Genomic DNA, 144179 nt, shown 5'->3' with positions numbered 1-144179 from the left:
ATGTGGCTGACCCGGGTTTGATTCCTCGGTAGACCCGGGTTTTCTTCCTCGGGCTCTCGGAGAGCCTGGCAAGCTACCGAGAGTATCCCACCCGCATGTCATAGCCTGCAAGCTCCCGGTGGTATATTAGATATGACAAAAACAGTAACAACAAATCTCACAATGGAGATGTTATTGGTGCCTGTTGAAGCAAATTGATAAACAACAGGAGGACAGTGCTGCAGACAGTGCTACAGTTCTCTTTTACAGCTCTGTTTCTTTAATTTGTTAATATTTTCAGGAAAATCAAAGTAAGGATCAATCTCATTTAAACTTTCAAAACTATCTGTAGGTTACTGATTAACACATAATATCAATATTATCATCTTCACATTGAATTTAATCTTTTTTAATCTTATTTTTTCCTTTTTGGGTCACTCCTGGCAATGCTCAGAGGTTACTCCCGGCTTTGTACTCAGGAATCACTCCTGGCGGTGCTCGGGGGACCATATGGGATGTTGGGAATCGAACCCGGTTTGGCCTGTGCAAGGCAAATGCCCTACCCGCTATGCTATTGCTCCAGCCCCTGAATTTAATCTTATACATCATGGTCTTGAGAAATCATACAGCTGGTAAGGTGCTAGCATAGTATGCAGTCAACCCAGGTTCTATCACTACCGCACCACTAGTAATGATACCTGAGCACAGAATCATGTGTAAGCCCTGGGCACTTCTGGGTATTATGCAACACTCTCACAACAAAACAAATATTTTGTACATTGATCAGTTACCAAGCACATTTATTCACTTAATTGACACATTTTGACAGTACATTATGTGACAGTTTAATAGAGCAAAACTGTATAAAACAATATTTTCCCCAGATACATGAAGGGATACACAGTGTGTAAGATCTTCAAGTCTCTTGTATTTAGTTAACAAATGGTTTTCATGAAGTTGAATGATGGTGTTTGTTTTTATTAATATGTGCATATATGTTCAATATAATGGATAATGAATAATAGTCAGTAGTATCTCAGAGTTGTTGGGTCATCCTTACTCATCTTTTAAGATCCCCAAATTGACTTCTACTTTTTGTTTTAAATGTAAGGTGTTTAAAAGGTACCACTCTTGTCCTCAAAAGAGGTCAAAGATGAATATATGGAAACTAATTATTTTCTTTGGAGTCATCAAAAGATATAAATTATAAAACTAACTACTATACCACAAATAAACCTAGAACTACTAGAAAATTCAGAGAACCACAATGTCTAGTTAACATGAAGCAGAAAATGTTAGAGTCACAATCTGAGAACCTCCTTTAATGGGGATTTTGTATAGCATTTAAAAGCTATCTGTGAATTATGTAGAAATAAAATACTCCTGAGTTTGGTCTGGAGACATAGTCCAATGAACTAGAGTCCATTCATTGCACGCAGGAAATTTACGATTGAGCCCCAGTAATTTATGATCCTTTAAACTCTGAAAGAAGCAACTAGCAATAGTATTAGGAGTATTTTCCTATCAGTGCTTGGCATGTTCCTAAAATGAAAATTGAATTTAAAAATGTCCTGGATGTTAAAATATGGATTTTTACCTCCAGAAACTCTTAAGTTTCTCATGGTCAAGATTTAAATATGCTGTTCTGCACAGGGGCTGAAGAAAGTAAACTTTGTGGGTTAGACCCAAATAATTCTACATAAAAATACCTACTCTGCAGGAAAACTATACCTTACTAGAATGTTAATCCTTAAACATTCCTCAGCTATGTAATGTGAGGTGGGAAATGTTCTCCTCATCCGTTTTCCAGTTTCATTTAAAGAATAAGAAAGAAATCTGAAAAACATTCATGAAAGTCACAGCAGTCAATAAACACCTGAGATTTTATCATAACACGGTAGAGTAATTTCTCTCTACCATTCCATAGTACAACACAGAGAATGAATATAGAAGGAATTGCAAGAGGGCTAGAGAGACCTAACGGCAGGTAGGTTACTTGTCTTGCAAATGACTAACCTTGGTCAATCCCTTGAGTTCCGTTAGAAGTTATCGCTGAGAACATCCCTTGGAGTAAGCCCTGAGCACAGACAGGCATACCCCTTCCCCTGCTCTCCCCCCGAAAAGGACTGTGCAAGATTCAGACTATCTGGAGGTATCTGAAGGAGAGCAGCCATGTATCAACCAGGAATGTATAAAACATAGAGTACAGCAAATGTACAGCTCCACTTGTTGCAAGTTTAGATGGTTGCCATCTAAATGCTTTACACACACATCACTTGTATCACTTGTCACCCCATTGATATCGATTTGCTTGAGCGGACGCCAGTAATGCCAGTAACATACACACACAAATACTTAAAAGGCCTGCTGATTATCATATATATTTGGATATAGGTATACAGATAGGTTATATTTAAATATCAAAGAAAACGTTGTAATAATAAACATATATTGTCACCATGATGTTGGTATATTCAAAGTACAAAGTAGCCAGTTAAGTGAAAGTGTCAGTGACAAAGTATGTAATAGTTTGAGTAATAAAATAAGTGCGTTAATATTAGAATGTAACTAAATGTATGGGACCCACTCATCACACTGATATAAATAAATAGATGAATAAATAAATGGTAGGCTTTAGGCAAATCTTCATGAGGAAAAATTCTACATAATTTATGTAGATCCTTGTCTTTCAAACAGAATATGATTAATTCCAGTTCTCATCTGTGATATGAGAAGTATAGCATAGGGAGATAGAGGGAAAAAATAACTTTACCATGAAGAAACCTACAAGCATTGTTTTGTCGGGTCATTGATTTTGACAATCAAAAGTGATATCATGTTAACTTAATATGCTTTTGATATGATGCAATCAGACTATCATTTTATTGCTGTGATCTTCCTTCCAAACACCTATATTTCCAGTCAAGTGATGAGAAAAATAATTCAAACAAATTCAAACTGAGAAAATTCAACAAAATTTTTCACCATTAACTCATCAAAATTGTGAAGGTCATCAAAATAAATTTTTCACCATTAATTCATCAAAATTGTGAAGGTCATCAAAATAAATTTAATGAAATACTTGCCCCAAAGACAAGCCTATTCAAAGTATAAAGTAGTCAACTTAAGCTGTCAGTGACAAAGTATGTAATAGTTTGAGCAACAAAATTAGTGACTTAATATTAGATTATAACTGAATGTACACAATCTACTCATTCACATTGATATGAATAAATAGATGAATAAATAAATAAATGACAAAAATATAAATTCAACAGGAATTGATATTGCAGATGAGGCCTTGGAATAGAAAAAAAGACATTAGGTAAAAATTTAAGAACATTGGGCTGGAGAGATAGTACAGAGGGTAGGGCATTTGTCTTGCACATGACTGACCCATCCTTGCACATGCAGAACTTTACCATCCTCAAGTCTTACTACAAGAGCTCCAGGAGGTGTAAGACGGATCCACCATGTCTGAGTTGGTAAGTTAGCTATGGAGCTAATAATAAGCGCAGGTAACCCATGGTCAGCATTGTGTGGGTAGGGATATTGGCCCTAGTTTTTTTTTTTTTAATAGCAAAATGATCTGGGTCATTTTTCTTAACAGGTTTTTCAGAGATATTCTCAGAGAACAGATTTAAGATTTGGGTTTTGTCTCCAAGGGCTATCTTATATTCACCCCCAAACTAATTGATTTTTTTTCCTGAGTTGCATCATTTTTATGTGTATAGATATACATCAATACCTTTACAAAGTAGAATGTTTAAAATTAAAAGCATGTAACTTTAAGGGAGTTCTGATACCTGTGTTCTGTGACTTTGATTTATAGTTTCAGATAGTGCTTTCTGATTTTCTGGTATCATTGCTTTTTAACAAAAGCTTATTCAGTTTATACAGCATATTTAGGATATAGTTCTCACTCTGGGCTGGAGCGATAGCACAGCGGTAGGATGTTTGCCTTGTACACAGACGGCCCGGCAAGGCTGGGTTCGATTCCTCCCCCCCTCTCAGAGAGCCCGGCAAGCTGCAGAGAGTATCTCGCCTGAACAGCAAAGCCTGGCAAGCTACCTGTGACATTAAATATGCCAAACACAGTAACAAGTATCACAATGGAGACATTACCAGTCCCGCTAGAGCAAATCGATGAATAACGGGAGGACCATGACCCTGACCGTGATGGCTGACCCAGGTTCAATTACCAGGATTCCATATGGTCCCCCAAGCACCGCCAGGAGTAATTCCTGAGTGCAGAGCCAGGAGTAACCCCTGAGCATTTCTGGGTGTAACCCAAAAAGCAAAAAAAAAATTGAAAACATAAAGAGATTATGAGTCTTAGTTGATAATAGAGCAATACTGCTGCATTGTTTACATCAACTATGACAAGAAGTTTATGATCATGATCATGATCATCCTGTTGTTCGTCAATTGCCTCGAGCAGGCACCAGTAATGTCTCCTTCATCCTAGCCCTGAGGTATTAAAAAGTGCCATATGCAAGGCTCTTTCAAGGTTAGGAGAATGAGACTCATCATTGTTACTGGTATTTGGCATATTGGGTATGCCACGGGGATTTTGCCAGACTTTGCCATGTGGGAAGGTTACATTCGGAAGCCTGCCAGGTTGTCCAAAGCAAGAATGAGATAATAAGATGCTGTGTGGCTGCTAATGTGGCCGAGTGCTTCCTGGAGCTGGGCTTTATAGTCTCTGGGTCTTGGTCGTTGATGGGATTACATGGCGCTGTGGAAGGGGGGGGGGCAGTTGGTGGATGTGACCCCTGCATACTGGAGGATGGAGGATCTGGGTGAAGGATGCTCAGTTCTGATCTGACCAGGCTTGAAAATCTCAGCTCCGGGACCTGCATGCCTGTGTTCCTCTGCTGGTACCTTCATGCGTGTGGAGAGTGGTCTCAGCATGGTTGTGGCTGGTTCTGGAGATCTTCGGCTGCCGGGGCTCTGCTTGGGGCGGGGAGGGAAACTCAATCCACCCCCTCCAAGGGGCCCTGGCAAGGACAGCCAGGCTCGGGGGCAGAAGACTCTGTGCTGTTGTCCTCTGGTATTCTCTTCTCTTTCGACAAGAAGTTAATTATGAAGAAAAGTTTAGGTAAATGAATTCAAACTTTATATTTTTCATATTTTCTAGTCATAAATTCTTTATAATGATGTTTATTATCTGATTTTTAGGAATAATTTTGGGGGCAAGCATAGAGGGAGTCATTGGGAAAAGATTTAAATAGTAGTGAAGTTAATGGGAATCTGAGCAAAGTTCCATAATCAGAGCTACTTCATGGGGGCTTCTAAAACTTAGATATCATTAGAAGGGCTGGAGTGATAATATAGCAGATAGGGTGCTTGCCTTGCACGGGGCCTACCTGGTTCTTTCCCTGGGATCCCATATGCACCCCTAATCCATGTCAGGAGTGATCCCTGAGCACAGAGCCAGACCTGATCACTGCTGGGAGTACCACTCCCCAACAAAAAGTTATATATTATTTAAGATATAAAAATGGCATCTACATCTAGACACTGCATCTGTACTCATGTCCTTTACTTCTGTGGGGAAAAATGTAGCCATATGGTCAGAGATCAAAGATTCATGATTTTTTTTTCCAGTCTTTAGACTTCAGTTAAGAGATGGGGACGAACTTCATATGACCTTGAAATAACTCTGCGTTGCTCATTTAGAGAGACTGTGTCAAAGCTGACATTTTCCTTTGAAAGTCCATTGTCTTGCTTCAGGCAATAGTCTATCACAAGAAAAAGAAAGAATGGGAGAAGGGAGAAGGGAGCATAAAAATATAGCAAGTTAAGATTTATGACCTTATTGTGATCATGAAATTACAGGGAAAAAAAGAGAACCAGCCTTGTCCATGCTGGCCACAGACAGGTGTAGCTATAACTAAAATTTACAGGATGCATAAAAAAGAATCACTTTAGTATAGTGCTGTAAATCCTTACTACCTAGTCACCTCAGCAAATTTCTAATGGATCATCATGCCCAGGAGTTTAGATGGCTGTTTTGAAGAAGTAACAGTAAGTGACAGGTTAGGTACATAAACAAACAGTGATTTAATTTCATGTCCTGAATTTAGAATGAATGAATTGGGAGAAACAATTCAGAGGGGAATGAAGAAGGTATCAGCAGAATATTTTCCTTCAAGTTCTAGTGGATCTTACACTTGTACAGGTCTGTAGGGATACAGAGAGAGAAAAACACACTCTCTGCTTCAAGGAGTCCACCTTAATTTGTGAAGAGAAACTGATAAACTCTTGCAACACAGTGAAAAGATCCTGCGGGGATATAAGAGAATAGTGTTGACTGTACCAAGTAGGTATCATATTGTCTTCTAAGACATTGGAAACTTTGTTGATAAAATGGAAGATTAACATAGAACTATGAAGTATGGGATCATTTTTAATTCTAGAAATATGATTGCAGTGAAGTTTCATATTCCAAAAATGTGGCCACAATGAGTTATGAGACTGCCATAATTATGCAATACATGAAAATTTCTACCAGGGAAATACGCAGATGAAACTGATGGATCAATACAACACTGACATTCTAGCATGTGACCTCAAACAGGGAGTGAGTGAAGTGATAAATGATTACAACTTTTTAGTTTAGACAGCAGGATGAATATTGCTACATTAAGTAAGACACGGTATAATGGAGAGGCAGCTGGGTCTGAGGTTGAATTCCTTGAACAAGCTTTATATTGGAGTGCTCTATGCAGAAGTTGTACTAGAAAGTGTTTCATAAAACTCAGCTCTGAGGAAGTGAGAATTATAGTAGAGGATAGAGAGAGAACAATCTGCAGTGTGGTTGGAACTGAGGCCCACCGTGACCCTATGTGGGTTCTGAAGTGAGAATGTATCCTTTAGGATGGTTTCAAATAGAGATACATTTTGCCGGCGCCCCCGGCGGCCCACGGGCGGGCACGGTGCACCGGAAGTGCCCTGCCCTGGCCCGCAGAAAGCCCCAGCATCTGTTTCCCTGGGCTGGAGAGATAGCACAGTGGTAGGGCGTTTGCCTTACAAGCAGCCAACTGGAGTTCGATTCCTCTGCCCCTCTCGGAGAGCCCGGCAAGCTACCTAGAATATCTCACCCGCAGGGCAGAGCCTGGCAAGCTACCCATGACGTATTCGATATGCCAAACACAGTAACAATAAGTCTCATGATGGAGACATTCCTGGGCCCGCTTGAGCAAATCGATGAACAACGGGAGAACCATGACCGTGATTTATTAGTGAAACACCATGAGGTACAGTTGTAGACTTACAAATGCTTGTGCTTGGGTTTCCGTTGTACAATGATCGAGTGCCCATCCCTCCACCAGTGCCCATTCTTCACATCCACTAATCCCAGTATCCCTCCCACCCCCCTCATACCCTACATCACACCCTGTCTCTGTGGCAGGGCATTCCCTTTTGTTCTCTCTTTCCTTTTGGGTGCTGTGGCTTGCGAAAGAGGCATCGAGTGGCAATCATGTTCGGTCTAGAGTCTACTTTCAGCATGCTTCTCCCATCCTGGGGGGCCCTCCCGTTGATTGTCGATTTGCTCGAGCGGGCCCAGTAACGTCTCCATTGGAGACTTTGTTGCTACTGTGTTTGGCATATCGAATACTCTCGGTAGCTTGCCGGGCTCTCCGAGAGGGGTGGAGGAATTGAACTCGGGTCGGCCGTGTTGGCCGCTTGTAAGGCAAATGCCCTACCCGCTGTGCTATTGCTCCAGCCCTGGAGCAATCCTGGGGGGATTCTCCCAATACCCCCCATTTGGTGCTCCCTGCTACATCTGGGCTGCCTTTACCCCTAGGGTGTGAAGCTGGCCTCCAAGCTATGAAGTAAACCTCCTGGTATTTATCTCAACTATTCTTCGGTGTTGGTCTCCTATTTTGTTACTTGATGTTCCCCAGATGAATGTGATCTTTCTTTGTCTATCCCTCTCTTTCTGACTTATTTCGCTTAGCATGTTACTTTCCATGTAGTACCACTTGTATATACATTTCATGACTTCATCTTTTCTGACAGCTACATAGTATTCCATTGTGTAGATGTACCAAAGTTTCTTTAAGCAGTCATCTGTTCTTGGGCACTCAGATTTTTTCCAGATTCTAGCTATTGTAAACAGTGCTGCAATGAAGAGACAACTGCAGATGTCGATTCGACTATACTTTTTTGCCTCTCCGGGGTTTATTCCCAGGAGTGGTATTGCTGGGTCAAATGGGAGCTCAATTTCTAGTTTTTTGAGAATCGTCCTTACTGTTTTCCAGAGGGCTGAACCACTCGGCATTCCCACCAGCAGTGAAGGAGTATCCCTTTCTCGCCACATCTGCGCCAGCACTGGTTGCTTTTGTTCTTTTGGATGTGGACCAGTCTCTGTGGAGTGAAATGATATCTCATTGTTGTTTTGGTCTGCATCTCCCTGATGATTAATGATGTAGAGCATTTTCTCATGTGCCTTTTAGCCATTCGGATTTCATCTTTGAGGAAGTTTCTGTTCATTTCGTTGCCCCATTTTTTGATGTGGTTGGATGTTTTCTTCTTGTGGAGTTCAACCAGTACTTTGTAAATCCTTGATATCAACCCCTTGTCGAATGTGTATTCGGTGAATATCCTTTCCCATTCTGTAGACTGTCTTTGTATTTTGGTGACTGTTTCTTTTGACCAAAATACAGTCTCCTGCCCCCGCGCCTGGTTGCCCTCGCCAGGGTCCCTTGGAGGGGAGTGGGTTGAGCTTTCCTCCCTGCCCCAACCCGGGCTCCAGCAGCCAAAGACCTCCAGGACCAGCCACCACCATGCTGAGACCACTCTCCGCACACATGAAGGTACTGGCAGAGGGACAAAGCCACGCGGGTTCCGGGGCCGAGATCTCCAAGCCTACTCGGATTGGGTCCGAGCATCCTCCAACCAGATCCTCCAAATTCCAGTAGGCAGGAGTCACACCCACCAACTGGCCCCCTGGCGCCGTGTAATCCCATCAATGGCCAAGACTCAGAGACTATAAAAATCAGCTCCCGGAACTGCGCGGCTGCGACATCTTATTATGACATCTTATTATCTCATTCCTACTTTGGACAAACTGGCAGGCTACCGAATGTAGCCTGCCCACATGCAGAATCTGGCAAACTCCCTGTGGCGTACCCAATATACCAAATACCAGTAACAATGATGGGTCTCATTCTCCTAAAGAGCCTTGAATATAATCTCAGGGCTAGGATGAAGGAGACGTTACTGGGGCCTGCTAGAGGCAATCGATGAATAACAGGATGGTCATGATTCGTGATTCGTTTCTTTTGAGGTGCAGAAGCTTCTTAGTTTAAGATAGTCCCATCAAATAGAGACACATCTACAAGGTGTTTATATCTCCATACTAGCTCATGATAAAAATGAGATTCCTGCAATTTAGGAGAATTTCCAGTAAGGAAAGCAGTTGGAGACATCTCGATCTACAGGTGAAAACCCTGATGAAGGGATCTAAAACCTGCTTTCAGTGCACTCCCAAAAAAACTGTTTTGTCTGGGACTGGAGCGATAGCACAGCAGGTAGGGTGTTTGCCTAGCCTTTGGTCAACCCGGGGTTCAATTCCCAGCAACATGATTCTCTAACCACCACCAGGAGTAATTCCTTAGGGCAGAGCCAGGGATAACCCCTGTGCATCGCCAGGTGTGACCCAAAAAGAAAAACAAGAATGTTTTGTCTGAAGTGGAGGGTTTGCTTTTGCTTTTTGATGGGACTAGGAATTGAACTCCTAATAAACAGCCATTTATTTTTTGAATAAATATTTCCTAGATATCATAGGGCTGGGGCAATAGTGCAGTGGATGAGGCACTTGCTGTGCATATAGCCAACTCATGTTCGATCCCCAGCACCCACATATGTACTACCAGGAGTACTCCCTGAGCACAGAGCCAAGGGTAGGCTCTGAGTACCAACAGATATGGCCCTTAAACAAAAGAAAACAATTTCCTAGAGTCCAAATTTGCAAGAGTACAAAACTGATTTTCACTATAGCAATAAGTAATCACCTAACTTAGTTTAAAATGACTCTCAACAGGTTTAATATTTAGACTAGCCCATCACTGATCGCCTCACTAGAAACTTCACTTTCAAGTCTTGTGTTGCAAGATATACTGATACAGATGTCCAGTGGGCAATTGAGCAGTTCCACAAAAAGTCTGAGTTTAAAATAGTGATCTGACATGAAATGAGTTGCTGAAATCATCAGCTCATGGTATTAAATTAGTGCCATAAGTGCAGAGATCTTTCCAGAAGAGTGTGGAAAGTGAGGCAGATAAACAAATATGGCATTTGAGAAAACATTCTTAAATTATTATACTTCTCAATCTATAGTGTTTAAATTACCTGAGATTCTTTCAAAAATGCAATCGTAGTAATTTAGTAATTTTACATTTACGGGAAACTTCTAGGTATTGCAGATGTCTCTGATCCATAGATGACACCATTAGTACCAAGAAGTTAATGAATAGGAAAGAGTGGAGACAAGGCCAAGATAGTGGAAAATAGGGTAAATTGTTAAAGCTCACTGGGTCTACAAACAACAAACAAAAACATCTTATAAATATTTTTGAATGATCTCCCACAAAAGCTTAAAAGAACTTCTGACCAGCTCATCAGAAAAAGAGAAAAAAAAATTAAAACTTGAGGCACCAAGACATACAGCCCACTAAAGGTAGGGTGGGGAGGGGTGGGGAGAGACATTCAGAGACAGGAGAGTGAAAACTGAGAACTGAACACATTCCACGGTGTCTGGCAGGACAAACATAGCTAATGTGCAGTACTGAGGCTCCCAGGGAACTGCTGGAGATTTAGAGTCCACCATGAAACAGGAGATTTCTGGTATCCTGGAGACTTTAAATCATGGAGTAAACTCCATGATTGTAGCATAAGTCCCTCCTGCCTGTATCTGAAGAAGAAACTAAGGGATTTTATTGAAACTTTGGAAAAGCACAAACCAGCCCCCATGACACAAGTTTGAGCTAGTGCACCACCCTGTTCCTTGCCTGTCTATGGCTCTTTGGTCAGCAGAAAGGAGAAAGGCTGCTGCCCACACAGACTGAGTCACCTCAAACTGCTGATTTCTCAGCAGAAAACAAGTGCAAGTAACTACCCAACACTAAGAAACTGTCTGGGGACCTGATCCGATGTAGACATGTGCCCAAGTAACTGGAGTACAGGTGGATAACAGGGCAACAAGTGTGCACAGGAAACTAGGATCTGATCCAGGGGCATACCCTCAGGGCAGTCAGTTGACTGGTGGTGCACAGGACACCCAGAGTTATAGATAAAAACAGGCAGATATGCACACAGGAATCTAGCAGTCACTAAGACAAGGGAGTGCTCCGTTTTAGGTATCAATCAACAAAGGAACTCAGGCATCTCGGGGCACTCCTGACCTGAAACTCAGCACCACCCTGTCATCCCCAATTACCATTGCAAGATTGAAGATTGGACAAACTTGTAACTTGGTGTACTGTTACCTTTGTCTTCAGTGCACTGATTTCATTGATTGTGACCACTTGTTGCTTTCACAACTAGTGAAAGAGATCTGTGACTTCTAACAATCAGTAAAGCAACAGGCATCAGCCTAAAACGAAACATTACATCATGCCTAAAGATATTCTGATCTGCACCCTTAGCGGCTATGCAGCACCAGGAAGAAAATAAATAAAGAATTCAGTCCTATCATTTGATTGGTGACAGAGCCTGGGATAGCCTTGACTAATTCAGATCTTTACAAGATGCCTGAATATTTTAGACCAATAATCTGCTTGATGTTAAATGGAATGAAAGAATCACTTACTCAGAGGCTGGAGGAGAAATAGCATATTAGGTAGGGCATTTAACTTTCACATGGCTGACCTGGATTTGATTCCCAGCATCCCATTTGGACCCATGGACATGAACAGGAGCAATTTCTGAATACAGAGCAAGGAGTAACCCCTGAGCACCACTGGATGTGGTCCCCAAAATAAAAAGAAAGGAATCACTTGAACAGAGAATCATTAAACTGAAAACTCTAATAAAAAATGAAACAATTTGTTAGAAAAAATTAGGAATAAATAATGAATACAGTAGCAAGTTTCAGCAGCAGAATGAATGGAACTAAAATCAAACCAGTGACCATGGAAAAAAAAGAAGAGGTAATATAATAGAAATTGAAGAAAAGTACAGAAAATCTAAGAAAACATGTTAATAAAATCACACTTAATCACTTAACTTCCCGTTAGTCGTCGATTTGCTCGAGCGGGCGCCAGTAACGTCTCCATTTGTCCCTGTCGCGTGCTAGTGTAGCCCAATGGCATCTGTTCGCTCCGGGAACATGAAGGGCCTCAAACCGATCGTTCATGATCTTCAGGAAGAAGTCTGACCATCTGGTAGGTGGGCGGCCGCGCGGTCTCTTGACATCCCGTGGAATCCAATCAGTAACAGCTCTAGTCCAACGGTCGTCTTTAAATCTCATTACGTGACCAGCCCATCTGATTTTCGACACCTTGGCAAATGAGACAGCGTCCCTGATTCTTGATCGTCGAGGGATGTCAGAACTCCGGATTCTTTCTCTCAATTGAGTGAAACGTGATATTCCAAGCATAGCTCTTTCTATTCTTCTTTGGGAGACCTGAATGGCGTTCTCATCTTGTTTGCGAAGGGCCCAGGTCTCTGAGGCATATGTTAATGCAGGAAGAACAGTGGAATCAAAGAGATGTGCCCGGAGCCGGAGGTTCTTCGTCCTCTTAGCTATTTCTTCGACGTTCTTGAAGGCGTTCCAAGCCGCTCTCTTCCTCCTGCGCAGCTTGGGTGCCAGGTCATTTGTCATGTTGACCTCTCGACCTAGGTAGACATAGCTGTTGCATTCGGAGATGGTCGTTCCATTGAGAGCGAATGGGGCGTCAGGAACAAGGCTGTTTCTCATAAACATTGTCTTCGTAAGATTCAGCTGTAGTCCTACCTTTCCACACTCACGGTCAAAGTTGGCCAGCATTTGTGCCGCTTGGCTGATGTTTGGTGTTATTAAAAATTCTACTTCACAGAGCGGGGAGAAAGGGCTGCAAAGTTCAAAAAGAGAACTCCCAGAATGACCACCAACTGGGAACTCTTTGGTACTATTGCGGCAACATGGGAAGATGCCATTGTTGACAACATTGACGAGGAATACGATCGACTGGTTCAGCACCTCCATGAATGTGCGAGGAACGCCAAGAGAGAGATAGCCACAAAAAGTCGCCTATCTTCGAAAACTCTTGAGCTAATTCGCCAGTGTGGTTTGGGGCATGCCTCAGGCAACCGCAAGCTAACGTCCGAGCTTGCAAAGCAGTGCAGAGATGCGATCAAGGAAGACCTCAAAGAGAGAAGAGCAGAAGTACTGGTAGATGCGGCAGAAGCTGGGAAAAGTATTCGTAAGGCCCGCCTGTCCTTCGCCAACTATAAGACCAAGATGACTGCCCTCCGACGTCCTGATGGATCCATCACATCCTCCAGAACGGCAATGGAGAAGATTATCCATGACTTCTACTCAAATCTCTTCGATAGCCATGTCCACTTGCCAACATACCAAATTCCACAGGATGGGTATGTTGTTCCCAACGTTCTTCCCTCCGAAATCCGACACGCCATTTCGTTGGTAAAGAAACAAACAGCACCCGGCCCAGACAAGGTCAGACCTGAACACCTGAAGAACCTGCCATCAGTACTCATCAATACACTGGCTCGGCTCTTCACTCGCTACCTGTCTGAATGCAAGGTTCCGTCCCAATGGAAAACCAGCAGGACCGTACTACTGTTCAAGAAGGGAGACATCCATGACATTGGCAACTATCGCCCGATCTGCCTATTGTCTGTCATCTACAAGTTGTTCACTCGAGTCATCCTGAATAGGATTGGCAGAACACTAGATGAAGGACAACCATGCGAGCAAGCAGGGTTCCGCAAAGGATTCAGCACCATCGACCATATCCACACGATAACCAAGCTCATTGAGGTTTCTCAGGAGTTCAAGATGCCGCTCTGCTTAACGTTCATTGATTTAAAGAAGGCCTTTGATTCTGTTGAGGCAGAAGCGGTCATTGAAGCCCTAGCCAATCAGGGCATTCAAGCCCAATACATCAGGATCCTCCGTGAGCTGTATTGCGGATTCACTACCAGGATCTCACCATTCTACAAAGAAGTGATCGTTGATGTCAAGAGAGGGGTGCGGCAGGGTGATACCATTTCACCGAAACTCTTCAGTGCCACCCTCGAGAACATCATGCGACGACTGGAATGGGAAGGAATGGGAGTGAAGATAGATGGTCGGCAATTATACCACCTCCGCTTTGCTGATGTTAATAAAATAACAATTAATAAATTCAGAATCATGAATTTTAAGAGCAGAGGAAAGAATGAAAAGGAAGAACAACATTTGATGAAACAGTTTCTCAGAACTTCTTCAATATGACTCAGAGAATTAGTTATAGAGGGTAGGACACTTACCTTTCATGTGGCCAATCTGGGGGTGACCTCTGACATGGCATAGAGTTTCCCAGAATGACTAAGGTGAGTGGTCTTTGAGTACAATGTCAAGAATAATCCTTGAGAGTTTTTGGGTTTGCAAAAAAAAAATAAAAAAAGAAGTTCCCCAACTTTAAGAGGGAGTCTGATGAATTGGTCCAGGAGGTGTGAGATTCCAATCAATACTTTCTGTAAATTTTCTCATCAAAAGGCACAATAGAGTGGTTGGATGCAATGAGAAACAAATTCCAACTTTCTGTTGTTTACAGCAGACGCTCTTGAGCTCTAATAATAAATGTAGAGTCAGAGTGAAAGGTGAAAAACAATTTTTGCATGCTAATTGTAAACTGAAAAAAATCAGAGACAGGGGTCAGAGAGATATATATTCAACTTGCTTTACATAAAATCAACATGGGCTTGATTTCCAGCACCACATATGGTCACATGAATAGCATTTGCGAATGATTCTTGAGCATAGAGCCAGAGGAGTATTCCCTGATTAATACTGGGTATGGCTCAGAAACCAAAAAAAAAAAAAAAAAAAAAAGAGCAGGGGAAGTCATACGCAATGTCATAACAAATCGAATTTAGCTAAGAAAAGTAATGAGATCTTGCTCAATGGACTGAATGCCTGCTTTGCGTACTGAAGTTCTTGGTTTATTCTCTGGAATCATATAGTCCCCTTGATACCACCCAGAATAAACACCAAGCACTGATCTGGGAATAGCCCTTAGGTAGCACTAGATGCATGAAAAAAAATACTGAAAAAAATAGACAATAATACTTTAAAGGTATACATATTGAAACATGAAGCAACTATGAGAAAAGATAAAATTATGCAGCTTGTCATAATTTATATAGAACTCAAGGATATTGTAGCATGCGAAATAAATCAGAGCCAAAAGATTGAATACTGAATGATCTTACTTAACTGTAATGTACAGATGCACAAACAAGGGGACAGAAAACATCAAATGAAGACAAACCTTTGTCCTTTGATGGTAAAACTAAGATTACCAAGTTGTAGTGACATGGTATGGGGATTAAGAGATGGACTAGAGGAGACATGGGGACAGCAGTGGAAGGACTTGGACACTTCAGTGATAGTCAAAGTGCAATAAATTTGTTTATCAAATCCAGGGAATTTAACAGCACTGTAAGCAGGTCACTTAAACGACAAAATGGGAATAAGAAAAAAATGATACAAAACGTGAACAAGAAAAACAGAAGGGGGTCAGAAAAACAGGTGATGGTGATGTTTCAAAAGCTAATTAAAATTCAAGAAGGCAAGAGAGTTTGGCATGTCTAAATCTGACCAAATCTTAGCATTATTTAATTAGTATTGTTTGCTGGTTACATCACATACTTATTATGTTATCTGAATAATATGAAGCATCTGAGCTCTCTTGACATGGTTCCATTTATTCTTAGTAAGGATTGCATTATTAGAACACTGGGAACAAGATTAAATGGGAGAGGAAATAATTCATGTCAATAATGGGTAAATGTAGGAAGAAGAAGGAGGAGGAGGAGAAGGAAGAAGAAGAAGAAGAAGAAGAAGAAGAAGAAGAAGAAGAAGAAGAAGAAGAAGAAGAAGAAGAAGAAGAAGAAGAAGAAGAAGAAGAAGAAGAAGAAATGTATAAATGACTATAAGAGGGGATTGTATGAGACCTTGAAAAAAATATTAGGGAGAAAAGAATAAGTTCCTTACAGGCATAAGGGTAAAAAAAGAAGAGATACATCGCACACCTAAAACTACTAACTGGATTTTTCTAACTCCCAAAAGCACAATAAAATTCTTTATCGAAGAGGATTGAAGAATAAGCAGGCATCTCAAATGCACATGTATTTTTCACATAATTTTGAAGAGTATCTTCACAGGTTTTCTTCAGTGGAGTAGCAAAGGCAGCTTTGGAAAGTGATCCTCCAAAGCAAGGAGAATAAAACAGAAAAGCAGTAAAAGCCAATACAAATGCAGGTGATTGAATTCACAGTTGTCGATACAGAGAGTTACTTCCCATGAGATTTAATAGAATGGTTCCCAAAGATATACAATGATTTTATTCATGACTACATTAATGTACTCACTAGCTCCCATTCGGGAGACCATCAATCTCTAGACCCTAGATTCACTTTCTACACTTCCTTGTTTTCTGTGATTCAGAGGACATCCTGAAAAAAAGGTAATATTCACTTAATGTTCTGAAAATGTACACCACTTCCATATTCCTCTTGGAAATTTTCACTACAACTGTGACTCAAATTAGAGGCCATACAGAGAATGGGATAAAAGTCCATCATAGTTTTAAACCAAAGCTACTAGCCATAGATGGAACCACTGATGGGTCTTTAAACACTTTTGAGACGATTTATTTTTACAATTCAAAATATACAATGTTAGTAATGCAAAATAATGGTTAACTGGGGTTCCCTCATAGAAACTGAAGTCTCCAGAAAGCTACAATTAGCTTGTTGTCTACATGTAAATAGCTCCTCTGCAAGTACTTCCCCGTAAATTCTATTCTTCCCAATTAATCAGCCAATCTAAACCTTTGTAAGCAGACACACAAGAGGTAAACTTTAGCTTGGTCCCTGCCAAAATCATCACAAATCCTGAATTAGTAGGATGTGAATTAATGAGCTTTTAGCCAAGCTTGGTTTTTGTCAGACATATTGATCCTGGAGTGAAACAGCCCATTAAAGGCTATAATTAAGATGCAGTATCTGTTTGAAGATGAAGTGCCTGGGCAGGGACAAACAGCAACATACTTGTTCCTGTGAGGCTGACAGGTGATCAGGAGGTGAAGGTGTAGTCAAAGTTTCTCTTGTTTTCCTACTGGCAGGAAGTGACAGCCAAATTTCAAATGAAATAAATAAAGTTTGCACAATTATTTAGACACTAGAAGTCAGAGGCACTCTAGATCACAAATTACTGGTAGAAATTGTTTTCCTCTCAAGAGAGGGGGGGGAAAGAGGGGGAAATGCTTTATTATTAATTGCACTTTCTCTGTTTGCCTATTTTCTGACAATAATAAGTATTATTTTATTTTTTAATTAGATCTCTCACTGGAGAATTGCATTTGTTGGAAGGGAACTCTTCAATAAGTGTTGTGTTAGCAGAACACACACATGAGAAAGGATGTAACAGTGTAATAGAGGCCAGGTGGAGACTCTATGGGGTGTCTGGAAGAAAGCTGCTGGTTAAAACTAGATTTTTTATGAACAACCATAACAGAACGGGTTCAGAGTACACTCTAGTTTCTGGGCAGGAAGAAAATGTGGTTACTGGTGCGTTTTTTTTTTTTAGAAAATACTGGACACATTTGATATATCTCTAGTATATTTTGCATGGGTGGAATGTTTGTTGCTTTGTTGAGGAAATTATGGAAAGGCAAAGAACTTAATGACTCAGATATGAGATGAACACAGACATTGCAAAAGAATTACTGTACAGTAGTCTAGCTTTAGACCTAAGTACAAATTAGAGCCTTTTAAAAATGAATAGAAAAAAGAGAATTCAATAGACACTTCAAAAGAAAAGTCACAAAAAAAAAAGAAAATCTACTTTTATATGTTGGCTATTATAAGAAAAGACAAAGAACAGGTTTTTAAGGGGTCAGATATTATACAGAGTGCATTGTCTCTTTTTCATTTTAAAGCCTCATTAAATTCCTGGAGTAGGGGTGTGGATTGGTTTTATTCTAATTTTAGATATAAAAAATGAAAATCTCAATAAAACTAAAAAGCATGCTAAATGTAATTAAAAATAAAAAGACCAAAAATTTGAATAAAACTTGGTATCTGTCCCCCATTGCAACACCTGCAATATTTTTATTAAAAATATGTGATCATGAACACAAGCTAAAAATTATACACATGTCAAAAAGTATAAATACAAGTCCTGAGCCTATTTATTTGGTTTTTCTTATGGATGCATTATTGTCAGACATGTATAAAATTAAAGTACCTGTTTTAACATGATTGTAAATCCACATGGAATTTAGATATGTGCCAAGCACACAGCCATTGTGACTTAGTATGAGTAAGATTGAGGAACATGGTCAATGAAACATAATAAACTGGTGCTCATCATTAAACAGGGAACAAGGAAGCTATTTCTAAATTTCAGCTCCAGTGAATCACTGTGGGGTTTCTTATGCTTAGCAGAGGTGAACTTTGATGCTGAAAATGCTGCATTGACACTAAAGACACCATGATGGTGGGTAGCTTAATAAAGTTTTTGTATATAAGGTTTTGAAATGTTTCACTTCCTTTAGGTGCTCTAGCTACTATAGGAAACATTCTTTCTGATCATGAACTTGTACCATCTTTCATAGGAGGTGGAGGTAGTATCTAGATGGCAAATCCAGCGACAAATGTGATGGATACTTATCACTATTCTATCAAGTCCTCTTTGTCAAGGCAACTTACCCATTTCCACTCCCAGATACACTTGCTCTTAAGAATTGGCTTGAACGGCAGTAGAAATGCCATGCCTAAAAAGTGACTGCTCATCGTCATCAGTGCTCAGTCTTGCTACAATGAGAGTTAGCTACAATATGTGGTGCAAAAAATACTGCCCCTCACTTCATGGAGAGAAAGTGCCTAAAAACTTTATGCAACAGAGTTATCTGTCGTGTCAGGCTTAAGTTTATCTCCAATTAAACCCTCACTTTTGCCTGGCATCTTTCCATGTTCTACCCTGCTTGCTTCAATCTCTTAAAGGTTTCTCCTGACACCTTGGTTTCAGTAACCTGGATGCACTAGAGAAGCTGTCTTTAATTCTTCCTCTTAGTAATCTGCCCTATGATAACTATCCTTCTTGATCTAGTCTCATATATTAATATAAGAAGGCTATGATTCTCGGATTTAACTTAATTTATGATCTGATTTCAGAATTAAGGGAATAAGATGATCCCCCTTGACTTTTAAAATATTTTTAACATCATGACTTGTTAGTAGTTGAAATTACTCAGAGAACTAAATATTTTTACTGTAACGATAGATTTAAGCAAAATAAAAAAATAAAAATAAATCCCAAAGGGAGTAAGCATTTAAGAAATAACATATTCCAGAGATATATTGTAAGGGTTAAAGCACTTGCCTTGCATGGCCCACCCAGTTTAATCCCCAGGAGCACACATGGTGCTTGAAGCACTGCTAAAGAGTTAAAGATCACAGAATCAGGAATAAGCCTTGAGTATCAGCAGGCATGACTCCAAAACAAGAAAGAAAGAAAGAAAGAAAGAGAGAGAGAGAGAGAGAGAGAGAGAGAGAGAGAGAAAGAAAGAAAGAAAGAAAGAAAGAAAGAAAGAAAGAGAGAGAGAGAGAAAGAGAGAAAGAGAGAAAGAAAACTACAAAATGGTGTTTGGGAAAAAAAGGGTGAAAAGTATGTGAAGGGATTGGATTTGACATGACAATTTTGATGTAGTCATTTTAGAACAACAACTATATTAGGATATAGATTATTTTGGGTTTATTATAAAAGAAACCCTCACCTTATAAGTAATTGCAATTTTATTGTTAGTATCTGTGCTTGGAATGAAGAATATTAGTTAAAATGGATGTTTAATATGTTACTGTAATGTGTAATATAACTTCATCAGTTCAGTTCTGTCACACTGAAACAACATTAATTTCTCTAATTTAATGCAATACAGAAGCCTGCATCTTTAAAGTTCTTGTTTAAAGAAAAGATTTAAGGATGTCAGAGAGATAGAAGAGCAGGTAAGATGCTTGCCTTGCATATGAATGACCTGGATTGAATCCCTTTACCCCATGTGGTTCCCCCAAACCTGCCAGGAGTGATCCATTTGTATATTCTAGGAGTAAGCTCTGAGCATGTCTGTGTATCCCCCACCCCCCAAAAATAACATATAACAATGAGTGTTAACTATGTTTACAATGGAAATCATTTTGCTATATATACATATGACAAATCACTATATGGTACAATTAAAACTAATACAAAATGTGTGCCAATTAGATGTGAATGATATATTCATCCAGAGTCTCTATAAATTTAGTGCAATACACAAATCACTACGGGAAAATTGCCCATTGAGCAGGAGTGGTCGTGTTCAGCTTTGAAAATTTAAAAGTGGTGGAGTGCAGGTGATTATACAGGTGATGTGGGACAGTGTCATAATTGTATATCCAAAGCACAGAATCAGATTCAACAAAACTGAAAATATTAAATCTAAACTACAACTGCTAAACTTTGAAAATTGCCTGTCAAGGTGATAGGTGATAGTGGGGTGGGGAGTTGTGAAATCTGGGAAATGGGAAAACCAGTCAAGAGAAATTGATGGTGGATTGGTGTCAAAATACTGTATGCCTAAAACCCAAATATCAATAACTTTGTAAGTCACGATTGTTCAATTGCATAAAAATTTAAAAAATAAAAATAAGGTAGACAAATTGTTACCAGGTAATCAAATAATTTCATTCTTAAATATATACCAAAGAAAAATAAAACTATTGTGCTCACATTAAAAACTTGAACATGTTCTGGTAGAAACATTAACATTTTGAAAAACAGTGTGGACAGTTCTCACAAAATGAGGATTTGAGCTTTCATATGATATAGTAATTCTACTAACTAACATCTACCCTAAGGGCTTAAGAACTCTATAAAAAAGTTTTAGACTTTTTATATATAAAAACTCTATAATATAAATTTTTATTTAATATATATTTTTATATAAATAATATAAATTTTTATATAAAAACTCTATAAAATTGTATTTCTATGTTTATTACAGAACTATTCATGTAGCCCACAACCTGGAAATAGCCCAATTGTCCAAGAACAGATGATTAGACAAAGAATCGGTGGCACATATATAACTTAGTTTTTAGAAAAAAAATGAAATTTTGCAATTTGTTGCTATATAGGTGGGTCTGGAGACTATTATACTGAGTTGTTAGTCAGAAGGAGAAGGATAGATACAGAATGATCTGTCTCATATCTAGGACATAAAGAAACATAATAAGAAAAAAAAACAAATGCTCAAAGACAACAAAAACTAAGAACTGGCCTTCAGTAGGACATTTGCCTGTAATGGGGTGTGGTGGATTAGAACTGGAGGGGCACTGGGGATTTTCGTGAAGGGAAGAAGACACTCTTGTGGAGGATGTTGTGTGGGAATGTTTTATGCATAAAACCTTCCAAAAACATTATTGAAAATAGACTGTAACACTGTAGCACTATAACACTGTCATCTCGTTGCTCATGAATTTGCTTGAGTAGGCACTAGTAAAATCTCCATTCATCCCTATTGCATGCTAGTGTAGCCCAATGGCTTCTGCTCACTCCAGGAACATGAAATGAGACTTGTTGTTACTGTTTTTGGCATATCAAATACGCCGCAGGTAGTTTACCGGGCTCTCAAAGAGCAATAGAAGAATCAAACCTGGGTTGGCCATGCAAGGCAAATGCCCTGCCCGCTGTGCTATCGTCCCAGCCCATTGCAAACAATGGTATCTAAAATAAAACAAAGTTTTAAAAATACTTGAATAGGAACATGAAATCAACAAAAACTATTCTTTTACTCTTCTAATATTTTTGAGTCATATATTTTTAAATTGACTATTAAACACTTACTAAACTCGCCCATTTTTTACATCATTGGTGTTTATTTATAAAAAACTCTCTCCTTACATACCCTTACATATTTTCTTTTGTGGATGTAAAATAAAAAATATGATGTGCAATTCTCCCTCTAATTGGTCAACCATTTTAACTCACTTATATAATGAAATTTCATGTGTTGCTGCTTATTCTCTGTGTAGAGTGTCCTGAGAGTCAGGTTAAGCAGTATCTATCACCTGTATTTTTTTTTCTCTCTCTCTCTCTCTTTTTTGCTTTTTGGGTCATACCCAGCGATGTTCAGGGGTTATTACTTGTTCTGCACTCAGGAATTACTCCTAGTGGTGCTCGAGGGACCATATGAGATGCAGAAAATCAAACCCCGGTAGGCCTTATGCAAGGCAAATGCCCTATCTACTGTATTATGGCTCCAGCTCCATCACCCGTATTTCTAACTGCCCACAGATTCCCATTGTTCCTGATATCTCTCAAAATGTAGAAATGTATGAATAGTATGAGAGGCCAGACAATGTTTATTGTGGGGGTAGAGACGTATGGAAGAGTAGGAGAGTAGACCCCTCACTGAGAACAAGAAACATAGCACAGGTCAGAGTCTCATGATTGATTCTGAAGGGTTTAAAGCTTCCCACATGAAATTAAAAAGCGTTTATCTAACCTGGTGACTTTACTCCCTGTTGCCAGAAAACTCTGGACTTGATTTCAGGAATTGTGCATGGGTTGCTGACTTGTGCATGACTCATTGGGATTGGCCTTGGCACGTGAAACTGCCAGTGCTACAGTTTGCAAATGCCAATGGAGATCAATGGCACCTGATCTAAGATGCTAGGACTGCCCATTGCTCCATGCCAGGAAGGTCCGAGGGAAGAAAGGTTGCTTAATACTGAACAAACACCAGAGGTAGGAATTCTCCTGGTTTGCTGGGAAGGTGGTGTAGGTGGAGGCTCAGTTATCTTGTTCTGAAAAATTGATTTGTAAGCTGGGTAGGCTTTGGCCTTGAGGTACCATGTGCTGAAGAAGACAGTCATCTGATTCTCAGGAAATAACAGTTTGTTATTTTTTAATTTTTGTTTTTCTTTTGGTTTTTTCAGACCACACCAGGCAGCACTTAGGAGCTATTCCTGACTTTGAGTTCAGGAGTGAACCCTGGTGCTACTAAGGTGAGCATGTGCAAGTGCTAAAGTTGGAAACAAGGTCAGGTGCACAAAAAGACCTAATCTTTGTACTTTCACTCCAGCCCCTACAGTGGATTTCTTCATAGGAGTAATGGGACAGATTTAATCTTATTGCCTCTTACTTTCCCCCCTTTCTCAGACTTCAGGTGACAACTATAAAAGTCCACATTATTGTTTGTGCTTTTCACCAGCTTAGAGGCTCCTAGGACACTTTGCTTGGATTTGATTAATCTGCTAGAATGATTTTCAAAACTAAAGAATATCCATGTACTCACTACTAGATCACTGATCTATTACAAAGGATACCATAGAGGAACATTGAGATAGAAGAGAGATATAGGGCAAGGGAAAAAGCTGTGGAGCTCCCACCATGTCCTCCCAAATCTCATTTTTTTTATCAATTGAAAACCTTCCTGGGAACCTATTCTCCTTGAATTTTATGGAGGTCAAATTATATATACATTATTAATAAAATGTTTTTCTATTGTCAAATGAGCATAATTCACAGCCTCCCTCCCTAAGCTCCCCAGAGTCTGGGGGTGGTATTGATAATCTGTCTCTATTCATATTTGTTTCCTTGGCAACCAGTCAGCACCTTCAAGTGTTTTCCAAAGGTTCCTTTCATTAACATAACAAGAGAGACACTTAGAAATTCCAAGTCTTTTGAGAGTTGTGCACAGAAAGTATGGATGGAGATCTAATGAGCTTGAGAATTATAGATTTTGGGCAGTCAGATCACCAAATATTTATTCTTGGAAATCACAATATCACAACTAGGAATTCAAAACATTGTATTCTAAAGTTACTGGAACATAATCAAATGAGTAGTTCCCATTCATCATTTCCTGAAAACGTGTTTGTCAAGATCACCAACATCCTCATATTGCTATCTGTAAGCCCACTTGGTCATCTATCAATTGACTATCAAATACCCTTCATTCCTTGGTATATTTTCTCGGTTTCATTTTCATGATATTGTCTTCATCTTGTTTTCTTTTTAACATTATTTTTTCCTCTTTCTCATTCTTCTTTCCTGCTTTAATTCTCTCACCCTTACCTCTTAGTGAGTTACTATCTCAGAATTCAGTGACTGCACTGGTTCCCTCTTCTAGTAATTCTTTGACTTACCTCATCAAAACTCCTGTTCCATGCAGGATCAATTACAGAAGAATCCTGACACTTATTCTCGTCCTGCTTTTCCTTGTTCCCAACCTCGTTTTAGATGTTAATATCTAAACAACTAATTAACACCTCTCCATGAATGTCAAACATGTTTAGAGTTCCTGTTATTCTCACCCCAAACCCTATTTTCTAATGTCTCCTCTCCATGGCAAAGCATTGCAAGGTTATACAACTGAAAGCCTCATGTGAAAAACCTGATTTATATCTGTGCTGTGACTCACAAGCAATTCATAACAGCCTTAAAGTTTACCATTGAAATGAATATCCATACTTTGATTACTTTTTACTACTCTTGTTACTTCAACCATTTTCTCAATTGGTCTATTAATCAATTCACAGCAATCCCTTCTTCCTTCCTTCCTTCCTTCCTTCCTTCCTTCCTTCCTTCCTCCCTTCCTCCCTCCCTCTCTCCCTTCCTTCCTTCTCCTTGTTTCTTTTCACTTTTAAGTCACACCCAGAAGTTCTTGCTATTTGATCACAGCTCTGTGCTTAAGTATCACTCCTGCAGAGCATAACACCACATGGGGTTCTGAGGATTGGACCCAATCAACCTTGAACAATGCATGAACCCTGATCACTTCACTGTCTTTCTGGCCCTGGAATCCTCGTTTTTATTCTGCTTGAATTAAGATCTGAATAAATAGAGAGCTGTAAAGATTGTTTGGTAAAGTGTTGGTAAAGTGTGTAGAGCACTTGCCTTGCATGCAGCCAATCTGGGTTTTGTCCCTGGTACCATATATGATTCCTCAAACACAGTCAGAATTGATCTCTAAGCACAGGCCTAGGACTAAGTCCTGAGAACTGCCAGGTATGCCCCCCCAAAACAAAAATATAAAAAAAACCCAAGATCTACTTGCATGTTTTTATTTCATTTAGACCATCCTGCAGATGATCAAAATTTTAAAATAAAATGTAGAATTAATAAATTGGTGAGAAAAGACAGATTTTGTTAGCAAAAAATTTCACATTTCTTATCTAAGTAGTCAACAGATTATTAGCTGTTTAAGATAGTTAATTTTTTAAATGATAGTACCCAAAATTTGATTTCTTAATAAATATTAATGTATTATGATCTTTAATTTTTAAATTGTGTTCTTGGGAGACCTGAGATAATGTTTTTATGCTCCTAGAGATGCTAGAAATATCTTTTAGATAACTTACTATTAGAAAGACAGTTGAGATCATAAATAAATGTTTTCATCTTAATCTAGTTTATGTAAAATGTTTTTACTATTGTTGTCATTGAAAAAGGTCATATATTGCTATTTCTCTTGTAAAGCAAATAGACTTTAACATAAGGTAAATCAATAAAACTCTTGTCTGTTTATATGTACTAATTATATTTAGTTATAGTGACACATTTTCAGTATATTTTTAACCAGAATTGACAAAAGCAGTCAACTTATTGGTTGTTTTGTGAATAAAACACCTAATAGTTAGAAATCCAAGAATAGCTTTTAAAAAATCTGCACAGGTATATTATTCTATGGTGTGTATATAGTGAGTCTAGCATTAACATTTGACAATTTAAGTTCTCTAGTCTAGCCTACACTCACAAAACAAAGAGAAATCATCTTCTCAATTTTGCATTTTTTCGCATAAAACAACACAGAAAACATCATCTATTTTTTCTTCTGTTGAAGATGTCTTCTATACATAAAACTGATTCATATACTATGCATTTCTAGTTTCATCCAGCTGTAAATTGGAAGAATGTTATCATGTTTACAATAGTTAGAGAGTAAATATAATGACAGAGACCATAATGGAAAAAGTAAAATATTCCAGACTTTTCATTTTAAATAATATTTGAAAATAAATGGATATAACAGAAAATTGGCTTTTCCTTTAATCAAACTCACAAGAACAGTAAAAGAATATCAGTTTAATTTCTACTGCTGTCTATAAAACAAACTTTTAAAAAAAAGCATATGGTCCACTGAACCCCACCAGAAGTGATCCCTGAGAATAGAGTCAAGAGTAAATCCTGATCACCAACAGGAGTGACCAAGAAACAAAACACATAAATAAAAAATTTAAAGAAGTATGTGATTTATAACAGTTTTGGTCACAAAGACATGCTACAAGTTTTACTCAGAACTAAACAAACTTGCATACTTGTTGTCTCTAAGAAAGGATTGAGCTCATTCCATTTATAAGGGTAGGTAACCTGCATCTGTAGTATATGCCTTCATGAGACTGGGAGGAAAATAGACAAACAAAATGTTCAAAGGTTAGACATTTAAAACTATTTAGGGGTGAAACACCATCCAACAGGTCTCCTTTTGTAGGTACATTGGAGTCAAATTGGAATCGTGTTAATCATAATAAACTACTGCTATGGAGGAATAACCAACAATATCAAGAGTTAGTGGATAAAGAAATTTGGGGTCTTGTTTGTTTTGAGCTGAGGCTACATATAATGTGATCAGGGCTTCTTTCTGGTGTGCAGGGATCATCCTAATGGTGCTCCAGAGACAATATGTGAATCAAAACAAGGATGGCTGCATGGAGGCAAGTGTATCCTCTATGTGCTCTCTTAAGTCTGGATATATATAGAGAGAGATAAGTGAATTTTTAGAATAATGACTTGTTCAGCTTCCTTTCGTGCAAAAGTTTTTGGTTGATTTTATAAGCCTTTCGGTAATAATAGGAATTTTAGGTGATGGAAAGAGTATGAGGGTTAATGTGCATGTCTTTATGTCTTTCATGTAGACAATGCAATTCTATCTTCAGTACTTAGACACAGAGCAGTACAAAGAATTAGACAAAACAAGTAAATAAAACTACACAGAGGCAATAGATTCTATTACTTGAGTACTGAAAATACTTTTGCTAAGGCAAACAGATCACTGAATATATAGATGCATTAGAGCAGTTTATATGTATTTATTATGGGTTAGAGGTCATACCTGACTGTACTCAGGGCTTTCTTCTGACCTTCTGCTCCTCACTCCTAGTGCACAGATGCCGTAGGTGGTGTCAGAATTAAACTGGGATTAGCTGCATGCAACCCAAGCACCTTACATTCTGCCCTATCTCTACAGCCCAAACTTTATCTTTAATCATATGCAAAATCTTTGAGAAAAATCTGTAATAAATCACTTCTGTTAAACTTAATCACTTAATCACTTAACTTCCCGTTAGTCATCCATTTGTTCGAGCGGGCGCCAGTAACGTCTCCACTTGTCCCTGTCGCGTGCTAGTGTAGCCCAATGGCATCTGTTCGCTCTGGGAACATGAAGAGCCTCAAACCGATCGTTCATGATCTTGACGAAGAAGTCTGACCATCTGGTAGGTGGGCGGCCACGTGGTCTTTTGACATCCCCTGGAATCCAGTCAGTAACAGCTCTAGTCCAGCGGTCATCTTTAAATCTCATTACGTGACCAGCCCATCTGATTTTCGACACCTTGGCAAATGAGACAGCGTCCCTAATTCTTGATCATCGACGGATGTCAGAACTCTGGATTCTTTCTCTCATTTGAGTGAAACGTGATATTCCAAGCATAGCTCTTTCTATTCTTCTTTGGGAGACCTGAATAGCGTTCTGATCTTGTTTGTGTAGGGCCCAGGTCTCTGAGGCATATGTTAATGTAGGAAGAACAGTGGAATCAAAGAGATGTGCCCGGAGCCAGAGGTTCTTCGTCCTCTTAGCTATTTCTTCGACTTTTTTGAAGGCGTTCCAAGCAGCTCTCTTCCTCCTGCGCAGCTTGAGTGCCAGGTCATTTGTCATGTTGACCTCTCGACCTAGATACACATAGCTGTTGCATTCGGAGATGGTCGTTCCGTTGAGAGCGAATGGGGCGTCAGGAACGAGGCTGTTTCTCATAAACATTGTCTTCATGAGATTCAGCTGTAGTCCTACCTTTCCACACTCACGGTCAAAGTCGGCCAGCATTTGTGCCGCTTGACTGATGTTTGATGTTATTAAAACAATGTCATCAGCAAAGCAGAGGTGGTGTAGTTGCCGACCATCTATCTTCACTCCCATTCCTTCCCATTCCAGTCGTGGCATGATGTTCTCGAGGGTGGCACTGAAGAGTTTCGGTGAAATGGTATCACCCTGCTGCACCCCTCTCTTGACATCAACCATCACTTCTTTGTAGAATGGTGAGATCCTGGTAGTGAATCCGCAATACAGCTCACGGAGGATCCTGATGTATTGGGCTTGAATGCCCTGATTGGCTAGGGCTTCAATGACTGCTTCTGTCTCAACAGAATCAAAGGCCTTCTTTAAATCAATGAACGTTAAACAGAGCGACATCTTGAACTCCTGAGAAACCTCAATGAGCTTGGTTATCGTGTGGATATGGTCCTTTGCGGAACTCGGCTTGCTCTCATGGTTGTCCTTCATCTAGTGTTCTGCCAATCCTATTTAGGATGACTCGAGTGAACAACTTGTAGATGACACACAATAGGCAGATCGGGCGATAGTTGCCAATGTCATGGATGTCTCCCTTCTTGAACAGTAGTACGGTCCTGCTGGTTTTCCATTGGGACGGAACCTTGCATTCAGACAGGTAGCGAGTGAAGAGCCGATCCAGTGTATTGATGAGAACTGATGGCAGGTTCTTCAGGTGTTCAGGTCTGACCTTGTCTGGGCCGGGTGCTGTTTGTTTCTTTACTGACGAAATGGCGTGTCGGATTTCAGAAGGGAGAACGTTGGGAACAACTTATCCATCCTGTGGAATTTGGTATGTCGGTAAATGGACATGGCTATCAAAGAGATTTGAGTAGAAGTCATGGATAATCTTCTCCACTGCCATTCTGGAGTATGTGATGGATCCATCAGGACATTCTGTTAAACATTATCTAAAATTTCAAACATTGACCTGTCTATGAAACAAATAATCCTATTTCTATAAACTTCCCTTATTTCCTAAGACAACTTATAGATCCACAAGTCTGTAACTTATAATAACCTGAGGCATGTTTAAAGACTCTCAATTTGCACAACGCCAACTTCAGTTTGGCGCTAGATTGAATTAAAACATTCATTCAATTCAGGTACATATCAAAGGATGAGTAACAACTTAGAAGTATGTGACACTGCAAAATTTCTAGCCTTCTCTTCCTAGGACATTTTCATAGACTATATATAAATTCACGTGGCAGGTCTCTCTTTTTAATTCATCTTAATTAATTTCTACAGAGGTTATAAGAGGGAATCACCAGGAACTCATTCATTTTATTTTTTATTAATTTTTAAATTTTATTTCATAAAGTAGTTCACAATACTTGATTACATTTAATATTCAAACATCAATCACACCACCATTACAGATTCTCACCACCATATTTTGGATCTTTGTATCCTGAACCCTAACCCCTGCCCCAAAGCAGAACCAAAATGATTTATTTCATATTGTTTGTTAGGAAAAACTACTGAAAATGCTACAAAAAAGTTTCCTGAGAGAAAAAAATATGAAGATTGTTGTATTTCACACAGGGACCATTAAGCCCTTCTATAAGATATCACTAACATGCTGTTAAAGATTGAAACATATATATATGTATACATCTATACATATATGTGTGTGTGTGTGTGTGTGTGTGGGTGTGTAAAAATATTTCCTTCTAAGATTGGTTGCTTCTTAATTTAAACCCCATCAACTGTATTGTGGTACTCTTGGAGTATGGGTGGTGTAAGGTGTAAGTTATTCAGGAATTGATTCACTTGTGGGTGAGGCTTGGCCCGAGCATGTGAAGAGTGGTTGTGAGCAATGGAGGCGGTTAAGTTCTGGAGGTATTCTGCTGCCGGGGCTGGGTCCCTTTGGGGAGGGAGGTGTCTTTTTACTTTGTATTCAACAGTTTCTCTTCCAGAATAGAAAAGCAAAGATATAATTCATTTCTGTAACTGTGAAAATAAATTAAGACGCTACAAAATACATCTGCATGTCTTCGGCAAACCTCAGCATAATTTATCATGGAACTGTCTGTAATTTACCAATCTTTGCTTTTATTTCTCCAAAGGAACTTCTCTCCATTTTGTTTTTCTGAAGATATTTAAGTACATCCTTAAACATTTCTGCAAGATGTTAAGTTTGCTTCCATCACACATCAGTAGTCAGTTTCATAAGAAAATGCCTTCAGAGACGGCCAGAATAGCTAGCTATGCACTGGCTGTGGTCAGCCCCCATGTCAGCTAACATTACAGTCTGCTGCCCATGGAATTGGGTAAGTTTCATCATAGTCCCACAAGAACTGCCTGCATTTTAAAAATGCAATCTACACAAAGGATTCTCCAAAAAAAGAGATCTGACCTTCTTACTGATACATACTGAGCCCTTATTTTGCACTAGGTCAGTGGACTGCTAAGTGTATATCATCTTACTACTTCTTTTCAATGGTCATGAGTATCCCCCTGTTTATTTGAGAAGTAGGGATTACAAAGGAGCATTGGTGCTCTGAGGGTTAAGATAATAATACCTCACAAAGCAGAGACAGGAATAACACCTGAGTCTTTTTAATGCCAAATTCAAAACTCTAATATAATATAACATATAGATTTCACACGACAAAAATAACATAATGAGGAATATCACTTGTCACCGGTTACTTGTGATCCCATTGTTCATCAATTTGCTTGAGCGGATGCCAGTAACGTCTCCATTTGTCCCAGTCATGTGATAGTGTAGCCCAGTATCATACTGGGGGCTCTTTCAGGGTCAGAGGAATGAGGCTCGTTATTGTTACTCATTTTGGCATATCGAATGTGCTGCAGGTAGCTTGCCAGGCTCTGCCATTCGGGCAGGATACTCTCAATAGCTTGCCGGGCTCTCCGAGAAGGCCAGGAAATACTGACGAGGAACATCAATGATTTTAAATGTTATACAACCACAACATTTTCTAAATAGATTATAATTAGACTTCCAAAATCTATTATCATTTGAAAAAATTCCTAAAAATTGTTAGATATATTTAAAATGGTTAATAAGGGTAGTTTAAAGATTATTTAGTTGCAGGAACTACTGTATTAGATATATTTAGTTCTCTAGATACATTTGGTAAGACTTATACTCTTAACAATCAGAATGTTTCTGTTTTTATAAATTTAAAATACCCCATATTTAGAAGGGTTCCTGGAATATAGTAATTGGGCAATTACTGTTTGTTGGATCAATGAACAGTTAAGATAGATCAAGATTGCAAAGGATGGCATTGATTTTAGTTGACTGTGCTGATGGGAAGGACCCAAATCAAACTGTTTCTGTTTTTAAAGTTCATAATAGTAAAAAAATATGCAAGTCCTTTAATGATGAGAAGAAAAATGAAACAGCAGTAACAACTTCCTGAAGACTCTACTCCAAATATAGAATTTTAAAAATGGAATAGAATATAAAAACACTACAGAATTAGTAACAGGTTGGGTTCTGTAAAAACCTGGACTATTTATCAAGTGCCTAAAATTCTTGGCAGATCCTTAAAAAAAAAAAAAAGCACTTGACAGCATTCAGGATTGTCCTCACAAAAGTCAGTTCCTCAGCAGAGTGCAGAATTTCAGGAATAGTCTACTTAATTTCCTCTTCTCATGGTCTGTGTACTTGTTACTATCTGCCCTTGCATATTGGCATATATAAGATTGACCTAATCTAGGAGTCATTTGCCCCAAATAGCCCCAATGGTGGTACATGAAAGCATGTCTTAAGATGTAATGTGGTTTAAAGTCTTAGCTCATATCCAATAAAACACTTAAAATGTACATTAGGGAGCATTTCATTTATGAAAACTTAGTAGTCAAAATATATGGTACTGAATATAAATAACTAAAGTTTACTTTATGCTATTGTATATAGTCTAAAGGAACCTAAAATTACCATGCAAGACACAAGTAGCATGACTATAGAAGAATAAAAGTCCAGATCACATTAATATTTTTCATTGAAGTCCCATTCTGAAATAGATAATATAAGAAAGGGTAGTCACATTGGTTGTAGAACTCATTACTATGACTCTAAATTATGCATTGAAGAACTACTATAGAATGCAGAGGGACATTAAGTTGCCTGATGAAATCTGAGTTCTCAGTCTAGTCCTATGTTGACATTAAGGGCTATCCTTTTTATGATGCTGTATGAGCATTATAAATCATTTGGTCAAAGGTCAACATACTTTTCTAACGACTTTTCACTCCTTTTTTTTCCTCTTTATTATTAATCATAATATCATTTCAATGTAATATAAGCATACTAAAAATTCAAATAGTATTAGAAAATATAAAATGAAAAATTTAAGTCTCTACTTCCCCTAGTAACTAGTTTTAATAGGATTTATCCATTATAGATTCTTGTATGTTTCTATAAATATAAAATGAGGTATTAAAATTTTTAAATAATATACTATAACATGAAGACATTATGTATTGAAAAATATACTGCAATATTACAAACAAAAATCTGAAATCAATATAATTTTACAAATTAAAAGCAAATAGAAGAAATAAAATTACTAGTGAAAATTGACATGGTATTTTCAAGAAAATTCTGCTCCAAAGTGAGAAAAATATGAAATGTTTCAGAAATAAAAGGAACTAAGAAGTGAATATAGTAGACTAAACACACAAATATAGTAGTTCTTAAGAGGAAAGGAAAAAGAAAAAGAAATAAAACAAACACATTTTTAAATAAACTATTCAACATATTATGATAGTTTACCTTGTTCCAGTCATTTTATTTCTAGATGCTTAGACTACATCAGAAAATCAATAAAAAATGACTGCTCTTCCTCAGACTTTCTGGTAGGGGAAACAAACAATAATCAGGTCAGTTTCATAATATGGTGCAAGGTGACATCTTACCAGAAGCACATATAAGGAAAGAAAAATCCTAGTGAACATGTGTGAAGTGGTTGCTAAATTAAATAGAATTATTAGGCATAAATAGGGCAGGCTTCACTGATAGAAGTTGAGGTTAGAGCAAGACTTAAAGGGTATTAGAAATAAGTATGTCCGTGAAAAGATTATTCCAGTGGAAGTAGAAGAAAGGAGAAAAATCCCTAAAATGTTCAGATATCTTGCAGAGGCAGAATGGAATAAGCAAATCAAAATCCATTGGAAGAACATTGTGTTTGCTGTTTGGGAGAGAAGAGTCTCCCAAGAGGTGCACAGGATGCCCCACTGGCAATTTTCCACCAAACATACCTGTGATTTAGTGCAAGCTAAGATGAGGTACTTCTTGTGTCCTGCAGAGCTTGAGATACTCTAGAAGGATGGGAATTAGTGGAGGGGCAGTGAAACTCTAGGGCTGCACCCAGTGATGTTCAGAAGCCAATGGGTGCTGGGAATCTAAACTAGATAGGTTGTTCCCTAATTGCTATATTATCTTCACACCCTATTAGAAGGATTTGTGTATGAATTAGCATCTCTTTTAATATATAAATTGCAAAAATAATATTTTATGTTATTATGGAGAATATACTGGATTTTTATTAGTCATTGTGTAATTCTGTGCTAATTTTGCCATTGTTAAGGAAGGATGGCATAGAAGTTTCCCAAAAGAAAAATTATCTGGAAGCCTTTTTTCTCTATATTTTATAAAAATGTTCAATTGAGGTCAGATTTGTAGTTACTTGATAAATGATAAAAATAGAAAATTATCGGATAACCTGGTTTTATTTTCATAGGCATTTCTTAAACTACTTTGTGAAAGGTTTTCCTTTAGTCTATGAATCCAATATTACTTAAGGCTTTCTATCTACCTCAAGTCAATTTGTTGTAATTCATAGTTTTAATTTCAATTAGGTTTTAAAACTTATTTGGAGAGTTGATAGTTTTCTTACCATTTTCAGACTTCTCATTAGTTCTTATTTTTATGTGCAGCATATTTGCTTTTCCATTTTCCTTTTGACATAAAATACAAATATTTTTTGTATTTAATTACATATTTTTGTATTTAATTACATATCTAATTAATATATTTAAAGAAATAATTATTAAATACTATATATATATGTATACCTAAATGTGTGTGTGAATATATATATATATATGCTTAAAATATTAAGTACTATACTTGTCTTTGTTTCCTTGGTATTTTAACCTTTTATTAGGAAACATTAAGTGATGTATAAAAGCCCAGACTTTGGAGTCAGACGTCCTGGAGTCTAATATTGATTTTTCCACTAGTAATTATATTGCTTCTTTAAAAGTATGAATGTTAATAAATATTCATTGTCTGGTAAAAAGATTAATTTCCCCTTTGATGCATATTTATATAACACATTTTTGTTTTTTATCTTCTTCCTTTCATTTTCAATATACTTTTTCATTTGTTTTTATTGTGGTTTCATACATAGATGACTTTGTGTAATATTTCTATTGGAGTCTATATGGGATGGCCATTTGATTTAACAAAATTTTTCAATTTTATTGAAGCATAATTGACAAAATTTGTATATATGTAAAGTATACAACTTCTTGTTTTAAAACATGCATACATTGTAATCACTACAATCAAGTGAGTTAATGTAGCTATATTTCACAGAGCTGTCTTGTTTTCATGTGCTTTTGCTTTTGTGTGGGTGTGTATGTTTGGTGAGAATAATGATGTTTGTTTTCAGAAAATTCTACGTATACAATACAACGTTGTTGATGTTAGTCACATCAAAGTATATTGGATCCCTAGAATTTATTCATCTTGCAGAATTGATTTTTTTTTCACCTTCAAAAAATAAGATTTTTAGAGTACCTAGGATATAGTTTCTGTGAATCATTAGGGATTTGGGTGATTCTTGATTAGGTCTCTCATGAAATTGCAGTACAAATCATTGAAGAATTGCTTTCATCTGATAAATTAACTGGGATTGAAGGATTTTTTACCAAGCATGACTCACACATGTTTTCTTCCAAGATAATTTAGATTCTCACCATATAGGTCTTCCCATAAACCGCTTGAACATTCTCAGATATTTTAGTTCTATTATTTATGCATAATGGGGAAAAAAAGAACGTGAAGCCATTAGTAATTTTCTCATCTATCATCAATATACATTTGTATTGTATGGGTCACACAGAATAACTTTGGTAAGATACTGAAAATAGATTACTTTAGGGCATGGGTGCCAGGAGATGGAATCCAATGAGGACTCTCTTGGAGGAGGCAGGTTACCATACTCATATCTGGCAATCTAGCTTCAAGAAACTTCCCTTTCTTTTCTTTGCACTGTTTGATGCACAAGTAGTTATTCCCAAAGGCAACTATTTAGCTTAGTGAGTAAGTATTTGCCTTGAGACCTTGGATTCAATAAACGCACAGCACACATAATGGTTTAAAATAGCAACTATTTATTTCCACAGTTCCCTAGGTAGAGAATATGACTATGTTTCATTGAAATGAGCCATTGGTGGTAGATAATTCAAGATAGCCCCATGTGTCTAGAGGTTATTTCTTTCTATGGCCAATCTTCTCTCTACATTATCACTTATGATTCAATAGGCTACCCAACCTCCCTTTCAGGACAAAGGGAATATTCTAAAAGAATGAAGGATAGAAATTGCACTGGAGCTCTAACCCATGTTACTTTTGTGAATTACAACTGGCCAAAATAAAGCATAAGTTCAGGCTAGATTAAACGTAGTTCACTATATAAGATAACTATCATCTTTAATCAGTCGCATTTTTCATTACTTATGTTACTATTTCCAATTGTATCATATATTTTCATTCATAATTCCTCTTTTACTTATCAGTTTATCTGTTATAGAAGTTGTATTAACTTCAGAGAATTGGATGAACTTTTGGACATGTGGATATTTTAAAAGCTTTTTCTATGATTCTGATGAACATTTAAAATAAGAAATTTGCCTTTAGTAGGAGCCAGTTCATTTTGAATACTTTTTAGCTCTCACAAATCATAAACAGAGGAAAAACATATTACTCTTTTGATAATTTTTTTCTCATAGTCAAACAGCATGTAAGGTGTCAATAAGAAAATTGACCAACGAGATTGACAGATTGAAAGACCACATTAGGTATTTTCTATATAGGGAGATTTTTATACTAAATTTCTACCCAAAGTAAAAAGAGGAACTTATCAGCACTTAATGAATTTTGCCTTTGGAGCTTTGGGTATTTTTTTTCTTATAAAATTATGATCATCTTTAAGGGTTCAAAGGAAGTATTTTAACTTCCATAATTTATATGGTAGAAGTGATCTTAGCTATGACCTAAAGCATTAGGTAATCTTCTCTTAGTTCCTCTCTATTGTCTATGACTAAAATTATTATGCTCATTTTCCTTGGTCATTGAGGAAGAAAATTCCTTGCTGAATGAAATATATATATATAGCTTTAACAGCATGTCAAAATCATCTTACATTCACTTGGAAATCAACCAGTGACTCACCTCATTCTATTCTGTCACAAAGACCATCCTAAATATAAGCCCATCATTCAGATCAATGTTCTTAGCTCTATCCATTTGTCAGAAAAACTGTTCATATCTCACATTTTTATGATTTTCTTACTGGATGCCACTCAACAAATTCTCTTCCTGTTTCTCTCCACTTTCTATGTATTTCGCATGTATTGATGCTGTGTATAATTATCTAAGATTCACACATCTGTACCTTCCCAGGTTTTCTCCTGAGTCATAATGCCCTAAAGATCATACCCACCAGGTATGCATTTTTCTATTACCCTTTACCCAACCATTGCTAACAGATCTGGAGGCCACCTAAATGATGGAAAGAAAAAAGGCCCATTTTTAGTGTGAACATAGGATAATATATTACCAAGAAAGGTTATTAGTAATATACCAACCAATGAGGTAAGACATAAAATTTGGTAGAGGGGTTTTTAATGTAACACATTTTCTAAAGTCTTAATTTGTGATTGTTATGTATATCACTAGATCTTTAAATTAGATGTGATTCTATTTATGAATCACCTGGATGAAAAGAATTTTCTGTTTAATGCACTTTTTGATTTTTTTATAAGAAATCTACAACACCACATCCAGTAGTATTACAAACACTATCCCATGAATTTTGGATACCTGTAAGGATTATAATCAAATTCATGAGTACTTCATCTCAAGGACCAGGGACTACAGACATGAAAAAGCAGTAATAAAAAAGTAATCAAGTCTATGCACTCCTATTATGTGTGAGACATTTAAATAAATTGTTTTTCCACACATTTAAAAAATCTGGCATGGGTATTATGATAAAGTTTGTGTTCACAGAAATTGTTAACTCATAAGCCTCAATCATATATCTAGTAAGAGAGAAATAAATGAGGATTCAAGTTTCCTGAAATCACATCCACCATTTAACTCCAACAAATCATCTTGTCATGAGTTTCTTACTAAGAAGCACATAACTTATCATAAGTTTTACTAATTGTACTATTAATTAGGAGCTTCTTGGCGGCTGCTATTATATATTTTGAACTTTTTCTGAAAAGTGCATTGGTTCTCCTTTAGTTGATCTTACAATGTGAAATTCAGAGATTTGCATTGTTCTTTTCTTTATAACACATACATACTACTAAACAAATGGGAGCACAACTATTCAAGAACACAGAACAGATGATTTTTTTAATTAGGCATAACACATTTTCTTCAAAGTTGCTAGACTTTATTTGTTGGTTTCTAATCAGAAAGTGTCAAAGTTCCATGAATTATTTAAATATTTCTGAGTTCCTCTGCCATGGTAGTGAAGTTCCACAACCTTTAAGGAAGTTTTCATTCCGGTAAGACTAAAACATCAGGATACATGCCATTATTCATCTTGGTGCTCATTTTCATTCATGTAGTCTAAGGACTAGATTGTAAGAAGTCATTGAAATAAATCATATTAACAATGGTTCTTCTGGGTGCATGTTTAGAAATATTCCCTTTTACTGCTGCTTTCTACCACAGGCTGGCTAGCAGAAGAGGGTTAAAACTCCCAAAGTTAACTTTTGAACTATAGTATTTATTTTTATCTTAGTGTCTGTTGATTTTCAAACCCTCAGTTTGAACGTGGGGTTTGCAAAAGTCCAACATAAGGATCAAGTCATGCCCAGGAGGAATGGCAGAGGAAGAAGATATTCTTACTTTCGACATTCAATTGTTCATAGCAGTTGGCAGGATGCAGTCTTATATTGAGAAAACTGTCCATTCTAGACCTGGCTCTAAAACTGAAGAGAGCAAGATCAAACAACTCCTTATGAATCACTGTCGTTGGTTTGGCACATTTTGTTTTCACACTATAACATCTACACCTTGATAAATTTGAGTGTCTCTGAATTTTCCCAGCAACTATATTTTATTGCTGAGGACAGAGAGAAAATCTTTTTTTCCTGACAAATTTGAAGCTGAATTACCACAAGACAATAGCCTTTCATCAGTATATGGAAAAATAAACAACCACTCCTGGCCATTGGCCTATGCTGTTCCCTGGCAATGCGAGAAATTTATGATGGTTCAAGTGCTAGAGAGTTGCAAGGTTGCTTTCTTTTAAGCGTGAAGGGAACAGAGAACACACATAGCATCCTTGAGCAGATTAAACAATCTAAGATGAACTAAGCATAAGAAATTCAATTTCATATGTAAGGAAATGTCTATCAAGAAGGAGGAATGTTTGTTTGCAGGAAAAGTGTTAGCTCTGAACTGACTGCATTTAATTTCCTGGTTTGCTCACAAGCCTTCATGAGTATAATTGTTTTCACCTAACTGAACACTCAAAAAAGTTAAAAAAAAACAGAAACACGCAATTGTTCTAATAGTCATCTTTCACTGTTTTGTTGGAGATGCCACGTGAGTACTGGATATAGAAATATCATTATATTCACTTTATTGTTATATGTATATCTATATAAATCCCTTCCTTTAAATTAATTAAAACATACCAATTCATTTTTACATTATAGAAGGGCATTCTAGAAAATTGCTTAGGCCATTTTTATGCTTTTATGGAAATATGATAAACTTGATATCTTAAATCAACAGAAGCTAGAAATAGGAAAGAATTCAGTGGCTAAAGATCCTGTCTGTGAAGCGTGAAGATGTGAGTTCAATGCCAGGAGCCCCCAACGTACAGTGAATGCAATACTGATGTCTCAGCTATTTAGCTTTGCTGTCGATGATCCTAAGGACCGCAAATAATTTCTGGTCACCAGAAGTCAGGTGTGTGTGAGCCCTACAACTGAGGTATGTGACCCTTAGCCAGCCCCATAACAAAACAATCATGTGACCATCTCCTCTTTCAACGTTTATAATAATATTAATGGAATAGAAGGGGATATTTTAATTGTTGAATTAAATTACTAAATTTAAGTTTTTGTAACTGTTGACATTCCTGGGCAAATGACTTTATCACAACTCTTGACCCTACATGCATGGTCACATGGTCCTTACATTTTACATCGTAAAAGGACACCTTACACCTTTTACACTACAGTTGTGGCCCAAGATTATATCCTAAGGTAAATTATATTCTGCAAAAACTCCCACACTTTTTTTGTCTCCATACATGATTATAGTCACATGTCTTATGGATTCAGACTTGGGTCGTGGGTATGCATTTTGAAGGTCACCAATTAATCTACTACTGCTATAATGACTCAAATGTCAATGTCATTAATATTAAGTGAAATATAACTGCAAGTATTCTCCTAATTGCTGATTCTGGCTTATTGACAGTGGTGATAATTACAACTTAGATGAAAGTAGTAATGACGCTCATCCTTGTAGACCATGTACAATGTAAAAAAATGAAAGGTAGGACATACCTGCAGGACATTTTATTGGTAAGAAAGCATAAAAAATAAGAAAAACTTTATGTAACTGTTTCTGATTAATTGTTTGTGGGAAGAAAACAGTTGTATAATTCAGAGACATTAGAGAGGAACAGAGAGAAGTAGCTTTTGTCAGTTGGATCATTCCTTTTACAAATGCATAAAATTCTTTTTTTCCTATTTCTTAGTTAAATGTTTAATGAGTAGAAATTAGAAATAATGATGCAATTTTTACATTTTTTAAAGAAGCACTTTTAAAATCATTTTTAAAATAACATGTGTTTATAAAATATACACTGTAGCACTGTCCTCCCGTTGTTCATCAATTTGCTCGAGCAGACACCAGTTACATCTCCACTGTGAGACTTGTTGTTCCTGTTTTGGGCACATTGAATATGCCACAGGGAGCTTGCCAGACTCTACTGTGAGGGTGGGATATTCTTCTTAGCTTGTCGGGCTCTCTGAGATGGGCAGAGGAATCGAACTGGGATTGGCCGCATGTAGGGCAAACAACCTACCCACTCTGCTATCACTCCAGCCCTTATAAAATATAGTGAACTTTATATATTTGTCTTCTCAGGTTCAAAATCACCCTCAGAAAATACCACCCACTCCAGTCTTCCTATGGCATCTGTTCAGCAGCAAGGTGAGGGGGATGATACAGAAATACAGAATAAGATGTCAACAAAAGGCTGAAAACTCTTTCCTACAGGGAATTGGGCCTTGCCTTGCATTCTTCCCCCTTATTTTCCTACCACACTTTTGCAACAGAATATAAGGTTTCCTCTGCTCCGTGTATTTTGTCTTTTTTGTATGCTTGGTTTCAACTTGACATACTGTTTGAGGACTGGTTTTTAAAAATCCAAAATCTTGTGGTCAGAGAACTAGTACAGTTGGTAGGGTATTTGCCTTGCACAAAGCCTATTTGAGTTGGATTCCCAGCAACCCATAGGGTGCCCTCTGCCAACTAGGAGTGATCCCTGAGCACAGAGCAAGCAAAAGCTCTGAGCACAGATTAGTGTGGCCCAAATATTAATAAATAAGGTCCGAAATTATTATAATACTCAAAGCTGAGATATCCCCTTATTGGATTTATTGGATTATGTACTTATCAGTGAATTGCTTATGTGCAGAGAAAACCTCATCTGTATTATTCACAACTAAGTTTCACATCATCTGGTGTTGGAGTTTGACACTCAAGTATGCATTTGATAAATAAATGAGCATCCCAGAAGTAGTGTCAAATTAAATACAAACACTCTTCAAATGACATTTCTTAAAATTACAAGCTGAAGTAAAAGGAATAAATTGAATATGTAGCTGCTACTTTAAAAATACTTGCAAGAGATAGCCTCTTTAGAATTATTTTATTCTATACATATATTCCCAGAAAATAGGGAGAATTAGGAGAAGATATCTTCCTTCCACTACTTTGTAAGAAATCTCCCCTTTTTGTTGTTGTTACTTTTGAACAATACCAGATAACCAGAGAGTTGTACATACTTTTTAGTTGTGAAAAAAAATCTGGAAAAGAAACTAGATGTGAAGATGTGGTAACATATCTAACACTCCTGGTGGGTAGTGACAATAATGGGAAGTATGGAAGAGTGAGAAACACCATCTGGAGACATGAGTCAGAAAGGAGTGGGTGAGAACTTGCTTCTAAAGGGTGTGTCATAAAACAATTCTTTTCCTATACTTGGGAAAAATAGACCTGTCAAAAGGAATATTTTGTTAAATTATAAATATCATACTCCATCTTAAATGATCAACTTGGAAAATTTCTATACCCCTTGATACATACTCATGTTAAAATTATTTTTTATACTTTTAAATATTTAGGGTGATGGCAAAAGCCCAAATGACTGCATAATGACTGCATAGTTAGGTCTTACTAATGCAAGCAGATAAGTAATTTGCCAACCCAAGGAATATGATGCCAATCAGTACAAACTTTTTAAAAGGAAGATATACAGTGATGTACTGATGGCAGTCTCTACAACTGACTTGTTTATTTATTGTTTACAAGTGACTTATTAATTTATTTACTTATTGAAAAACAGTGTGATCCACAGTTACAAGGTTCAAAGCTGTTCATAATTGGGTTTTAGTCATATAACTTTCCAACACCTGTCCCTTCACCAGTGTACATTTTCTACCAACAATGTTCCCAGTTTCCCTCCTCCACCCCTGCCTGCCTCAGAGGCAGGCACTTTTCTTCTTTCTCTATCTCTGTCTCTGCATCTCTTTGTCTCTGTGTGTCTTTGTCTCTGTTTCTGTCTGTCACTCTCTCTCTCTCTCTCTCCCCCAAATTGATTTTTAACCAGATATTCTTGGCTATTACCAGCTGATCTTGGTCTTGATGCATTGTTACCCAAGTTCTTCTCTAGATTCTCTTAGAAATGACCCAGGCAGACTAAACTTTGACATCTGGCATACATCCTGTGTATATTTAAACAAAATTACACCATATTACATTTCTGAGTCAGGAAAAGGAGGGATTAGGCCCTGCATAATATGCAGATTATGTGACTCCATTGGAGATATAAGAGGAAAGCTCTTGCTGTTTAGGCACTTGCAGTGATGTTTAGTTGAATGGTTGTATGACTGAGGTGGCTTGGAAGTTAGGTGGAGGAATGGAAGGAAAGCAAATAATGATTAATGTGAAGAGAATTGTCAGAGCTTCCACCAAACTTATGCTGAGGATGGTAAGCCCCAGCGGTGAGCTTTGAAGTACCAACAGACTAATGGTGATGTATCTGAAAAGAGAATCCAGGGAAGGAAGTAGCTCTTAGCAAAAGTAAAGCCATATTAAACTCTGGGAAACATTAAGTCCAAGCAGGAGAACTAAACTGAGGGAGAAAAACAATGATTGACTCAGGTCATTAAAGAAATGAGGAAATAGGAGGATGTTTGGGCAGTTATTTTATTGGTAAGTATTGATGGACAATCAACACTGCAGTATAAAGTAGCAATGATGGAGGACTATGAAGAGCAGTCAGATAAGTGAAAATTAAGAGTCCCATTCTATAAGGATTTTTAAGTACTCCTTGGGATTTTCAATACCTATGGGGAAAAGGGGGGGATAGTAGTCTGCATTTTGTTTTGTTTTGGACCATATTCTGCAATGCTCAGGACTTACTCCTGACTCAGCACTTTGGGATCACCTCTGATGGGTTCAGGGAATCCTTTGAGCTGCCATAGATCGACCCTAAGGTCTGATGTTTGCAAGTCAAGTGCCGTAACCATTAAAAAATGTCTCCTACCCCCAAAGAGCTGATATTTAATGTAACTTAAGCAAAAATACATAAAATAACAAAATTCAGCTCTATTAATTTGACCTCAAAAATACCATACTCAAATTATTCATTAAGTCCATCTAAAAGTAATTTTTTAAAATATCCTCAACTTTTATAACATAAATATGTCAGTATTCTTAGTGTAAAATGACCTGGATGCAAGTATACACATAAAACAAAATATAATAGCCCAAAATGTATCAAGAAATGAGTTATTTGAAAATCCATGACATGTAAGATGAAATGCAGTAGAGAGAAAAATCGAGCTTTCCTTAGACCTAATGAAGTTTTGCATTTTCATTCATCATTTTAAAAGTTGCTTACTTCAAAGAAGAATTTTTAATTAACTTAATTTCAATTCAATTACTATGCTATTTAAAATAAGCTTCACACCTTTTAAGTCCCAAATAAAATTTTATCAATATTTTAAGCTTGAGATCATTCATCAATTTAGCTGCAAAAGTATCTTAACATGAATCATTGGGAGGCTTACTGTGGGGAAAATTAAATCCTTGCTGTTCCGGATTTCTCATCACTGGACATTTTAAAAAATGTGTATAAAATGCACACACTGAAATAAAGATCAAGAATCATGCGCCACAGTATGAGACAGTTCTTGCTGTTTTGAAAAATAGTTAGAAAAAGATTAGATCGTTATACTCACCACTCTGCAGTTCTGTTAAGCCACTAACCTGTATATTTCAAGTAGATGAACTTAATAAAGTGAACTTAATAAATATGTTTTTAAAAGGAAACCAAAATTCTAATTTTAAATTTGGTGGTTATTAAACAACTACAGAGAAAATAGTCATTAACTTAAAAATGAGGTTTCTTAGGTTTGCTCCATTAAGCCATGTCCACTGAACATGTATCTTTCTATGTCTCTTTGATGGTTTGCTTGTTCTGTTAAGTTAATGTACTCTCTTGAACATGTATTCCTCCCACCCCCTCATCTTTCTAAGTTAGTTTTGTTGAGTAAAAATTCCCTTGCTTCACAAAAACTTTCATTTCATTTTTTTTCATCATCCTGTTATTCGTCAATTGCCTCGAGCAGGCCCCAGTAACGTCTCTTTCATCCTAGCCTGAGATTATATTCAAGGCTCTTTAGGAGAATGAGACCCATCATTGTTACTGGTATTTGGCATATTTGGTACGCCACGGGGAGTTTGCCAGACTCTGCCTTGTGGGCAGGCTACAATCCACAGCCTGCAAGTTTGTCCAAAGTAGGAATGAGATAATAAGATGTCATAAAAAGATGTCCTGATAAGATGTGCGCGGTTCCAGGAGCTGGATTTTATAGTCTCTGAGTCTTGGCCGTTGATGGGATTACACGGCGCCAGGGGGCCAGGTGGTGGGTGTGACCCCCGCCTACTGGAATTTGGAGGATCTGGGTGGAAGATGCTCGACTCCTATCCGAGTAGGCTTGGAGATCTCGGCCCCGGAACCCGTGTGGCTTTGTCCCTCTGCCAGTACCTTCATGTGTGCGGAGAGTGGTCTCAGCATGGTGGTGGCTCCACGCCCCGACCAGGGCTCCGGCAGCCGAAGACCTCCAGGACCAGCCACCACCATGCTGAGACCACTCTCCGCACACATGAAGGTACTGGCAGAGGGACAAAGCCACACGGGTTCCGGGGCCGAGATCTCCAAGCCTACTCGGATAGGAGTCGAGCATCTTCCACCCAGATCCTCCAAATTCCAGTAGGCGGGGGTCACACCCACCACCTGGCCCCCTGGCGCCGTGTAATCCCATCAGCGGCCAAGACTCAGAGACTATAAAACCCAGCTCCTGGAGGAGAACAGTGCAGTCTTCTGCCCCCGCGCCTGGCTGTTCCTTGCCGGGGCCCCTTGGAGGGGAGCGGGTTGAGCTTTCCTCCCCGCCCGACCAGGGCTCTGGCAGCCGAAGACCTCCAGGACCAGCCATCACAAAAAATAAGTTGTATTTATTTTGTTTTTTTTTTGTTTTTCAAACAAAGAACTGTGATTTACAAAGTTATTGATAATTTAGTTTTAGGCAAATAATATTTCAACACCAATGCCACCACCAGTGTCACCTTCCCTCCACTAGTGTTCCCATATTCCCTCCCCACCACAACCCCACCCTATCCCCGCCTGTCACTTATCAGGCACATTCCAAAGTTTCAGTGGTTGCAGCTTAGACCATCTTTTAAGTAATTTCTGTTATATAAAAACTATCTTGATTAACAAAAAAAAATCAGGTATTTTTAATCGTTGACCATTCAATCATTTAAAAATATAATATTAGCTTAGAATTTTATGTAGCTTCATAGAGCACTTAGAAAAGTGATCAGGAATTTACATTTCTCGTAATTTGTTATGATTGCGAGTATATCAGTTAAATAACAATGGAATTAATGTTTAAAGATGGAAGGATTTTAAACGTGAAGATTGCATGAACCTATCTTATCTAAAGGGCCCTCCCTAATATCTGTCTTGCAGGCATAAAACCTGAGTTCCAACTCTGTTGCTGCTCCATGCACTGAGTGAGGTGCGAACAGCTCTGCTGTTTGGGGCAGGCGTATCTGTTTTTCCCTGATCCTTGATGTAGTATTTGCACAGTACCACAGCTAGGTGTGCAAACAGTGTAGCCACAAGAGCCAGCCCACAGCCTTGAAATGTGACCCTTGGGGAATTCTTGTGAAAATCACAGTGATCTCTAGTGAGCACTGCAGCTAGAATGTTCAGAGAACTGCAATTAAAGGAATGCAATCCCCAGGGAGCACCACAGCTGTGTGTACAAATTTCACAGCCCAATGTACAGCCCCTGAACAGTACCACAACCAAAATACCTTCAATCACAGCCAAGCGTGAGTGTGACCTTGGATCACTTCAGCAAAAGCAACAAGAAAGAGAAAGGGGTGAGGTTGGTATTAAATGTTAATGTGTGTGCATATATATATGTATATATATGCATATATATTAGTGAATATATGTAATATGCCTGCTGTATATTACCCCAGAAACAAAGTCTATACATTTCATTTAAAGTATCTTTTTGGCATGCTGAGAAATTTAATGTCTTTGGTGTTTTCTTTATTTTTGTGATTCTATCAATTGTTTGTACAGTGATACTGTCGTTCAAGAATTTTTTTAAAATTTTGCCTTATGGGCTGTAGTGATAGCACAGCCATAGGGCATTTGCCTTGCATGCAGCCAACATGGCCGACCCGAGTTCGATTCCTCCGCCACTCTCGGAGAGAGTATCTTGCCTGCACGGCAAAGCCTGGCAAGCTTCCCGTGACGTATTCGATACGCTAAATACAGTAACAACAAAGTCTCCAATGGAGATGTTACTGGGCCCACTCGAGCAAATCGGTGAACAACGGGAGGACAGTGACAGTGAATTTTGCCTTATAGGGTTGGGCCACACCAACCCTGTCTTCAGGGATTGCTCCTGGTTCTGTGTTCAAGGATCACTCCTCATGGGGCTTAAAGGACAATATATGGTGCCAGGGATTGAACCCAAGTCAGACACTTGCAAGACTAAAACCTTACTTGCTGTATTATGTCTCTGGCCCTAAGTTGTTTCACCTTCCTTACTGGTGACTTTTTATAAAAACGATGACACTGGGGAACTCAAAATTATGCCTATATTTGTATAAGAATGGATATGAAGTGTTACAGGGATATGACACCATAAAATTACTAATGAAGATGTTTATTAAATGATTTAGATAATTACTAAAGAAAGTGCTCATAAGTTTTACTTATGATTGCCTCAACCACAAAACACCCAAACTTCTCTCTCCAATATGTAATGATTAATGACAATATAGAGTATTTATACTAACTCTGAAAAGGAAAAGAAACCAACTATTTACACACCCTGAAATAAGGAAGAATCTAAAATCTGTATATTATGGGAAACAAACCAAATTCAAAGGACAGTAAGCATTAATTTTTTATAAAAGATAAAAGATAAGTAAGCATTAATTTTTAAAAGATAAAAGATAAGTAAGCATTAATTTTTTTTATAAAAGGGCATTCAAGCCCAATACATCAGGATGCTCTGTGAGCTGTATTGCGGATTCACTACCAGGATCTCACCATTCTACAAAGAAGTGATCGTTGATGTCAAGAGAGGGGTGCAGCAGGGTGATACCATTTCACCGAAACTCTTCAGTGCCACCCTCGAGAACATCATGCCACGACTGGAATGGGAAGGAATGGGAGTGAAGATAGATGGTGGGCAATTACACCACCTCTGCTTTGCTGATGACATTGTTTTAATAACACCAAACATCAGCCAAGCGGCACAAATGCTGGCTGACTTTGACCGGGAGTGTGGAAAGGTAGGACTACAGCTGAATCTTACGAAGACAATGTTCATGAGAAACAGCCTCGTTCCTGATGCCCCATTCACTCTCAACGGAACGACCATTTCCGAATGCAACAGCTATGTGTACCTAGGTCGAGAAGTCAACATGACAAATGACCTGGCACCCGAGCTGCGCAGGAGGAAGAGAGCGGCTTGGAACGCCTTCAAGAACGTCGAAGAAATAGCTAAGAGGACGAAGAACCTCCGGCTCCGGGCACATCTCTTTGATTCCACTGTTCTTCCTGCACTAACATATGCCTCAGAGACCTGGGCCCTACGCAAACAAGATGAGAACACTATTCAGGTCTCCCAAAGAAGAATAGAAAGAGCTATGCTTGGAATATCACGTTTCACTCAAATGAGAGAAAGAATCCGGAGTTCTGACATCCGTCATCGATCAAGAATCAGGGACGCTGTCTCATTTGCCAAGGTGTCAAAAATCAGATGGGCTGGTCATGTAGAGATTAAAAGACGACCACTGGACTAGAGCTGTTACTGACTGGATTCCACGGGATGTCAAAAGACTGCGTGAAGACCGCGTGGCCGCCCACCTACCAGATGGTCAGACTTCTTCGTCAAGATCATGAATGATCGGTTTGAAGCTCTTCATGTTCCTAGAGCGAACAGATGCCATTGGGCTACACTAGCACGCGACAGGGACAAGTGGAGACGTTACAGGCGCGCGCTCGAGCAAATTGACGACTAAAGGGAAGTTAAGTGATTAAGTGATTAAGTGATAAAAGATAAGGCTACAAAACTAATAAAGAAAAAAGATCAGTTATTTTATAAGTTTCTGGTAGCATCAAGAGTTAACTATAAAGGACGTGAAGGAATTTTGAAGGTGTTGAGAATATTTCTGCATCTTGATTATGAGAGTGTTTATGCAATTCTGGCACATTTTAAGACTTACAAAAGATTACACTGTAGCATCTTCTATATACAAAATAAATCAATTATTGAATAAAGATGGATTCAGTAAAATATTGAGTGTTACTTAAAAAATAATTTACAGGGGTCAGAGCAATAATATAGCAAGTGGAGTAATTGCCTTGCACGCAGCTTAAACTGAGCGGGATCCTGGTATTGCGTATTATCACCAGAACCTTACCAAGACTGTTTCCTGAGTGCAAAGTCAGGAGTAAATCCTGATTATAGTCAAAGAGTCCAAGCAAAGAATGTAAAATAAATAAATACACAACTAAATCATGAATCATATCTTTCTAAAATATCTCTTTGATACTTTCAAATATAATACCAATGAGTTGCTAATGACACAGGACACCCAGCAGATATCTTACAACCTTTATCAAAGTGGTTCTTAGAGTGTGAAAATTTAGTGTACCGTACTAGTCCCTTACTAGCTTTGGATATAGCTATTAGTTTCCCTCTTAAGTACCCAGGTATATTTAGCATAATGTGCACTTTTAAAACTTTAGAACTGGGAAGCTTAATTTTGTGTATTCTAGAATTATCAAAGACTCTGTTAAAGGGAAATGCTCCGAGGAGACTCTTGACTCCTGCGTATTGGAATTAGCAACAGTTTCAACTTTTCCCTGGTGAACATGTTTGAAATTCTAGGTTTGGGTCATGGACTCCCTAAACAAGGTAGAAAGGAAATTAATTATACATTTAAAAAAAACTATACCAGCAATATCTACCACTGTCCTCTCATTGTTTTTAATAAAATGTGTTTCTCCAGGGTCACAGACATAGTACAGTAGGCAAGGTGCTTGCCTTAATTGCTGCTGACCTTGCTGATCTGGGTTTGATTCTCAGCACCACACACTGCAAAAACCAGCCAGGAGTGATACTTGAGCACAGAGCTAGGTGTAATCCCTATACACAACAGGGTGACCCTAAAGCTAAAAACAACAAAAATAACTGTTCCTTCAAAGTAAACCAAAAAAGCTGAAAGGAGGGGAGGTTAAACGTACGTTGTAATTATTAAAAGGTAATATTAGGCTTTTCCACTCTGGAGAATTTTTTTCTGGAACATAGCTCTCTCTCATTCTCTCCCTCTTTCTTTCTCTCTTTCTCTCTCTCATTATCTGTCTCTTATTCTCCGTCTCTTTCTCTCTCCTCTTGTATCTCTACATTTTTTAAAATTAAATAAATAAAAAACAAATATGAGTACTGATATTGAGCTCACCATGATGGGAGTTGCTGAGATGGGGGTCCTTAAGTGGGGATAGTGACAGTGGTGGAAGTCAAAGATGTTGTGTCCAAATGCTCTATACATAAAACCCTATGATTTAAAATGTTGTAAATCACAGTGATGAAAAATAGTTAAATAAATAATTATTGAAATGCAGTATCAGTATTCTGATTAAGGGAAAATAAGGAAACTGAAGCGCCCATAAACTCATTGTTTGACTATTTTTCTTCTCTTAACCTTAGTCTTGCCTGTGAAATGGGATAAAGATGATATTCACATTAAAAGATGGATCTGAGATTGAACATATTGATATAAGTTAAGTGCATATGGCACTTTAACTTTTTATTTCCTTTTATCTATTCTCTTTTAAGTGCACTTCTCTATTCTACATGGTTATAGTCAAGGAGATCTGAAAAACCCTGAAATTTTGAGTTTTGTGATTTTTTTTGTATTTTCTATTTCTTTCAGCGATGGGAGAAGGAGTTTACAGGTACTTCATAGTATCATAAAAGATGCCTAAGAAATGCCATACTACTTTGATGAACAAAGTATAAAATACTTCTATACTATCCTATTTTCTCTCAAGAGAACTCTCTAAAGAAAGAACTTATCCTCATTTTATTATTAGGAGGCAGAGACCCATCAATAAATAGATTGCCCGAGGCTGACTGGATCTCAAGTATAAACCATCACATTTTCCTTTTCTTTGTTCCTTTCTCATTACACCTTAGCCTGGAGCAGGAAGAGGATGGGGTGAACAAGGCACTCTGTACAGGAAAGCTCATGTCACGTCTATAGACTGTCTTAAAGATACTCCTTTCTAACGCTCACCTCTCTGCTTTGTAAGTAAATAGATAATGAATGGGAAAAAAATCAGATTGTTAACATAGTAAGCATAATTAAATTTTCTGCTAATCTCTTGCCACAGTAAGTAAATTTTGAAGCATATGAAATTTTAGATGTTTAATTATTTTTGACCTATGAAAAATTTCAATTTAAACTTAATAGTCATCAGGCTTGGGATTCTTTAAAAGAATAAGAAGATAGCAGTAACCTCAATATAGCTTCAGACTCTAGGAGGGATTAGTGAAAATATTAATATCATTCTCCTTCTTCTACTGCCAACCCCAAATCTAGTTAATTCAAAACATCATGCTTTAGGGATCTGAATCCACTTCAAAGGAAAGTAAAGAGTTCCTTACCAAAGTAAAATAACATAAAATCAGAGTTATGTTTATTATTAATGGAACTTTCACTGTGGAGAAATACTGTGACTACACTTTAAATGTTGTGTTTTTAATTCTGCCAAACAATTTATGAAACACCTTATACAAAATACAATTAAACATATCCTTCTTTCTCAACCCTTCCAATTTGAAAAGATTTCTGTAAATCAGTTCTTTTAAACCTGAAATATTCTTGCCCATTACAATAAGGTTGATCTACATAATGAATTCTTATGTCGGTATAGGAAATATTAAAATAACTTACCTTTTCTGAGAAGTTAAAAAAATTAGCAAGAATCAAGCTTGGGCTACAGCAAAAGTTGATACTTTTACTCCACTTGAATATATGAAGTTCATTAGGACTTACAGAAAGGTGAACTTGGAATGCACTTTTTGAACATCAATGTTTCTAGGAAAATAACTGTATTATTAAAGCTATTAACACATCCACACCATTTGAATCAAATACTCATATCCAAATTATTCATACAAGCTATTACCATTGTGGAGGTGAGTTAATGAGTAGCCGAGAGCAATTAATAAGTGCCAATTAAATAAGACATTCTTTTCTTTTGGACAGTCACAAGCAGAGATCCCAAGAGAGTCTGTGCTGAGTCTGATTTTGATTATATCATATGGCTCCTTTCCATTAATTAGAGGAACTCATGAAGCATACAGTATCCGATGCTGACATATCAACATCTGGATAGTCTTGCTGATAACATTTTAAATCGCTATTTATTTTACATAGTAGCTAAGAAATAATATGAATAAATACCCTAGACATAAATGAAAGATTGTCTTTAAAATATTTCTTTCAAGAGTATTTCATAAGAGTCTAGGATAGGACAGGATAGGACAGGACAGCATAGGATAGGATAGGATAGGATAGGATAGGATAGGATAGGATAGGATAGGATAGGATAGCCCACCTTAAAAGTAACTGATACTTTGATTATTCAACACAAACTTATCTTTTATTTAAGTTGGGCACAGATCTAGACCACTGTCCATTCAGATTGCAGCAATTCTGTTGATCCTCTATGTCAATTTCTGTTTATAGGGACATAATCTCAGTGAAAGACTCAACTAACACAGTCTGTCTGCAAGTCACACTCCAATTTTCCACTAACATTTTAGACCCATTATTTGAAGAAGTCAGTCAGTAAGTTAAATCATCTCACATATTGGGACAGAGAAATGACAAAAAATTGGCTATCTACAATAATAATAATACAGAAAAGTATGAACTAAATAAATGAGGACTTTGCCTACATTTAAAGCCATAGAGTAAACATCACTATCACAAATTATTCATCAGAGAAATAAAGGTCAGAGGTCTCATATTCCAGCCAAATTACAACTCATCTTTAAGCAATCTTTATGCTACATCAACTATAGCTTCTGATTATGAATGAGGGTTTATTTTACTTGTTGATTCTATAGAGGAAAGATCCCTCAGGATGAGCATCTTCTGAGAAGCCACTGTTTATTCCTAACTCCCATAAAAAAAAAAACCTCTCTCTCTAAACATTCAAACTTCAATAAGTTGAAAATACTGTCAATTTTTCAAACTTGGAGACTTTTCTCCAAGGACATACTATTAATAGCTAACTTGCTATTTTATTAGTAGCAATCAAAGGTCCATTCTAAGCCCTATGCGAGTATAGTCCTATAAAAACTGGCCTTGAAGCACTCAGCAAGTTCTGTCAGCCTCATAATTCCTTCTTTGAGTGATACCTGGACATCCTATGTTATCTTGTTTCAAGGACAAGTAGCTAATAGGCATAAGTTGATTCAATTTATTTAAAATGAGCTGCATGAATGACCTAAATGGGATGTCCTATTTATTGAAGGAGAAACTTGCTACATTTCCCTGCTCACAGAACTGTACAGAGAAGTGTTGTTGGCAGGCGGGGGATAGAACAGGAAAAGGTGGGAAGAAAATGAGTTAATGTCATAGCCAATGATTCTGAAAAACCTCCTCGGCTGAAACTGATAATATGGGTAAGATCAGTTGAAGGATTTCACTGCACTGTGTATGGGGACAGAGAAAGAAAAAAGCAAAAAGGTCAGGTCAAAGTAATCAGTAGGATTTACTCAAACATATGTAGCTTCTTAAGACTTTTAATGAGAATTTCCATATTAACATTTGGTTTTACCAGGATATCGCATAATTTTCTACTCAATTTACCCCTGACAGGTTGCAGACATAACAGCATTCTTATCAAATTGATTTTCCTTAATGTAGAAAGATGCTTAACTTTTATGACATTCTTTGTAGAATAAGGGGAGAAAGGATAAGAGAGAATAACTTTAAGGCAAGGGAACCAAAACCAGGCTCCTTTGAATATTTATCATACTTAAATTTTTTTCATGAATTTTTAATATTCATCAAAAATACATTAACAGTCCTGTTTCACTTCAGCCTGGGGATCATTTACAGAATAGACAGCTCTGCTCAGATCCAAATAGGAAGTCTCCACCTCAGCAACAAAAATTAATTGGATTTAGGAAATAAAACCATTAGTTCACTTACAGACTAAGAATGCAGATTCATTTTCCAGAAATTTTCTTACTAAAGGGAATTCAGAAGATATTCATTAATCAACTAAAGAATGAAAAATTGTCACACTGGGTCAAAATGAAGGACCCTGAAATTTTATATTTTCTAGATTATCATACTATTACTTTTAGTAACTAGAGTATTTGTGTAGGTATTATAAAACATGCATTGTGTGATCAGGCACTGTCATCTTCATCTACTGACAAAAGGGAAGCGGAACTAGGCAGATGCAGATAGACTATCTGAGACACATGCTCTACTGCTACTAATGAAAATAAAGCTATACCAAACTATCTCATTAAAATGTTTAGATACATTTCTCAAAGCAATCAATTTATTAAACTTTTACTCTTCGACTGAGAAATGAGAAACTTTAGGTAGTATTTTATCTCTTACAATAACAATTGTCACAATGGAAATGTTACTGGGCCCACTTGAGCAAATCGATGGACAACGGGAGGACAGTGACTGTGATCTCTACAAAGCTTATCCTTCCTCTCTTAAGTAGATCTGGTTTGATTTTGTCTATATTTTGGAATACTTTGGCTTGAAGTTTGCTAATAGTGGGGATTTTATTCACAGAAACTATAATTAAATCAGATTGAGGAATTTCCATGCAACTATGACCTAAATCCTATAATACATACATATATATTATATGAAGACACAAATAAATGAACAGAGCCCAAAGAAGAGCCCAACAACTCAAAAATCGTAAAACAAACAGAAAATCCCCCACAAACAATATTTATCCAGTTTTTTTTAAGGAATGCCCTAGAAATTGAGTTACCCAGAAATATCACTTCTGGGAAAATACCTGGGGTCTTCAAAACACACAGCAAAAACGCAATCTGCACTTCTGTGTTCATTATTTGCAGTAGCCAGAATCTGAAAACAATTTGAGTGCCTGAGAACAGAGAACTGGATAAAGAAACTGTAGCATATCCACACAATGGAATACTACGCAGCCACCAGGAAAAACTAAGTCATGAAAGCTTCTTATAAATGGATAGACATGGAGTGTATCACGCTGAGTGAAATGAGTCAAAAGGGGAGAGACAATAATTTCACTTATCTGTGGGATATAGAAAAACATAATATGAGACTAATATCCAAACAATAAAAACAAGAGCCAGGAGGACTGGTCACAGATGGCAGCTTGCCACAAGTGAAAGGGTTGGAGGAGAGCACTTAGGATAGAGATCAGTATGACATTGATAGTTGGACATGATCACTCTGGACAAGAACTGGGTGCTGAAAGTAAAGAAATATACATGATAACCTCTCAGAGCCTTATTTGCTAACCATAATGCCAGAAGGAAAGAGAGAGAGATAGAGACAGAGACAGACAGACAGACATAGAAAGTGTGTATGTATCTGAGTGTTTGTGAGAGAAAGAAAGTGATACAGAGAAACAGGGAAAGAGAGAGTGAAAGAGAGAAGAAAAGTTCCTGCCATAGATGCAAGCTGTGGCAGGGGAGGGGAAGTTGGAGAAGGTGGAGGGAGGGAAACTGGAGACACTGGTGATGGGAAATGTATCACTGTATCACTGTCCTCCCATTGTTCATCGATTTGCTCGAGTGGGCCCAGTAACGTCTCCATCATGAGACTTCTTGTTACTGTGTTTGTCATATCGAATACACCACGGGGAGCTTGCCAGGCTTTGCCGTGCAGGCAAGATACTCTCTGTAGCTTGCCGGGCTCTCTGAGAGGGGTGGAGGAATCAAACTCAGGTCAGCCATGTTGGCTGCGTGCAAGGCAAACGCCCTACCCACTGTGCTATTGCTCCAGCCCCATGGGAAATGTACACTGGTAAAAAGATGGGTATTGGAACATTGCATGACTGAAATCCAGTCATGAACAGCCTTGTAACTGTATCTCATTGTGATTCAATTAAAAAAATAATATTTATCTAAATCATAAGCAAGTGCAAATATCAGACACATGCTTAATCACTTAATGGCATAAACTTCCTGATCCTTGCTTGAATTTACTGACTGGCAAATTTTTCTTATAAGGGTTCAAGAAGTCTTGAGATTAACTGAATGGTCCTGGCCACCATTCTGTCCTGAATGAAACAATGTTTTGATAAAGTTATGGAAAATCTTTCTGCTAATTTCCTGATTTTAAATAGTATCTATTGAAAAATTATAGCTGGGATTTTGGTATAGGAAGTAAATGAAAAAAATTCTAGTTTTACACTATAAAAGAAAATATATACCTAAAATATGAAATATAAATAAAATAAAAGGAAGAGCAGAAAGAAACTGTGCCAAAGCTGATATAAATAGAGGTATGATAAAGACAAGCAATAGAACTAAATCAATAAAACTACCATCCATGGGAAATAGGGAGGAAAGTGATTCAAATTCTCATCTTTCATAACAGTAAGTCAACAGTCTTGATGTAAAGTTAATAAATCAAGAAATAATAGATATGTTATGTAAAGGTAAGGAAATAACCAACAGAAGAAAATAGAAACTAAAATTGCAAAAAAGTGTGTGTGGGGAGATGTACAATAAGCTCTTTTATACCTCATAATATTTCCAAACCACATCCTTGAAATTTTTTGAAAAAGAGTAAAGAAATAAGTGAAAAACATAATTGGGAAAACCACACATTACATTGATTTACAGCACAGTCAAGAGCAGAGAACATCCATTTATAACTCTGACAGTGCAGAGAGCGGTGGGTGGAAAGCAGGTTTTCATGAGTACATACTTTTGGTTCACACTGGGATTGTAAAAAGAAGAAAGAAGTAAAGGAGGGTAGATGTAAAGGAGGGTCACCTCCAGGAACCCAAACTCTGGAGTTGTGAGCTGTGCACTCTGCAGCCACTTGTAGCACAGATATTTGAAAATCCTAACAGAAGCACAGAGTTTATCTCAATGCAGCTGATTCTGTTAAAGTCAATTCTGCATAGTCAAAAAAAATGAATCATACATGCAAATCAAGTAAGTAAGCCATGTGATTAAAGAAATGAGCTGAGGATAAACAAGGGGATGGATTCTCATGAAACTATGAATAATGATGAAATGTTGGTGCTCTACCTGATGGAACCCACTGGGGAATTTCCAGAAAGCCTGAGTGAATACAGAAGTTGGAAGAAGCTCAGGAAACTTCCTTATACCTGGTGGTGCTCAGTTATGAATTTGAGTTGCTCCTGGCTGTGCTCAGAGTACTATGCAGTACCAGAGACTGAACCTAGGTCTCCCCAAATGCACTGATCAGAGGATATGCTCAGCCTTTGAGCTATCTTCCATGTTCATCATCTAAGATTCATTCCCTTTTATCCTATTTTAATCTATTTTGAGGCACAATTTTATTTGTTAAGGTAAATTTTATTTACTTACAATGTAGCTCTGTCCTTTTGTTGTTCATTGATTTGCTCAAGTGGGCACCAGTAACGTCTTCATTGTGAGACTTGTTGCTCCTGTTTTTGGCATATCGAATACTTCATGAGTAGCATGTCAGGCTTTGCCATGCAGGAAGGATACTCTCGTTATCTTGCCAGGCTCTCTGAGAGGGGCAGAGGAATCGAACTTGGGTTGGCTGCATGCAAAGCAAATGCCCTACCTGCTCTGCTATCGCTCCAGCCCATGACTTACAATACTGTTAATTATAGGGTTTCATGCTTGCAGTGTTCCAAATACCACCCTGTTCACCGTCATGACCACTTCCTTCCACCATTGTGCCCCCAAAGGGTTATGCAGAGGTAAAGAAAAACAATTAATTTTGCTATTTAAAAGTTATCATTTTGTACCACTAGGAATGAAAATGATCAACCACATGAGCACCAGAAATCTTGAAATCTTGATACCCATAAGAATGACCAGAATTTTATTATGTTAGTGTTGCTGTAGATACCTAAAAATAAGCTTTACTATTTATTCAATATTAGAAATAGGCACACTATTTTTTCAATATTACACTGAGCCCATGAATGAATGAAGGTTTTTTGGAGTCTCACATCATTTCTATTCTTGTAAAAATATTAACACATTTAAAATCTCAAATACCATAATTTATTATCTCTCAGTTCTTATGAGTCAAAACTTCGGGTACAATTTAAATAATCTACCAGAGTCTCACAAGGATGAAACACGATGTTGGCTGGGATTAGCTTCTCATACAGATTTAGCTACTCTTCCAATTTCATCAACATTGCTGGCAGAATTTAACTTCTGGCAACTGTGGTAGGTCTGAGGTTCTCAGCTACTCCAATCTGCAGGCTCTTCCCCATCACATATACTTTTCTCTACTACAAAGAATTTTGCCTCCATCCTTTTAGGTCAGAAGAAGCTGATTCTATAATCATCATCATCATCATCATCATCATCATCATCATCATAATCCTTTTGATTGACCTGGAATCAGCAGTCTCAGCAAGGAGAATGTCTAGGTTTCATTACATACCATTACATGTTCACTGTAAGAATCTATCCCTTTAAAATACTTCTTCCAGATGTCAGCTATCCCCTCATTATGGGCACAGGTAGGTCAACCACTAGGGAGAGCCACAAAAGCTTTGTAGGCACAGATGCTTGATGAAGGGGGACACAGCAGGTTAGATAGAGAAGGCGGGGTCTGTATATGTGCATGTCAGCCTTTTAGGAAGTTACATAGTATACCGACACAAAAGTGTTTGAAGAAAGGGACTTCAGATAGTTTAGGACAAACTTGGAAGACAGGAGAGGGATTTGTAGTACCATATTTTGCCTACTTAACAGTTGTGACTAAAGCTCATTCTTGGCTTTGGTCTTTCTAGTGGGTAAATACTAAAAGCTTCTGAAGCATATTTTCATTGGACTTGACTCCTCCATTCTGTAATGAGTCATCACCTGAATCTGAGGATCTCAGCTGACTCAGGCAGAACTATGGAAGCGAACCTGACAGCTGATGGGCACTGGTGGGGAGCTGTATAACATCATCTGTACCCTCACTCTCATCTACCCATCACTGCAATGTGGGATTCAGCATAAGAACTTCAGTGCTTATCCTTTCCAATCTTCAACAAAACCTTTAGATTTATATTCTATAGTCAGTTCTATAGCTGATAACATCTGGGGAAATTAATAATACAAACTACATGTGACTGTCACTATCCTCCCGTTGTTCATCGATTTGCTCGAGCAGACACCAGTAACGTCTTACAACAAATTGTGATACTTGTTACTGTTTTTGGCATATCAAATAAATCATGGAGAGCTTGCCAGGATTTGCCGTGCTGGCGAGATACTCTCAGTAGCTTGCCGGGATCTCTGAGAGGGCGGAAAAATCGAACCCGGGTCTGCCGCATGCAAGGCAGACGCCCTACCCACTGTGCTATCACATCAGCCCATGTAATTTCCACTAAGGATCAAGTTGGGATGAAGAACCTCCTGCGTGTTACAGACCCACTCAAAAGGACCAGGCCCCTTCAAACTCTGCACCGGACTCAACTTCGCAAACACAATAAGGTCAGAATTATTCCAATATGTAATACCACCAGTCCATGACATATCATTTAAACTAGCTTTTGTCCTCCTAATGGAAGTGATTCTATATTTAGAATCTATTCCAAAAATCTGGGATTTATAAAGACCCAATTACATAGCTGCCATTTTCAGAGGCCTGCAGAGTCGTGGTATTTTAGGTTATATGTAATTTTAAAATATCACTCTTATTCTAAAATATAATGACTCTTTTTTCAGAACATCAAGCCATGCCTGAATGAACTCTATCCCCTTCAGAATTAGTTTTCTGAGTTTCAAGCATCATCGGGCATATTGGGAAAAAGGTCTATTCAACAAATAACTGGCATCCCAGGAGGATCCTGTTGAGATAAGATGTGTAGGACTATGGCTAAACAAGAGAAATACACACACTAAAAACGAGGGTTTTTGTAGAGGGTAGTATTTACAAATAAAAAAATACATAAATGCTTAACCTTTTCTGTTCTTTGCTTTCTTTGTTTTTTTGTTTTGTTTGATGAGTGGATATATCCTTCTTTTAGGTTACTGTATTTAAACACATAAAGTCAAATGCACAGGAGTATAAAAGCAGAACCTAAAGCAGAACCTAAATCAAATTAAAATTTGTAATCTAAATTATAAAAAATGTAAATTTGTGGCAAAGAATAAAAATGTGGTTTATTATCATATAAAAACAGGAACTAGTGAGAAGTTCTAATATAATTTAAAAGCACAAGTAGGTAATATTCTAATATATGTGGAACAATATTGTGATGGGAAACCAACTGGAATTTGTACTGAGACCAAAAAATTCAGATACTGTTAATACTATTGAAATTGAGTACCAATATGTACAATTAAATAGAATGATAAATTTTAGTGAAATACAGGTATTTTATGCTCCTACCCCTGATAAATTTATGCACTCACCTCCAAGCTACCCATTTTGGATACATGGACTCCAGATCAAGAACCATTGGAAAGTACCAGATTAGTGAATATCAAATAAGTTATGCTAATAAAGTCCAATTATCTTTTGTATCCACATGATTAAACTCATAATTGCTAAATCTCATTTTCTTTTCTGCAATTTCAAAAATTTAAGAGCAATTGAAAGAAAATTGAACTTGGTATAATTTAAAAATGAGATCATACTGGGAATATTGGTGGAGAGAAGTGGACATTGGTGAAAAATTAAGTGTTGGAACTTTGTATGCCTGAAACTCAATCATGGGTAACTGCAACTTTGTAATTCATGGCGATTATATATAATGTATAAATAAATTAAAATCAGACCAGACTAGCAGAAGAGTAGAGAATCCAAAAATATGCAGAATGTGAAGATATATGCATCTAAGTTTCAAATTATCCTGTTGACCCAAGAGAATTTGCACTGGAAAGAATTTTACATGTATATATACATATGTATACATATATTTCACAGCATAATTTTTTAGTATTATAAGACAGGAGAATGTTCCAAAGCTCAGGATACACCTCTTATAAATTTCCTTATACAAGTGCAGAATTTTTACCTTTGACATTTGGTTAGAAAGCAGTAATTCCCCCAGAAGGTCACATTCAATCTCCTTATGTAAAAGATCCAGTTTATATTTGTTTTTGGATAATTAAGTCCATTTCATTTTAGCATACTTCAGAAACTCCTCTAGGGCCAGAGAGGGAGTATAGGAAGTGAAGATCTTGTGTTGCATGTTGGCAGATCTTGTTGAAATCCCTAGCCCACATATTGTCCCCTGAGAAATCTCTGGAAGTGATCACGAAGAAAAGAAAGAAAGAAAGAAAGAAAGAAAGAAAGAAAGAAAGAAAGAAAGAAGGAAAGAAGGAAAGAAGGAAAGAGAGAAGGAGAGAGAGGAAGGAAGGAAGGAAGGAAGGAAGGAAGGAAGGAAGGAAGGAAGGAAGGAAGGAAGGAAGGAAGGAAGGAGGGAGGGAAGGAGGGAAGGAAGGAAGGAAGGAAGGAAGGAAGGAAGGAAGGAAGGAAGGAAGGAAGGGAAGGGAAAGTGAAGGAAAGAGAAAAGGAGAGATAAGGAAAGAGAACAAATGAGAGAGAGAGAATCTACAAATGTAAATAGTAATCACTTCTGAGCTGAAGCTTCTAATTTCCATTTAAAAAGATATGTTACTTTATAAAAAGATTCCCTATAGGTTTACTGATGCCTTTCACTCAATAGATGACCACAACATGCCAGAAACTCTACTATGTGGTGAAGGTAAAAGCACAAATAAGAAAAATAAACTTGTCTGAGAGGACTTAGCTGTTTGATAGAAATTACTTGAAACCAGTGTCTGCCTTTATTCATGATTGTGATTAAAGCACTTTAAACTGAAAGACACAGTTCACTGGGTAGGAAACTTGAAGATCTGGCTTTTGAAGCCATGATAATTGAAGACAGTCATCAGAAATAAAGATAAACTTAGAATTCCAACCATTAGAAAAGAAGAATGCAAGGATATTTTCTCCCACTCTAGCCAAGAAAGCTAAGACTATGCACCTTGTGTCACCTTCTGGGGAAGGAACACAGAGCTATCAGGAAATCCTGAAACAAATATTCAGAATAAAACCAGAAAAATAGAGGGCCTCACTTCTCAACCCACGGGATAGGCAGCCTATAACTTCAATAGACTTGGTGTAACCGAATATCTTCTAAAAAAGAGGAATGGTATATTTCACCCAGAGATTAAAAAGCCAAACCACCTCAAACAAAAGATACTGAAAGTCATGTAAGCAATACATAAAAACCATATATAAATGCTGAGAAAGAGGGTTTATAATTTCATTTCCTAAATTTTCTAGAGAACAGAAAAGTTTCGAGGAAGATCAAGGTCATATGAGAAGTTGGGGCCTGCATCCCTGTTCAGGAACACCACTCTCGTGTATCATAAAGTGAACTTTGAATGAAGATGTTAAATATGTGATTCCAAAAATAGACTCTTAACAAAAGGTTTGAAACCATAGACTTGACAGTTGTGCAACAGAGTGTGAAAGACTGAAAATGGTGTTGAACTTCTTATATTTTCACAGTGAGGGAGATTGGCTTATCAGGTGCTGGAATTCAGCAACTTTATTTTCCAATAACACAAACGGTCCTTTTAAGATCTATCTCCAAGGAAAGGACTGGGATGGGAGGATCATCCCAAGGGAGGAAATGATTTGGATTTTGTTCCTATGAAAATATATTCTAAAAGAAAGGCTCTCTGTAACTAAGGTCTTAAGTTTCTAGAGACTAAAAGAGCACACATAATTTAAGAGAAAAAACTCTTGAATTCGGGGGGTGTCATATTCAGGATATTTCTGAGTCACAGAAATTTTCTGGATAATTCATAAAGTAAAGAAATTAGGATATCTCACTTTATTACTAATTTGATCAATAGGAGTTCTACATGCCCCCAAAACAAAAGATCTATATTACACCAAGAAAATATGAATTTGTGTGTGGTGTGTATGTGTGTGAGTGCATGTATTTGTGCACACACAACCACTCACAAAGACACACACACACATTTCTGATGTTTTCTTTAAACATAAGAAAACATCCATTTAGATTCCATTTAGATTGAGGAAATTAAAAACTTGTGAGAGAAGAACATGATGAAGTGTGTTATATGCCTTAGCAAAGAAGGGGGGAAAATCTATTTTAAGACCTTAAATTAGCATTAACAGAAGGCAGAGGGGGAGGAAATAGAAAAGCAGCAGCCGTGTATGAGAAATCCATGTGGGGCTGATTCGCAGCTCCTCAGGTGCCCTCCCCAGATCTCTCCTCTTCCTTATGCAGGGGAAGCTGTAGAAGAGTCTTAAGAGCAGTGGCTGGAGGTTAGTAATGGGGAGTTTTGAATCTATCTGGAAATGCCACGAATCTAGCACAAATGTTTTATTTAGACCTAATGTTCACATTACATTCATTTGCATCCCTGGAAACATATTCTGCCAGAGTTGCTCTCAAAGGCAACTAGGGCGTATTCTCAGAAAGAAAGCTGAAGAGTAAGAAAGATAGAAATAAACAGAAATATTACCCCAGTGATAAGGTTCATCAGAAGCCTTGTCTACACTGTGAGTAACTGTAGATCTATAACTGTCTCTTCAGTTGGCCACTTGAGGCAAAGGGGTCCTAATATTAGTCTGTCACTGCTGCAACTACCCTAAACTTAATACCCCAACAGATTTACTCCAGAGGGAAATTTTTGGTGGGTGGAGAGACAAACACTATAATGCCTGAAATAATTTCTTTTACCACTAAAATTCTTATTTAATTATGAAAACTGCATCTTTTCACTCATGTAAAAGACTATGGTGGATATAGTTATCCAAGATGTAGCCACGTGGTATTTTTAAGTATTAGAGCTCTCTACTTCTCTCCTTCTATTCTATATTTGGACCCAGAAAACCTTCTCCATTGTTTTCTAATACTTGGACTCGGAGACAAACAGCATTTGTCAATCTCCTTTGTACGTGTTGAACTCTACCTAAAGCAATGTGATTATAAGGGGGGTCACCACTTTAATGATGGACCAAGACTGGGGCTGGAACAGTAATACAGCACTTAGGGCATTTGCCTTGCACACAGCCAACCCGGGTTCAATCCCCAGCATCCCATATAGTCACCCAACCATCACCAGGAGTGATTCCTAAGTGCAAAGCCAGGAGTAACCCCTGAGAACCACTGGATGTGATTCAAAAAGCGAAAAAACCCACAATGGATCAAGAAATCATGCTTTACTCCAAGGACTCCTGTCCTTTCCCTGGAGAAGATGCAAAACAACTAAGAAATGAAGGTGACACAAGATAGAATTCTGGATCTTTGAGTAACAACCCCATGTCTGCAAAATCATGTTGGACTGAAATGAACATAAAATAATAGTTTATTATTTGTTTTATCTCTGTGAGGTCAGTAGTCAACATTTGTAACAACTATGAATATTTGCTTCTTCCTGATTAAGGTTCTGGGTAGAGCCTAGAACTTATTTTCTATCACCCACCTGTGATTTAAAAAAAAGTCATTTTAATCAGTGCCTTTTATTACAAGGTTGGGCCTTCTAAAATATTGACCAAAAACTTTAGTCAATTATTACTTTAAAAGTTTCACTAGAATTTTATAAAGCTTGAGAAGCATTAAAGAAAATTTTTTAAAGCATTTTTAAATTACTTCGTTGTAAGCAATTAAAAATGATTCTGGCTAATTAAGCACAAGAAAGATTTAGTAACAATGAGGTTATTAGTAATAGAAATTTTTATTATCAACTATCTTTGAGAATTCTGGATTTTTTAGGTAAAAGAAATGTTTTCCAAGCTCATACCATCTAAACAGAATACTACTTCAGTACCATCACCATTGGGCACCCTAGTGTCATTGTGTACACTTTTTTTGTGTGTATTTGGTAAACGTCTGGACATTGCTATCTATTTGAATTTTGGCTGACAGGAATAGATAGTTCAGTTCATGGCAATTAAGAAACAAAACTACTCTTTAGGTATTTAGTTCAAGCAGTAACACCACAGACAGTCCCTCCACAATTATAGCTTTATGTCTTTAACCTGAGGAGTCTATGGAACATCACCATACACCCTTAAAAATGAAATATCCTTAATAGTTTCTTTCCTTGACATATCTTCTAGCAAATAGTCTTTTTTTCTGATGTTTTGGCCAGCTGAAGACAGAGCAGCAAGTATTTGGAGTACTGAGATGGTAAATAAAATAGATTCTGGTGAAAGAAGACATCTAAATCCAATCTATTTTTAATTGGCTGTGTGGTTTTCAATAACAAAGTCTTGATATTGCCTCCAAACTGCTAACAAAGACCAACAGGAAGAGCCCTGTTTTCAGAAGTCATAATACATCTTCAAGTAACACTATGTTAATTCTGCTGAGGCCCCACTTTACACTCGAATACCAAATCTAAACAGTTCAGGATTCTCAACACCAGAAGACTCCATGGGCTTCTTTCTTCTCATGTAGATTTTGTAATAAATTATATTTCACTACTGTGGTAGATTGCAAAAATAAACTCTTTTAATTAAACCCTTTGTCTATATATGATTTCCCAGCTCTCCTGTCAAGAAATGGAGTCTATTTTCACTACTGTGAATTGTGTTTTGAGCCTTTCTGTGCTCAATACAATGTGACCAAAGTATCATTATGTCATTCTGAGTCTTGTTCTTGAAAGGATAAGCAAGCTTTTATTATTTTATGAAATCTCTCCTGGATAGGCTGCTTGGGAGAGACCTATAAAATGGAAACCAACAATCCTAGTATGGGTCTTTTTAAGTTTGCCGTTGCCTAGTATGGGTCTTTTTAAATTTGCCATTGCCCTCAACATTGTCACAACTCTTGTGACTAAAGATAAGCCATTTCTATCAAGATCAGAACTCCCCAGCTGATCCCATCCTCAATTTCTTATCTGGAAAATCAGGAGCTCACAAAAGGGTTGTTTAAGCCACTAAACTGAGGAGATACTTTGTTGAGCCTCAAACAACTGACTACTACAGAGTGAATTAGCTCTTGATAGGTAGGAAGGGTCAGAGAAGAGGTATATTCAAAGCTGAATGATTATATTCATGTGTTCCTTCCCAGAGATATTATACTATTTAATATTCTTTATAGATCAAGGTTATGAAGAGGAATGCAATTCGCAGTTATTTTTCAGGCACTAATTATTTGACCATGTATCCCTGCCATTTGCAGAAAAATCAAATAATATTCAGTAACTGCTCACTTCCAATTCCAAAAGAACTAAGAGAAGAAGAAAATAAAGATAATGGGCTTCAGCACATTTGTTGCAACCACTGACTACATAATTAAAACAGAAATCTGTCATCAGCAGCCAGGGGTGAAGCAGGTAAAATTAAATATAAACTGTCATCAAAATAATTAAAATCTAGACTTTTTAATTAAAAGATGTCTTTTAATAATTAGTTAACACATGCTATTATTCTAAACAGACTTGCTGTTAACCTTTAACACTTTGCTCATGTGGTCCTTTCATAAGTGAATTTTAATTATTCCTGAGAAGTAAAAAAAGAAGTTTTTGATTTATAAATTTGTTGAGTGCAAATCATATCAAAGTGGGACTTCACGAAATTCCTTCAACAGGACAGATTTTATTCAAAATTATTTAGGAGGATCCTCCCAGGATGGGAGATGCATGCTGAAAGTAAACTATAGACCAAACATGATTGCCACTCAATGCCTCTTTTGCAAACCACAGCACCCAAAAAGAGAAAGAGAACAAAAGGGAATGCCCTGCCACAAAGGCTGGGAGGGATGGGGGGATGGGGGGTGGGAGGGGTACTGGGATCAGTGGTGGTGGAAAATGGGCACTGGTGGAGGGATGGGTACTTGATCATTGTATAATTGAAACCCAAGCACAAAAATTTGTAAGCCTAAAACTGTGCCTCAAGGTGTTTCACTAATAAGGTAAAAAGGTAAAGGCCCTCCTTTACCTTTGATCGTCGATTTGCTCGAGCGGGCCCAGTAACGTCTCCATTGGAGACTTTGTTGTTACTGTGTCTGGCATATCGAATACTCTCGGTAGCTTGCCAGGCTCTCCGAGAGGGGCGGAGGAATCGAACTCGGGTCGGCCATGTTGGCCGCTTGTAAGGCGAATGCCCTACCCGCTGTGCTATCGCTCCAGCCCACTAATAAAATTAAAAAATAAATAAATAAAATGATAATACAGAGAAGTCGATTACTGCTCCAGAGTATTATTTAATTATTGATTTTTATTTATTTGTTTGTTTTGACCAAATCTGGAAGTGCTCAAGGTTTACCCCTGGTTCTGTACTCAGGGATCACTCCTAGTGGGGCTCCAGGAACCATATTTGGGGATTGAACCTGGGTTGGCTGCATGCAAGGCACACACTCTATCTGCTGGATTATTACTCTGGCTCATGATTATTGATTTTAATTAATTTATATGTAGAAAAAAGTTCAAAAGCCTAGCATTTAAACTACTTAAAGGTGTGGGGAAAGAGGTCAGTAACCAGAACATATAAATAAGATGAAGTTGAAGATTATACATTGGGGGTTGGAGGGATAGCACAGTAGGTAGGGCATTTGCCTTGCACGCAGCCGACCTGGGTTTGATACCCAGCATTCCATATGGTCCCCCAAGCACTGCCAGGAGTAATTCCTGAGTGCAGAGCCAGGAGTAACCCCTGTGCATTGACAAGTGTGACCCCCCCAAAATAAAAAAAAATAATGATTATGCATTCAACAGAGGACTAGGTTCTTTAAATTCTCAAAAAGGGATTTTCAAAAATGTTGTTTTGGGAAACAATTTATAATCACATTCGAGAGGTGTGGAATAGTTTTCTCAAATAAATAAGCTTCTTTTTCAGAACCACAAATTCTAGTTGCAGAGTAACGACACTCTACGCATGAGATAACCCTGGTCTGAACAAACTTTTGAGGAAAGGTCATGGGTTTCAACTTTTACATTTGTGTTTTCCCCAAATCACAAAAGAGGTCCTTCCTCTGTCTCCGTGTTGAGCATTTCTGATATTGTTTGTTTTGCTTTACAATACTGATAACATATGAAGAAGGATCTTGATCAGAGTTACCTATGCTGGAGTTAAGAAAAACTGGCTTTATAAAATAGATTCATTTGGTCCCTTCTTAATGAGATGTCCTGCCTTTGTACCTGCCTCTGTCCCCAGTTACTAACTTCGTTCTAGTAGTGAAAAGTCATGCTTCTTCATAAAGCGCACCCCTCCCTTTCTGCACAGAACCCACCCAAACTAATATACAGAAACACTGACTTAGAACTTTTCTGTTTCTACATTTTTACCTCACTCTAATGGACCTCTTGCTTATATTTCATTAGTTTTATACAAAATTATTTTCCTCAACCCCCACATCAACTTCTAGCAAAGCATTCTACTTCAGAGTCCTTGAAAAAGCTATCAAAATTCACTGTCACCAATTTCTCCTAATCCATACTCTACTCTACTCTATTCCACCAAGATGTTGTCCCACTGTCACTCCAATCTGTTGACACAAGATCATTCAATGATCTGAATGTTGCTCTAGATAGCAGTTATTTCTCCATATCTTACGTAACATGTTGGTAGCAATGAACAAAACAGAAAGTCTAGTCCTTAAAAACATGTATTCACTTAGTTAGACTTTCATTGTTGTTCTTATATTTTCTTGCTCAAAATCTCTGATTTTGAAAGTCTGGATAGTCAGACTTTCATTATTTTTCTTTCGACACTCCAGTCATTGGTTCAAAATCATTGATTCTTGTCGGCAAAACTCAGAGCATCCCAGGATATAGGTCTTACTTTATTTTTACAAAAGGAAAAGGAGAGAAAGAGCAAGAAGGAAAGTGGCCCTCTCTTTAAAAAAAATTAAGTCTTTAACCGTCTCTCTATCAAAACCAAGAAAAGGTCCAAACAAGAAACACAAAAATTCAATCTAGTGAGCAATATTTTCAGTCATTTATCTCCAATCCATGTTTTTTTATCTTCTAGAGCAGTAGCAAGATAATTTCACTTTTTTGTTGTCTTTCTTTCTTTCTTTCTTTCTTTCTTTCTTTCTTTCTTTCTATTAGTGAAACACCATGAGGTACAGTTATAGACTTACAAATTTTTGTGCATGTGTTTCAGTATACAATGATCAAGTACCCATCCCTCCACCAGTGCCCATTTTCCACCACCGCTGATCCCAGTACCCCTCCCACCCCCATACCCCCATCCCTCCCAGCCTTTGTGGCAGGGCATTCCCTTTTGTTCTCTCTCTCCTTTTGGGTGCTTTGGTTTGCCAGAGAGGCATTGAGTGGCAATCATTTTTGGTCTATAGTCTACTTTTAGCTTGCTTCTCCCACCCCAGGAGGATCCTACCAACACCCTTTATTTGTTGCTCTATTCTCTATCTGAGCTTCCTTTTCCCCTAGCACATGTGTCTGGCCTCCAAGTCATGGAGCAAAATTCCTAGTACTAATCTCAGCCACGTCTGGGTGTTAGTCTCCCATTTTGTTTTATGTTCCCCAGATGAATGAAATCTTTCTGCGTCTATCCTGCTCTTTCTGACTCATTTTGCTAAACATAATACTTTCCATGTAGTACCACTTGTATGTGAATTTCATGACTTCATATTTTCTAACAGCTACATAGTACTCTGATAAGATGTCGCGCATTTTTTTATGACATCTTATTGTCTCATTCCTATTTTGGACAAACTTGCAAGCTATCGAATGTAGCCTGCCCACAGGGCAGAGTCTGGCAAACTCCCCGTGGCGTACCAAATATGCCAAATACCAGTAACAATGATGGGTCTCATTCTCCTAAATAGCCTTGAATATAATCTCACAGCTAGGATGAAAGAGACGTTACTGGGGCCTGCTTGAGGCAATCGACGAATAACAGGATGATGAAATGAAAATGAAATGAAACATAGTACTCCATTGTGTAAATGTACCAAAGTTTCTTTAACCAGTCATCTGTTCTTGGGAACTCAGTTTTTTTTCCAGATTCTGGCTATTGTAAAGAGTGCTGCAATGAACAAACAAGGGCAGATGTCACTTCGACTATACCTTTTTGCCTGTTCAGGATATATTCCCAGGAGTGGTATTGCTGGGTCAAATGGGAGCTCAAATTATAATTTTTTGAGAATTGTCCATACTGTTTTCCAAAAAGGTTGGACCAGTGGGCATTCCCACCAGCAGTGAAGGAGGGGCCCTTTCTTGCCACATCTGCGCCAGCATTGGTTGCTTTTGTTCTTTTGGATGATGTGATCCCTATAAGGATACCCATGACATTCTTCAAAGAAATGGAGCAAACACTCCTGAAATTTATATGGAACAATAAGCCCCCACGAATAGCTAAAGCTATACTTGGGAAAAAAAGAAATGGGAGGAATCAACCTCCCCAACTTCAAGCTCTACTACAAAGCAGTAATAATTAAAACAGCAGGGTACTGGAACAAAGGTAGAGCTGCAGACCAATGGAACAGAGTTGAATATACTGGCATCTCCTCCCAAGCATATGATGATCTGATCTTCAATAAGGGGACAAGAAAAGTGAAATGGAGCAGGGAAAGCCTCTTTAATATGTTGTGCTTGCAAAACTGGACAGCTACATGCAAAAAAATGGGCTCAGATCTCTGCCTAACACCATGCACAAAAGTTAGATCAAAATGGATTTATGACCTCAAAATCAGACCGGAATCCATAAAGTTCATTGAAGACAAAGTTGGAAAAACCCTCTATGATATTGAAGCTAATGGTATCTTCAAAGAAGTTATGCCACTGGCCAAGCAAGTGAAAACAGAGATAGACAAATGAGACTATCTTAAACTAAGAAGCTTCTGTACCTCAAAAGAAACAGTGACTAAAATACAAAGATAGTCTACAGAATGGAAAAGGATATTCGCCAAATACACATCCGACAAGGGGTTGATATCAAGGATCTACAAGGTACTGGTTGAACTCCACAAGAAGAATACATCCAACCCCATCAAAAAATGGGGCGAGGAAATGAACAGAAACTTTTGCAAAGAAGAAATTCGAATGGCTAAAAGGCACATGAGAAAATGCTCTACATAACTAATCATCAGAGAGATACAGATCAAAACAACAATGAGATATCATTTCACACCACAGAGACTGGCCACATCCAAAAGTTCTTACTTTTTTATTGTTATACTGAATCACAGTATAACTAAGTTACCCTTAGCATATTCAATATGCAAAAAATAGTAACAATAACAATCCTCTGACCCTGAAAGAGCCTCCAATAAGGCAGCATTGGAAAAGATGAATAAGGAGAGGCTGCTAAAATCTCAGGAAGGAAAGAATGGAGACGTTATTGGTGCCTGCTTGAGTAAATCAATGAACAATGGGATGACAGTGACAGTGATACTAAATCATTCTTTTAATAATCTTGTGCATTAAATTTCTTCAGACACACATATACCCTTACAAAAGAGCCTCCAATTTCATTACCATTACCTGGACTTCTCTTCCACTCATTTCACTATTTTGTAGCCCATTTTGTCTTTCATGTGAGAGTTTAGTTGGCAACGCAACATATCCCAATCTGAATCTAGCTATTATTTCTCACAAGATCTTCACAAAGACTGAAAATGTAATTTTTCACAACTTATTATTGGCCAACATCTTACTGCCATCCTTAATAACAATTTCTTGCAAACTATCAAAATGACAAACTTTGTATTTTGTTTGATTCAACTTTAAAATATTTCCAGTATCTAACCAAACCAGAAATTTAACAAGGCATTGATTGCTATGAGTTTTTTTAAGGCACCTTACTTTTTGAGGGGTGGGGGGTTGGCCCCCTCATCTGTGTTCAGGTCTTACTCCTTGCTCTGCATTCAGGAACCCCTTCTGCCAGACTTGATGAACCACATAGGATTTGGGGATTGAGCCCAGGTCAGCTGTGTGCAAGGCAAGAGCCCTACCTGCTGTACTACCACTCTGGCCAAACAGGCACCTTGTTTATAACTTAAGATATTATGAACCCCCCATCACTCAGCATTTTTTTCTCTGCTATCCTAAGCAGATAATTTCTAGTAGGTTTGCCAGTGATTCAGTAAAAGGTGTTAGAAGATCAAACACTCTGCTGCAAATCCTCCAAGGACATTTATCTCCTTCTGACTGATTTAGTTTTCTTTTTGGGGGGTTCACACCCAGCAATATTCAGGGATTACTTTTGACTCTGCACTTAGTAATTACTCCTGGTAGTGATCAGAGGATGCCAGGTATTAAAATCTAGATGATCTCATGTAAGGCAAGCACCCGACCCACTGTATTATCACTCCAGCCTCCCTAAATATTTCTCAGAACCCAAATGATCTACTATAATTCCTTTGGTCCTTTCCTTATTTGGACCAACAAAATAGAGCCTCTTTCTGCTCTTTAAAGAAGCAGAATATACTTCTTTAACTTCCTTTAATACACTTTCTTTCACTTTCTCTAATATATTTTCTTGGAGCCACAGAGATAATGCAGTGGGTAGGAAACTTGCCTTGCACATGGCTGACCAGGATTCCATCACTGGCACTATAAATGGTCCCCTGAGCCCTGCCCCAAAGTATCCCTGAGCATAGGTGCTATATTAATTCTTGAACAACACTACGTATGACCAAAAAAAAACAAACAAAAGGAAAATATTAAAAAAATGGAAAAGAAAACAAAGAAAGAAAAATAAAAAAAGAAAAAGGGAGATAAGGAAAGGAAAGAAAATAATGAAAGAAAAAGAAAAGCTTGTTCAATGGTGAAAGAATAGTAATACTGACTTTGGTGGCAGATGTGATTTAATGCTATCACACCCATTACACATATTGGCCTTCGCATTTTGGAGCAGTGAAATCAATCTTCAGCACCACAAGGTGCCCAAGTATGTCAGAGAGGAATCCTGGAGCTTTCAGTTTAGAGTTCCTTTTATTTGTGTGTTTGTGTTTGTACCATACCTGGCTGTCTGTCAGTGATCAGCTCTGGCTGAGATCTTTCCTGGTAGGCTGAGAGGTCAATTGGGGTGCCGGTATTAAACCCAGGTTTATAGTATCCAAGCAAAGTGCCCTACTCACTGTACTATCTGTGTCTGATCATTACTTGTATTGATTACACTATTGTTCTCAACTAATCATATATTTTTAAATCTATGTTGCTTTTAATTAATTTTGTAGTCTATCTCAAGAGAAAGTGATTGTGCCTCCTGGTCCTGTTGCTCCTAAGTTTGACTATAAGATTTTCTTTCACCATTGGAATTTAGGCAGAAAAGTTAATATGAAAATTCTTATTTGCTCATCTTATACTTCTGAGATTTCTATGAGAGGCTATTCTTCATGTAGTCACTGGCCCTAGGATATATATATATATATGTATATATATATATATATATATATATATATAGTAAGCTAGTAAACCTGTTCAACTTGTAGGTTAGAGTGTTGCTCAACTAAGTCTAAGATATATTAGGCAAATTGTAACCATCTGACATATGAACAAAATATAAGTTCATAAATTACTTGTATGTCACTGATGTTCTGTAATTGTTATTAACCAGTAACTGTTATTATTAAATACCCAGATCCTTCTACATAATAGATATCCTATTATATAATTATATTGTGCTGGAGCGATAGCACAGTGGTAGGGCGTTTGCCTTGCACGCAACCAATATGGCCAACCCGAGTTCAATTCCTCCACCCCTCTCGGAGAGCCCGGCAAGCTATCGAGAGTATCTTGCCTACACGGCAGAGCCTGGCAAGCTACCCGTGACATATTCAATATGCCAAACACAGTAACAACTAGTCTCACGATGGAGACGTTACTGGACCCGCTAGAGCAAATCGATGAACAATGGGAGGACCGTGATAATTATATTACTACTTTTCACCTATGAGTTATGAAGTGGCATATGTCACTTCTAGGCATAATCATTTTATATTAAAGAATTATAAGAATTTATTTCCTTTTGACATAGTGATAAGTTGTATTTATGGTGACAGTTATTCTATGTGTAATAGCAATGTGCTGAACATCTTGCTAATATGCAATAGACGTACGATATGTATGAGAAGATAAACTAGATGCATTAAGACTCTGAAGTTTTGTTTGTAATTTGTTACTTTATAATAGCCTGACCTGCATACTATATATTCAGAAGTATATGTACATAATATGTTTTGTTTAAATTTCAAGTGGTATGGAGCTATTCTTTTTACATTTTTATTTTAAAAGATAGCAGGTTTTAAATTTTTCTTTCTAGAGAGACTTGTGTTATGATATGAAAACAGACATATTGGATATATAACATCATATAAATAATTAATCTACTCTGACCCTATTTCATTTTTTGAAAAATAGTAATAATAATATTCCTCACAGAATTTAGTACTGTCATTTACAGTCAAATGCCTATCATAATTGAATATATACTAATATCATACTTTGAACTCAAAACCAGGCATGCTATAATTTGGTAATGTCTGATAAGGTATGAATTACCAAGAAGTCTTCATAAAAAGAGTGCATGAGGTCTAAAGAACAGAAATGATATCTTGAAGAGGGATAAAAAAAATCTTAGCTTGATTATATGGCAGGGCATCACCAAAACTTACAAAAAAAGAAAAAGAAAAGAAAATATGTTTCTTAGTTCCCAACCAAACTCAATTTTTAGTATTTAGCAGTTTGATCCATTAAGGTTTCACAATCACTTAACAAAAGCCTCTGCTTTTTAATAAGGCATGTATATCCCCTTTAAACATGATTTTTTTCCCTTTTACTGGATAGCCTTGCTGCCCAGAAAACTTGAGTTTGAGTGATCTTCACAGTTCTAAGTTTTGTTTTCCATCCATTTTAACTCATTCAGTCACTTCATTCAAGTTATTACAATCTTCTACTAGCGACTATTTAAATACCAGACCCATTTCTTAATAAAGTAAAAATGTCATGAGCGAAAACTCTACTTTAAACTTCCAGCACATACAACAGGGTGTAATACACAGGACTTAGTAAGGAGTAGGTGAAAGAATAAATAAAGAAAGGTCTATTTTACCATCATACTAGTTAATTCAAATAGCTATGAATGTTAGAGTCAAGAATGTTTTTTGAATCTGATTATTAGAAAGAAGAATAATCTATGTAATATAAATATGCTTTATATGGGGTCCAAACTTATCTATTCAAAACTTTCACATTCCAAAAGATGATCCACATAGGAAAGATTTCTTAAGTCAAATGAAAATCCATCCAATGGTGAAATGTTCTAACTAGAGGAATATTGAACAGAAGAGAAACGAAAATCATTTTGAAACATTTTCATGTGCATTATTATGCTGCTCTTCAAATTATAGCCATCTGTGTAATTGTTTACTTAGAAGGTTGACCAAGGATATGAAGAAATGTGAAAAGACTTTTTAAAATACATTATTTTTCTATATAAGGATAATATTTATTCATCACTTCATTATTAAAAGTGAGGAACTAATTGAATTAAGTGTGTGCTAAAAATTATAATAACTACCCTTTGAAATGCAAATTACTGGGTGCCTGAAGAACAATTAAAGAAGCATGCCAACAAAGGACTCCATAATGAATTCTGATGTAGCCAAATATTTTAGGTTGTGCTTTTCATGTCACTTTATTTGGAAATACTTCACCATAATGTGACATACCAAAATAACTTGGGCAAGAATCTTATTTTTTCTTTAGCAAGAACAAACTATAAAACATTATGTGCTTGAATATAAAACCAAAGTCATAAGATGCAAGAAGTAATCCCTCATCAAAAATGCTAACTCTATAAAGAGTAACAAGTCTGTAAAGAAGTGAGTTTCTATCTGAAGGTTGGAATGCTGAACCAAATTATATAAATACTTAGTTTGGATTGGAAATCAACTCATTTAGCACTGTGTCAATGACTCTAAAACTGCATGTTTCTTATTTTATACATATCATCTGCTCAATTTGCTTTTAATTTACTGTATAAGTAGTGTGACCTCATTTCATGGAGATGAAGACAACCTCAGATTCATTCAGAAGCAATAATTATGGATTGCAGAAGTATAACATAATGAGAAGATCCAGTTTGCATAAAATTGCTGTTTGAATATTGGATGCCAGAGTTGGCTTTATCAGGGTTTGACACATCTGTTAGACTTAAGTTCCAGTAGGACACTAGAACTTTATTTGAATAGAAAACATTGAAGCCTATATAATTCATACATATGGGCATCTCAGCTGTGTTCACAAGTTATTTTTCCATACATTAGCATTATCATGTGGAGACTGCTGACTTGTCCACAGGTTTCTCCTTTCTGTCCTCAATGATGATCTTGGCCCCATCATCTTCCATGTCGGAGAGCTCCATGTCTCTCACGTCACGATTATCTTTTGCAGGCTCAGGGAAGGCCAACTTCTCACTCTCCATAGCAGGGGATCAGGACTTCTCACACCCCATTCCCTGGAAAGAAGACTCAGAGCCAGTTGGGGAGTGGGTGTCCATGCTTGGAAAAGGGAGTAGGGATTCCTCGGGATCAGAAAGGGTTGACTTCAGTTGATCCAGCCTGACAAGCTACCTGTGGCATATTCGATATGACAAAAACAGTAAAAACAATGGACCTCATCCCCCTAACCCTGAAAGAGCCCTCAATACAGCAGTGTTAAGAAGGATGAGCAAGGAGAGGCTTAAAATCTTAGGGCTGAAATTGGCTGCCAAAATGAAGAAGGACTAAAATGACTGTACTTTCAAGCACATATGCTGGCATCGGAAACATTCATCAAGGACCTGATGGTACAAGCATAGAAGATCAAGTACATCATCATTGATCTGACTGCGAAGAGAAGGCATCAACCACATCACGCAATTTTTGACACTGGAGAACTGTTCCTCAGAACATGTGACAAAATAGTCCGTGATGGTGTTGGTATCCTCATCAATACAAACTTGGCCATGAGCATTCATTCATTCGAATGCCTAACATCCCAAATTGGATGCTTACACTTGAATAGATGTAGCTCACTACCAGAAGTTTCTACCTTCATCGTCTATGCACCAACATACAATGAAGAAGAAATGGAGAAATTCTACAGGAAATTTGACAAGTTCTATAAAAAAGACCACACCTTCTACAAGATTATTGTCAGTGATTTTAATCCCAAGATAGGGCCAAGAAGATCGGCAAAGAATGCCACATCAGACCCATGGCTTAGAATGGAATGAGGAGGGTGAGAGACTGTCCGAGTTCATCATGTCGACCAAAACCATCTATGGTAACTCACAGTTCCAGAAGGCTGAATCTAAATTTTGGACATGGGAATCTCCCGGTGGACCGTTCCACAACAAAACTGACCACTTGAACTCTTGATCACTTGACATTCCATTACTCATCGATTTGCTTGAGTGGGCTCCAGTGATGTCTCCATTCATCCCTGTTGCGTGCTAGTGTAGCACAATGGTGTCTGGAACATGAAGAGCCTCATATCTTCATTCAGGGTCTTGACAAAGAAGTGTGACCATCTCGTAGGTGGGGGGCCACACGATCTTTTGATATCCTGTGGAATGCAGTTGGTAACAGCTCTAGTCAAGTGGTCATCTCCAAATTGAATCACGTGTGGAGCCCATCTGATTTTCGATGCCTTGGCAAATGAGATAGCATCCCTGATTCTCCATCATCAATGGAGGTCGGAACTCTGTATTCTTTCTCTCACTTGAGTGAAGCATGATACTCTAAGCATAGCACTTTTGATTCCTCTTTGGGAGACCTGAATAGCGTTCTCATCCTGTTTTTGTTAATGCAGGAAGAACAGTGGAATCAAAGAGATGTGCACAGAGCCAGAGGTTCTTTGTCTGCTTAGCTATTTCTCCAACTCTCTTGAAGGTGTTCCAAGATGCTCTCTTCCTCCTGTGCAACTCAGGTGCCAGGTCATTCATCTTGTTGACTTCTCGACCTAGGTACACATAGCTGTTGCATTCAGAGATGAGAGCGAATGGAACATCAAGAATGAGACCATTTCTCATAAACATTGTCTTCATGAGATTCAGCTGTAGTCCGACCTTTCCATACTCATGGTTGAAGTCGCCAGCATTTGTGCTGGTTGGTTAATGTTTGGTGTTATTAGAATGATGTCATCAGTTAAAATTGACCACATCATACTCAATTGACAGTTTTGCCTGACTAATGTCACTGTTGTCCTAAAAATCCAAATGGGATTGAATCACCATCTCTTTTGTGAAAAATTCTACTTCATGGATCGGGGAGAAAGAGCTGCAAAGTTTAAGAAGAGAACTCCCAGAATGACCATCAACTGGGAGCTCTTTGGCACTATTGCAGCACATGGGCACTATTGCCCACATACCGTCGTTAACGACATCTATGAGGAATATGATCGACTGGTTCAGCGCCTCTCTGATTGTGTGAGGAATGCCAAGAGAGTGAAAGCCACAAAAAAAGCCTCACTTTGGAAACTCTCAAGCTCATTCGCCAACATGGTGTGAGCCTCAGGAAACCACAAGCTAATGTCCAAGCTCACAAAACAGTGCAGAGAAGCAATAAAGAAGATCTCAATGAAAGGAGAGCAGCAGTTTTGGTCACTGTGGCAGAAGACGGAAAAAGTATTCACAATGCCCGCCTGTTCTTCACCAACTAAAAGACAAAAATGACTCTCCTTTGACATCCTGATGAATCTATCACATCTTCCAGAAGGGCAATGGAGAAGATAATCCATGACATCTACTTGGATCTCTTTGATAGCCACATCCAATTGCCCACATACCAAATTCCACAGAATGGAAGTGTCATTCCCAACATTCTCCCTTCTGAAATCTGACACACCATTTCCTTGGTAAAGAAGTGTACAGCACCCAATCTAGACAAGGTCATACCCGAATATCTGAAGAATCTGCCATCAGTACTCATCAATACACTGGTTTGGCTCTTCACATGCTACCTATCTGAATGCAAGGTTCCATCCCAATGGAAAATCAGCAGGACTGTTCTACTGTACATGAAGGGAGACATCCACAACATTGGCAATTATTGCCTCATCTGTATGTTGTCTATCGTCTACAAGCTATTCACTCCAGTCATCATAAATTGGATTGGCAGTAAACTAGATGAAGGACAACCATGTGATCAAGCCAGGTTCTGAAAAGGATTCTGCATGATTGATCATATCCACACGGTGACCAAGCTCATTGAGGTTTCTCGAGAGTTTCAGATGCTGCTCTGTCTAACGTTCATCTATTTAAAGAAGGCCTTTGATTCTGTTGAGACTGAAGTGGTCATCAAAGCCCTAGCCAAACAGGGCATTTAAATTCCGTACATCAGGATCCTCAATGAGCTGTATTACAGATTAACCACCAGGATCTCACCATTCTACGAGGAAGTGATCATAGTCATCAAGAGAAGGGTTTGGCAGGGCAACACCATTTCACCAAAACTCTTCAGTGCCACCCTCGAGAACACCATGTGATGACTGGAATGAATGGGAAGGAATGGAAGTGAAGACAGATGGTTGGAAACTACACGACCTCTGCTTTGCTGATGACGTTGTTCTAATAACACCAAACATTAGCCAAGTGGCACAAATGCTGGCCAACTTCGAATGTGAGTGTGGAAAGATTGGACTGCAGCTGAATTTCATGAAGGCAATGTTTATGAAAAACAGACTAGTTCCTGATGTTCTATTTGCTCTCCATATAATGAACATCTCTGAGTGCAGCAGTTATGTGTACCTAGGTCTAGAACTCAACATGACGAACAAACTGGCACCTCTTCTGCACAGAAGGAAGAGAGCAGCATTGAACCGCCTTCAAGAGCATTGAAGAAATAGCTAAGAGGACAAATAACCTCCGGCTCTGGGTACATCTTTTCAACTCCACCATTCTCCATGCACTTACATATGCCTCGGAGACCTGGACCCTACAAAACAGGATAAGAACACTATTCAGGTCACCCAAAGAGGAATCAAAGAGCTATGCTTGAAGTATCACACTTCACGCAAGTGAGAGAAGGAATCTGGAGTTCCCACCTCCATTGACAATGGAGAATCAGGGATGCTGTCTTATTTGCCAAGGCATCGAAAATCAGATGGGCTGGACACATAATGTGATATGGAGATGACCACTGAACTAGATCACTGACTGGATTCCACAGGATGTCAAAAGGATGTGTGGCTGCCCACCTACAAGATGATCAGACTTCTTCATCAAGACCCTAATCAAACAGTTTGAGGCTCTTGGTGTTCCTCTGCGAGAAGAAGCCATTGGGTTACACTAGTATGAGACAGGAACAAATGGAGACTTTACTGGAGCCCACTTTAGTAAATCGATGAGTAATGGGCTAGCAGGTGATCAAGTGAACATTATCATGAATTTGTGAATTTGTTAACCATTTATACAGGTGAATACAATTCAGAACTATCATTAAGCCTAATAAGATCATAATCACCATTATTACTGTTTACAGTGTAATAGAAAAAGAAAACAACTCCCTCAAATTCATGCAATGAACACAGAATTCTAACTAATATTAAACATTTCTTCTTCTCTTTAATTATCTATCTTTCATCATGTATGTTTGCATGTATATATCTCCTCATTTCTCTATCATTTTTCCATCCATCCCTGTTCTTGTCTATTATGTCTTTTTCTACCTATCTTTGAAGACTCATTTATATCTGACTTACTGTCAGCATTTGTGAGTTTCTTTTTTTTGTCCCATTTCTCTGTTAATTTCCCGTGTCTGACCTCTGTTTTCTCTGTTCCTTTCCTCTCTGTCTCTCTGTCTCTGTCTCTCTCAGTCTTTGTCTGTCTGTCTCTTTCTTTCTCTCTAATTCCCAAGTCCTTCCTCTCTCCATTCAAAGTTACTATTCATACAATTATTTTAGGAATACACATATTCTCTTCTTGATTCAAGGTCAGATAATGTATTCCTTTGTGTTTGAGTGTTATATATCTTAAGATTATCTATGTGTGACTAAAGAAAAAATACAGCTGGTTGCAGTTTAATGTTGATAACTTTAATAAAAAAAGAAGAAAAAAATAATTTTGTACTATCACATTTCCATACCTTTTATGAGTGAAAAGACACTGAATTCCCTTTGGTTAAAAAATGTCATAGAAGTTTATGTGCTAAATATGCTTGGAAGATGAAAACAGTGTCTCCCTATGAAGTTAAGAAAAGGTTCTTTATAGCTTTGAAATACAGTGAGTATCTTTTACTGGAGAATATGAGGCACCATCCTAGCTATTTCAGCAAATAAATTAATGTGTCCCATGAACAAATGGCCACTTATGGCTTTCTAATATGAAATTACAGGTTTTGAAAGCTTAAGGATGTCTTCTATAATGCATCCTACACCAATCTACTGAGAGACATCTATGTAACTCCTGTTGGACTTGAGGAAAGAAGAATCACAAAAATACGCTGATTTTCCTCATGATTGCTGTGCTTCAAGTAACACAGTCATCTGTACTTGACATAGGACTCTCCTCTATTCTGAATGCATCATAGAAATTTGGTTGACTAACTTATTAGCTTGCAAGTGACTAAATATTAGTCCTTTACATTCTTTCCTCCAGTATTCAACTTCATACACTGTCATATGACTATACTAATAACAAAAATATGATATATAATGTTATATATATTCTTTCATAAATTTGTAAAAATAAAAATACATTTATAAAATCACTTGTATCACTTCTCATCCCCTTGCTCATCGATTTGTTCGAGTGGCACCAGTAACGTCTCCATTTTGTCCCTGTCACGTGCTTGTATAGTCTAACGGTGTCTGCTTGCTCCAGGAACACGGAGAGCCTCAAACCATTCGTTCAGGTTCTAGATGAAGAAATCTGACCATCTTGTAGGTGGGCAGCCAGGCATTCTTTTGACGTCCCATGGAACCCAGTCAGTAATAGCTACAGTTCAGTGGTTGTCTCCAAATAGCATTATTTGTCCAGCCCATCTGACTTTCGACACCTCAGCAAATGAGACAATGTTCCTTATTCTCCATCGTCGATGGAGGTGGGAACTCTGAATTCTTTCTCACTTGAGTAAAGTGTGATATTTCAAGCATAGCTCTTTCGATTCCTCTTTGGGAGACCCTAATAGCATTCTCATCCTGTTTTTGTGAGACCCAGATCTCTGAGGTGTATGTTAATGCAGGAAGAATGGTGGAGTCAAAGAGCTGTGCCAAGAGCTGGAGGTTCTTCATCCCCTTAACATATGTGTAAATATATGTAACCCATATATATATATATAAAAGAGTAATGTATTAACAAAATCATTTTACTTTTCACTAAAAATGACATATATTTCCACAGCAAACTCAGTACCCTTTATTTTGCTATTCTAATAAGGAATAAAATTCCACATATTTAAGAATGCTTTCTGATCACACATTAAATTTGGTGGGGTGGCTCATCATTTGTATGTGACTGGGCATACTTAAACTCCATCATCTTTCCAGAAGCAAGGCAACAGAAGAATGATGGGTCAGTATAGACTGTACAGAGAGTATGATGGCATCAGTTGCCTTTGGCACAGTGAACTCAGATCCCTTCAGTTTTACCTCTGAATCCATTAGGGTGAGCAATAGCAGGGTCTTCTAGGTTTTGACTTACTTACCTACTGGGGCTCATCTCAATTATGCCTTGTTAACCTTTGAATTTCTAATTCTGGGACTCTGCTGTTCTTCCAAAAGCAAGTTAATTGTCTACTCATCAGGAATTGCTAAAAAGGCAGGGGTGAAAGTGTGATGAGGGACAGCACTTCAAAGTGATGGATAATTATATTACAGTCTATCTTTCTAATCGAGAATTCTGAGGGGGATCTCCGTACAACATAGCGGCCCTGAAAAGGATCAAATTCAAGTGACTCACAACAGTGATTTTGATGGGATACTCCCTCATATTGGTTTTTCCTCCTTTTTTCCCCCCTCTCTTAGCTCTTTTCAACACTGGAACCACCTCAAAACTAAATTAAGTCTATCAGTCTTTTCTCAGGTTTTTCTTCTACGGTAGATACAAGCTAATTCAATGGTAATGGGTAATAGGTAATAGGAAGACCAAGACCTCTATATTCAGGCAGACTTGAATTTGAATATTAGCTCTTCCACTTTCTACCTGAGAGATGCTGAATATGTAATTTATTCTAAGTTTCAGCTTTCTCTATTGTAAAATGTAAAAAAAATAGATAAATGAATAAATTTTTAAAAATTTTAACTTGTACTAGTAAGACATCTTGATTATGGATTAAAATCATGCAATCTGCAGTTTAGAATTGGTCACAATATCTCTACACAACAAATAGCAGCAATCATAATTATTATAGTCTCAGAACATCCCAAAGGTACTCTTGAAACAAGAGATACAAAAGTAAAATGTTCTTACTTCAGTGGCAGTCTAGGGACAGCCATGCCGCAGGAGTTGATCACTTTAAGTATCCCAAAGACATGAATTATTTATAAATTACTGCTTATGGAAATTGTTTCAATATAAATAGATTCTGAATACCATAAATGCATTTGAAAATGCAAAATCCATAAACAATACATATGAAAAATTAAACTAAAATTAAACTTTAGTTCTTTTTGTTGATTCCTTCTACCCTTGTTCTTTCTTCTGTTCAGTCAATCATTGTATATTTGTGTGTGGAGAGGAGAGATGGCACAGCTAACACTTTTTGAAACATTTTTAAACTTCTCTCTGATGGCTGAATACATTTGTTGTTTTTCCTCCTGTCACCCATGGAAGACCTGAATTCAATAGCAGTTGAATTGCCAAATAGACTTGAAAATTTGGCTGAATCAAAATTCAATTGCCTCAATTTAAAAAATTCTGCTTTTAGTTCCTAGGACACATGGAATATCCTAATTGTAGGATGGATTCAAGTGGCAATAGGTTATATCTTTTGTATTATTATCAAAGCAGACCTCTATTCCAGACCATAATATTGGAAAATCAAGCCCCAGGAAACATGTATTATTTAACAAAATGGGCAGCATATCAAAGGAGTTCAGAACATACAATTCTAAAATATGCCACTCTGGCATATTGACTACTTTGAGTTAAAGGCATTTGAAAAATAGAAACTATAAGAAAAACACTGTTATCTTGTTTTGTAAGAGCAAGAAGTGAAATTCCCCTGTGAGAGATGCCCTCCCTATACCAGAAGAAACTAAGCTCTTATCAAGAATGATGAGTCGAGATCATTAAAATTCTACATAAAGAGACCTTGTTAAAATTTTTATCTTCCTTTACCTCCTCGCTTCACATAATTTATTTACTTTTTGGCAGTTGCCTTTTTTTCCAACTCAAAACAAAGGCATGTGGATTTCACTGTTTCTTTGCTTCTTGGGTGTTTCTAAAAGCGCCAGTGTTAAACAAAATGTCAACTATGGCTAATAGAACCTTACAATTTCCTGGCACTTAAAATTATACTTTACCCACATGAATATCCTAGGCTACCCTGGACCAGGATCCCCGCATACATTCACATCCAAATGTCTCTCCTCCATAAATCTGCTCTTGTTTATAGTTGCTAAACTCCATTAATAGAATTGTGATGATCTTAGTCATTGATAGAAAACCAAAACCCCAGGTACACATCTTCCTCTTTTTCTGCTCAACACATCCTTTCAATAGTCAAAAACCAGTGATTTAATATGTGCAAAATGGGATATGTTCTTGCCTCTTTTCTTTTTAGTCTAATAGAAACTCATGTCGTACTTAGGTTGACATTATTTACTAATCCAATTGTCCATTAGTCTCTAAACTAGCCATCTTGCATCCTCATCTACGTATTACCCAACCTACTATAAACAGTGAATCCAGATCACTTTCTAAACCTGTGCCCTGATAATGTCTTCTTGAGGGACTTTTTAAATCCTTGCTTCATCCACAGAGCCTAAAATCCTGTGATTTTTGAATGCATATTAAAGCCATTTATAAAGAATGATGTAGAAATATTTTGGCACTGCCAGAGCATTACTGCAATGAAAGAATCCCCAACCATCTCATTGCATTTTATTTTGCAACGAGATGCAAAAGTTATCAAAGAAATACCTCAGCCTGCTAACTACTCAATGTTATGATTCTCAAAGGCCTGCCAGTCGGTTGAAAACCACAGTGGTAACCTATGGCATGGCAAGTCTAACTGGAACTTGGAGCAAAATAAATGCTATACTTATAGGTATAGTTTATGTATCATATGAATACAGTTTTATTTATTTTGAATATTTTAAACAAATGCTGTATTGATTAATTTGTTTCATTGAAATCAGCAAAATTATAATGGAACTTATATTTGATAGAACTAAAATGCTTATATTTTAAATAATAATGTGATTTGTAATAAGCCTACTTTTAAACTTTTCAATATTTTTAGAAAATAGCCTGAAAAAGATTAAATCAAGATACATTAAAAATACTTTCAAAATAATTTTTAAAAGTATTTTTTAATTATTTCTACAAATTTTTTGCCTTAGGCTTCAATATGGCTCTGCAGCAGAGTACTGTCAAATTTTGTCTTTTAAATTTTTTTTATATTTTGTCAGTTTTTTGTTGATTTTTTTATTTTAAAAATATTTCATGAATATATTAGTTATCTGAATGTTCGACAAACCTTAAAGTTTTTATTTGTGTCTAGTTCATCCCTCTCTTTACCTTAGAGTTGGCCCTGGTAGTGTTTCCAGTTACTTCTTTCATGCTCCTTTTTTTTTGAAATTTTTTTAGTGAAACACCATGAGGTACATGTGTAGACTTACAAATTTTGGGTTAATTTTTTTGGTTTCAATTATACAATGATCAAATACCCATCTCTTCACCAGTGCCCATTTTCCACCACCTCTGATCCCAGTATCCATCTCCCCCACCTCCACCCCCATCCCGCCCTACCTCGTGGCAGGGTGTTCTCGCTCTCCTTTTGGGTGTTGTGATTTACAAAAGAGGCATTGAGTGGCAATCATCTTTGGTCTATAGTATACTTTCAGCATGCTTTTCCCATCCTGGGAGGATCCTCCCAACACCCTTTATTTGGTGCTCCCTTCTCTATCTGAGCTCCCTTCTCCCCTAGCATGTGTGGCTGGCTTCCAAGTCATGGAAAAAACCTCCTGGTACTAATCTTGCCCACTCTTGGGTGTTAGTCTCCTATTTTGTTACTTTATGTTCCCCAGATGAATGCAATCTTTCTATGTCTATCCCTCTCTTTCTGACTCATTTTGCTTAGTATGATACTTTCCATGTAGTACCACTTGTATGCAAATTTCATGACTTTATCTTTTCTAACAGCCACATAGTACTCCATTGTGTAGATGCTCTTTCTTGACTTTGCTACATTCCCTGCCTCTCTGGCCATTTCCCTCAACTGAGATAAATGCTCCACTAAACTTTCTTAAATCTTTGTTTTAGGACCATTTGTTGGAGGGTTCAAAATTAAGCTATGCTCTGTGTCGGGGTTGGAGAGATGCTGCATTCTGTATGCGCTTTGACTTGTGTGCACTAGAGCTGGGTTCCGGTTAGTCTGGATGACTGGATAGTTCCCAGTTCGCTATCTGGTTCCTAAGCATCACTAGGAGTGACTACTGAGCACAGAGCTAGGAGGAAGCCAAATCACTGCTGGGTGTGTCAGCACAAAACAAACAAGCAAAGCAATTACAACAAAAATTATACCAATTTGTAGTCCAGAACATTTGACCATTGCAGAATTACGGTTACCACTATTCCTAAAGCCAACACTCTGTCAATTCATGTATATCTACTTCTTTTATTAGTTATAATAAGATATGTGACATTCCTTTACCCAAAAAAAGCACTATATTATATAAGTGTTTTAAACTTCCTGATTGTCTATGAAAGCCCTTCTCTTTATTTTGTCTTCATCAGTTGAAGATTAGCTGCATTATCCCCATGAAGGTTTTGTTTTCACATTTTCTCACCTGTTTTTCTATGTACCTATATCTTAGTGGTAACCCATTTGATAGCCCATGACCCCTATCTTCTAAGTCTTTGAATACATCTTATCTTTTCTATTAGACTTTAAGTCTAAAAAATGGGGTACATTCTGCTGTGAAGTGGGCAATTGTAAATTTCACGTCCAGTGAACTGAGTTAACTGAAAGTTTTTAATAAATTCATAATCAAATGCTTTCAACAACAGACTTCACTTGGGTTAACCGAACAGGTGTAGATACACACAAATATATTCGAAGCAGAGCTGTCAGGGGAACACAATGTACCAGATTAGTTGGCTTGATTTCCTGCCTGGGTGGTAGTTTCAGGAACATGCCTGCCCAGCAAGCTGGAGGTAGATTTGGCAAATGTAGATGCACAGAAACTCTTAGTCTCACTCAATGACTAAGATTTTACCTTTGTTGAATATAAACTCTACCTGACAGTGTTGCTCGCATTGATACATGTCATATTTCAAATAACCTTAACAGGTGTCCTAAATCCGCTCCAGAATCAGGCAATGAGAAAAAAAAATGGTTCCTGCTCTGATCTAATGATAGGGATGATTTGAGCCCTGGCAAGTTCTTTTCAAAACCACCTGGCAGCAAGTCTCAACACACCCACTTATGCCATTTCGTTAGCATTTTATAGAACTTTTATAAACTCCAGGTTCTCCAAATTGCTCTATGGACAGCTGATTTTTTTTGGCCGCAATTAAACTAGTCATGTTATTTTATCATTCACCTTCTTGACAACTTAAAAGGTACAGGATCTATATAAAATGTTGTTCTCTACTCCCACCCAATATTTCTCTACAATATGAGCCATATCAGGTTGTTCAATACTGTATTATTTACCACAGTGGAGAATTGAGAAGAAACTTAGTGGTGATTAATCAAATTACTTTATTTTCACAGAGTCTGATGTAGAAAAAAGTTATGCCAATAATATGTTAATAATAATAATAGTAATAACTTAAATGATCTGGAGTATACAAACATTGATTATTGCTCTTCCTTTCATTTGAAGCTCAGTTTAACAGTTTAATGCATAGTGTGTATTCCCTTAATAACGATGTGAAATTGTGATGCATTGTACATAATTTTTTAAAAATTGCTGTGTGAAATTTCTAAGATAAGTAAAAATCATTAAAAATGTCATTTTGGAAAGTGAAATTCTAATACCATGATTTTCTTTGACAAAGGTATCTATCTACAAACTCTGACTGTAGTTGGCATTGGTGTGTGTGTTCATGTGTATATATGTGTATGTTTGACTTCCAGCTATAGTACTCATAAATGTTTAACAAGTAACTCCAATAAATACCTGGATATTAAACAGTTGATGATTTCATGATGAAAGCATTCTCATTACAGCCAAAGATTGAGCAAAGAAACAGACATGTAATTGAGTTTTTAAGACTATAGAAATCAAACTAACTCCAGAGAACCACCGGATTTCATTTCCATTGAGCACCTCCCTGAGACCATTGCTATGCATACAAATGTAGTTTCAAGAAAACAATAACCTGTAGGTCAATTTTAAGTTCTTTTCTAGAGCCCTCTGACCAAAAAAATTGTGACCAAGAACCAAGATAAAAGATTTAACTGTCTTTCCAGTGTTTTTAATATATATTATCTGATAATATATTAATTATCTGATAATATATACTAATAATATATATTAACTGATAATATATATTATCAGTTCTATATTCTAAGCAGAAACTTTAACTCTGAACAGGAAGACATTTGATACTGACTGTAAATGCTCTTCTGGTGACTGGACAGATAGTACAGCAGGTAAGGTGATTTCTTTCTATGCAGCTGACTCAGTTCGGTCCCTAAGCACTACATAGGGTCCCTGAGCCTGCCAGAAGTGATCCTTGAGCACAGAACCAGGAGTTAACCCTATATAACGCCAGGTATGGCCTCCAAACAAACACAAAAATGTCACCTATGTTTTCATTCCTATTCAAAGCAGAAGCTAGGCTGTTCGCTTTTACTTTCACCTCTTTGCTATTTCATTACAATGTGACCCATGCACATTTCAAGGAAGACACATCTTTGACAATGCTGCTGCTGTAAGTCTTCAGAGACTGAAATCTGAAAATAACTTCTGAAGAAGAAATAGCAGCTTATTTATTCTGCTATTGCCAGTAGACTGGCTGTATCATGTCATAAGATTCAACAAATCTAAGTAAAAAATTTAATACTCTGAAACTTTATAAAATTTTTAAGTTAAAAATAAAATAGCAAAAAGTCAAATTTATATACATGCTTATAGTCTCACCATCATATTTGCAAATTTTTAACTGTGTTTTGGGGTATACAAACCAACCCATGAATATCAGCCATTATGCAAATATTTCTTGATTTGCCCATATGACCAAAGTTAGGATTTAAACTGAGCATTTTTTATTGGCAGCATGTCAATGTCTATTAATATTCTATGTTATGTTAAAAACTGGAATGTGACTTCAGTTTTAGGATGAAAACCAACAATTTATTCTAAATGCTTGAATGAAAATAGTTGGTTTGGAAATTAGAGCATTGCTTTAACCTGCTGTTTGGGCACCCTAGACTTACTAAAGCGGAAAATCAGAATTCTCTGACTGATATACTGAACTAGTAAATTTGCAACAGTTATTATACTTTTCTTTCTGGACTCCCAGAAAATAGCTAAACCTGCTGAGCACATACTTTCCTTGCAGGAGACCCAGATTTCAACACTTGTTCTTGGTGGATTTCCCTGAGCACTGCAGGAAAGTGTGCTGGAGTTCCCTGGAGCAACAACATATGTAACCCAATCCTGCAAAAAAAAAGTTTCTTCTGAGTTGTTTTGAAAGGGGATTGGAAGATATCAATAAACAAAGAGAAATATTTGGGAAGAAACAGGAGAATCATCCCTCCAAAATCTCTTACTTTCTGTAATTTCTAATGAAACAGCAGAGAATCCACTCAAGCACATTACATTCACATGACCGCTTATAGAATTTTGTCTATTGCATTGTGCTAAAAAATAGCTCTTCAAAGTGGTTTAAGAGGGCTGTGCTATAGTTCAAAGGGCTGAGCATATGTTTACATGCTAGAGCCCCATGGGAGTATTTTATTTTATTTTTTGGTTTTGGGGCTATACTAGTTTTGCTCAGGGAACATTCGTGGCAGGGTTCAGTGACCATATGGAATGCCAGCAGTCAAACCTGGGTTGGCTACCTACAAAGCAAGCACCCTATCTGCTATACTATCTCTCCCGCTCCTTGAGCCCTATGTTTGGTCCCTGGTTCCATAAGGTCTCCCAAGAATTCCCAGATTTGTACGGCTTAAAAGCAAAATTAAGAATCTATTTTTGTGTTTTCTTTTCTTAATCCATTTACTTTTTTAACTTACAAAATTGAAAGGTGATTGCAATGGAAGATTCTGTTATGTAAATGCTACTCATAATAATGGTCTCAGATTGGCAGCATCAGCATCACCTTGGAGATGTTAGAAGTGTAGGATTTCAAACTCCACACCCAGTCTGCATTTTACCAACATCCCAGAAAATCTAAAAGCTCGTTAAAGTTCAAGAAACCTGTTCTATGACCAAATTACCCCTATGAACAATCAATTCAAGTTCACCTAGCTGGTTAATTAATGACCTTCAACTTAGAGTTCTTAAATTTTAAGATAACCTTCCCCCATTTCTCTTTATTTGGACAAGTGTTTTGGCAAAATGGGCAACGTTTCCCACCATGTCATTTTGTATTAAGCTAATAGCTGTCAATATCAGTCATGGCAATACCACATTTGGCTAGATCTCCTTCTGGATTTAAGTTTGACATTTTTATGTCATTGTCATTTCAGATTGCACATGGTATAGTGGGTTGGCAAATACAAAAGGGGTTTATTGGTATTGATTGACACAACTGAATCTATACAGGAGGACTATATAAATGTTTGCCAGTATTTATCCATTTTCTAGTCAATTAGACAAGCCTACTTTCCCCTCTGTTTTAATTGAAACACACAGAAATAGGCCTTGAAATATTCTGTTTTCCTGAAACCAAAAAAGTTAATGGAACATTATTTTTTAAAAGATGCCTAAGTGTAAGCCAACAGAGAAGGGGGAGAAAGCTTCAACTGATAACTTTCTGGGAACAGGAGATTCACAGCTGGTGAGAGTGATTTGGAAGCAGATCATAGGAAGAGCCGTTTATTTTCTATCACCCTAAGAGGAAATAGTTGCAGAATATGGTTTGCTTTTTTCCAGTCTCTTAAATCATATGAATGAAAAACAACAGCCATCACACAGCAGGAAAGAGGGAAGGGAGGGGAGCCACTGAAATTTGGTCATTGCAGAGGAAAGGATCCACTTGGTATTTAAGTTTCAAGATTGAGAACTAACACAGTATTTTTGAAGTTGATTGTGATGATATCAAATTCTCCAGATTTCATGTTTTAAGCATTTTTTAAAAATATTATCAGACAAAGTGAAGATCAGAAATCTTTGTTATTTGATACTGTAGGAACAGAAGATTCAGAAATTTTTCTCAAAACCAAATAGCACAAAACCAGGATCCGAATCCCAAGTTTCTTGTTAACCATTTGCTGTTTTTTAATTAGAAAACAGAATTTTATTTGAATAACTGTGATTTACAAAGATATTTATAAAGTAAAGTAAAGTAAAGGCCCTCCCATTGATCATCGATTTGCTCAAGCAGGCCCAGTAACGTCTCCATTGGAGACTTTGTTGTTACTGTGTCTGGCATATCGAATACGTCACAGGGAGCTTGCCAGGCTCTGCTGTGCGGGCGAGAAACTCTTGGTAGCTTGCCGGGCTCTCCGAGAGGGGCGGAGGAATCGAACTCGGGTTGGCCATGTTGGCCGCTTGTAAGGCGAACACCCTACCGCTGTGCTATCGCTCCTTCTAGCTGAGTTTTAAGCATATAATATTTCAGCACCTATTCCACCACCCGTGTCAACTTCCCTCTTCCAGTGTTCCCATATTCCATATTCCCCTAACTCCCATTCCATTCCTTGCCTATCAACTTAACAGGCACTGAAACTTGACTGAAACTTAAAAGTTTCAGTGGTTACAGCTTAGATTTCATGTTTTTAGTATATCCATTCCGGTGTTCTGACATTACAGCATAACCACTATTTTTCCTGCCAAAATATCAAAATTTCCCAAAGGGAAATCATCTTGGTTACTTTCTAACATATTCTTTTCAAGAAACTTCAATAAAAATTTGGGGAAAAAAACCAACAAGTCTGGATATTGGGGAAGTAGCAAAATAATACAGCTTTGCTTTACTGGAATCCATTCTCTAGAACTTAAAAATCTTACATCTTTTTATTGTTAGTGGTAGCCAGAATTAGAAATCTGGACCAAGTGTGAGCAAAGTCAAGAGAATCTATTTGCTGAGTTATCAATGAATAATTCATCTAGGAGCACTGAAGAGGGGTCCTTGAAACCTATGGGGGTTAATTAAATCTTGGTAGTATGTTGGCTTTTGGTAGTGTTTCTACTCTGGATTCCTAACTGAACGATATAGGTAATGAGTATTTGGCCTCAACGTTACAAGGTAGCTGTGAAATTATATGTTCTATTGAAACATTTTAAATAGCTCATTTGGCTCATTGAAGGTAATGTAATAGATTTTATTTCTAAATATTTTTATAAATTACATTTTAACTCACATTCTACCTCTTTCTACTGACTCAACCATAATACTTTTGAAACAGGCCTCTTGTTACTCTCACTCCTTACAGTATGAAAGGTAAGCTGGGATTGACTTCACTCAAGGCTTAATCACTTCACTTAATCACTTAACTTCCCGTTAGTCGTCAATTTGCTCAAGCGGGCACCAGTAACGTCTCCATTTGTCCCTGTCGCGTGCTAGTGTAGCCCAATGGCATCTGTTCGCTCCAGGAACATGAAAGGCCTCAAACCAATCGTTCATGATCTTGATGAAGAAGTCTGACCATCTGGTAGGTGGGCGGCCACGCGGTCTTTTGAAATCCTGTGGAATCCAGTCGGTAACAGCTCTAGTTCAGTGGTCGTCTTTAAATCTCATTACGTGACCAGCCCATCTGATTTTCGACACCTTGACAAATGAGACAGCGTCCCTGATTCTTGATCGTCGACGGATGTCAGAACTCTGGATTCTTTCTCTCATTTGAGTGAAACGTGATATTCCAAGCATAGCTCTTTCTATTCTTCTTTGGGAGACCTGAATAGCGTTCTCATCTTGTTTGCATAGGGCCCAGGTCTCTGAGGCATATGTTAATGCAGGAAGAACAGTGGAATCAAAGAGATGTGCCCAGAGCCGGAGGTTCTTCATCCTCTTAGCTATTTCTTCGACGTTCTTAAAGGCGTTCCAAGCCGCTCTCTTCCTCCTGCGCAGCTCGGGTGCCAGGTCATTTGTCATGTTGACCTCTCGACATAGGTACACATAGCTGTTGCATTCAGAGATGGTCATTCCGTTGAGAGCGAATGGGGCGTCAGGAACAAGGCTGTTTCTCATGAACATTGTCTTTGTAAGATTCAGCTGTAGTCCTACCTTTCCACACTCACGGTCAAAGTAGGCCAGCATTTGTGCAGCTTGGCTGATGTTTGGTGTAATTAAAATAATGTCATCAGCAAAGCGGAGGTGGTGTAGTTGCCGACCATCTATCTTCACTCCCATTCCTTCCCATTCCAGTCATCGAGTGATGTTCTCGAGGGTGGCACTGAAGAGTTTCGGTGAAATGGTATCACCCTGCCGCACCCCTCTCTTGACATCAACGATCACTTCTTTGTAGAATGGTGAGATCCTGTAGTGAATCTGCAATACAGCTCACAGAGGATCCTGATGTATTGGGCTTGAATGCCCTGAAGGGCTAGGGCTTCAATGACTGCTTCTGTCTCAACAGAATCAATGGCCTTCTTTAAATCAATGAACGTTAAACAGAGCGGCATCTTGAACTCCCAAGAAACCTCAATGAGCTTGGTTATCATGTGGATATGGTCGATGGTGCTGAATCCTTTGTGGAACCCAGCTTGCTCGCATGGTTGTCCTTCATCTAGTCTTCTGCCAATCCTATTTAGGATGACTTGAATGAACAACTTGTAGATGACAGACAATAGGCAGATCGGGCGATAGTTGCCAATGCCATGGATGTCTCCCTTCTTGAACAGTAGTACGGTCCTGTTGCTTTTCCATTGGGACGGAACCTTGCATTCAGACAGATAGCGAATGAAGAGCCGAGCCAGTGTATTGATGAGTACTGACGGCAGGTTCTTCAGGTGTTCAGGTCTGACCTTGTCTGGGCCGGGTGCTGTTTGTTTCTTTACTGATGAAATGGCGTGTCGGATTTCGGAAGGGAGAACCTTGGGAACGAAATATCCATCCTGTGGAATTTGGTATGTTGGCAAGTGGACATGGCTATCGAAGAGATTTGAGTAGAAGTCATGGATAATCTTCTCCATTGCCGTTCTGGAGGATGTGGTGGATCCATCAGGACGTCGGAGGGCAGTCATCTTGGTCTTGTAGTTGGCAAAGGACAGGCGGGCGTTACGAATACTTTTCCCAGCTTCTGCTGCATCTACCAGAACTTCTGCTCTTCTCTCTTTGAGGTCTTCCTTGATCGCATCTCTGCACTGCTTTGCGAGCTCGGATGTTAGCTTGCGGTTGCCTGAGGCATGCGCCAAACCACGCTGGCGAATTAGCTCAAAAGTTTTCGAAGATAGACGATTTTTTGTGGCTAATTCTCTCTTGGTGGTCCTCGCACATTCATGGAGGTGCTGAACCAGTCAATCGTATTCCTCGTCAATGTTGTCAACAATGGCATCTTCCCATGTTGCCGCAATAGTACCAAAGAGTTCCCAGTTGGTGGTCATTCTAGGAGTTCTCTTTTTGAACTTTGCAGCCCTTTCTCCCCGCTCTGTGAAGTAGAATTTTGCATGAAGGAGACGGTGGTCCGATCCCGTTTGAAATTTTGGGACAACAGCGACGTCAGGCAAAACCGTCGATTGAATATGATGTGGTCTATTTCGTTGTGGAATCGTCCACCGGGAGACTCCCATGTCCATCGTTTAGATTCTGCCTTCTGGAACTGTGAGTTACCATGAATGGTCTTGGTCGACATGATGAACTCAGACAGTCTCTCACCCTGTTCGTTCCATTCTAGGCCATGGGTCCCGATGTGAAGTTCTTCAGCTGATCTTCTCGGTCCTATCTTGGCATTAAAATCACCCACAATGATCTTGTAGAAGGTGGGGTCTTCTTTATAGAACTTCTCTAGCTCCATGTAGAACTTCTCAATTTCTCTTTCATCATAATGAGATTTTGGTGCATAGACAACAAAGATAGAAACTGCAGGCAGTCCATATTCGATATGCCAAACCAGTAACTACAACTGGTCTCATTCACCTGACCCTGAAGGCTTCACCGACATGGCAGCACTGAGAAGGATGAGAAAGGAGAGGCCGACGAAATCTCAAGGCCGACCTAGGCTGCCACAACGAAGGAAGACAAAAATGATTGTCTGTACTTTCAATGCACGTACGCTAGCATCAGATGCATCCATCGAGGACCTGATGGTACAAGCGCGAATGATCAAGTACGACATCATTGGTCTGACCGAGACAAGAAGGCTCGAATCTCACAATGCCATTTTTGACACTGGAGAAGAATTGTTCCTCGGAACATGTGATAAAAGAGGTGTTGGAGGCGTTGGTGTGCTTGTCAACACAAACTTGGCCAGGAGCATTGATTCATTCGAATGCCTAACAACCTGAATCGGACGTTTACATTTGAATAGATGTGGCTCACTCAAGGCTATCAACGCTTATTTCCCTTTGGATGCTAAAAATTTTATCAATCTCATTTCCTTCTTAAACAGCATGCCAAAAATTACAAATTGCAGAGTCTATCTTAAAACCAAGAAATAAAGATGTGGTCTTAGGAATGGTTTCTAGACCTGGATTCATATTAGAATCCTTTGGGGAGCCTTAACTAATTTCCACATCAGACTCTTTCCCAGTCCAAATTTAATGGAACAAACTGGGTCAAACCCAAGCACTGATATTCTTCAAGCAACTTATCAGATCATTCCAAGTTTAGTTAAGCTTGAGAAAAAGCAGTTAAAATAATTCTCTTTGACTTGGGAGGGCATCTGCACTGGTGGTCCCCAACACCACAGAACTGGGGCAGCAACCATATCCTCTGGCTTCTCATAGAACCACCAAACAAATTGGTCATAATCTCTATGTTCTTCAGCTATTTGAGCACCACTTAGGGGTTCTGGAGGTCTACCACCTTTATTTTTAATTAAAGCTCTTTTGGGGTTGGAATATGATCAAGTGGTAGAAAACATGCCTAACATGTATGGTCCTAAGTTTGACCACTAACACTGCATTCTCCCCCTTTTCCAGGATTTACTATCCATATCAAAGACATTTAAAAATGGGTTCCAGTGCAATATTATAGAGGGTGGTGTGCTTTCCTTGCCAATAGCCAACCGAGGTTTGATCCATGGCACCCTGAGCCAAACCAGGAGTATCCCTGACTGCAGAGCCAGGAAGAAGCTCCGAGCATAGCCAACTGTTGCTCCCAAATAAGCAAACAAAAACTAATAAATTTGAAGCTAAATAAATAATCTGAATAGTAAGGCGCATGCCGTGCATGTAGCCAACAGTGGTTCAATCTTCAGTACCAAATGTCCCTGAGCATCATTAGATATAGCGCTGGGAGGCTTCTGAGAACCAAGTAATCCCAGACACTGCAGGGCCCACATCGTTGCTCCTTTACATTAAACCATAGCTAAGAATCACAGGGCAACTCTCTCTGCAGCTCTCCTAACCCCAAGTGACAATAGCAGCCTCCTGGCTACTTTTCGGGAGGCCCACTCTTTCCAAATAAATTACATATCTCTATAAACTTTTGGAAGCATCAGTACTACCTGGAAATTTGTTAGATATGGTTTTTCAAGCACAACTACTGGTTATTAGAGGATCACCTCAGTGCTATTCTAATTAACCCTCAGCAAGCACAGTGACAACACCCAGTAGCTTGCTAAGAATCTGTGTTCCAGTTTCTTCCTAATTCAGTAGTGCTTGAGAGTGAACTTCTAAATCTTAAAGATTTCTAATCCTCCAAGTGCTATTGCTATTCACAGAAGTTTAGATGCCTTAGCTCTAAAGCAAAGACTGCTATAACAATAGAGCTAAAAAATTCCAACAATAATATTTAAGACGATGATAATACTTTCATGCATTAATTATCTGATTTATATTTGAGTCCATAAAACCTTGTTGAAGTGCTGGTCAAAATCCATATGTGAGTTGCTCCTCATTCAGCTTTTCCACCTAGATGAATCTTTCTGATCAACTCTAACCAACGATGAAGCCAAATCTGAATGTGAGAATTCCTTCTTATCAAGCCAAATCTCTATGCATTCTAATGCAATTATGTTGTTTGTTTGCCAAAGACACAGAATCTTAGTTTTCATCAAGGTGAGAGGAGAGAAATTTAATTTGAAGGGAAAGTCTATGACACCTCCGGGAAGGGTTTCCAGGTTAAAAATGTATGCTCTACATCATTAATCATCAGGGACATGCAGATCAAATCAACAATGAGGTATCATTTCACACCACAGATACTGGCCCACATCCAAAAGAACAAAAGCAACCAGTGCTGGCGTGGATGTGGCGAGAAAGGGACTCTCCTTCACTGCTGGTGGGAATGCCGACTAGTTCAGCCCTTTTGGAAAACAGTATGGACGATCCCTAAAAAATTAGAATTTGAACTCCCGTTTGACCCAGCAATACCACTCCTGGGAATATATCCCAGAGAGGGAAAAAAGTATAGTCGAAGTGACATCTGCACTTGTTTGTTCATTGCAGCACTCTTTACAATAACTAGAATCTGGAAAAAACCTGAGTGCCTAAGTACAGATGACTGGTTTAAGAAACTTTGGTACATCTACACAATGGAGTACTTTGCAGCTGTTAGAAAAGATGAAGTCATGAAATTCATATACAAGTGGTACTACATGGAAAGTATCATGCTAAGCCAAATGAGTCAGAAACAAAGGGACAGACATAGAAAGATTGCATTCATCTGGGGAACATAAAGTAACAAAATAGGAGACTAACACCCAAGAATAGCCAAGATAAGTACCAGGAGGATTACTCCATGGCTTTGAGGACAGTCGCACATGCTAGGGGAAAAGGCAGCTCACATAGAGAAGGGAGCACCAAATGAAGGGTGTTGGGAGGTTCTTCTCAGGATGGGAAATGAGTGATGAGAGTAGACTATAGACCAAACAAGATTGCCACTCAATGTCTCTTTTGCAAACCACAGCACTCAAAAGGATAGAGATAACAAAAGGGAATGCCCTGCCACAGAGGTAGGGTGGGATGGGGGATGGGGGTGGGAGTGATACTGGGACTGGTGGTGGTGGAGAATGGGCACTGGTAGAGGGATGGGTATTCAACCATTGTATAACTGAAACCCAAGCAAAAAAATTTGTAAGTCTACAACTGTACCTCATGGTGTTTCACTAATAAAAATTTAAGAAAAAAAATCTTTTTTTAAATGTATTCAGGAAGCCAACATATATATCCTGCTTTAGTTAGTAATAAAAGTTCTCGCTCAAACCTCTAGCCTGCTTCCTAGAGTATACACAGTACTCTAGACACAACATTTTAGAAGAAAGAGTTTCTTCCAGGACCCAAGGTTGAATTCCGTTTCCAAACCCTTCCTCCTCCAATAGATTTCTCCTGAATCTATACCTCTATTGACCCTGATAATCTGCAAGTCCTTGGAGGCATTTAACACTTTTTTTTCTTTTCAATCAATATCTTCCTTGAAAGTCAAATTCATTTATATTTTTTGGATTATATTTGGGTGGGAGCTATATTTTTAGCAATTAGCTATCATTTTTTTTAATCACTGAAACTCCAAAAAAAGGTTTTGGGTGTCCTGATTATTGATACACAAATCATGGCTTCTCATTCTGTCCATTCTGAATTGAGAGACAAAAGCTGTTACTATTGCTTAGGAACACGAGTAGGGTTTTTTCTTTTTCCCATCTTTAATTAAAATGCTACCTGACTTCAAAGTGAAAAACAATCACTAGCGTTTCAGACATTTGATCGACATCAAGGAAATAGACTTGAAAATTAGACTAAATATTTTTACTTTGAGCTTTTGAATGGCAGGGCCAGGATTTTGTTTTTTTTTCTAACAAAATTTTAATAAAAGATATAAAACTGAGAATGATGTTTTGAAGCTGACCTAAGCTAAATATTCCACAAAGAGTAATAATATTTCTGAGAACGGGTTGTGCATAATATTTTATTATTTTCCATCTGTCCTTATAGAAGTGCATAATGTCCAGGATCAGGAAAAATTTGTGAGTTAGCTAACAGCAAAACGTCAGACAATAACTAATTTCAAGTAAGAATTGTCCTTTTAGTTTTGAGTATTGCTATGATAGCCTCCCTCCTTTAAAATTTACATTTTAAAAACCGGGTTCACTTTGCACATTGATGTGCATTCTCCTTATGAAGGTGCTTTGTAACCAGGAAGCTTGAATGCTAATGCATGGGTTGCTATGGTAAGCAATCTTTTCTATTGAGCTAGAGAATAAATAGTTCTATGAATTCCTAAATCAATAGCAGGGACTGAACTAGATGCAACCAGGTATTTTAGCCCCTAAGTATAGGCTGGATCTAGAAGATCATGTCTTTTCTGTTAAATCCTACTATAATTATAGATGCTTCAGGAAATTTTGTGTTCACCTTTTGAGGTTGATTGTTGATATTTTTATTTCAGGTTTTACATAACCTTCTAACATTTGTTACTTTTTTTCCCTTTCAGTCAGTAAAGGCAACTGAGAAAAAAATGAAAGTGCTGATTTCCATAGAAAAGGTACAGGAGCTTGCAGAAGTAGACTCTAATTAAAGAATACTTAATGAGAGCGAGGTATTTAATGAACATTAAATAATAATAGCACAATCGCTATGAATTCTTTTTTAAGAACATGAACTGAGTAAAGAGCTGTGTTGCATTTGGGGGGAAACATCAATATCCATGTACAGGATAGTTTTCCTTTGACTTCAGGGAATGGGGAAGAGGCAAACTTCTCCCCGCTACTAAAAACTCTCTTGTTTCCAGTTGGATTTACCAAATAGATGATTCTAGGGGAGGGTGAGAACGAGTTGTAAATATGGAATTTGGCTTCTTCCAGGTTAATGTAGGTCGAGAGATGTTTTTACCTATAACAACCCATTCTCAATGTTCATTCATTCCTCCTCCAGTCTGTTCTATGCTGAATAATAAAGGCCAATCATTATTTTGCAAAAAGAAGAATCTTTTAGATTTCTTATCAATTTCCCTTTTATCCTGCCCATAATTTTGGAACAACATTCCTTTAACTCTCTTTACCAAAATTCACCTATCATTTGATACCTTTTGGAGCCCAAATTTGTAACCCCTAATTTGGGGTTACTCTTTGTAACCCCCCCTTTCACTTGGATAACCAAATAAATACGCAAAAGCATTATTCAAACATCCATGAAGAACTGATTTTAGATAACCATGCCACTGAACAATTTCCGCTCTAAACTAGCTGCTTTTCTGTTAACATAATTGGAAGGTCAAAAATATATTCTCAGTTTTTTTATTAATCACTTGATTTCTAACTGTTCCTTATTTTCACATTGTTTTCTGCAAGTTTTCATGTCTTCTCTACCAAAATAGAAATTCTGTGAAGGATTCTTTTCAGATAACTTTTCTACTCAGCAAAGGGCATTGAAAATTCAACATGCTGTTAGAGAGGGAACTAGGAGGAAGATTTTCCCTGTGCATTTACTCCCATTTGTCATCTCTAACTGATCGGTATATTCTTTAGAGATAAGTGTATTGGTCAGGACCAATAAGCAGACACTGAGCAAAATCTTTTTGACTCTTACAGTGGACAAGTACTTAATCATGAAGCCAGAAAACTGAGGTATGGCTTCTGAATTTAAGCAAACACGTCTTCCTTTAACTCTGTGTACCTGTCTACCCCAACCCCGCAAAGACTCTGTCTTTCTTCAAATCTCAAGAACAGACCTTGCCTCCCTCAAGAGAGATTAAGGCATGCAAATCTCAAGTGGAAAAAGGGTTGCATTTCCAGGCCTGGCACAGCACTCATCCCATTAGCATAGACCTTGAACAAAGCTGTCTTCTCTGTGACTCTAAATGATAAATGATTCTGTCATTGGGATTCTGAAAGCAAAATCTTTTCTCAGACCCATCGTCTACTTCCAGGAGAAAATTATGTGATGGTGTAATAGGACTTTTTCACTGTACATTATGGTGTTGGTGGCAAGAAAAAAATCACCTGCCTGCTTTTTTGCTGGGGAGTCCCAGTAGTACTTGGCAGTTAGCCTTATAGTTCAATGGAAGGAGTAGAAGAATTGGTGCTGCTTGGATCCTGTCAGGTTAGAGATTACCCAAAATACCCAAGAAGTGCTCAGGGCCTCCAAGGATTTTCCCATCAGTGTCTGGGGCACAATACAAAGCCAGAAACTAAACTGTGTTCAGTAGCAAGCAAGTAATTTACTTGAATTCTTATATTGTATCTGGTCCAAGAACCTCCATTTGTTAACAATCAATGAGTAATACCTTGAGTACAGCCCCAGAGATAGAAAGAAGTAAATGTATTTGTCAAAACTTCCTAAGTCGCAACCAAAGAACAGGTTAGATACTGGAATAAGTATGTGTGTCCTTTTAAAAAATGGTGAAAATTTAAAAGGCTTTGCTTGCTATGTAACCACATGAACCCTATGAAGTCTACAGAAGCCTCCAACCAACCCCTCCAAAATAAAAGAATAATGTATCTACCAAATATGGACAGAAGAAACACATCCTAATACTCAGAATCTACTCGAGACAAATATCCAGATGAAAAGTATACATAAATTCAAGGAAAGTTAGGAGGCGAATTGTTCACTACAACTTTATTTCTATCACTGAAAACTAAAGCTTTCGAATTGCTAAGAACTAGTAAATGAATAAATACTACCCAGTAATAAGAATACCAATCAATAACTATTGAAAAAATATGAATGAATCACACATACACAATGCTAAGTATATTATAGAAGATGGTGCCATTTATTGAAAGAATATATGCAAAAAAATTGTCAAAGAATGTAGCTATCTTGTTGTTGTTGTTGTTGTTGTTGTTATAGGCATCACAATTGCAATACTCAGGGGTTACTCCTGGCTCTGCACTCAGGATACTGGCAGTGCTTGGGGAACCATATTGGGATATCAGGAATAAAACCCAGGTCAATCAAGCACCCTACCCACTGAATCTCTCTGACCATCAGTACAACAGTCTTCTGTAGAATAATGATTAGAAGAGGACATGAGGATGGGAGATTGCAGATGATTTCTATCACACTGGTAATAATATTCTTTTTCTTTGTTGGCCTAAGTTTGCATTTCAATACATTTTCCTAAAATTAGCATACACATAGAAAGAAGGGGTAGCCAGGAGACCAGCTGATTAAATATAGTATCATTAATCTGTTGGCTTAGGGTTTAGACTCTCTATACAATAGAAACCGAACTGAATTTCTTTAACCAGTTTCTTTAACCAGTCATCTGTTCTCGGGCACTCAGGTTTTTTCCAGATTCTGGCTATTGTAAAGAGTGCTGCAATGAACAAACAAGTGCAGATGTCACTTCGACCATACTTCTTTGCCTCTCTGGGATATATTCCCAGGAGTGGTATTGCTGGGTCAAATGGGAGCTCAATTTCTAATTTTTTGAGAATCGTCCATAATGTTTTCCAAAAGGGTTGGACCAGTCAGCATTCCCACCAGCAGTGAAGGAGGGTCCCTTTCTCGCCACATCCGTGTCAGCATTGGGTGCTTTTGTTCTTTTGGATGTGTGCCAGTCTCTGCGGTGTAAAATGATATCTCATTGTTGTTTTGATCTGCATCTCCCTGATGATTAATGATGTTGAGCATTTTCTCATGTGCCTTTTAGCCATTTGGATTTCTTTTTTGAGAGAGTTTGGGTTCATTTCCTCTCCCCATTTTTTGATGGGGTTGGGTGATTTCTTCTTGTGGAGTTCAACCAGTACCTTCTATATCCTTGTTATCAACACCTTGTGAGATATGTATTCGGCGAATATCCTTTCCCATTCTGTAGACTGTCTTTGTATTTTGGTCACTGTTTCTTTTGAGGTGCAGAAGCTTCTTAGTTTAAGATAGTCCCATTTAAGACCTTTTTTTCCCCCGAAGTAACTTTCCTAATACAAGTTAGATGCACTTGTTACTTTCTGTAAAGGAAAATAAGAATGGAGCTGGTTTGTTTCTTGCCTGCCTCAATCATGGGGAGAAATATTTGATAATTCAAGAGCACCATCCTGCCTAACATTTGCTTATCTCAGGCACATTCATTTTTCTCTATGAATTCTTCATGAGGTACCATTTGAAAAATGGACAAAAATCTTACTTGCAAGAACAAGTTAGGAGTAAAATGACCAGGATTCCACTGTGATGAGCACAACCAAAACATATCACTGTGTTGTTCCTTTGTTCAAGGACATAAAATTGTATGTATCTAAGATATCTACATAAGCTAGTTATAACTCAATTTGCTTTTACCATACTTTTCAAAATTTCCCCCATTTTCTTTCCTTCTTTTTTCTGTGATATCCAGAGAATTATGTTGTATATACTTGATTTGGTGCTCATACACTTGGTTGTGATCCTTGACAGGGATTGTACTTGTTCATTGTGGTATTTGTAGACATTTGATGTTCCAGACCCACTTTCCTGTGGTCCTGGGGTTCTCAAATATTAGAGTTCTTGGCTATCACTTTATAGCATTGGGAATTGTGAGAGAGACCAAATTTGATGACAAGCCACTGGGATATTTTCAGGCTATCCTTGGCTTTATATGTGCAAGTAGAGAAAAGCAGTCAACCTGAAATTTGTGGCTGAACTGAGGATTCATGTGAAGTTTGTCAAAAGCAAAACCAACTTAAAACTGAGTTCTCTTATGAACTAGACATACATATATTTAATTTAAAATATAATTTAAATAAAATATCACTGTCACTGTCCTCCCATTGTTCATCGATTTGCTTGAGCGGGCCCAGTAATGTCTCCATTGTGACAATTGTTATTGTGTTTGGCATATCGAATACGTCACAGGTAGCTTGCCAGGCTTTGCCGTGCAGGCAAGATACTCTTGGTAGCTTGCTGGACTCTCTGAGAGGGGTGGAGGAATTGAACTCGGGTCGGCCATATTGGCCACTTGCAAGGCAAATGCCTTACCTGCTGTGCTATCGCTTCAGCCCTAAATCAAATATATAAAAATATATATAACATATATTTTAAGAATGAGTTATCTTACAGAATAGCCATACATATTTTTACTCAAAAACATAAATGGTGTTTTTTAGTCTATTAAATAAATGTCACAGTGACTCACTAGATTGGTTTATAGTAAGTCATTATTTAACATCATGAATAACTTCTTAGAAAAACTACTTTAGGGAGATAGTACAGAAGGTAAGACTCTTGCCTTGCATGTGACCACAAAGATTGCAGTATTAGTTTGAATCTCCAGCATCACACATGGTTCCCTCAGCATTTTCAAGAATCACTACTGGGTATAGATCCAGGAATAGTGCCAGAGTACTGCCAGGTGTGAACTTAAAACTGGAGAGACTAGGAGAGGAGAGGAAGGGAGGGGAGTGGAGAAGAAAGCAATTTGAATCAAAGAACATCTATAGGAAAAAGGTCTTTGATGAACATAGTTTTAAAGAACATAATTCCTATTCAAGGACTTCCTGTTGTACTCCAGCCAGATGAACTATCTCCCAGGTCTCTCCAATGACATGAAATTGAGATGTGCTGGAGCAGTGTGATGAAGTAGAATGAGTATTAGAAATACCATTGTATATCTTCCATTTTCATCTTGCCAGAAGTACAATTCAGAAACAAGTCTTTAATCTCTCTGAGATTTAGTGAACTCCTTTGCTATCTTGTTAGTATAAAAGCATAGGGGAAGTCAACATTTATAAATATATATATATGTTTCTAGGGCCTTGAATTATTATCTCTAGAAGCAGAGCCTGAAATGAAGGTTTATTTATAAATAACTTAATGAGATACTGCTTTTAGGGGGAAATTGGAAGAAAGGAAGTGGGTTGGTAAAGCTCTTTAGTGTCAGGAAATAAAAGTAGTTCCTCTGCATTAAGCATAGCAGTGCTGCACTCTTAGCCTATCGTCCTATACTCACAGCCACTACCTGGTTTGCTCGAACACCACACACAACAGGCCTTCCTTGCATGCTTTAATTGATATAAATAAAACATGGGTGAGAGTTTGTAAGGCATATATTCAAATTTAACAAAACAATCTGTATCAACCTTAAATATAATCAATTTAAAGTCAGAGGGTAGTTAGATGAATGTGATTCAATTTGGCCTAGTTTTAATTCAATTCATGGAGTGATTCTGGGTCTTAATTTAAATTTTATTCACATAATTATGGGGAAAAAAAACAAAGGTAGAATATGACCCTGACCCATTTTCAAATAATTTATAATATTGTTTTGAAATCAGACTCCATTTTGCTCCCTAGCCCCCAAGAACTATTACAACTACAAATATATGTGTGTTCTTTAGTTTCCCTTATTAAGTGTAGTTTCAAAGTTTCTACAACACGTGGTGTATATCAGTACTTCACTTATTTTTATGACTAATAAAAATAATATTTCATAAGCTATGAATTACACAATGTCAATCTATGCATCCATTTTTGGAAATTCAGTTTTTTGTAATACTGTTGTAAACATTGTCATTTTTGTATAAATATTTAAATAACATAAGTTTTCATTTAGCTTTTGTAGCTAGGAATATATTTTTTTGTCATTTCACAACACTCTACTTAACATTTTGAGGATGTGCTAAGTTACTTTACATTTTATATACCTTTTTACATTTTTACAGTACTGTCTGTGCTTGCTATTTCTCATTATCATCATACATACCTGTTATTGGTCTTTCATTATCACCACCATCATTGTGAACCTAGAGTATACAAAGTGCTGTCATTGTACTTTTCTTTTATGTATTCTTAATTATCAATGGCGTTGAGAAGTTATACATCTTTTATAGGTTGGTTTCTTTTTTTAGAAGTGTTATTTTTAAGACACTGTGATTTATAAAGTTGTTCATAATAGAGGTTTCTCAGGCATACAACATCCCAACACCAGTTTCACCCCCAATGCCCCTTTCCCTCCATAAATATCACCAAGTTCCCTCCATTCCCAGCTAACCCGTGGCAGGCAACTAATAAATGTATTTCATACTATTTGGTCCAATAAAACTTAAAGGAATGGCAAATAGAAAATGAATTAATACGTCCATTTGTGATGATCAATTAATATTTAACCTTTTTTAATCTATTAGAGTACCATCTGTACCATTAGTGAGGGCCATATTCAATGGCACATGATCAGAAGTTTTCTGTCCTTCATGAGGAAATGGAAAGATATCCCCTGCTCATGGGTCGGGAGACTTAACATTGTCAAAATGGCAATACTACCGAAAGCATTGTATAAATTCAATGCAATCCCTATAAGGATACCCATGACATTCTTCAAAGAAATGGAGCAAACACTCTTGAAATTTATATGGAACAATAAGCCCCCACGAATAGCTAAAGCAATTCTTGGGAAAAAGAAAATGGGAGGAATCAACCTCCCGAACTTCAAACTGTACTACAAAGCAGTAATAATTAAAACAGCATGGTACTGGAACAAAGGCAGAACTGCAGACCAATGGAACAGGGTTGAATACACTGACATCTCTCCTCAATCATATGCTCATCTAATCTTTGATAAAGGTGCAAGTAATGTGAAGTGGAGTAAGGAAAGCCTCTTTAATAAATTGTGTTGGCATCACTGGATGGCTACATGCAAAAAAATAGGCTCAGAACTCTGCCTAACACCATGTACAAAAGTAAGATCAAAATGGATTAAAGACCTCAACATCAGACCAGAAACCATAAGGTACATTGAAGATAAAGTTGGCAAAACCCTCCATGACATTGAAGCTAATGGTATCTTCAAAGATGCCACGCCACTGGCCGAGCAAGTGAAAACAGAGATAGATAAATGGGACTATCTTAAAATAAGAAGCTTCTGCACCTCCAAAGAAACAGTGACCAAAATACAAAGACAGTCTACAGAATGGGAAAGGATATTCACCGAATACACATCTGACAAAGGGTTGATATCCAGGATATACAAAATACTGGTTAAACTCCACAAGAAGAAAACATCCAACCCCATCCAAAAATGGGGCAATGAAATGAACAGAAACTTTCTCAAAGAAGAAATCCGAATGGCAAAAAAGCACATGAGAAAATGCTCTACATCATTAATCATCAGGGAGATGCAGATCAAAACCACAATGAGATACCATCTCACACCTCAGAGACTGGCCCAAATTCAAAAGAACAAAAGCAACCGATGCTGGCGTGGATGTGGCGAGAAAGGGACACTCCTTCACTGTTGGTGGGAATGTCCACTGGTTCAGCCCTTCTGGAAAACAGTATGGACGATTCTCAAAAAATTAGAAATTGAGCTCCCATTTGACCCAGCAATACCACTCTTGGGAATATATCCCAGAGAGGCAAAAATGTATAGTCGAAGTGACATCTGCACTTGTTTGTTCATTGCAGCCCTCTTTACAATAGCCAGAAACTGGAAGAAACCTGAATGCCCAAGAACAGATGACTGGTTAAAGAAACTTTGGTACATCTACACAATGGAGTACTATGTAGCTCTTAGAAAAGATGAAGTCATGAAATTTACATACAAGTGGTACAATATGGAAAGTATCATGCTAAGCGAAATGAGTCAGAAAGAGAGGGATAGACATAGAAAGATTGCATTCATCTGGGGGATATAAAGTAACAAAGTATGAGATTAATACCCAAGAATAGCTGAGATCAGCACCAGGAGGATTACTCCATAACTTAGAGGCCAGCCGGGTATCCTAGAGGAAAGGGCTATTCAGATAGAGAAGGGAGCACCAAATAAAGGATGTTTGGAGGATCCTCCCAGGAGGGGAGATGCACGTCGAAAGTAGACTATGGACTGAACATGTTTGCCACTCAATGCCTCTTTTGCAGACCACAACACCCAAAAGGAGAGAGAGAACACAGGGGATTGCCCTGCCACAGAGACGGGGGGATGGGGGGATGGGGGTGGGAGGGATATTATCCATGGTGGTGGAAAATGGGCACTGGTGGAGGGATGGGTATCTGATCATTGTATAATTGAAACCAAAGCACAAAAAATTGTAAATCTACAACTTTAAAAAAAATAAAAAAAAAAATATTCACTCCAAAAAAAATAAAAAAAAAAAAAAAAGAAGTTTTCTGTCCTTTAACGGAGCTCATTTATTTATTTGTTTGTTTGTATTAAATTGCAGCAAGATACATAGTTAAGAAGTTGTTCATGTTCTGGTTTCAGTCATACAATGTTCCAACACCCATTCCCCCATTCCTCTGCCAGTGTACATTTCCCATCACCAGTGTCCCCAGTTTCCCTCCTGAGTCCTCACCTGCCTCTATGGCAGGCACTTTCCTTCTCTCTCTCTTTCTCTCTCTCTCTCTTTTTCTCTCTCTCTCTTACTCCTCTCTCTCTCACATACACATGCCTACTTAAAGCTTCTGGCAAACTAATTTCATGAATTTTATAAATTTATGAATTCCTAAATTTTATGAAATTATGAGTTTATTAATTCACTAAACTGTTCATGAAACTCTGTATAAATACTTCAAATGCAAATCATAATCTAGATGGATAGAGTATTCTTAGTGAGTTGTTCGTTTCATTGAGTTTCGTGCTATAATCTTCCAAAGTCTTCTGTTTTCAAAATTCTTTCCCTATCTTTGTATTTCCAGCATCACACATGGCTTAATCTCTCTGAGTATAATTTCTTGGAGCAAAATCTCCTTGGAGTGTAATTTCCTTGGAGTTTACCTAACTGGAGAGACACTTGCTTCTCTTGGATCTCACTATTTGCAATCCTCAGTTCTCGGAAGTTCTTGTCAAAGATTTCTTAATTAATGTTCCTTTATCACATTTACCATCCAGTTCTTGACAGATTCTTATTCAGGCATGTTGTTCATTGCTTTTCTGGGTTATTTTCTACCTTTTGTTTTTTCCTAGTAGTTTTCTCCTTCTCATCTTGGAGCTCCTTGATCTTTTGCTCAGCTTCTGCTGTTCAGTTTGATTGTTCAGAGTTTCTATGGACTTTTTTTAATACCATCTACTATGTTCTTCATTTCTGTCATTTCTGACTATAGTAGTTTTTTGTTCTTTCAAATCTCATACTGTCATGTTTTGCTCACTACCTGTGCTACCATTTATTTATTTATTTATATAAAGTTTCTCACAATAATTTATTAAAATTAATTTTCCAGCATTTTCCCTCTGGAAAGAAAGATGGTAGCCTCTTCGGAGCTTTATGGAAAGCCAGGTATGAGCCGGTCGTGATGGGGTGACTGAAATCTCATGGGAAGGGAGTCGTTTCCAGCTCATCCATCACTCCCTACCGAGGTCAGGAGTTGCCCCCCATGAGCGGCTCTTCAGCACGGTCATGGCTCCGGAGCACAGAAACAAATCTCATGGTTATCTGAGTCTCAGCAGAAATACTTCCAGGCTTAGTGAGTAAAATACCAGAAACCCAAAATCGCACGGCCTCTATTGCGGCCATGCGACATCATATGATTCTTGTGACCAGCTGTAGAAAACAAATTATTTCACAATGCCTTTTTAGCATGTCTGATTTGGGGGTGTAAACTCTAAATAATAATGGTGCATCTTTTGTCAAAACAATGAATCTAATCAAAGTAGATAGAGTGTTAACTAGAGTTTGTCTGCCTCACAGGCATTGTGAGGGTTGGGGGGGTGTTTATTGGGGTTCTTCATGGTGAAAAATAAGTATTGGTAAAGGGAAATGTCTTTGATATTTGCATGATCAAGACTTAAACCTGAAAGCTTTGTAACTTTTCCCACAGTGATTCAATAAATAATAAAATTAACTGGCCTGCTCGAGCAAAAAATTTAATATTCCAACACCGATCACACCACAACTACATCTTCCTACCACCATTATTTCAAATTTTCCCACCACCACCCAAACCTGACCCAAATCAGGTACTAATAATTTATTTTGTATTGCTTGTTATGAATAATCTGCTAAAAATGATCCAAAAAAGTTTCCTTAGAGGAAATTGTGTGAAGATTGTTGTGTCTCTCCCTGAAGCCATTAAGCTTTTGTATAAGAGATTACTAATATGTTGTTAAGGGTTGAGACTTGTGTGCCAATATATATGTGTGTGTATGCATAGATAGATATATAGATAGATAGATGATAGATAGATAGATTTTTTCAAGATTATTTGCCTTTTACTTTAAACCCCAAGCAATGTGTTGTGCTACTCCTGGTACATCAGTGATATAGAGTATGAGATATTGCTTCACACTCCAGGAATTCTGAAATTTAAATAGGGTGATATGGTTGAAGTTAATTTTTTAACGGGTGGTGACTTTAGGGTTCAAAGGCATTTCTGTAGCTTCTTGTTCTCTTCCAAGATTTATTTGTGAGTCTCTGGATCATGGCCATTAATGAGTTCATATGGCACCAGAGTAAGTTTTGTGGGCATGACTGCCAGCTCCTGGAAGAACAGAGAGATGGATGGAGGTCAGCCATTCATGACCCTGTTAGAGCCTGGATATTTTAGTCTCGAAACCTGCATACCCAGGCTTTTCAGCAGATTTATTCTCTTGGATGAGGCTCATCCCGAGACTGTGGAGATCAGCCATGAGCATGGTGGCAATTGAGATCTGAAGGGTTTTGGCTGTTGGGGCTCTATTAGGGTGAGTGGTGAGACTCAGTTGTCCTTTTCCAGGATGCTCCAGGTGAGACTCAGCTTGGAGCAGGGTCTGAAGGCATCTCTCACTATCATTTATTTGAACTCATTGGACACCCTCATCATAGTGTCACTAAAGACTCTGTCTGAGGATTTACTGGTTTTGCTTACGTCTCAGGTGATATCGTTTTCATTCAATGAGCTTGGTGGGCTTCTATGTTTTTCCCCCACTGTTTTCTACTATTCTTGAGCTGGGAGTGAGTCTTTGTAGTCACCCCTCTCTCTCACCCCCTTTTCCGCACTCCACCCACTTGAAGAAACTGAGGGATTAAACTGGAGGTCACTTTCTGCTTTCTCTGCTAAGCCTGGCAGGTGGCAAAAATAATAATGGTGAGTACCATGTAATTTGTTGAGTAGATATATTGTGTGACAACGAAGGTGGCTTCACGCCTCAAGAGCTGGAAGTTGGGAGCAGCAAGTAGAGAGTCATGCAGGAAGTGCAATGTGGGCTCTTAATATGGCACAGGTCAGGCCACAGGCTGTTGGGATCCACCCAGGAGGAAAGGATTCTGATTCCGGTTCTAGAATAGATCTAGTGGTATCAGAAGGAGGCAATCCTTACCTGGGATGCTAAAGCGGCAAGCATAAGATCAACTGTGTTCAGGTTATTTGAATAATTAATTTTTCAAGTCCATTTGCCATTTTTTAAATGCAAAAAGTGCTTTCACCTTTGTATTAATGAATTTTTTAAGTTATCAGTCTGAACGCTGTCACTGTCACTGTCCTCCCATTGTTCATTGATTTGCTTGAGTGGGCCCAGTAACGTCTCCATTGTGAGACTTGTTACTGTGTTTGGCATATTTAATACGTCACGGGGAACTTGCCAGGCTTTGCCATGCAGGCAAGATACTCTCGGTAGCTTGCTGGGCTCTCCAAGAGGGGCAGAGGAATCGAACCCGGCTTGGTCGGACTAGCTGTGTGTGTGCTAGACAAACCCCCTACCGCTGTGCTATCGCTCCAGCCCTAGTCGGAACGCTAATCTCTTATAAAGATATTATGAAATATTTTCTTCCATTCTATGTGTTACTTTTTGCTTCACTTACAATTTCTATGATGATGGAGAGTATTATTTTTCCGATATTTAATTTATCTGTTTTGTAATATTGCTTGTTTATGTATTTCTGTGAAGTAGACCTTATCATCTATGCTATTTCTTTTGTGAGAGATGTATGTTTGTTCAAAGTGTTGTCTTATAATCCTTTTGATTTCTCCAGTTTCCTCTTAAGTTTTTAAATACTTTTAAAGAAGCATATTTTATTACTTTAAGTATCTTTTTAATGTAACACTATTTTATTATTTATTTTAAAAGTAGCATACTTTTTTTAAAGTAACATTATCCACACTTTCATTTTAAACTTTAGAAATCAAATCTTCTGTTAGTCTAGCTAAAGATTTATTGATTTTGTTTGATATATTTTAAAAAGTCAACTTACGCTCAATGTATTTTAATATCGAGTGAACAAAAATTATGCTTCTAATGTAATTTTTCTAGCTGATTTTGCACAATTATTTCTCATGTAAACAATAACTTTTGACTATTTTTATAAAGCAAAAAACTAAGTAGCACTTGAATTATCTTTGTAACTTGAATTAATGGATTGTTTCACTGTATCACTGTCATCCTGTTGGTTACTCCAGCTGGTGCCAGTAATGTGTCTATTCATCCCAGCCCTGAGATTTTAGCAGCCTCTCCTTACTCGTCTTTCCCAACAATTGGAGGCTCCTTCAGGGTCAGGGGAATGAGAGATGTTATAGTTACTGGTTTTGGCATATGGAATACACCTCTGGAAGCTTGCCAGGTTCTGCTCATGTGGATGGGATACTCTTGGTAGTTTGCCGGACTCTCTGAGAGGCATATATATATGGCATATATACACATATGTGTGGTGTGGTAATTATGGAAAATGGGTAGGAAGTGTCTTATGATGTGTACGGAAAGCAGCCTGGAGCAAGTTGACATTTGGGTAGTGGAGAGCAGCGGCTGCCAGAGCTGGGTGCCTTGAGGCGGAGAGGGCTCAAACCCGCCCCCCCCTAGGGTGCCCCGAGTGAAAACAGCCTGGCACGAAGTCCAGATGGATTGTTTAATTTGGTAAAATGACATATTTAGACATTATTTTTGATCCATATAAAATGTGCTCTCTACTCAGATCTTCTTAGACCTTATATACAGTTTCATAATTTTATGCAATTCCTATTCACTTATTGTCACATTTTTAATTTTTCTATATTTGTAAAATAATCTTAGTATTTATAAGATTACGATTGTGAATGCAATCATTTTTATTGCAATTTAAAGGGTCCTTATTGTACAAGTCTCTGTATTTGATTATTTTGTGATTAGCTACACTATTATATTATCTCACTAACTCTAAATGCTGTTGCATTTCTTAAGTATTTTTGAATATATAATCACATAAATTGCAAATAATAATTATTATTTCCTTCCTACTTCCAGTATTTATGTGCCTTGTAGTTTAAAAACAATTATAAAGAATAGAATTGATTGCAATTGTCCTTCTTTTGTTCCAAGTTAAAGTAGGAAAGAGACTAGTGTTTCAATATAGTCATGATTATTATTACCATGTGTTCTATCAATATATAAATCTATCTACAGATGTGCCTAAAAAGGTTTGGAAATTAAATTTTAATTAATATTCTAATACTACTTTATTAAAGCTATTACACATCTTATTCATAAATTGAATTGTCATATGACTTTTTCTGATGTATTAAGATAACTATATCTTTCATGGTCCTTTTATTTATTAATGTAGAAAATATATTAATAGATTCCTTGATATTTGACTTTGTACATTTTTGTATGCAATCATGCTTGATTACTGTAGTCAACAATGTTTTATTTTTATATTTTTAATTGTATTGAGTGTAATTAAAATTGAACTCCCCCCGTGCTTTATTATTACTTTCAATAACAAATACAATTCTTTAATTTATTGGAAAACTTGTGTTTCCTTTTTAAGTCTGTATAAAATGCCAACATTTTATGAAGTGTCCTAATATTTGAAATTATCACTCACAAAAACATATTTTATATTGTACAAAGAATATATAATTTTGCTTCATTGTAATATTGTATTATTTAGATTTCTGAATTGGTAATTTAATCTTTTTCAATTATGTTTTTCATCTTTTCAAGTTATTATCACAACATTCAAATAATCTCATAATTCTTTAAATATTGTTCAAAAATATTTTCTTTAACCATTATATATTTGGCACATTTTTGTACCTAGGTTTATATTATATACAACTATAGTATAATATATAGTAGCTCATTATATTATACATATATCTACTATTTATATGTACATATGTTTCATTCATATTGCAAAAATACCTTTTATTGTATATATATTTTTATAACTACTAATCTGTTTTTACACCTGAGCATCAAGCAGGGCTCAGGACTTATTCTTTACTCTTTGCTTAAGGATCATTCCTGAATGTACTCAGGTGATCAAATGCAGTACCAGGCATCAAACTCAAGCCAGTTATGTGCAAAGTAAATGCCTTACTCCCTATAATACCTCTCTGATCTATTACTATACTTGATATGTTTAAACTTCCAGGTAATGAGTTTCCATGCATACTCAAAAAATATATTCTATTTTGAAAGTCAATAGATAAAACTTTACAATATGTAAATTTTACATGAAAAATACTATGTCAATATTACAAGCTGTTAACTAAGAGAATTACTTATAAAGCTCATATCTGGCAACATAATTGAAACCAGAACACGCTAAACATTTTGAAATTTCATTTTAAATAAACAATCCAAATTAAAAATGGGAAAAAAAAACTAGACTTTTCATCAAAAAGAATTCAGGGATTTTTGCAAGATTTTGTTAAAAATAAAATGTTTGACTTCATAGTGAAGTGAAAATAAAGTTTATGTTAAGACGCCAATTTGACTTCCCAAATTTGAGAAACTGAAACTTAAATACTGCTTATTCCTAGTATTGAGTATTATATATAATGACTGTATCTTTTGTATATTTGATAGTGGAAATATGAACTAGTATCACCACCCTGGAAAATAATTGGTAGTTATTGTATACTTAAGCATACACATATCATTTGATCCAGCAACCACATTCCTGAGAATTTAACCCAGAACACTGACAATATATCCTCATAGAAAACTGTTTATGTTTACAAGAGCTTTATTTATAATGGTCAAATACTGCGGACATCCAAGTGCCCTTTAATAGTTGATTGGATACACAGTAGCATATACACAAAATGTGATATTTCTCAGTAATTAAAAGAGTGATGATAAAATGTAATTACATAGATGTATGCAACAACTTAGATTTCAAAGTTTGGTTCCAAAATGACTTAATCTAAAAGTTCTATTATATATACATGCATAATCTTAAAAATAAATTATTATAATTGTGAGGGAGATCCTTTGTAGCAATTGAGCAGTTCTGGATCCTGGTTGTGAGAAAATGTAAAGAGGGTAATAAGGAAAAGCTATTTTACTGCAGAAGTCTTGTGAAGATTATAGCGCAGAGTCAGACCCACTAAAAGACTGCAATTTAATTACATAGAACACCTCTCCTCTTCTACAAGGAACTAATATGTAAGCATGGCTTTAGAATAACCATGTATTAATGCTGAAAGTTGACACACTCTGTCTCTAAAGATGATTATGTTGTTGTTATTGTTTGGGCCACTCCCAGAGGTGCTCAGGGCTTATTCCTGGCTCTGTTTTCAGTGCTCACTCCTGATGAGGATCAGGAGATTATGTGGGGTCTTGGGAATGGAACCTAGGTTTGACAGTACAAGGCAAGAGCCTTACCCACTATACTATCTCTCCAGCCCCCTCTAAAGACGCTTTTGTTTAAAAAGAAAAAAGAAATCAACAGAAGAGACAAAGATAATGGCACTAGAGGAATTTAAGATCTATAATGTCCATACCAACATATTAAACTTAGTCCAACTCTTAGCCAAAATAGTATAGACTCTCACACTAAATGTTCATCATGATTCCTGCTCCCTGATACATTAATATCTTTCAAAAGGAAATTGCTAAACATGTCAGTATGCAATAAACATATTTGGTTCTTTTCATAATATTTAATATTAATATTTCATAATATGAATGGTCTAAGAAACCATCTTTTAAATTATCATCTAAAGTTTTCTATGATTTATTTATAATACTATGTGAAAAAATATACAGTGTGAGATTGAAACATCAAAGTTTCAGTCAGCAAGTCATCAATGAATTGGAACTGAAACACACTACCAATGAGCAGCACTCAATAAAGACTAGTCAATCAAAGCTCATGCTAAAATCTGCTGTATTGCTAGAAGACACCATGTCCTCTAATCACAGGCTTTGGCTCAAGGATGTCCCTCCCAGTGACTTACTGAAACTTCCTTAAACTAAAAAACGGTCTGGGAATCTTTCATTCCATTTCATTCACACATTCTCTCTAGGTCAGATACTCACAATAATTTGACAACTTTCCCATATTTCCCCTATCTCTCCCCTTGTTTTTTTCTTCACAAATCCTTCTTTTAAAATATCCTTTGGATGAACCCTTTCTTGGCATCTGTTTGTTACAGGGCCTGGACAGTACAGTGTCTTATTCTTTCACTACCCCAGATTTCAAAACAGTGTTCCCTGGTGGGCATTTTTAAATTACAGATATTCATAGAAAGGAGTTGTCTGTATTTTTAGATTTTGTTTTCCAGAAACACAGAGAAATTCAAGAAACTTTATCAAATGCCCTCTCAGGCTTTTTTTTTTTTAACCTCTTGAGATTTTTAGATGGAATGTTTCTTTAGGGAAAAAAATGCTATATTCTTTGGTGCTAACTGGCCTCACAATAAATAGAAAAGTTTAGCCTTAGAAGAATATATTCAATCCTTAAGCTCTGTATGAGAGTCACATACTTCATGGCTCTTTAAATAAGGCAAGCATGATAAACTTACACTTTTGAAACTTAATTATAAATTTTAGATACACTGAGATGTGTGGAAACATGACTGCTGAATTAATTCATGAAGTGATGGGATAATAGGACACATCTGGATGTTTTAAATTATATAGATAGGGTATGAGTTTTAGTTCTTTATTTTCTTGGGAATTTAGAGGCTAGAAATAGATTTTAAACAGATTAAATGGGGTATGGAGCAGGGTTAGGGGGCATATTGCCCTGTTGTTCAGACTTAATTTTCACAATAGCATTTATGGGTAATTCAAAAACTATGTCTTGTTCATTCACTTGTGATCATGGTGCTCTAGCTAAAACTGAAAGAAGGGATGGAACAGTAATTTCCCTGAAGCTATTAAATACTTACAGAAGATGATGCATTGAAGCTAGTTTCAATTTAAGACTCACTGGGAGTTCCACATTGTCAGGGGAAGTGAAGAACTTTTTTTAGTGTCAAATGTCCAAAATTACCCTTGAGGAAAAAGCTTTCATTGGTCTTGGCAACACAATTTTAGATATGAAAGCAAAAACATAGGCAAAAATAAACACTCAAGCTACACATGATTTAAATATATGTGCACAGAAGAGGAAACAGCCAACAAAAAGGAAATCTTTTAGAATAAAATGAGAGAAAAATTTTCAAGCCATACATGTGATAAGATTATCAGTCTGTAAAATACATGTGGAACATACACAATTCAATTGTAAAAGACCAATTAAAAATTAACCTGATTAGCACTGTCCTCCAATTGTTCATCGATTTGCTCGAGCGGACACCAGTAAGGTCTCCAAAATAGGGGCTGGAGCGATAGCAGACTGGATAGGGCGGTTGCCTTGCATGCGGCCAACTTGGATTCGATTCCCAGCATCCCATATGGTCCCCTGAGCACCATCAGAAGTAATTCCTGAGTGCAGAGCCAGGAGTAACCCCTGAGAATTGCTGGGCGTGGCCCAAAAATCTAAAATAAATAAATAAATTAAATATCTGTATAGGAGATGGGGGAATAGAACAGTGGGTAAATGCTTACCTTGCATATGTCTGACCTCAGTACCCCCTGTCCAACAGGCATGATCCCATAGCATTCCCTTAGACTCAGGAATAAAGAATGAGTATCACTGGATATGGCTCAGATGCCAATGAATAAATAAATAAATAAACCTGGAGGGTCAATTTTTTTGGTGCTGTTTATTGATTATTTTTGGCCTCGACTCAGTGATATTAAGAGCATACTGGCTGTCTCCGGAAAAGGTGTAAGAAGGTGTTGGGGATTTAACCCAACTGGGTGATGTGTAAGGCTCTATCCACTCTACTATGCTCCAGTCTTGAATGGAGATTTTTTTAAAGAAAATACACAAATGACCCACAAGCATACTAAAATGTTCTCAGTATCACTAATATAAAGGCGATACAAATAAAGAACACAATGCTATATCAGTTTAGGACCCATATTTTCTTTAAAAGAAATATAAATATTGGGAAGAATGTAGAAATAAAGAAACCTTATATGCTGTTGGTATGAATATAAATTATTAATGTCAATATGTGTTGGAGAACAGTTATCCCCAACGTGCCTGAACAGTTGTGCTCAGGGTTCAGACAGGAGCCTGGTCATGGGGCTAAGGAGGAGAAGCACACAGAGAAACACCCTCCGGGAGCAGCTGATCACATCTCACTTTATTCACTTAATTGCCAAATATACACATTTTTATAGAGGGTCTTGGCTTACAGGAGATTCAATCACATAGAGCTTAGCGCTATTGGCCGATTATCTTTTCTTCTCTACTTTGCCCCTGTCCAACCCCCTTCAGGACTATATGTTGCAGTTAGAATAACTTGCTAAAGGCATAAGTGATGGTTTCTGCATTTTAGGCATACGTGACTGGTGGTCGAGTGAGGCTCAAGGCCGGACACATGATGCAGCACCCTGTTTTGCTAACTTTGCCCAATTATTTCCTCTTGTGTAACCTCACTTCAGGGCCACTTTGCAAGGTCTGGTTTTTCCTGCTCCAATGCCTGTCACCCTGCTCCACAAATATGGAAAACTGTATGTTCCTCATAATGTTAAAAGTTGAACTACCCTATGATCCACCAACCCCACTTCTCAATAATTATCTAGAGGATTGAAATCAGATTATCAAGAATGATACCTATATTCTTATGATTACTTAAGTATTATTCATAGTAGCTGAGATATGGAAACAATCTAATTCCTGTTGATGTATGGATAGATGGACATAAAAGTATAGTGCATGTATATAATTGATTATGAATCAGCCATTGGAAAGAAAGGTATTCTGTCATGTGTAATGTGTTGGTGTTATCTATATTCTAGGATGGGCCTCATAGTTATTTAGTAGTTGAACTAAGTCATACACACAAAGACAAATACTACATGATCCCCCTTATATATGGAATGGTCAAGCTCATAGACAATAAATAAATAGAATGATACTTACTCAGGACTGAAATAAAGGAGGTTTACTCTAAATGTTCTTACAACACATAAAGAAAGAAAAGAATTTTAAAAATGTAATTATATTAGGTAATGGATATGTCAAGTATCTTCTCGGTGGTGGTTACTTTGTAATGTATGTGCACATCCAAGTATCAAGCTCTATATTTTACAATATAAACTTTGCTGGGATCAAAATACAAGTGGAAATATGCTATATTTCTAAACTAATAATGTACTCCAAGAGCTGGAGCGATAGCAGAGCGGGTAGGGTGTTTGCCTTGCAAGCAGGCCAACCCAGGTTTGATTCCTCTGTCCTTCTTGGAGAGCCTGGCAAGCTACAGAGAGTATCCTGCCCACACGGCACAGCCTGGCAAATTCCCCGTGGCATATTCAATATGTCAAAAACAGTAACAACGAGTCTCACAATGGAGACCTTACTGGTACCTGCTCGAGCAAATCAATGAACAGGAGGACAGTGCTACAGTGCAATGTACTCCAAAATTCACTAAAATTCTCTGTGAGCAAATGAACAACAGAGCTGTTCAGAGTTGTTCATCACACATAGGAAACCCCCTGGTTCTTTGACCTTCAGTCCTCATAAGTACTTCTGATCTATTCTAGGATCTACAGGATGAAGGTGTGGATAAATGTCAATTTATTAAGAGCTGGAAAAAATACATGCATTGGAAAATGGTCAATCCTTTTGTACCCTATAATAGAAGTTTAATTTAAGTGGAATAAAACATTTTTATAAAGAATATACTTGTATAGCAAATAAAAGTAAAAGACACTTGTTCAGACAAGTCTTTTACTAACACCAATTTGACTATGTTTTTCCCTTAAAGAGGAGAAATACCCCTCTATTAAAATTCAAATTTGTATTTCCAAGAGTAACATATGAAAGTAATTTCAATTCTCTATTTATTTCTACTGCCCAGGATGTTTGATGCTAGCTGGCTCAAGCAGTTCTGATGAAATGCAGGACAATGACACCTTGAAAGGTGGTGACAGTGTATCCACTTGAAAAGTAATTGCTCCTGGCTTCATGCACAGTAACCTCAAGATGAAAAATACATTCAGAATAGCAAATGCCAAGAGTACTTCTAATCCAATTTGAGACTTTCCCTTATTATTTTAGGCAGACAGGTGGGATGAAAGTAATGCCAATATTTACCCAATATTTACCATATCAAAATGTAGTATTTGTTAGATATTTTTGTATTTTCTTTTCCCTGTCTTTTTTATTTCCTTACTTCCTTTCTTTCCCATTCTCACTTTTAATTTCTTCCCCTCAACCCCACCATTTTTCTTTGAATTCTTTGCTTTTGTTTTGTTCTGGGGCCACATGCAGCTGTGCCCAGGGATTAGTATTGGCTTTGCACTCATTGATCACTCTTGGAGAAATTGGAGGCATCTTATGTGGTGCCAGAAATTAAAACTGGTTCTTCCATGTGCATGTCAAAAGCCTTCCCAGTTTTACTATCTCTTTGGTCCCTTTACTTTTCTAATGGTTTAACTAATTTTCTTATATAGGGTTTCAACTAAATCTATCCACTGAACTCACTTTTCAAAAAGTGGATTTGAGTTTTAAAATGTAAAGTTCTAGAGACATTTTTTCCTTTCTAAAATTTTTATTTATTGTGAAAAACTTGTAAATAACAGATGTAAATAGATTCATTTTAAGTTTTCTAGTAAGTAACATTTTATCTATATAAAACAATGTATGAAACATATATACATATATATATAAAACATAGGAGAAGTTGGGAAGCTTAACATAAAATTGGTTATCAGTGCTATGCTGCACATTTTATATATATGAATAAAATTTGCAGCATATATATGTTATATACATATGTTAAAATATTACTAATACTGATGCATTAACTTGTTTCCTCTTTCCCCACATTTTTCCATTTTTCCCTCTTAGCTGTTACAGTCACTATCATTCTAAATTTAATTTTTATCATTCCTTATTTTCATGAATAGTTCTTCTCTTATGTATGTCATCCAAAAGAAAAAAGTGCTTAGTTCTTAATAAAAAAATACTAGTTTCTTATAGTAGTGGCTTTTTCCCATTCAACAGATTTTCATTTTGTCCCTTTACTGCAACAGCTGGGACTTCATTTATTTTCACAACTAATATTCTATTGTGCAGATGTGATATGTGTTGCAAATATCTTCTTTCTATTTGTATAATGTCTTTTCATTTTCCTTGTGGTTCCTCCAATAACCAGTTGCTAATTTTAATCTGCTTTTTTATGTTTAATATTCTGTGACTTAGTTAAGACAGGTTTTCTTCCCCAAAGTTATGGATAAATTATCCCAGATCTTAAAGTTGTCTTTAGAATTTAGGACTTTAATCTATCAGAAATATATTTTTGTATGAGCTACTTTATTAGACAGACAGACACACACATGCATACACACACATATACACACTACACACACACACATACACACCTATTTCTCTGTCACGGTAATGGTCACGGTCCTCCCGTTGTTCATCAATTTGCTTGAGCGGGCCCAGTAATGTCTCCTTCGTGAGACTTGTTGTTACTGTATTTGGCATATTCAATGTTGAATACAACACGGGTAGCTTGCCAGGCTCTGCCATGCGGGGGAGATACTCTCGGTAGCTTGCCAGGCTCTCCGAGAGGGGCGGAGGAATCGAACTTGGGTCGGCCATGTTGGCTGGGTGCAAGGCAAATGCCCTACCCGCTATGCTATCTCTCTGTGTGTTTATAAAATAATTATACAGGCATTCTTTTGCTTTAACTTTTCTGCTTAAAATCTTTTTGGAATTATTTTAATATATTTATGACATATGTTTTTGAGTTTTCATTTGTCTTATAAATTTTCCTCATAATTTTTGCACTTAGATTTCTCACGCCTTTGCATTTTAGCTACAACTCATATAAAAAGCATACATACAGGTTTGTTTTAATTCAGTATAATCAGATTTTGAGAACTAACAAATGATCAATGACATTTAAATTTCCAATTTAAATTTTTTGTTCTTGTCTTTTATTTCATACAAGTAAAGTTACAAAGCATATTATCATAGGGACGAAAATGACAGATTGAATTATGTCATGCAATTGCTCTGTAGAATGGTGAGATCCCAATAGTGAATCCGTAATACAGCTTACGGAGGATCTTGATGTATTGAGCTTGAATGCCCTGATTGGCTAGGGCTTCCATGACTGCTTCCATCTCAACAGAATCAAAGGCCTTCTTTAAATCAATGAACGTTAGACAGAGCAGCATCTTGAACTTCCCAGAAACCTCAATGAGCTTGGTTATCATGTGGATATGTTCAATGGTGCTGAATCCTTTGCGGAACCTGGTTTGCTCGCATGGTTGTCCTTCATCTAGTGTTCTGCCAATCCTATTTAGGATGACTCGAGTGAACAACTTGTAGATGACAGACAATAGGCAGATCGGGCGATAGTTGCCAATGTCATGGATGTCTCTCTTCTTGTACAGTAGTACAGTCCTGCTGATTTTCCACTGGGACAGAACCTTGCATTCAGACAGGTAGCGTGTGAAGAGCCAAGGCAGCGTATTGATGAGTACTGACAGCAGGTTCTTCAGGTGTTCAGGTCTGACTTTGTCTGGGCTGGGTGCTGTTCGTATCTTTACTGACGAAATGGCATGTCAGATTTTGGAAAGGAGAACATAGGAAACGACATATCCATCCTGTGGAATTTGGTATGTCGGCAGGTGGACATGGCTATCGAAGAGATTTGAGTAGAAGTCCTGGATAATCTTCTCCACTGCCCTTCTGGAAGATGTGATAGATACATAAGGACGTCGGAGGGCAGTCATCTTGGTCTTGTTGGTCATCTTGGTCTTGTAGGTGGTGAAGGACAGTGGGGCATTACGAATACTTTTCCGGTCTTTGGCCACATCTACCAGAACTTCTGCTCTTCTCTCATTGAGGTCTTCCTTGATCGCATCTCTGCACGGCTTTGCGAGCTCGGACGTTTGCTTGCGGTTGCCTGAGGCATGCGCCAAACCACTTTCACGAATAAGCTCAAGAGTTTTTGAAGACAGGTGTTTTTTTGTGGCTATCTCTCTCTTGGCATTCCTCGCATAATCATGGAGGTGCTGAAACAGTCGATTGTATTCCTCATCAATGTTGTCAACAATGGCATCTTCCCATGTTGCAGCAATAGTGCCAAAGAGTTCCCAGTTGGTGGTCGTTCTGGGAGTTCTCTTTTTAAACTTTGCAGCCCTTTCTCCCCGCTCTGTGAAGTAGAATTTTGCACGAAGGAGACAGTGGTCCTATCCTGTTTGGAATTTTGGGACAACAGTGACATCGGTCAGGCAAAACCGTCGATTGAATATGATGTGGTCTATTTCGTTGTGGAATCGTCCACCGGGAGACTCCCATGTCCAACGTTTAGATTTGGCCTTCTGGAACTGTGAGTACTGAACTCTCTGTTCTGCCCACAGAACTCTCTGTGTAAGGGATCATGAGGGACAGAAAGTAGAGAAGGTCAGTTTCCCCTTTTCAATAAAGTTACTGATGCTGAGGAAAAAAACAAAAAAGCCTATCCAGTTTGTTTGTCTGTTTCTTTGTTTGGGGGCCATATCTAGTGGTGCTCAGGTCTTACTCCTGGTGGAGTCTCCATGTGACCATACGGGGAGGCAGGGATAAAACCTGGGTCAGTTGCATGGAAGGCAATTGCTTCACCTGCTGTACTATTTTACTGCCCTAAAAATGCTTACTAATTTTTGCTTTGGGGGGAGGAGCACATGAGGCATTACTTGGGGCTTACTCCTGGCTTTGTACTCGGGGATCATTCCTGGACTCTGGGAACCATATATGTTGCAGGAATTGAACCCTGCTTAGTTCATGTTGGCTGCATGCAAGGCAAGCATCCTATCTGTTGTACTATCGCTCTGGCCCTGATTTAGCACACAGCGGGTAGGGCGTTCGCCTTATACACGGCCAACATGGCCGACCCGAGTTTGATTCCTCCGCCCCTCTCGGAGAGCCCGGCAAGCTACCGAGAGTATTCAATATGCCAGACACAGTAACAACAAAGTCTCCAATGGAGACATTACTGGGCCCGCTCAAGCAAATCGACGATCAACGGGAGGGCCTTTACCTTTACCTTTACCAATAACACATTTAAAAAGAGGTTTTATTAAGGACTATTCTGAGTGACCTATTAGTGACTCATATTTTTAAAAGTTGCATTTAGCAGTTTAGCAAGGAAAATCCTCAAGTGTAACTAGAGAGTACTTTAGGAAATAGTCCCCCACATTTACTCATCACCAAGAGATACTGGATTATTCAGGCATCTCTGCTACACAAATAGCCAAAATAATGGAAAAAAAAATCAAGTGCTGATAAATCCCTGGGCCAAATTGGTTTTCTCCAATTTGGAGGATTATTCAGCAATAATAATGACCCTGAAGATCTGTAGCCACAGAGGAAAGTAAGACGTTATTCAATGAGAAACAAAGGCTTTCTGGGGAAATGTATGGTATCACCCCCAAAAAAGTTATTCAGCAAAAAATGTTTATTTATTTATTTATGGCGTTGCCTTGCACTCGGCCGACCCAGTCAGCCCAGGTTTGATTCCTCCGCCCCTCTCGAAGAGCCCGGCAAGCTACAGAGAGTATTTCACCCGCACGGCAAAGCCTGGCAAGCTACCTGTGATGTATTCAATATGCCAAAAACAGTAACAAGTAACAATGGGTCTACTAGAGCAAATCAATGAACGATGGGAGGACAGTGCTACAGTGCTATTTGTTTGTTTGTTTATTTATTTATTTATTTTTTGTTTGGAGACCACACATGTCTGTACTCAGTGTTAACAACCGATTGTGCATTCAGGGATCACTCCTGGCAGGCTAGAATGACAACATGAGTTACAGGGATGAACCTGGATCTGGCAGGCACAGGTCAGGCCAAAGTACTATTGTCTCCAGCCTGCAAATGCTTAGTTTAAAACACAGTCTCGGCTCTCTGAAGCCTGGTTAAAATTTGCCTTTGTAAGAAACCTTTACATGTGTAGAAAAGCTCTTTCAGTAAAGATGTCTCTCTTACTAGGTATAAAAGACTTAACCTCTGAAAGGATATTCGCCGAATACACATCTGACAAGGGGTTGATATCCAGGATATACAAAATACTGGTTAAACTCCACAAGAAGAAAACATCCAACCCCATCCAAAAATGGGGCAATGAAATGAACAGAAACTTTCTCAAAGAAGAAATCCGAATGGCAAAAAAGCACATGAGAAAATGCTCTACATCATTAATCATCAGGGAGATGCAGATCAAAACCACAATGAGATACCATCTCACACCTCAGAGACTGGCCCACATTCAAAAGAACAAAAGCAACCAATGCTGGCGTGGATGTGGCGAGAAAGGGACACTCCTTCACTGTTGGTGGGAATGTCCACTGGTTCAGCCCTTCTGGACAACAGTATGGACGATTCTCAAAAAATTAGAAATTGAGCTCCCATTTGACCCAGCAATACCACTCCTGGGAATATATCCCAGAGAGGCAAAAATGTATAGTCGAAGTGACATCTGCACTTGTTTGTTCATTGCAGCACTCTTTACAATAGCCAGAAACTGGAAGAAACCTGAATGCCCAAGAACAGATGACTGGTTAAAGAAACGTTGGTACATCTACACAATGGAGTACTATGTAGCTATTAGAAAAGATGAAGTCATGAAATTTACATACAAGTGGTACAATATGGAAAGTATCATGCTAAGCGAAATGAGTCAGAAAGAGAGGGATAGACATAGAAAGATTGCATTCATCTGGGGGATATAAAGTAACAAAGTATGAGATTAATACCCAAGAATAGCTGAGATCAGCACCAGGAGGATTACTCCATAACTTAGAGGCCAGCCGAGTATCCTAGAGGAAAGGGCAGTTCAGATAGAGAAGGGAGCACCAAATAAAGGATGTTTGGAGGATCCTCCCAGGAGGGGAGATGCATGTCGAAAGTAGACTATGGACTGAACATGTTTGCCACTCAATGCCTCTTTTGCAGACCACAACACCCAAACGGAGAGAGAGAACACAGGGGATTGCCCTGCCACAGAGGCAGGGGGGGTGGGGGGATGGGGGTGGGAGGGATATTATCCATGGTGGTGAAAAACGGGCACTGGTGGAGGGATGGGTATCTGATCATTGTATAATTGAAACCCAAGAACTAAAAATTGTAAATCTACAACTGTAAAAAAAAATAAAAATAAAAAAAAAAAAGACTTAACCTTTTTAACACTTCCAATGGAGAAAAGAGAGTTCAATTCTGCCTGAGGCCATAACTTTGTTTGCTGGACCTTTCTGGCTGACTCCCAAGGCTTCTTCACAAGCAAAGACTTTGTATTAGTTGAAATTATTTAACAAGCAGAGTAAAAGCCACAGGAGTTAGTCTATCTCCCCTGAATACATATGGTAGGTATTTATGTTATTATTAAACATTTTTACTTATAAGTTTGATGCTTCTTTGATTATTTGCAAACAAACAAAGATTACCCAAGGTCATGGGAAGATTCCCCTCCACCATCACAGCTCAGTCTTAAGAGGTTGTAAAAGCAGCTTTCAGGGTTTGGTAGGGCTCACTAGTTGAGTAGGTGTTCCTGGTTTCAGGTTGCAAAAGGAAACCATCCCATACCTTACTGGATTCTCCAGAGACTGACCAAATAAATAAGCATCAGAGAGTTTCGGGGCAGTAAAATATTAAAGGACTTTTATTAGTAACATTAAGCACTGAATTCAAAATGAAAAATAATCCATCTCTCCTGGCAAGGCCCATTTAACATGTTGAGTATCTTTCCCTTACCTTGTCCTTCTACCAAAATTTAACATGATCTGTTGACTGAAACCTTAATCAGAAATATTGTTTAGATTTTCAGAAAATGTTGAGAATGCTTGCTTTATCTTGTCCTACCCATCAAAGCATAAAATAACTTGCTAGTTGTGCTCTTAGAAGCCTTTATTTAGATTTGGAGATATGATGAAGTATTCCAGGAAACAGGAAGCAAGAGAATGTACTGATTAATTTGGCACCTACCAGTGTGTAACCCAGTCTTTGTCAAATTGTACTTTACTGTTACTTTGCTGCTAAAAACTGGGTGTGACTGATGTCCATGGAGCCCACAAGTGGCTCACATGAGTCAGGGAAGAGAGAAAGACGGCACTTTGTCCCACTCCACCTCTGCCACCACCCCCCCACCTTCCGCTGGGAAGACTAGGACTGGGAAAGTCTGCGATGAGTCCCTGCTAGGCATGGGCCTGAGCCCCGCCAGCCCCACCAGGCAGCCTTCAGGCCACACCTGAGTTCTGCTTGGTCTTCAAGGAATTTCCTTCATGGAGAGGGATCCAATTTTCTCCTCCAGTCTGCTGAAGGTCTTATTAGATCTTGTTTTTTGTATCCACAAAGTGGGTCAACCTTAGAATTTTCCTTCTCAGAACTTTTGTTGAACTAGATTTTATTGCCTAGGGACTTTCCCTGACTACCTGTCCTCATTATGATCACATAGGCAACATGGTTACCATGAAGAAATAAGTCAGTCATCTTCCAGTTTGCTGCCTCTATGCTAATAAAGCACTTTCTTGGCTCTTTGGGTGTCTCTCTATTCATTGGTATCTCAAGTTGTAGTAGGTTGGCTCTCACATCCACTTCTATATACACAGAAGATGGCAAAACTGAGTTACTCACATGACTTCTGAGATCATCCCTATCAACTTCCCTAAAGCAGCAAGACTACAGGATAGAGGGAAAGGACATTTCTAAAGATTTAACTAGGAAAACATCGCGAAAGAAGATGTACAGATTTAAGTTCTGTTTTCTCCCCTGCAATGGTAAGATTAGATTTCTTCGAGGTTAAGTTGGGGGACATATAGTTACAGAGAGAATTTAACATGCAAATATACCTTTCCAAAGCAACCTCATATGAGTCTTGGAGCCTCTCCTATGACGTTAACCTTTGGTCAAAGATTTACTTTGGACAGATTTTTGCTTCCCTACATTAGCTAAGGGCTGATATAAGATGGGCAAGTTAACTTGCACATTTATACCCCTCCTCCTTTAGCAGGCTTGCCTTGATTTATTTACATGCATCACAAAGAACAAGAAAAACAATCAAAACATGCAAGCGCTTTCTAAGTTTCCTGCATCATACTTACTACCACTCAGCTGACCAAAATAAGTCATATAAACTGAATTTAGTTTTTGAGTAGAAAAATTCTATAAAGCTCTAAGGCAGAAGGTGAGTATATACTGATAGGGGTGAAGTAATGGGGTCATTACTGTAATTAATCTACCTGAGACCAGTTTCCTACACTGACTCTGATAAATGCAGCATACAAACAAAGCAAGCTCTTTTCTGCAAAAACTGACAGCAAACCATTGTCTCCAGGGAAAGGCAAGTTTCATCAGAGACTCAGCCTCTCCAAAGGGCATACTTGTCCTTTTAGCCTGGGGCCCTCAATGGTCTTTGCTTTTTTTGAATAGCTGGAACATCTAATTGCCTTAGATCAATTTTTACAAAAGAAAGAAGCAGCCAAGAAAAAGCAGAGTCTTTTGTCTAACATTGCCTTTATGGATGAATATAAGATTATAAAGCGGTGATGACCATAAAAGAAAGGCAAATTTCTTCTAGGTAAAGAATTTTGGAGAAATATGCAGGTCCTTTTTAACAGCTGTTCTGGACATGTTAATTTTGATTTGCATAAGCTGTAGGCATCTCCTTGGAATTTATTTTAAAAAAATGCAAATAGAGAAGTACAGAAATTGACAAGAAACCACAAGGTTTCTGAGACACACAAAGTACCACAAAACTTTGTTTTGGGAAAATGATACAAATTCAGGATATTAATATTTTATGTTTCAAATCATTCTTTTTTTATTATTTTAGTGTGTGAATGTGTGTGAATGTGCAATAGTCACATTGCGAACCTGATGCATAATTTCTGGTTTCTTTGACTTGTTTTCACAATATTATATAAAGGCATGGTTTTGCATTCACTGCTGAAAAATGGGGCAATAAATCTTAGGAAATTCACCTAATCAGTGTTGCCACACCAGAATGAAAACCTGAGTTTCTGCACATTTTTAAGCTGCTTTACTCCTTCGTGTTTTGTGTCATGTTGTTACCAATTTTTTCCCAGAGATAGACTTTCAACGTGCAGTCTACTTGGGGAAATCTTGTAACTCTGTATTAACTGTGAACTCCTTTAATCCAGTTAGAATTTAATTTCTCTTGATTGAGCGTAGTGTTATCACCAGATGCTGAATGTCCCTTTCCCATCAGTACATATAAATCTTGTTAATCCATACTGAACTATAAATGTTCCATAGATTTCTGAGGTCAATCTCTTCTAAAAGAGCATTTGCTCTCTAGTTCATATGCTTGGGAGTGTGCAAGTCAAATTTATGGACTAAGATGTCTGTTTATTATGATTTTGGCCAAGTGGTGGAATTAAAGCACTTCTCATAACGGTGTGTGAGTATTCCTGAAGGTTTAATTGCAACAAAGGACAAGTTCAAGGACTTAAAATGCCTTCAAGTAATTGTTAAATATTCTACACTGATGATCAAGATACCAAAGAATAAAAATCTGCATGCTTTTCAATTCTTTCAATTTTATTAAATACAGTCTTTCTTTTTAAATGTGTGTGTCAGCTTCTCCGGGGAAACAGTGCCTAGCATTGCTGGGATTAGAATGGAAATCAATTCTCTGTGATCCCCTGGTTCTGGTTCCCTGTGTGAGATTCTTCCTGCTCTCAGCTTCCTCTTTCTGCATCTCATCTGTGAGCCATTTCCTGATAATTACCGTTCTTCTTCAAACAAAAGAAAGCCAATTCTGTTCACAGTCAGTTTTGCTACTAGTTAGCACCTCTAATTATTTTTTTCAAAAGTTTGAGTAAGAGGAAATTACTGGATAAATCGAGGTGTTTATGCCATCTGTGGATTTCAGGCATTAATTAAAATAAATTTATTTTATTACTATCAAGTTTGGTGTAGTTGCTGATAATTTTAACAGCTTTAATTTAACTCTTCCTCTGCAAATGATTCTGTCAACAAATTCGATGTATATATTCTTCAGTATGTTACTATTTAGTGATAGGTCATTCAGGAACAAGACATTTCAGTTCTTGCCTTCCAAAACAGCTAATCTGGATTCAGACCAACATATATGGTCCCCAGACACTTCCAGGAGTGATCCCTGAGTGCAGAGCCAGGAGTACACCCTGAACATAACAGGGTGTGAACCCCAAACAAACTAAAACAAAAAACTAAAGGTAGGTAATTCAAATATAGTAAGGTAAAGGTTAAGGTAAAGGTAAAGGCCCTCCCGTTGATCGTCGATTTGCTCGAGCGGGCCCAGTAACGTCTCCATTAGAGACTTTGTTGTTACTGTGTCTGGCATATCGAATACTCTCGGTAGCTTGCCGGGCTCTCGCGTCCTTAAAGCAATGAAAATTTGTTACAAAATTTTTTTTCAAGTATCTCAAATTCCAAAAACTGACTTAGGTCAGTTTAAGAAAGAATGGGTAAGTGACAATGTGCAGAACCCAAGTTCTATTTTTAAAAAGAAATGCTACAAATTGGGGACAGAAAACAGCTAAAACTACTGAGTGCAGGTTTTCATGCATGAAACCAGGGTTCAGTCCCCAGCACTTCATGACTGCCTGAGCACTCAAGACTTACCTCAAGCAGAGAGCTGGAAGTATCCCTTGAGCACCAGCAGGTGTGACCCCAGAACAAAACAAACAAAATGGGTGTTACAATACCAATTGAGGCATATTAAAACTTTTGAAAATTTATTTGGAAAAAAATTCTGTTGGAGTGGGTCAGCAGCCAATCTAGCACATGGAAAGAAGTTCAGAGGCCCTGCATAGTTCTTTCATAGGCAGAGGTAAAGGGTAAAAGGTAAAGGCCCTCCCGTTGATCGTCGATTTGCTCGAGCGGGCCCAGTAACATCTCCATTGGAGACTTTGGGGGAAAGATAAATGAAATTCCGCTGGCAAAACCACAGGTTGGTCACTAGCAGGATCACCTTTATTTATTTATTTATTTATTTATTTGCTGTGCGGGTGAGATACTTTCAGTAGCTTGCAAAGCCTGGCAAGCTCCCCGTGACGTATTCAATATGCCAAAAACAGTAACAACAAGTCTCACAATGGAGACATTACTGGTGCCTACTTGAGCAAATCGATGAACAGAGGACAGTGCTGGACAGTGCTGGATTTATTAATTTATTTATTTTTGCTTTTGGGGTCACACCCAGCAATGCACAGGGGTTACTCCTGGCTCATGCACTCAGGAATTAGTCCTGGCGGTGCTCGGGGGACCATATGGGATGTTAGGAATCGAACCCAGGTCATACACATGCAAGGCAAATTCCCTACCAACAATGCTATCACTCCAGCCCCGGATAACTTTCTTTAATGGGTTGATGACAGGGTTTTCGGGCAGATTAGTAACTAGTGTAAGTCAGGTAACTCTTAAAGATGTAAGTTTCAGTTTCTGGAAGAAATAAAAATATAATCAAGTCCTGATAGGTCAGTGAGAGGTGTAACATATGGATCTCCATTTTGGGCCTGTTAGTTTGTTATTAACATAGGAAACTAGCTTTATTAACCACATCATTTCTTCTAGGGAAGAATGTTTTACAGCCTAGAAAAGAATGATCAATTGCCACACTTTCTGATTTTTTTAGGAGCAATGAAGTCTTTTACTTGTATGCAATAAAATTTAATTAAGAAGACACTTAAAAATTATGGGTCAGGTTTAGATTGCTACATGTGCCCTTCTGAAAAGAATTGTAAAACCAATGATCACTGGCAGTTGTAAAGGCATTTCTTATTGCCTCCTGCAAGACTGATTGTTGAATTCTCAATGGGCTATAGGCTATATTTTATAGGACTGCATTGTATCATTCTGTATTGTTCTTATGACTTCATCAGGAAGCTAATACTTAATGTCCAGTTTAAATAATCTATACTGAATCAACTCAATGTACTTAAAAAAAAAGACACAAAAAGCCTGAAGGAGTTGACTAAAGAAAAACATACAAACTGTAAACAGGATTAGTTGAAATGAAACTAGCAGTGATAGTGGGCAGAACAAAGCAGAGATGAGGAAATATCAACTCTGGGAGTAGCAACTTCAATTTCTTTTGCTTGCAATTCTCAGATTATTTTCCACTGAAGTTGCAAGATATTTTCTGTACTAGGATTTTACTATTTTTCTTTATTTACTTAATAAAAGACATGGAAAGATGTCAACCGTCATCTTTTTTGCATACTAAAAAATATTGGAAACAAATATATAAATAAATTAGTTGTTTTATATGCTCCTGGTGATACTGATTGATGAATTATCTTTCTGAAAGAGTTGAAACTTTATAATGCAAGTAGAACTTTGTACTTAGTGGGATGGTATCAGATACTAAATACAATCTTAATATACAGAAAGAAAATTCTACAGAAGTAAAATGTAGTATAAACGCACATCAATAATATTTTATACAGTATTAAAGTAAATGGGAGCAGAAAATTTTTGAAAAATATAGAAAATGTAAACAGCTAGACAAATTAGATGTAATTGATACATGTAGGATATCTTATCAAAAATATATTAATTAATATTTTAGGTGCACATAAAACTTTTATCAGAATATAATGTACAGATCATTTGCTTAGCTATAAAATAAATCTAATCCAATGTAAACTTTCATTGAAGAAAGTTTAAATGTAAAATTTAAATGTTACTAAATTTCAATTTTAATTTAATTTAATTTGCCAAAAATAAAGATTACTTTATATGTGAAATTAAATAATTAACTCATAAATTATTAAGGAATAAATGTAAAAGAAGCATTGAAATGATTGATAACAAAAATAAAACAAATAACCCTGTGGAACATAGTTCAATCTATGTTTAGAGGGAGGTTTATGCCCAAATATACTCAGAATAGAAGTAAAAACTGAAAATCAATTATCGAAGCATCTAAGTTAAAAAGCTGTGCATGACTAGTTAATTGAATATGAAAAATAGAATCAATTTGACAATGAGAAATAATAATAAAACTAAAAGTAAATACAAAATAGAAGAATCTAATGAAGCTAAAGTTTTAGAAAGACCAATAAAATCGGTAGTCTCTGGAACTTAGTCCTATACTAAGTTTTCCCCACGTGGGAAGTTTCTTTCCTTTTCTCTTACACTTTCCAATAAACTTTTCTACGTTATAAAAGTAGAAAAAAAAATGTATCTCTGGCAAGATTTTTTTAAGGAATTAAGAAAGAGAGAAATAGCACTGATATACAGAATGAAAACTAGGCCACAACTATAAATAAACAATAATAGAAAAAAAAGAAAGAAAAACTTTGTGATAAAAAACATTTGAAATTTAGATACAATGGACAAACAAAAAAATAAACTCCACCATCTCAGATAAAAGGAAAAAATCTGATTAGTCTAGTAACAATTTAACTTTTTATTTAGTGATTAAGAATCTTTTTATATTACTAAAATGGGTTCAGGAACAGCATGATAGTTCAAGTAGCAGAAAATATATCTGGTATTTGTGAGTCATTGAGTTTGTACCCCGAACCACAGGGCTTCTCAAACATCACTGGATGTGTGAACCCTAGGCATTGAAATAGTAACAAAAGGAACAGGCCATAAAAACCCAGAAATAGTCTAATTCAGATTTATGTAAGCAATTGTGGTGATGTGTGTATGTATGTGTGTGCATGTGTGTATGTTGGAGGGGAGGATGTATGTCTTGGCAATGTATTACAGAAAGTTATAAAACCAATATGTGATTTTTGATAAGTCATTTTGTTATTCTATACTAAGCCAATGATACATCTAATATGGCCAGGGATATTTTTGTATTATATAGAAATAACTCGGATTATTTTTGGATTTTTGTGGTCTAGAAAGCTTACATTTTCTTTATAAGATAAATTGTTTAGCTGGAGAAAGGTTTTCGTAAAGATAATTAATAGGCTTTCTCTCTTCCTCTCTCTCTCTCTTTCTCTCTCTCTCTTATAAAGGTAACTTAATTTCTTTATCAGTAAGGTAATGACTGAGAAGGTTAGTTCTGATAAGTGCAAAAGTCTGCATGACATGACTGCAAAAGTCCTGCCAGTCTCACCAATGTAGTCATCAAGCTTCACCTGAGACCCACTGGGAGCTAGTCCTTACCCTCTAAATTTTCTGAGAGCAGTAGTTTTCTGTCTGAGACCAGGTTACGCATTTTGCAGGAAAAGAAATCTTTCCGATTGAACCTCAATCAATGAATTTAGAGTCTATGATTTTTCACCTCATGAAATGATTTTTGGAGACGATCAATGTGCCAAGTAAATAGTTTTATTTAGGAGGTATGAAGGGGAGAAAGAAAGGATAGCGAGAAATAGGGAAGAAAATGATGAGAGAAGGAGAGTCCAATAAGCACAGAAACTAAACAGTCCCATAATAGAATGTGTTGGTAACTCCAGTAAGAAGTGTGTGGTATTTCCCTCGGAAGCTGATTAATATATGTCTTTTCCAAGCTGCCTTAACAGGGATTCCACGACAGTTTCAAATATGTTGCTAGGTCATTGATAGAATTCTAGTGGCCTATTCATCCAGGGCTTTGTTTCTGAATTATCTCCTGAGTTATGTCAGCTTTTAGATTTGGGCTGGGTTAGTCTTAATTGGGGTCTGGAGGCCCATCTTAAATATCTCCATATAGTTTTTGTTGCCAGGATTTGAAACCAGGGTCTCACATATAAGAGGCATGTGCTATGAGTAACAGATCCAAGAAAAATAACTCAAAACTCCTAATGTTATAAATCTTGAGAAATAACAATTTTTAGCTGCAACTTTACTCAGTCACAATTTTGCAAGAACACAAAATCTTGAGTGTACCATAACCCTGAAAACTTTAGAAGATGGGCATTAGGCACAGCTTTTCAATCGAATTCTGATTTAAGAAATCAGAACTCATCAAGAGAATTCAGGAGAAATAACCAGCTTGACAGGAATTATTATGGACAATTTTCCATAATATGAATCAACAAAGGCCACAAAAAATATAATCACAATTCTAACCACACTTCTTAGTTCTCACTACTTGAGAACACCAGACAAATTTTAAATAGACACTCAGAGGTACAAAATAACCTTTCTCCGGTAAATCAAAATAGACAAAACAATTCCTTTCATAATGGCAGGAATGTGATCTCCATGGTTTTGGGGACAAATAGGGAAGAGCAAACACCCCCATATAACATTGTCCATTAATCTTTAAATTAAATTATAAACATAATATAAATACAATTTCTCCAGTACATTTTTATACGGACAGGCTTCCAAATTACAATAATCAAACTTCCTATCATCAATGCAAAGGTAATATAAAATGGACTCTACCCTTTCCTCTGTTTCTGTGTCTTTCTCCTCTGTATTATTCTGCCTCTTTCTTTGTTTCGTCTTCTGTGCGTGCATGCATGTGTGTGTGTGTGTGTGTGTGTGTGTGTGTGTGTGTGTGTGTTCATTCCGGCCCATTGTGTAATCACAAAATAATATACAGGTGCTGATGCAATGATGTGTGTGCTTTTGGTGACCCTGACCCACCTCCCATCCTCCCCATGCCTCCCCAGCAGAGAGACAGAGAGACAGAGAGAGGAGGGACCACATCCCGATGGTGAAAATGGCCCATTTAATGCAGAGCTGCTAGCATACTTATGGAACATTTGAGGTTAAAGGTAAACTTTGAGGTAAGGACATTGATGTGATTGATCATTTACATACAGAAACTTACATACATCATTTATGTAGATAGAGCATAGGAAATTCTCTTGGGGAGATTAAAGCAAGGAGACAATCTCATCTCTGGGATCTGAGAGCAAGCAAGGCTTTAAATCCCAGACTAAGTCTCCTCAGGCCAGCTCAGCTTGTCCTTCCCCATCAGGGTCCTGTCTCTTGGGTTGTAACAGCTTGCATCAAGACCATGCATTATGCTTTCTAGACTGTCCCCTTTCAATGCCAGGGTAGTTTTGCTACTCTTGGCAGGTTCATCCCAGTCCCACAGTGGGATCTCCCTTTTGGGGTGTTAGGAACTATTGCCACTGAAGCCTGAGTCAAATGCTTATGTTGCGTGCCCAGGAGTAGATCTATTTCAGAGTCAATCAACTCCCAAATGTTAGGAGCATAGCATTAATGGTCTTTCTGTGTTTAAGCAAAGAACATTGCTCTGTAGTAAAATATAAAATGGTTCTATGGAAAATAGAAAAGGAGGTACAAATACACAACAATTCAAATACAAAGCAGTACAAATACAAAGCTCAGAACTACCAGAAAGTTTTGGCTTATAAGTAACCAAGACTGATTTGGGGAACTGTGACAAAGAGAGATAAAATATAAAAGAAAGGACAAAGGTAAACTTTAAATTAGGGATGCTGGAAAGGGTAACATAAGCTTCTCTGGGAGGACAAAAAGGGCTAATTCACTAATGAAGCCTAAAACACTTAGCGTCAATATCCAATATCACATTAATACTGTTTATGAGTTTTTCAAGAATCCTTAGTACATATCACGATAGTGAAAGAAATTTTCAAACCTAGAGAGGTCTCTTAGGAAACCCTAGAGAGTAGGGCAGGCACCTCTGAAGAGGTTTCAAATTAACATTGTCTGGCACTAGTTACCCAGTCAGAACACCTAAAACAAAGATAAAAACAGATATGTAAAGAAATAGTACAATCAAAATTTAACCATTGATATTCAAACTTTCGTAAAGAGTTTTTTCCTTTGCTTTTTGGGCCACAACCAACAGTGCTGAGGACTACTCCTGCCTCTGTGTGTGTTGTGGGTGGGCCACGGTGGAGTCCCTATTGTGCCAGGTATCAAACTCAGGCCTCATGCATGTAAAGTATGCACTCAATCTGTTGAGCTTTCCCTCTCTTCTGCTCTCTGTCTCTCTTTCTCTCTCTCTCTCTCCCCCCCTCATTTTTAGGTAATTTTTCCTCCCACCAAGCTGCCCACTCAGTTTCTTTGAGGAAGCAAAAACTTCCTCAAAGAACAAATACAAATGGTCAAAGGCACATGAAAAAATCCTCTACACAACTTATCATCAGGGAGATGTAAATCAAAACAACAAAGAGATAGTGTCTTACACCACAGAGACTGGCAGACTGGCGCACATCAAAAAGAACAAGAATAACCAGTGCTGGCTGTCGCATATGTGGGGATAAGGGCCTCTCATTCATTTTTGTTGGGAATGTCAACTGGGCCAGCCTTTTTGGAAAACAATCTAGGCATTCCTAAGTAAAACTAGAAGTAGAACTTCCATGAGACTCAGCAATACCAATCCTGAGAATACATCCCAGAGGCACAAAAACATGCAGGAGAAACGCCATCTACTCTTCTATGTTCATTTCAGCACTACTCACAAGAGCCAGAATCTGGAAACAACCTGAGTGCTCAAGAACAGATGACTGTTAAAGAAACTATGGTACATCTATATAATAGAATACTATGCAGCCTCTAGGAAAAATAAGGTCATGAAATTTGCTTATAAATAGATGGACATGGAGAGTGAGATGAGTCAGGAGGAGAGGGACAGACATAAAATGATTGCACTTTTTTGTGGGATATGAAAAAAAGAGTATGAGACTAATACCCAAGGACAGTAGAAACAAGAGCCAGGGGAATTGGTTTACAATTGGACACCTGTGTTAAGTGCTGCAGGAGAAGGCAGTTTTGATAGAGAAGGAACCATAATAACAATGGCAGTTGGAACTGATCACTCTGGATAAGAATTGCATGCTGAAAGTAGGTAAAAGAGCAAACATGATAACCTCTCAGTATCTGTACTGGAAACCTTAAAGTTCTGGACTTTTCTTAAAGATTTTATGACACAAAACAAAACAAGGAAATAGGCAATATTTAAGAAGGAACCCTGGGAATTTGACTACAGATGGAGATTAGTAAATAGGGGCTCTAATGGGAAGAAAGAAGCAGAATTAAAAATTAAATAAAACGGTGATCAGGTGATGATCACCTTTGGTGATGACAAAGCTGCAGTAATTTTGCACAACAAATGCATAAACATTAACTCAATTGTAATCATATTACTATTACCACAATAAAATAAAATAGAAAAAAGAGGTAATAATTTAGAAAATGTAGCACTGTAGCACTATCTTCCCATTGTTCATCGATTTGCTCAAGCAGGCACCAGTAACGTCTCCATTGTGAGACTTGTTGAGAAAATGAGGAATGAGAAAGTGAATAATTAATGGCAAAAATAAATGATTACTCAGATTTTCCTTTCTTTCTTTCTTTCTTTCTTTCTTTCTTTCTTTCTTCCTTCATTCCTTCCTTTCATGTTTTCATTCCTTTCTCTTTCATGTTTTCCTCCTCTCCTTTTTCTCTTTACTGCTCTCTGTCCCTTTCTCCCTTTCTCCCTTTCTCTCTTCCTCTTATTGTCTCTCCTTCTTTATTTTTTCTTTTTCATTACACTCATGTAAACAACAAGCAAAGGTCAATGAGTATTATATTTGATAGAAATGAGAATGATTATAGATGGAAAAATATGTTTCAATAGAGTACCATTGAGTTTTTTTCTCATGTAATTTTTACACAAATGTTATAAAATTTCATATTTTGAATATTTTAATTGATAATAGTAAGCTTTATTTTTCTTTACCCTACTATGAAAGAGTCTGAAAGTTTATAAACTTAATCAATTTGTTTGCCTTAGCTATTGACATTAGTCTCTTATAATCCTTTATGTTTCTGTGATATTAGTGATAATTTCTCCTGTTTAATTCCTGATTATGTTATTAGAATTTTCTCTTAGTGAGCCAAGGGGTCATCAGTTTTCCTTGTCCTTATCCTGGTTAGCTTTTGGTTTTGCTAATCGTGTGTATTACATTTTTGGATTCTACTTTATTTATATTCTAATTTTTTCATACCTCCTATAGATATTTTTTATATTTTTACTTCTTTCAGATATGCTGTTAGACTACATATTTGGAATGTCTATTATCAATGTAAGCATGCATTGTTATGAATTCTCCCCATATTAATGCTTTTACTGTATTTCAAGAATGTGATAACTTGTATTTATATTCCACTGGTCTTATTCAACTGTAATTTTTTTGCTGACCCAATAGTTATTAAGAAGTATATTAAATTTCAACAAATTTAAAATCTATACTGAATTTTTTCTGTGATTGATTTGCAGTCTGATGCATTTTGTTTATAAAAAAGACAGTTGATATTATTTTAGGCTTCATGTATATATTGGAACTTTTTTTGTGTGTTCCAATATGTAATTACTCATTAAGAATACTCCATGAGCACTTGAGAATGGCATGAACTCATTCATTTGGAATAATTTATCTCCATGTCTATTAAGCTATCTGAGTAACTACTTCATGTGCAGCAACAATTTCCTTATGAAATGTTTTTCTGGATAAACTATCTATTAATGTAAGTGTGTTTCCAGTAATTCAGGTCCTTTGATCAGAAAGCTCAGACAATACATATTTGGGGTTATTGTTGATAAAATGTGAATAATTACTGTCATTCTATCTTTTGATTTTTGCATTATGGTTTTTATTTCTTTTCATGAAGTTCCATATGCCTCCATTTTCATTTGGATAGTTTTCTGGAAATACTCTTAATTCTTTCATGTTTCTCCTATTTTTGTATCTATCTTTCAATATCAAAGATGGTTTTTTTTTTAAATCAACTTATCACCATTAAACTGAACAGACTCTGTCTTCCCTGTATACCCTTTGTATTATTTCTCTCTTATTTTTATTTCTGATTCTGTGTATAATCATTTGCCAACTTGTTCAAGGTTCTGTGTTCTTTTGTTTCACTTTTAGTGTAAAAGAACTTACATATTATTTGCTTCAATGTTAATGATAGGGTTTCATGCACACATTCCCACTAGCCTGTCTAATCCCTTCCCTACACCATTGTCTCAGTGTCTTCTCCCTCAAACCCCTACCCCAAATTCACCAATGTCTCTGCCATGGTAAGCTCAGTTCTTTTGACCATCTGTCCCTTTAGCCTTTTGTTTTTCCCTAGATGTGCTTGTTTATATTCCACATATGAAAGAGATCATTCTGTAGCTCCTTCTGGCTGATTTTATTAAGCAAGATTCACTCTAATTCCATCCATACAGTGACAAATTGCATTATTTCATCTTTTCTTAACAGCTGAGTTATATTCCATTGTACATACGTAACACAGTTTCTTTATCCAGTCATCTGTTCTTGGACTCTTGGGTTGTTTTCAGATGTGATTATTGTAAATAGTGCTGCAATAAACATTGATGCATGCATTTTTTCTTTTTAAATAGAGGTTTGGGGTCCTTGGGAAAGGTGTTTCAAAAGTAGCATTGCTAGGTCAAATAAAAAGTTTTAATTATTCTGTCTTTTCCAATTTTAATTAATTCTTAAATATTTTTGTTAAAATATTTTATACAAGTATAATACATTTCCTCCGCCCCTCTTGGAGAGCCCGGCAAGCTACCGAGAGTATTCGATATGCCAGACACAGTAACAACAGTAATATAAAATATTAAAATATTTTAAAGTATTGTGATGTGCAAATTCATTCATACTTAAGTCTTAGACTTATATATTGCAGCATCAATCCCTCCACCAGTGTCCACTTCCCTGCAATTTAATAAGTTTTCATACTGTTGTCAAAAGGTAGAGTAAGTAGATATTGCCCCACTAGTAGGGGAAGATTCTTTTTTTCCTATAGCCATGACAACAGTGATTTTTGATGTTGTTATTTTATTGTGTGTGTGAATGTATGTGTGTACCGGTCTTGCTGTTATGCAATGATACATCATTTTTGTTTTGACTTGCATTTTCCTGATTGTAAATAATCAAGTGCTTATTTTCTTATAGCCATCTATATCTTTTTTGAGGCAGTTTCTGGTTTTTAGCATTTATCTCTGTAGGCCTTCCTTACAAGCAGTGCTCAGGGTTCCCAGCAATCACATCAGGTTTTAATCAATCAACCTGGTTGGTGGTTCAGTGCAAATATTTAGACAATTTGGCCAGAATTGCATTGCAAAGAGGTACCACAACCACCAGGGCTGTACCGGACTGTGCTCAGGAGGCCATGTAGAACCAGGGGTCACACCTAGGGAGGACACTGGTTAAGTAAGTTCCCTAACTGCAGTACAGTCTCCTAGAATTCTGTGCATTTTTTTTAACATTTCTTATAATGCAGGTCTGGTGATGGTAACCCGATTTGTTTTTACTTATCTGAGCTAACATTTAGTTCTCTACCACTTTTGAATGATAGTTTTATAGGGTGTAGTATGTTTGACTGATTTTTTTTTTGCTTTTCAGAATTATAACTATGTCTTTCACTCTCTCCTAGCCTGAAGAGTTTCTCCTGAGTAATTGCTGATAATCTGATTAGAATGTCTTTGTATCTGAACTTCTATTTAGCTCTCTCCTTAGATTTGGAGAGTTCTTAGCTATATTTTCTTTATAGGATCTTGGTTCCTTCTCTTTTTTATGGTATAAGATTGTTGCAATGTTTCTTCCTTTCAGTAAAGTCTGATTCATTCTCATAGGGCTGGGGCCAGGAAGAAAGCTGAATGGTCTGAGCACCTTTTGTACATGATAAGTCCATGTCCAATCCTCAGCACACATTCCTCCACGCACCTCCAGGAGCGATCTTCCAGCACTCTGCCAAGAGTAGCCTATGAGAGCTTCTGGGTGTGACTTCAAAACTGAACAACAATAATAACAAAAATAAAACAATTCTCCTAGTTACTGTATTTGTTTACAAAATCTTATTTCCCTTCTTCCATTTGAATTATTACTGTAGTTTAATCTTTATTTCACTGATATTTTTCCTGATTTAGACTGAGCTTATTTGCTATGCTTTTTTTGTGGAGGTTTTCATTTTTATTCAGTGTGCTTTTTTATGCCCAGCATCTCTGTTTGGGATATTTTTATGGCTTCAATGTTTTTATAACTTCAGTGTTTTTATAGCTTCATTTCATTTGAGGAACAGTTTCCTTTACAGAATTATTTCTTGAATATTCTACTTCCAAGTAATGTATTGAAGACATCACAACTTATTTTGTTAACAGTTTGGGCACTAGCTAAACTCCCTTACAACACTTACTGTGTTCACTTTATCACTGTATCACTGTTATCCAGTTGTTCCTCAATTTACTCGGGCAGGCACCAGTAATGTCTCCATTCCTCCTAGCCTGAGATTTTAGCAGCCTCTCCTTACTTGTCTTTCCCAACGATTGGAGGCTCTGTCAGTGTCAGGGGAATCATACCTGTTATTGTTACTGTTTTTGGCATACCGAATACTCACACAGGGAGCTTGCCAGGCTCTGCCTGTGCAGGCAGGATACTCTTGGTAGCTTGCCAGGCTCATATATATATATATATATATATATATATATATAGTTTTGCTGCCTACTGTCTGAACCCCATCAACTATGATGTGGTAATTATGGAAAATGGGTAAGAATGGGTAAGAAGTGTCTTATGTGTCATGTGGCCACAAAGTGGCCACGGGGTCCAGAAAGCAGCCTGGAGTATGGTGATGGTTGGGTAGTAGAGGTCAACCCCTGGGGCTGGGTCCCTTGGGGCATGGAGGGTTCTTACCCACCCCACTCTGGGGACCCCCAAGTGAAAACACCCTGGCCCGGAGTCGGCACAGAGTCATCTTCTCCCCTGACTCCTTGGTAGTCTGCTAGTGGGAGACCCTCGACTCTGATCCTTAGCTTTCTCCTGTCCCCGAACCCAGCAAGTCCTTATCATGTGTGAGTGCATCTCCATCCACATTGTCCAGACTGTTGTCCAGATTGGCAATGCCTGCTGGGAGCTCTACTGTGTTGATACTCAAAAAACTTTCTGTTTTGGGAGGACGGTTCCCAGGTAGTTTTCAGGGGGATTTGTAGGCCATTTTGTCAGTAGTCCAATATATGGGGTAGGAGTAGTCTAATATAAGGGGTAGGGGATATGGTCCACTTGACAGAAGTTGCTCAGCAGGACATACTCTGACAGGCCAAACCAGGTTCAACTGCATGCAAAACATAAGTCTTAATTTCTCTGCCCAAGAGTTGACCTTGCATAGGATACTCTTGACTCAACTCTTCAAATTTTCATGTTTCCCTAATCTCTCATTACTAGTTTTTAACATCCCCTCCTTTTACTGCCAATTGAATTATATGCTCGTATCCTTTCTATGTGAATTTCCCACAATGAAATTATATTGTAATTATATCCAAGTGGCTGGAATAGTAACTTAAAGTGCTTTATTCTAGCAAAAGTAAAAATTTTATAAATATAAACCTCATATTATACCTATGTATGGCATGTTTGCATTGTTGTAAATTCTAAAGTAAAATGAAGCAAGTCAAGGACATACATCTGTGTTAGGAGACCAAGAAAGAGGAGAGTGATATTTCACATGACAGGTTGGGGAAGATACCATCTTTTGTTCTAAGAGTAAAATTATGAGTTACTCAGACATTGAGGACATACTTTGTACTAAGCTTATACCTCAACGATACCTCACTATTTCTACCTAAGCTACTTTCATATTATTAAAAAGGGGGAAATTGAGCATATTTAAGTTAGAATAAATGTGAATAACTGAGACAAAGTCAAAAGTTTCTTGGACATATGGGTTTTCATTGCTATTAATTTTTTTAAAAATTGGCATACTTTAAGTAAATATAACAGATTTCTTGAAACCTATAAGAACTTGTTTGATCTTCTGGGGGTATGGTGCTGCCAACAGGTCAATCTGTACCTGTGAGGCAAGTGCATTAGCAGCCTGATGGCGCCTTCAGACTTCCAGATACTCCAAAATTGCTGCTGTGCCTTTGGCCAGACCCCAAAAACTTGGGGCAAAGTTTACAAGAAAGTAAAAGACCATAAGTTAGATATGTGGGAGACACATCCACAAACAAACTCAGGCTCAGCTATATAATTGGAGGCATGGTCTCTCTGGTTCCTGATCGAACAGCTTAGTAGTCATCATCCCAGAGACTCAGAAACAAATCTTGAAACGCAACGGCTTTTGGCAGAAATGCTTCTGGTCCCTGCAGTAGGTTACTGGT

The sequence above is a fragment of the Sorex fumeus genome, unplaced genomic scaffold, assembly GCF_029834395.1.
Source record: "Sorex fumeus unplaced genomic scaffold, SorFum_2.1 ptg000044l, whole genome shotgun sequence".
In the NCBI taxonomy this organism is placed as follows: domain Eukaryota; kingdom Metazoa; phylum Chordata; class Mammalia; order Eulipotyphla; family Soricidae; genus Sorex; species Sorex fumeus.
The sequence above is the reverse complement of the archived record's forward strand: the minus strand, read 5'-3'. Positions refer to the sequence as shown.